We start from the raw sequence: 111,373 nt of genomic DNA, 5'->3' as shown, positions 1-111,373 counted from the left end.
AGCCTAAAGAGAAAGAAAGTGCAAGTATTGTTAAAACAGTTAAATTTAGTCTTTCTCAGAAGTGGTGCATTTGGAAGACTTTGGAGAGAACACTTCTGATTACATGTGCACAAGTAGTGTTCGTTAGGCATCATGTTTCACCTTTTAAAAGCTGACATGGTCATGCTGTGTATCCTGTTTTCTAAATCAGCATAACCAATCATCTTTCTCCATAGCTTCACTAAGAACACCAGCTTTCAGGAATGAAGCATTTCATGCCCTGTGTACCAGTACAATAGAGCTGACCTGTGTTTCAGGCAGTGATTGTGGCCAAAGTCCTGTTTACACAAGTAAACTGGAGGGCGCATCAGCCAGCAGTCAGGATCACACTGACTGACATGGCTCTTCTGATAGACACCTGGAACAGTAGTGCTTCTTTCACCAGTGCACAGAGCAGTATGATGCTGCCAGGAAAGGGAATGCCTCCCACCTTTATATTCTGCTGAATTTTTTTCTCCTAGGGTTAGATTTATTAAAGCTTAATATTTATTTTCCCATTATTAATTGTTTGCACAAATTTTGCTGCTCTTGGCATTTTCTGTGTGTATCAAAGTTTCCCTTCCCTTTTTATATTTTCTCGAAAGTCAGTGGTTTTTTAAACACAATTCCAGATTGAGGGAATATAAGAAGAGTAGAATTTAGTGGCATGAGGTGCTGAAACAGGACAAATTTCAGCAATATCTGAAATGTCTATTGCTTCTTAGTTCGAATATACAGTATCTTTATTAGGTTTTATTTCATTCTGTGTCCATTCTTCAGCTTTCATTCTCTTCAATAACGGCAACTTAACATAAGTCATATTTGCCAGGAGCACCAAAGTTTGTATGCTGCCAAGAGCAGTTTTACACAGAAGATGGACATACCAGGGCTCTTAAAGATAAACAACTAAAAATATGGCTATATCTTGCTGAATTTGCTGTTCATATGTAACATAACTATGTTTGTCTTGGAGATAGTTTCTGTAAGAAATTCACACATGTATTTTTTCCTAGTAAGCAAAATACTGTTCAACAATCATAGAATCATAGAATAGTTAGGGTTGGAAAGGACCTTAAGATCATCTAGTTCCAATCCCCCAGCCGTGGGTAGGGACACCTCACACTAAACCATGTCACCCAAGGCTTTGTCCACCCTGGCCTTGGACACTGCCAGGGGTGGAGCATTCACAACTTCCCTGGGCAACCCATTCCCGTGCCTCACCACCTTTACAGTAAAGAATTTCTCCTTTATATCCAATCTAAACTTCCCCTGTTAACCTGTTACCCCTTATTTCCGTAGTATGTTTCAATGATAATCAGTACTGTTGGACAGTACATAATTTTTAATGACAAAAGTAGAATTGCACTTTTATATAGGCAGAGAACTGATTTCCTGATAGGCAAAAAATATCAGAACTAACTGATGGGGTTGTGTTTGTCGAGAATTAATCTAGGTTGAACCATATAATTAGACTTTTATTTAAGTTAAAGTGTTTTGTGCAACTGTGAATTTGTGGGGTTTAAAAGGTAAGACTGTAGGAATCAGGAAATTCAGAAGGGCTGGAAACCCACTTCACAGCAATGAGAATCCAAACAGCATGGAAATGCCCCAATTCCAATTCTTCAAGAAGTCTGGGTTGGGATTTTACTCCCTGATTCTCACCTAGTGCTTGAAGTGTTGGAGTACTAAGCAAGTCTTTTAACTAGTGTTATGACAACAGGGCAAGTGGATCGGTTTGTAAAGACTACTTAATGCTGGAAAACACAGAAAAATTGGTTCCTAGTCTATCACAAGTCTTTTTTATGTTTATATATGTATTTCTTTATAAAAACTTCATTTATAGAAACTTTATATTAAAGCAGAAAGCCCAAGACTACTGTGTTAAATACTTCAAGCATATTGGCAAATTGCCTAATAGGGCAAATAAGGACACCTCACATTCCAGTCTTCACAATCCTTCTTAAACAAGGGGAGAAACAATTCATTGCATTCTGTCATTAGACAAATATACAGTTCTCAGATACAGCAGTACTGACTATTTTATTGAAACTTGTACACATCAGCCTGCACTTTCTGTATGTTCAGGGTTTTACAAGCTGTTTCCATTACAGTAAGAGATTGATGCTAAAGCCAGAGAGTCAATTGGTTAAATCCTTTTTGTTTACCACAGAATGTAGGCAAAACACTATTCCCATCACCACACTAGGCAGATTCCTTGTTTATGCTTCCAAACCTTTTCCAGAAACTACTCTTTTTATAAAGCTTTCTCAGAGGATGATTCTTTCACTATCTCTTTACTTTTTATAGAATCACAGAATAATTTGGGTTGGAAGGGACCTTCAAATGTCATCTTGTCCATGCCCCTACTTTTCTGTTGTTCCTGTTGGGTTTCTTTAAATTGCATCTTATTCATTAGGACACTCATTTTCAGCCACATAGAACTTCTAAATCCAGCCTGTTAAAAGGCCTGTTCATTTCTACTGTCTTCTATGAGAGTGAATTTCCTAGGTAATCTGTATTTTCCATGGCATGCTAAGTAGTGATGCTAGTCATGGCTCAGCAGACAGCATAACCTTCACTGTCTGTGTAATGAATGGAGCGTTGGAAAGTTGCTGTATTCACAGAATATGCTCTTGGGTTTTGTCCGTTATTTGACTTTTCAGGGCTTTTTTACCAGCAGAGGCTCAGGTCCATTTCAGAGATACTTACGCTGTTGTTCTGTGAAGTGCAGATCAGAGCCTGCTCTGTAAGGTGGAACAGGCCAGAGCCACACTGCCACTCATGGTCTTGTCTTCAGTGAAGACTTTTTAATTTAATCTTTTCACCCACATGGCACCCCCTTCCTCTGAAACACAGGGCATGTATTTCCCATTCTGGTGAGCAGCATTGTCTTTCTGAGACTGCCTCTGAAGAAGGTCTCTGAGTTTTGGAGCTATAACTCTGCCTTGCGTAATTTGAAAAACTAAGCACTGTGATGCCCCTCTACTCTGCTCTTGTGAGACCTCACCTGGAGTATTGTGTGCAGTTCTGGTGTCCTCAGCATAAAAAGGACATGGAACTGTCGGAACAAATCCAGAGAAGGGCCACAAGGATGATCAGGGGACTGGAGCACCTCCTGTATGAAGATAGGCTGAGAAAGTTGGGGCTGTTCAGCCTGGAGAAGAGAAGGCTGCGTGGAGACCTCATAGCAGCCTTCCAGTATCTGAAGGGGGCCTATAGGGATGCTGGGGAGGAACTCTTCATTAGGGACTGTAGTGATAGGACAAGGGGTAATGGGTTCAAGCTTAAACAGGGGAAGTTTAGATTGGATATAAAGAGGAAATTCTTTCCTGTTAGGGTGGTGAGGCACTGGAATAGGTTGCCCAGGGAGGTTGTGAATGCTCCATCCCTGGCAGTGTTCAAGACCAGGTTGGACAAGGCCTTGGGTGATGTGGTTTAGTGTGAGGTGTCTCTGCCCATGGCAGGGGGGTTGGAACTAGATGATCTTAAGGTCCTTTCCAACTCTAACTATTCTATGATTCTATGATTCTATGTTTTTTTTCTGTTTTTAAATCAGTACCTGATGCTCCAGCTAATCTGGGTTCTGCATAAGAGACTTTTTTGTTGCCAGTTCATAATGGGCTGTGAGATTACCTAGCTGGCTGTTAAGAAATCAATTTATTGAAGTGAAACGGTTACACAATTGTCTCAAAATGTAGGGACAGCAGAATGAGTTCAGTAGGCAGAATTTCAAATAATTAATTCTCTAAAAGAAAAAAAGGCAAGCTGGAGGGTGTAGTTGTTCCTTTAAACTAACCTCTCCTGGAAAATTCTTTGTATCACCATTCAGCTGATTGACACTGTGTGTTTTATTTAGGAAGATGCATTTCAAGGATCAGTTTGTTAGGTGTCTGCAGTTTTAGTGAAGTGAATGGAGTCCTGTGCAGGGAGCAAGCTCTGAGACCACTGTAGCTCGTGTTATTTCTCAATGCCTACAGAAACGCCTCCATCTTCCTTCTTCTATGTGCATTACAGAACAAACAGGGAGAGCAAACAAAAAGTACCTTTGACTCTTCAAATATGGGCAGTACTTGTTTGCCATAGGAGCCAGCTCCAGATCACCTAGGGAGATGTAGCACCCAGTTCTTCACAGATCTGCCATAGGCTGCACTGTTACTCTACAAAAGGCCACACTAGATCAGATTTTCTTACTCCATGTCTGTAATTCGAATGGAAAACATTTCATTTGTAAGGAAGATGAATGTTTCCATTTATTTCAATGGCCTTTAAATCAAGAGCTTGTTGTCTACTTTTCATTCTTCTGAATTCTGCAGACATCAGAAAATATACATGTGTGTTTGTGGACATGTATTCTGTTATGAGAATGTAGATTCATGATGTTATCAAAGGATTAAAATATTAGGTGTCACTGCTACTTCACACGTACATGTCAGAAACTTAAAGGTTATGCATTCTGGAAAGAAAAATACCTACTTCAGTAGAAATATTTCCTTGATTTTCCATTCACTTCTATGAGTTTTACAGTAATGCAACCTTAATGTTTTCACTGGGCTTACTCCTGATTTACACACTGCAGAAGAAAACAGAATTAGGTCTATATGCTTTTGCAGACTTCCACTGATTTTTGGTAGGTTGCTGATTTAGTTGAAGAGCTTTAATCTCAGAATAATACTGATCAAATGATTATTATCAAAAACATTTCAATTTCTTGAAGACATTTTTCATAACTTATTTGGCTGATTTGTGCTCTGGGTTTCAATCTGCTGTAGACTAATATAAATGATCCATGAAATTTTAAATTGTACTTATTAAAGGCAGTTTTCTTAACTGTCTTTGCACATACATCAAGAGCCTGGTGATAGTAAAACTTGGCTGTGATGTAGTTTTCTGGATGGTCATAAACATATGCTAAATCAAAGGGATTTCGTCTCTCAGATATTTTAGTCTCCTAGAGCACCTGTAGTACAGATTAGTGTGAATGACTTATAAGCCATATCTACATAAACAGTTTTAAACACCTTCCCATACAATGTATGAACAACTGTCTCCAAGAATATAGCATTAAAATTATTAGAACACGTATTTTTAAAGTATCATACTTTGTGTATATTACATTTTCATTTTAATGTTCTTATATGTATGAAATACCCTGTAATTCATATTATATTGGAGGATGAAAGAATCTTACAGATCCTTCATGAGCAGTGCAAAACTTTAGGGAAAAGAAAATCCTACATTAGAACATTTATGTTTCACATCTTAACATTGTTTGGGGGACCTCAGATGTAGGTTAGATAGTTCACAAAGTCAGACCTAAAGAAGCTGACAAGTATCCTTTTAAGATGGCTTTAGTGCACGTGTCTCAACTAACCTGGCTGACAGGGAACAGTAAGTTGATGGAGTCTGAGTTTCTGCTTCAGCATTTGAGGTGCAATTTCATACTGAGGGGCAGTAAAGAATTCTGTCCTCCATGGTAGAATTATGTCTCTACCTCCTTTTGTAGTGATTTTGTAGTGAGGAATGTCCAGCCTTCACTGTCCAACACAGAACAATGAAAATTATATGCACAAGTATTTCAACAGCTTGTATAGCAGCAGGCAAATTATGTGTAGGAATGTTTGTTCTCTTGTCCATGTACTTGCTAATTACTTACCAATCCCCACCTTTTAACTATGAAATACTAAATAATGAAGTTTAAAATAGTAGACGTTTTTACAAAAATTGTGCTTTTATGTAATGTGTGTCTCATATTTCATTGGAAATGAGGTCACACCTAATACGTCAAGGCAGGACTTAGAATTTAATCTTTACTCCCACACTAGATATTAACTTGGACTTTGTGTGAATCCAAGGGCATTCATATGTATTTTGAAAAATATTGGCTGGCCAGTTGTATACAATTAACAAAGGAACTGAGTAACTCACCAGAAGTGATGAAAACCCTATCAAATATTTGTACTAACCAACCTTAAACCTCAGCAAGTATAAAAATCCTGTAGTGGAACCTTTCACAAGTATTTTCTAGCACATGGACTAAGCAGGAATGATGAAAATAAGATGTAGTGTATGGCTTAAATGTTGCAGGACCAGTAAGATATATAGGTAATGTGCTAAACAGAAGAAAGTACAATCTCAGAAACCAGAACTTCAAATTAAGGTTATGATGAAATAATTTTGTATTGGAGTATCTTCTCATGCTTTTCTAGAAAGGAGTTTGCCTGCATCCTGTTATTAAATATATTCTGTAATGGGTTCTGAATGGAAAATTCTGACGTTTTTTTTTTCCATGAGGTCACTGGTTCTTAATGAATTACATGAACCTTAAAATGTGCTGCCCTTTTTTCAGTGTATAATATCCTGACTTTCTGTGCAAAAACCTGACTAGTCTGATTTAAAAATATTTAGGAGGGTGCCAAAACTGTAATCACTTATAGAGAGCTATGTGAAAGGAAAGGTGAAATCTCCAAAGTAACCCCTGCCTAGACCAGACTATTTGTATCTCTTTGTATGAAAGTTCATCCCTACCTTTGTGCTTGGAAGACTTGTTGACTGAAATGTTTTTCCCTTTGATCTTGTGCGAAAGCATGACACGTCAGATTGGGCCCCCAACAGCATCTCTGCCAGGCCCTGCTCTTGTTTCTGATCTTCCAAGTATGAATTTCAGTTTACTTCTGCTTTCCCATTTAACCAGAGCTCCCAACCACTGTGGAGCACTGTGAGATCTGTGTGCAAAATGAACTATCAGAGTACTTTATGGCTAACTAAATAGATAGACACCTTCTTCAGGATACCTTCTCCAGGAAGAATTCTGTTTATTTCAATAGACTTTGTGCCTGAGGAGGCCCAGCAGGTTATGTTAATGTGAACACTTAATAAATACATATTCCTTGGGGAACCTAATAACCAGATTTTCATACCTATGACTGATGAATGTACCATAGGGCTTGACCTGGCTAAAAGCATTTTAAATATTGGCCATGTGGAATAGTTACAAGCCAACATATGAATCTCTTGGGGCATATTCTTTTTAGATAGGAAGTTCCCAATTGTAAATGGTTTCCCTCCTTTAAGGCACCAGACTTTTAATTCACCCTTTATTGCAAGTGCATCTGGTTAATGTTAAATTAAAACACTCCAGGAAATCTGTACTTTTCACTGTATTTGTTATTTATGTAAATCTTTGGACAGCATCCATTGCTCCAAAATCAAGTTAATTTGAAACATAGAGCAACAGGCGTGAACACAGTCCCAGCAGAGCATTCTACGTCTGATGCTGAACTGTTAATCTTTATTATTCTTCTAAGACATTGTCCAGATTTCTACGCTGTGATTCAGATGCTGGATGAAGGCATAGTCTTTTATACTGAATCTCATCTTTTTTTTTTTTTTTTCTGAAGACCATTCCTATTCTGGAGATTTTAGGTAAACAATGTAAGTCAGGTTGATGTAAAGCTAAATCTGTGCTCTGTTGACTTGGGGCTTTGGCTTATGTCTGCAAGGTTTGGGTAGATTCAGAGGTCAGAGTCCATGTCTAAGGGCGCAGATTCACTGAGACAGACAAAACTGAGATCTAAAGTTGGTGTTTGTATCATAAAGTTTCCCTTAAGTTGTCCACAGTGATGATAGCAAGGGAGGAAGTTTGCAGATGTTAAGTTTCAGGAAAAGAAGCTTTCATGGACATGAGATGTATTTGCAGAGAGGTTTTACTCTGTGACACTGGTTTTGAAACCAGTGTGGGGCTGAGAAGTGTCACATACTAGAGTAGCATAACTATCATTGAGTCTCCACTTGCTTAATCAACAATTATAAATAGTAGCAACAAGTAACTGCATGTTTTTACTGGGTGAACACAAAAGTTACCGCAGGACAGCCCAGCCCCCAAAGTGAGACAAAATGAAGGTGTAGCAGAGTGGTTAATTGGCCGCTTCAGGTGCGGGTAATGCTGTTTAGCCACAGGTGAAGCTTTATCTGGGAAGCCAGGCTCATGCCCTTGGCCAGGTGTGTTGAAGTGTGGTGTTGCTTTTGGGGAGCTGCAGCTTTCTGGGGAAACAAATCCTTCTTGGTTACCCGAGGATGCAGGTATGTGTATTCAGCAGACTTTAGCACTTCCACTTTGGAGAATGTTTTCTCCAAGTCATCTGGCTGCCTGCCTTCTCTCTCTTGCTCCCTTTTGGTCACAGCTGAATCTTGTTTGCTTGCCTTTTGGCAAATATGGCTGTTCAGCCTAAAAATGCAGAGAGGAGGGTTTCTGTATTTGCTACGTCTGATGAGGGTCTCTGCCTTTGTTTGCAGGCTTTAACAGCCCTTCTGAAATACTAGTCAGCTTTTGAGCCTTATTTCATCATAAGCAGTTGTAATTTTAGGGATCGTTGTCTTTCTCTGCAGATTCCATGGACTTTATCAGGCATCTGACTCTTTTTTTTTTGCTTGTCTTCTGCAATACGTGCAGTCCAACATCGAGGAGACATCTGTGTTTTCTTGTCAGAAGTGCCCTCAGATAAAAGGTATGGTTTTTGAAAAGTACTCAGTGCCTGGAGTACTTCATTGTTATTTAAAGGCTTAGTCCTAGCTTTTCATAAACTTTTCATTTCGTGTAGAACAGGCAGTGGTTGGTTGGTGGTCTGGAATTTGAGAGGAAGCTACAGGCTATTCTTTAAAAATTAAATTCAAGCTATGGAAAGACATAAAATTTTATATAATTTATGTTTCAAAACTGAATTGACTGCTTTCTCTAATATATGTGTATTTCTGCATTTTGCACTCTTAAAGACCTGAAAATTATAATCAAATTTTAATCCTGACAGTACTGACTGTTTTTTTTTTTTTTTGCCAGATGGGGAGATTAATATATTTGAAAGTGTCTTGAAGGAGGTCAGATATGGTTTACATATATGAGAGGGGTTAAGTAAACTGTGTCAAGATTTTCTGCAACATGTTTCACTGAGACTAAATACAACATGTCATCAGGTCTTTATGGGCTAACATTTATAGAAAGCATAAATTACTTTCAAATGAGGGCTGTCTGCTGAGGGTTAGCTGTTAAAAATGTTTACCTCTCTGTTTATAGTTTTCTAAATCTGGGTTGTTAACAAAGGTGCAGGCATCTCCTTTAAATATTACACGTTTCCAAAGAGTTTGACTCAAGCACATCATTCTAATGGATGATTTGCTGCTGACTGTGCTGGCTATTACCATGAGATAAACAGGTTAAACGCTGACGACGTAATTTTAGCTGCTATGATTGTGAGTGGGCAACTGCTGAAGTATGCAAGTGTATCTTGTAAGTCTAGATCAAACCAATCTAGTATGAGAATAATTATTAGCCATTAAATGTGTGAATCCCTCAGAAAATGGAGTTATTTCCTACAAAATATTGAGATGGAGAAAAGGGGTAGATATTTTGTGTGCCCATGAAGATTCAAAATTCACTAGAATCAGTGGGCTTGCTTTCAGTGGGAACAGAATCCTAAGTTAATGTGCAGCAGTAATTCATATAGTAAATATAGACCTAGTCAACTCACCATGACTGTGGTTCAAACCCATGACCCTCCAGTGGCCTCCAAATGGACAGGGAGATTTTTCAGAAACCTAAAAGTTCTAATGCATGTCTTGGATCTGGAGATGCTTGGTCTATTTGGTATGAGTCACGTTTTAGGGCATTTTGAAGTATGTTTTCATTTTAATATATGAACTTCAAACCATAGATAAGTTTACTTTTGATGATTTACACAATTTAGAGAATTTTGGACTATATTTTTTTACTCTTATATGTACTTCAAACTATGAGTAAGTTTGCTTTTAAGCACTGTTATTAAAGCTGAGGCAAATTTGTGAGAACATCATTTGATTTAAGTTTTAAGTGTTTCTCTGAGCATCATGCAAAACAAAAAGAACTTCTGAAACACACATGCAGGCTGTAATGTATCATTATTTACAGCTATCCTGGGAACTCATTAGTTTCTCATTATATCTTTGGTATAAACATAATTTTCTTTTAAGTGATTAAGCAATGAACTTGTTATCTTGTTTTTTCCATATAATATGCTCAATTGTAATTCTCTTTTGGTAAATGTTACTGTGGAAACATTGCTCTGATTCAAAATCACTAGTTGATAAGAAAAATTAGAGTGACAGAAATTTGTGGTCCCACAAATCAAATGCTATTTTGTAGCAACATTGGGCAAGGTACTAAGACTATACATTATATATAGCTTCAATAGTAGCCTACACAATTAGGCTGCCCTTTCTCATGGTATGATCAAATCTTTTGGTAACATCTAGTCTTCATAGTTCCCCTAGTATAACAAGGGTTAAGAACATACAGCCCAAGTGATCTCTTGGTTTATATAGTTTTGCTTCTGTCTGGTCTTCTGCTCATGTGTTATTGTTAAATCCAGTGACTTTTGTTTGGACTAGATTTTCAGTTCCTGGGCTCTTGAATCTCCTTATTGTAACACCTATATATAAACTGCTTGGACACTAGAAAATGTTAGTAGATTGACATCGCTTAAACTTTTTGTCTTTGATGTAGTGTTCATGTTTCTTCTACCGTTCTAAAACGTCTTCGGTAAAAAGAAGATGCAGAGTTTGCAAAGCAGGAAAAAATAAAATTAATGGAGGGAAATTTTAAAATATCACACAATGTGTGCCTTTAATTCTGTTATTTTCAGAGGCTGAGAAACAGAAATTTTCCTGGGAAGAGGGAAAATTCAAATTTGTTACAGTTGAAATAGAATCTTTTTTAAAATCTGAACAAAAACTATTTTGGTTTATTTTGGAGCTTTGTAACAAATCACAAAAATGTAATTCTGGATGAAGACCCTGTTTTAATGCATATTTGGTAGATCCCAAAGTTTTGGCCTTAGCTGCCATTTAAGCAGTCATCCTTCCATACTTCCATGCTTCCATTCATGCCAACAGCCTGCTTTATACCTGCAAAGCTTTATTACTGATTTTTATATAGTCTGTTCTGAATGTGGGTACACAGGAGAGCATCACTCAGGGTTCATAGGAAAAGGTATTTTTCTAGAACAAATCTTGAGGAAGAATAGTGTGCAGATTTCCGTAACTTGGGTGCTAAATTCACAATGCCTTTGCAGTTTTTCTGCAGATATTACAGATTGTGTAGCCCTCCTTGTCACAGCAAATGGCTTTCTTCATCTTTTTGCAGAGAACTTGGATTCTGCAGTATTCAGGATGTGGGAATCATTTTAAGGGGCTGTTCTGTTTTTCATGGGCAAATCTGTCATTTTTTTTTTGTCCCTTTGACACTGCAATAGGAAAAGTAATCCTTAGGAAGATCTCAGATACTGACTAAAGAGTAAACTATTAGATCAGATTATGGCTGACATGAGATATTCCAGTGTGCTATTTCAATAATGTGTGCTTGCTTTGCTTTAAAGGTTTTTATTAAGGTTCCCAGGAGGCCAAACCAACCAGTTGGCTTCACAATGAGCTTTCCAGCTCGATCTGGAGCCTTTAGCTCATGTTACCGTATGGGTTACCTTACGGCTTTCAGGCTCCTTTCTGCAGCTCCATTACCTGGTGGCTAGTGGTGTAACAGAAGCAGCCCATTTCCCCAACTACCTCTTGCATACAAAGGTAGCTGTTCTTTTCTGTCTTTAAAAATACTTCAAAACTGATTACACTCTTTTATATAAGTACAACAAATAACCTAAAAATAGAGCTGTAGCCGGAATGTGAGCTACTTAGCATGGATTAGTGTGTTTATTAAAAATCTAGGGATTTTGGATAGTCTTGTGAGATACACATGACCTTTTCATGATACTCCCCAGAGATACTAGTCATAGCGTCCAAAAGCAGCATAAAGTAGTTTGGTCTCAGACAAACAATATAATTCAGGCCACTTTGAGCCTGCTAATGGGATATGAACACAGTAGTCCTGCTTGAATCGCCTTTCCAAGTATACTACAGTTGTCAAATATTGCAATTATTGGTGCAATTAGCACAAGGATTTTATATCTCTGGATATAACTGAGGTTTGTGTTTTCAGTGTTGAATCGGTTAGTTTTCTTAGTAAGCTTATGCTAAATTGTTCTCTGTGTAACAAATAACCAGAATCTGCCTCTCTAACTCTGGAGTATGTTGATCTTGGTTTACTGGAAGTCATAAGACACAGCCATCTTGCTCAGCATTCATTGGAAACTCTTATTGGCAGTCTTGGCAGAGTGGTCAAGGACTGCACAAATGTAGGCTAATATATCTCCCCTGCAATAAAGGGCTAAGTTCAAGGTCAAGGATTATTATGGGGCAGCATGGAGAAGCTGCATATTGTATTATTATCCCCAGTCCTGTGAAGCCTTATCATTGTGCTTAGCGTCATACAAACATAAAACAAAAAAATGCCTTCACTCAGACCTTAAAATCTAGTCAGTGTCCTCCCCATCTGGGCACAGAAGCCCCGAGTGACCTAAGTGTAGCATCCCCTTTTTGCATTACTTTTGCTCACTCTGTTTCATACTTAAAGTGCTGCTAGGTACAGAAGCCAACTCTGAAAACAAGCTGTTAACATTTGAAAAATGTTCTAATTAAGATATTCAAATAAGCCAACAGCTTAATAAAGCACAGACATAGGCTGTGTATTTTAAGACAGATTTCTTTTTTTTTTAATTAATGTGGCCTTGTCATACTCCTGACATTTACTGTGTATATTTTAAATCAAAAGAATATGTTTCTGTAGCATTTAAATCACTGTCTTAGTCTTCAAGAATAATATAGCAAGCAATGATGATAAAGAGCATCCTGTCCAAATCAAACTTTTTAAAAGTAGGCTTTGTTTTAAAAAAATACAATGATCTACTGTTGATACGGGGCTGGTGATTAAAGCTTACACGTGCTGTGGCTTTCGATACGTAACTGATGGAAGGTATTCTAGGTGGCATTGCAGTGTTGCTGTTCTGAGGGAAAAAAAAGACACCAAACAACCACTTACATTCACCTGTTCTGTATTTGTAATGCCCCTTAGTCAAAGGTTCCCAGCAGAGGAATCACATGCCTGGAGCACCCCCTTTTGCTTCAGTGCTGCATTTGCTACAACAGAATGTTTGTTTCTAAGTTTTTGTCTGACTTTTATAGCAGTAGAGCTGGATGCCTTTAGTCAGCACTGCACTCCTCTTAGGTAGGCTGGCCATCCATCCTCTTACTCTTGAAACAGTGAAGTTGGGGTACTACTGCATCCTTTGTGCTAGATGTTGCTTTCGATAAAACTGTCCTGTAGAAAGAGGACTGTTCTGATGGTGAGAATCTTCTCAAAGCCACTGCAGGAGGAAGGTTTGTGGGATAAAGCACTCTAGGGCTGACTCAACTGGTGTGTAACATGGGCTTCCAAGGAGCAAGATGATTATGAAGGAGGATGTGTTTATTATCAGACCAAATAAAAGCACACAAGAAAGGACTGCATTTGTATTTATTAAAAAAGCAAAAAAGATAAACCCACACACACACCCCCAACTGAACTTTGAAGGAACTAGAACAGAGCAACAGGAGAAATGATGACAGAAGCAAAGTTCATAGCCAGAGGCTATGATGTTAAGGAAAAATAAGTTTGAAAGTAGTGCAAACTAAGTATTTTTGAGCATGGTTATCTTAGTCATGATAACATCAAAACACCATCAGGAAGTATCAGATCATAGGAGTTCTTTATGGGCTTTTCATTTTTTATAAACTGTACACACTTGTTATTTGGGAGTAGAGTGAAGTTTTTACTTCTGGAGAGAGCTTTTTTAGGGGGGAGGATAGGTGTGCTCTGAAGTTTGCTTAATATTTTTAAGGCTATATGTTTGTTTCTTGCTTTCTAATTTCTAATGAAACTACCTGAAACCAGATGTACAAATAAGAGCTCTGTTAACCCCAAACAGTTTCATCTAGAATCTGGAAGACGAGCTGATCCTTACCGATTTATGCATTGTATCCTGTAACGCATTGTAACTAACTACCCAGTTTCTCGGGGTAAGTCTTGTATAACAGAAAATCCACCGGTGCCTCGTCTATGCCTCTTGTTCTAGGATTTCCCTTGGGGGAAATGCAAGTCCCATATAGATCTCCCTTACTGAGGTAATTGTCATCTTGCCAGGTTGCTGTAAGCAGTGCATCTGATCAAAAGCAAGGAAAATGGTGCAACTGACAGATGAATACGTGGAAGCCCATTTTACTAGCAGTATACAGCTTGAAGTTATGTGGAACCATATGCATTTTGAAAGGCATCTTGAAATTGTTTAGGGTGTTGGGTTTTTTTGCTTCATGGAAATGGAGTGGGGCCTGGCGCTCAATGGGTATGAAAGACCAGTAGCACACAGTTGAGACAGGAGCATAAGAGAACCAGAGGCCTGCTGCTAGTTGTACTAGAAAACCAGGTAAAATACTTGGAAGACAAAAAGGCCCTTGTAGGCAAGGTAAATATTTTAGGTTGTTTTTTATTCTTTGTTTTAAAACTGTACTGTTTGGTTTCTTGTGTTTCTCTAATTTTAAAGATCCACCTGTGATAACAATCGGGGCTTATAATGGCTTCTAATATCCTGTAGTTTTTATTATTTTGTATTTTTGTGACAGAGCAGATTGAAATGTCTGCATATTCATATCCATCATATTTTCTTGTATTGGAAGTCTCAGAAGTACTAGCAGTGTTTGCATATACATTATGTTTGCAAGTGGCCTGTGTCCAAGTCATTCTTCTGTGAAGACTATTTGTAGGTGTGAAGACAATGCGTTTCTGAGTCAAGGTTTGTCTGCTGTTGCTTTCTTTCCCCCAAGACTTGCTTGAGTAGCCTTTGCACTTGCTTTATCCCCTGGGATTCTTTGGTAATCTGGCAGCTGGATTCATGTCTTTCTCGATTTTTGTGCTTCTGAAAGCTGTTCTTCAGTGCTAGCATCTCCAAAAAACATGTGTTGTTTCTGTAGCCTGAAAACATGAACCCACTGGGGATTACACGTGTATGAGATGAAATCCTCTCTTGCACTGAAGCCAAACAGGCTTTCTTCCTTAGGTTGCAGAGTAGTTACATAGCAGACGTTCTCTGCAGTGTGTAGCCATTAGTTGCCTATGCCTTGAACATCTGAGATAGAAATGAAGATAAAACAATTCTAGTCTTGGTATTGTGTAGCTTTAATGGAAAGGTCCTTAGTGGCTCTTGTGAAGGGCTGTAGCATAGTTCACAGGGAAATTAATTAAGGAAAGTTACTACTGTGTTTCCCTTCTTCCCCATTGAGATTGCATTCTTTTTTAGTTTGGGGTTTTTTTGTTTCTTTGTTGTTAGTTTATTTGTGGGGGTTTTTTGTTTGTTTTGGTTTTTTTGTTTTTTACTGTTTCAATAATCTGCAAGTGTTCAAATAATCAAATAACTTTTGTTCCTTTACTGTGGAAAATGATACTGCTATGGCTTAGTCCTTTTATTCTCAAATACAATTTATTTTGTAAGTCTATTTAAAAGGCATTGACAAAACACCAGACTCCTTGAATTAGCAATATTTGTTGCCAAGCATGTGCTGCCTCTTTGGCTTTATGTTTGTTATTTGATGCCTCAGTCATACCACAGAAAGTGTTGCATCTGTTCTGTTCTGGCTGAGATTGTTCATTTCCTTCTATTCAGATGCTGACTTTTCAAGTGTTCCCATATTTTTTGCTTTGTTGCCTTTTCATTCAGAGACCTCTTAATAACTGGAAGGCAGGCAAGGTTTCCTGAGAAGAGCTGTGCAGTGCAACAAAGTACTGTTATTTCTGAGGGTGTGAAAGTGTTCTTCACTTATTAGACGATTATGTACCTAATGCTGAGGAAATACTAGTATTAATGTGCCTATACCAGTTCTCTTGTTGATACTGAAAATGTGAGAATTTGCATCCAAGACAGATGAGTTTTCTGACAGGCAAACAAAAAGACCATCTTCTGATGGTGTTACTTAATACTATTGGCTTTATTTCTGTGTTTCCCAGTAAAATGTACACTCTTTTCTGAAGTAACCAAGCATTTATCAACCAGGCTTTTGGCTGACCTCTGGCTAAGAGGGCTTGTATTGTTTTACCAGCTCTTGAAGTTTTCTCTCTTCATTTTTATTGCTTTATTTCTCAGTGTAGCTACAGCAGGATCCTACCTCCTGATTTGATTTCTGGATAGTTGAAGCAATGTTCAGAGTGTTAAAGTGTTAAAGGGTGAAGTGTGCCTGCCTATGGCAGGGGGGCTGGAACTAGGTGGTCTTAAGGTCTTTTCCAACCCTAACCATTCTATGGTTCTGAAGCTTGATTTTTAATAATTTAAAGCAGACTGCTCAGTCCCTAGGTAGGGAAGCAATGAAGGAACATATTAGTTTGTCCTCTACTAATGTCATGGAAAAGGAGCTGATTGCATCACCTGGCCAGAAAGCTTTATCATAGCTGATTTAAAGTGCTGGAATATTCACGTTCCCCATCTCTGAAACACTTTCTGAAGGAGAGCTGTAGTCAGCAAAGAAAAAATGACATAAATGTGTCATGTCTAGGTTCACACTATATGGATTTCTTTAATATCTGATTGAAATATACCACGAAACATCTGTGGCTAAAAATATTTGCCTGCTACTCTCTTCTCTGAGACTATATCATTACAGTGTGCAAATATGCAGAAAGACACTAACATTCACAGTACAATAATTATTTCTTTAACAAGCTGTAAATGCAAACTAGAAGATAAAAATCCTAAGTACTGACTGATGTGCATAGAATGCTTTTTTTTTGTCTGCACGATCCTGTGCTATTTTTAATAGTGGTTTTAAAAAGGAAGGCTTTAGAATTTGTACATGCTTGAAAGAAGTAATATGTTATGCAACAACAATTGTACTAAACAGAAAAAGAGCATGTTACTGGAAGTTACAGTTAATTGTTGTATTTTCCAGAAGGTTGTTTGGTGGGAACAGTGGGGAAAAATGCAAGTAACTGCCAAAAACCAAGCGTGTGAGGTGAAACTGGAATTTGCTCTCATGAGAACTTTCTAAGATTCAGAAGTAACTGAGAAAAGCATGCTGTATTCAAATCTCTGGAGAACTATTGTACTGTATAGAGACAGCACAGCACACAGTGTTGGTAGGAGAAAGGAGAACAGAAAATCAAACTGATAGGAAGGTGAGAGTCCTAGGGATGGATGGAGGTTGTTAGGTTTTGGGGTTTGGTTTTGTTTGGTTTTTCTTTTGTGTAAATTTGAAGCTCCTGTTCTTTCCTTCTCCCCTCATCCCCTCATGCCCACAGAAAGGTTTTCCTGTGGGTTTTGTTTTGTTGGGGTTTTTTAAATGAAAGAAGCAAAGCATGTCCCTGTTACAAATCTGTAGAGCAGAAGATAGCTAAATTAGCTTGGGACATTCTGTGAGCGCTGTAGGCCAAATCTTATGTGATATATTCATGCTTTAAAAGTAATCCCTGAAGAGAAGCTGTAGGCAAAACATGCCACCTAGATGCTGGCTGTCATAGGAGTGGTGGAAAGCTGTGGCAGAAAGCGTCCATAGACAGGAACAGAAGGTCCAGAGGCGAGGGGTCTGGCCTCTTAGCTCTTGGCACGCGTCCTTCCTGGCCCAGCAGTGGCCATTACTCAAGTGTGAGCATTTCTCTGCTTTGGCACTGCTTCTGACCCACGAAATCTGCCACAGGGTCTCCACGCTGGGAATACAGCTTGTTAGTCAATGTGTTCTTCCAGCACAAGGCTATAAAAAATTGTAGGTCATAATAGGCTGCTATTTATTTCTTAATATGTCCTTAGGTGCCAGAGGGGAGACTTTATTTATAAAAATAGTACTGGAATGCATTTACTAGGGATTGACTGTATTTATTTTGAACCACAGCACATTCATCCAGATCCACAGTCAAAACTACAAGAAAGTAGTTTCCACCATCCACTGAGCTCGATTCTCTTAGCACTTATCCTTCCCTCTCTTGCATCCTGTTGTGAGTAATTCCACTGGCTTCGATGAAGCAACATGAAGTAACCAACCTTAGCTCAGTACGATTTGCAGGAGCACTCTCCGCATTACTTCAGCACAAAGTATAGCTCTAAAGAACAAGCACATTGCCCAAAAAAAGAACAAACCCAGACAGAAAGTTAAGCAATAATTGTTGCTTAAGTTTGCAGCATTTCAGATGATCAAGCCTGATTACTCCTGACTCTTTACTTAGAACATCTTACAGCTGTAAAACACGTTTCTTGTTGCCAACTGTATTATATTAATTCAGTATGAACGCAACCACTAAATATCACTTGATATTAGTAAATTACAGTTTATGCAAAGTAAAAATACTTTGTTTTGCACAAAACAGATTGTGATATCTGTGTAAGGCATGAGATAATTATTATTGTTCCCTTAGTGTTATGGAGATGCTAGTTCTGTAGTTAAGACTCTTGAGTTTTGTCCCCAAAGCAGGAATTAATTCTTATACTTGCAAATGTAAATTATGTCAAATGTGAGACAGGTCCATCACACCTTGTTCCTGAGTGCATTCCGGCTATTGTAAAGTCAGTATGAATTGTGGTATTAGTGCCACACATCTTCAGAGAATTTACAAGCATATTGAATGATTAAATAAGTTTTAAAAGTAAGTTCTTAAAGCAAAGATGGAATTGACAATTTGTTGAGAGTATATTTTAGATATTCCTATGCTAGCATGTCACTCCTTACAATTTGCATGTTGGTAATTTCAGGTAAGTAAATATCATTTATACAGAAACTCAATGCACAGGAATGGTGTAAGTAGGAGAAACAAGATTTCATGTTGATTTACAGGCAGAACATGTGGTGATCAGGAGAATTTTGAGAAAATATCCAGCTTGTCTGTACATTGGCTAATGCACAGACACACAGCACATGTGGGCTGGTCACTCAGTAGGTTGTATAAATCAACTGTCCCTTTCTCGTTCCTGACCTGTATTCTGCTTTTCCCCATGTTTTCCATGGTGTATTAAAGGGAGCAGTATTGTGCAGCATATGAAGCCTACTGCAAATTTCTAGCACAATAAGTGATAACCTGCCCCTACCATTTTGGACAAAATCTGTCACTTCTGGTTAATCAGATGTCTTTTTTCTGCACAGATACTTCATGTTAGATGTTGGTGTCAGTGGAAGAGTAAGCATGTTTTGACCTGGGGGCAGTTCCTGCCTATGTAATCCCTCTCCAGACACAGATGGTTGGTGCTCCTGCCAGGTATCACCAAGGGGTGAAGGACAGCACTTTTTGCAAGGGAGAGCAAAAGCAGGCCTCTTCTGCAATTGCTTTTACGCACCATCTTGTTTTACGTAGTGTAACTTATCAACATACAGGCCAGATGGACAGTGGTGACTATGCTGCCAATATAAAGTCTACAGTTAGGAATAATTTCCACATTGTACTTATGATTCTCCTGCATTTGCCTCTGCTCATGTTGAGTACTGATTCTGTGAACCCTGCTTTTTTGTTACTGTGGCTCTCCAGATAATGACACAATGCAGTCAAACATGGATGGGAATAGCTACAACAGTAATTAACCCACAGCAGAGAAATGCTGAATCAAATGAGCATTTTGCACAGGGTTGATATGGTCTCTGGGCAACCTGAGTTTCTTCAAAAACAAAATAGGAATTGCACTTCCTCAAGTATACAGCATCATCTGACTTTCTGCTGCAGCAGGCAAAGCTTTGCTTGACCTGCTCATTCTGTCCCTTCACTGCCATGAAGGGAGGCATACATGAGAGCACAATAAAGGCATGCAGTGACATAGGCCCGATCTGCCGAAATGCTGAGGCAGATTCTGACCACAGTGTTTCCCAAGCTGCTTCTGTGGATAGCACAGAAGAGCAGAAGAGCACAGGCTGTTACTGGCAATATGAAGGGTTCCTCCCTTCAGGAGTGAAATCAGAAAATAGTGTGGAATTCTAGGAAGTAGAGTTGAAGGAATACAAAGGGAAGAACACCCTAAAATGAGTGCATTTAACTAGTACTTTTGCCATGAAAATAGCTCAGGAGCATCACTGAATAGGATGTCTATTTATTCATGATCAGCCTTGTCACGCCTCCTCATATATATGAATATATATTAGAAATGAACGTTGATATAATTGGATACATGCAATTCACAATAATTAAGCAGAAATAAATTCGTTTTTCAAGGCTGGATATTTAGGAAGTGGTGTATGTCCAACCACTTCACTTTAGTTTTAGTGAGAGAGAGCCCATACTTCAGAACGTGTGGAGTTGGCCTTCCTTGGGGACTTCAGATCTAGGACTAGTTCTGAGATCACTTTCTAATTTTAATTACTGCTATCAAAATAAAAATTACTCCCACAAAGCAGATGAAATCCTCCCTGACCCCTCCGGAAATCAGCAGCAGCAGGCCTCTTTAAGGCGTATACAGACAGGCCTTGTGCTGACCTCTGAGCAGGATAAGCTTCTGTTGCTGGCGCTTCTCCACAGGAATGAATTTTATCCAGAAAGAACAGCAGAAGAGGTTTGGGTTAATATTCTAGGTTGGGTTTTTAATATTGGCTAGCATAAAGGTCAAGTAAATGGTTTAAACATAACTGAATATGACTGCTATGAAGAACATGTGCAGAACTACAGCTTTGTCTCTTTGGTGTTGATCTTATAACACACAACTTCTACCTTTTGTGATCATATTCTGAGTTACTAAACCTCATCACTGAGTTCATTCCTTGCTGTTCAATTAGTGGCTCCATAAAAATTTAGTAAGTTATTTAAAACTACTTCAATTGATGTTAAGGTATTATTTTTAATTTTCAGATAAGCCATTCTTAAATAATGGCTATAAGAAGTGAGTAATGCTCTTGCCCATTAATTCAGCACTTTAACTGACTAATCTGCGTGCAGTTTTGTAACAATAGCTCATCTATTTTCAGGTAATTAGGCAACATGATTAAGATCACGTGTGGAATTAACAGGTCAGTACATCCTCTCACTAGTTTCATCTAGGAGATAATTTGATCTGAAAGCCATATGAAACAGAACAATTTACCCATTCTAGCCCCAAGTTCTCAGTTTTGAGTGTGGTCAGGCTGATGTTTCATGGGAAGAGGTCAGCTGTGAACTTGACTTCTATATGGATATTCTCCTTTGAAATGTGAATTTCTAATTGAGGCATAAAGGTTTTATAAAATGGTCCAAACAATCATTTGCATAAAAATTGCATAACAAAAATGAGAAAGAAAATGCTTCACTTCTTACTCCATGTTGGTCAGTTCGTATTTATCATGCATGTCATTTTCTTCTCCTGGCTCAGTATCTGAATGATGAATTTCAATAAAAACAATATAGATCACTGCTCCAAGTATGCCTCCCAGCATAGGTGCAACTGTAGGGACCCACCACCAATTATTTCCAGCCCTGTAAGGAAAAAAATAAAACAAAGAATTAAAAAAGAAAATTATTGGTCTTCATTACTCTAGTGAGCGCCCTACCTTATATTTGGCAGTGAAAAAAATAGGGTGGCCTGACACTGGCTATATACTATAGACTTTTCTGTTTAGTCTCACTTTCTGTGTAAGGACGACACTCCTGTCTGTCCTGCCCATGCTGCGATTGAAATGCTAAGTACCAACCACCAGGCATGGTGGTCTATGTGCTGTACTCGCAGCTTAGAAAATCAGGCCTCTCTACTGCATGTGTGCTTTGGGGGCAGGGGATAATTTCTCCCTTGTGGAAAATGAGCTTCATTGACTTGCAATGAAATGAAATGAACAGGGACGTACCTATTGCACAGCAACCTTGACTGATGCTGTTGCCAGATGCTCATGAATAGGTTTTCAGGAGTGATTAATGCAAATGTATGTTGCAAAAATGGTTTATGTCATCTGCATTGAGATCTACTGCAATAGTATATACAGTCTTCCTCTTGACAAGTATAATAGATTATACCTGATTTTGAGTATATTTGCCTTAAGGAATGTAATAAAACACAGTGACTGTAAAGTGGATTATACTTGGAGTGGTCAAGATTCAGATTTCATGATGTTGTGTCTTATCTCTGTGTTTGAAATGTGGGGTCTTTCAGTAAGAGGTAAATAAGCATTTAGAAGTTTCATACACCTAAAACTTACTCTTTTTTACAATTGCTGTGTTTGGGAAGCAAGCCTGGCATACTGGCTCCACTGAGCTGTTTACATTCCCTTTGCACAATTTTAAATTTTAATGAACATTTTTAAAGAAACAAGTCCACCATTAAACAGTATAAACAAAAAGTAACAGCCTCTATACAGGAGATCTGGGCGTGTAGACTTGCTCTCCCTTTCCCAGAGGTCCACATTCAGACAGTAAATTACCGAGTATTGGTTTCAGAGTACAGCCTTTCTTAACTGTACTGGTGAGTGAAGGTGTTTCGATTTGATAACATGCTGTATTAATTGAATATGCGAGTCTGCAGTGAAAACCCAGCCACCTCAATTTCATGCATATTGAAAATGGAGAAATAACTTTTTCTTCCAGAAATACAGAGAGACAAATTCGTCTGTGAGAGGAACTTTTAAAATTCCAGGAGAGCTTTTAAATTGTAAAAATGATTATTCAGCACTCAGTTGTATAGATTTATGCATAAGTGAACTTGTGGTTAATTCACAACACAAGAATAGAACAGGAGTAATATCACAGTGCCCTATTGATGTTAATGTCATTCCTTGTTCAGAAATGTCTTGGATGTGTATGTTTTGCCTTTGGAATTACTTATATTTTGCCCTGAGGATATAAAATAGCTCTTCACATTGTTCTACTGAGTTTATAGATCTGTTTGTTGTTGAGTCATAAATGTCTGTTGAGCCCCTTAATTTCTGGAACAAGCATGGACTAAGGTTTTATTGACTTACTCAGCACAACAGAATCTACAATCAAGTATTTGCATGTGTTTCTCTGTGCCCGTACGTGTACGTGGGCATATAACGAAGGTGTTTCTTGGCAGGTTTTTATCTCTGCTTGTCCCATGAACTGACGTGTGCCTCGTTGGCTCCTGCATAACCTCCAAGTCATGGCCTGTATTTGCAGCAGCTGCTGTCAGCTGCACTACAGATACCCTCTGCTAAGATGATTGGGTGTGAAGCCCTTATGGAGGGTGATGCCAAAGCTGAAATGAGATCAGGACCAGCTTAGTTACGAGTTTCCATGACACACAATGCCCTTTCATTGACACGGGAGCAAGAGCTCTTTGTGGCAAGCATAGATAGCTTCCTGGAAATAACCTTAGTTCCCTTACACCCTTGCTTTGCCCAAGCACACAGCTTTGCTGCTGAGTTAGCAGGAAAACATCCAGCTATACCTCTTTCATCATCAGGTGTTTTGCAGTTGGGGAGAGCAGGAGGGAGCTGGTTGTGAAGGGCAGGAGTGGCACTTGGCTGAACTGCCACGATTTCTAGGAAACTACAATGTATAAGCTACATGGGCTGAGAACTTTGGCCTGTTTTAGACTTGCAAATACATGTCTCACTTAGCCAACTACTGCAGGATGGTGAAACAACATTATTTGCTATAAGAAATGCCAGGATAATTCAGGCATTCCGCAGTGTGGAAGGTGCCTGGCTACCGTTCGACCGTCCAGGAAAGATGCAGCATATTTCAGAGGCCACTTTGCCATTCTGTCTATTGCCTGTGCAGGCACTAGGTGCGTGTCCCGACCCTTTCCAAAGTGCAGTTCTATCTAGTCCGGGCCCGGAGCCGCGGCCACGAGGTGTCAGCGTTACCGCGCCGGCGGCTGCCGGGCTTTGTCCGCCGCGGGGCCGCTCGGAGCACGGTCTCCACGATGCCGCGCTTCTGCCAGCGCGGGTCCGACCCGGCCTCGGCAAAGGGGCTACAGCACCCCTAATAAACTAGGGATGAGATATTCTATGGCTAGCCTCAAGTGCTGGTGGGAAATACAGTTCTGTGGAGCCGTTTCTCACTTGCTCATTGCTGTTTCGTGTTCTCTTATGCCTGGTATTTTTACTCAAAGCTCTGGCTGTTTTCTCACTACAGACAAAACTGCTATTCCAACAACTTCTCTTAAGCTTCCCAGGATATTAAGCATGTGATTAAGAGATTTCTAGGTATCTCTGTGGTTTTAGAGCAAATAATTAGAAACATTTAGGTCTCTAAAGTCAGTGGTTGGGAACTGTCCTCATTATTAGAAGTATCTGTGACACCTACTCTCAACAGGTTGAGGAACACTTTGTAGGAACCGGCCACAGCGTTAACTACATCTATTCTATGCAAAATGGCGCTCTCTAGGGTGCTGGTCAGACACTGCCCTTCCAGCTGCAGTGAGTCAGAACAGCTTCTGATGAGAGCTCTTAACTGAAACGAATGCAGTTGCTCTGGCTATGGAAACCACGCCACAGGCTGTGTCCCCTGGCTTGATTCTCGGGGAAACTGCTCCTTCAGGTAGGTGCCTTCGTGCAAAATGTCTTAACAGGAACACTTAGAAAAACCTCGCTCAACTGCCTCCTTGTGCTCTGGACAACTCTGTGCTCCAGCAGAAGAGCTTCCCTATGGTCTAGTCACTGTTCCCTGCCTGAAAACATGATAAAACCAGAATTTACTGGACCTGCAAGCACAAAGAAGGATAGAGGGGATTTTTCTCCCTGTGAACTGATTATCTCAATGTTTACAGCATTTGCTTAGGATCAGGGTGTAGAGAATCTGATACTTCTGTATCTGATCTGTTCCAAAGTGAGGCTTTCCTAGTGGTCCCTGGCTGCCCTGTAGGCAGCACTCAGGGCACTCGCTGACCTGGACAGAGTGACTCAGTCAACCTTGTGAGATGTTTCCATTTTCACACCAGTGTATATTCAATGTCTCTTCAGTACTTCCTAGTGCTCGGTTTGTGCAGCACTCCCCTCATGTCACTGCGGACGTTTCATGCTTAGGTCCCACTTCCTGGGCATGCCTTTTACTTGACAGCTTGAGCACCTGTCTTAAGGTTGTGAATTCCAGTTAAGCTGAGACATCCAAGGTTGAGCTGTTGACTGTGGCTGCATCACTTCAGTCTCTCATGCATATGTAATGCCAGCAGAACATCAGGCAGTTCAGGATCATAGCTACAATCAGTCAGACTTCTCCCATGGCCTGTAACTGTTCCAGAGCTTCCAGCTACCTAATCCTGTTGTATTATTCTCTTGAACTTGGTTATAAGTTCAAGAGAAGGCAGGGAGGGAGACTTCTTCCTCAATTTATACACCCTTGAGAATGCTGTAAATTTATTCTGGCAATGACCTGATATTTAATCTCTTTTTTTTTTTTTTTTTATGTTCCCATTTCAAAATTTTCTGGTATGGCCCTTACATGGGGATGGGATGCATTTCTTCTCTGTATATAAATCCTAAAACTAAATTAGGGACGAGCATGTATGTGTTGGTACAGATGTGGAGTTTTCCTGTAACTTCTTAAATTTAAATGAGTAATTTAAATTACTTTTGGGGAGGAGGGAAGTTCGCAGGTATTCTCTGACTTGACCTCAGTGCAATCAGGCTTCCAACCTTTTCAGCAATGTAATAGTTCACTGCGTAATATTACAGATTACACACATGACGCTATAATTAACATCATAGTTAACAACTATTTAGGCATGAGAGGGGAGAATCCTGAGTGTAGAATGTCACTGTGTGCTGCTATTTGTTAAATAGTGCAGTCTAATGATACAGTGGAGAGAGACCTGCCAGGGAGGAAGAGTTTGGAGGCGAGTGGGCTGGTGAGTGACCTCCTGCTGCAGCTGTGTTATGGCCAAGCTTTGGCATGGCTGTGTGCCCGTTTCTGCTGTGCTGTGCCGTGCCTGGCTTTTCTTTGTATGGGAAAAGCCTTGCTGCTGCTCTCCTCTACTAAGGCAAGTGATTGATGTAGATAGAAGTCATACTAAATAAATACAGCTTATTTGTACTTGGTGAAGTAGCTAAAATGAAATCTCTATTAACCAGAGCTCTCTAGTGGTCTACAGTACTTCTGGGGATTCCTACTTGTAAATAACTGGAAAAACAAACCATACAAAAATAAACCAAAAGTTCTAGCTCCTGATGACAGAGTACTCTGACTTGGATATCCCAGAGTGCCTCTTACACTGGATATGTGTAAGCTGTGGATTTGATGTGCACCTGATTAGCTGTGCATTTGGCCAGCCAAGAGTGTGTGTGTGTGTGCGCACATCCATGCACAGGGATTTGAGAGTGTGCTCTGAAATGTGGGAAAATGAAGGGAGCTTTCTTTTATTCACTCGTTTGCTCCCAGGCAGGAAGTCAGGCTTTTAGATTGTTGTATATTTCGGCAGTAACTCAGTAGTAATAATAGGCTAAATCAATCCGATATGTCTGTGTTTTTTTACAGCACCCAATAAATATTTCCACGTAACTCCTCATGATGATTATTATGTTTTCTTTCTGAAAGCTGCAGGACAAGAGAAGAATGCACTCTTACATTTTTAGTGACCTCTAAGAATCTCTAATATGTTGGGAAGGGTCTGCTTGGAACAGTGATTGATACTAGAGATAATGCATGTTTCATTTGCCTTAGGAGCAGGAAATCCTTTATAAAGCCCAGTTCCTAGAAGATGTCTGCCTTAAAGTGCATGAATAGCCTTTTCTGGTATGCAAAGAATTACCTGTATGTATATAAAGTATGACTTGGTACCATGTTGAATCAGGATCTTACTTTCCTAAGAAGCAATTTAACCAAAAGCGTTTTACTTCATATCCAGGCATACTTACGTGAATACTTCCATCCCCCATCCTGCAATGGCTGTGAAGAGCCTTGGGCCTAGATCCCTTGCCGGGTTCATGGCGCAGCCACTGTTCATTCCCAAGGAGCAAGTAAGAACAATTATAAGAAGTCCTACTGCAATTGGCTCCAGGCCCTTAGGTACACTGTTATTTCTGCTGTCAAAAATAGCAAATATAGCCAGAAGAAGAACAGCTGTTGATATCACCTGCCCAATGCAAAGAAAAAAATATTGAATAAATATGTGCAGATTCCTTCCAATAATGAAAAGAGGGGTTATGGCAGCTCAGTGGATTGTGGTGGCTTAGACCTAGTATTTAGATTGACCCCACTATACAGAGTAGCAAAATTTGGAACCCTGTGCCTCTCTACTTCGTGGTAAGGTATCTGTGCTGAAAGAAAAAGATCAGAAATGTGCTGAGGACATTAAGGGGAAGGGGGGGGAGAGGCAACAACCTAGTCTCTCCTGTGTGACATCTGATGCTTTGTTTCTAGTTATTTTTTCCCTATGAAATTAACAGTTCTGTTTGCGTGACTTTTGGTAGTTCTATCAGTTACATTGGTATCAAAATGTTGTATGTGACTATAGCTTACACTGATAATTTAGACTAAGTATGCACCACTTTATCCAGATATTGCATAAAGTAAGGGAAAAGTGAAGTCTGCAAAGTCAAAACCAAGCAGCTAAAACATTAGGAATTACCTAAATTAAGGTTGCACATGTAACTGTAACATGAACTCTGTATTGCGGATGCTAATTGAGCTGATAAAGGAAATTTTCTTGGCATTACTTTGATGGATGTGCTGCTTTGCTTAAACACCTTGTAAATATCGATTTTGCTAATAATTAACTTAGGGGGAAGCGGACAAAAGTTTCAGCCATGTCAAAGCATTTAATTTCTGTACTGATTTAAAGAAGCTTGAGTTTGGGTTTTTTATTATTATTTCAGCTGGTTTTAATTTTATTGTAAACCATCTGTGGGTAAAAAGCTCTCACAGAAAAGGCTGTTGGCTTATCCAAGAATCAGAATTGTCCTTCTTACAAAATTTCAAAACAATGTTTGCATTTTTTTGAAGCCAGATTGCACAGTCTTCAAGTCCTTTACGTGAGAAATTCCTGTGCCCCAGCAATCCCTAGTTCTTCGTATTTACTTATGTGGTATTTACTTCTTGTATGTCTGAAGAGGGCAGGTAAATTGTTTAGAAGTAGATAGAAGATACGAAACTCCATTTTTTTTTTCCCTGTTGGATAAGTGGCATTAGAGGATACAAATTGGAAATAAAGGGGAAAATTTTTTCAAATTCAGTCATTTCAAAACAAACCAAATAATACAAATCTATTTGCAAAGTGACAGTTGAAGAGGAGGCTTGTGGTAGCAGAAAACTCACTTGTTCAAGGTGTGTAAAACTGGCTGCTTAAGCTTTACTTAGGGAATAACAGGTCAACAAAATGGACTGGATTTTGAGGTAAATGGACATACCTCTGCTGAAGTTTATGGAGAAACATTGATTTATTCTGGGGAAAACCTCTTTCACATATTGCATTAAAGACATTCAGAGTACAAAAATTAATATGATGTATATGAAAAGAACAACTTTAAATTATCTTGCTTGTAAAATATGACTCAAATGTGACCCCTGTGAAGGGCACTGCATTATCATTGCTATTGTACACAGTGACATACAAGTAAAACAGGGAGATTCATCATACCTGTTAGAGATATGTGTATTGTTTCTTACTGTTTGGTTTTAGAGTTCTCAGTATGTTTATTTTGTGGACTTGAGAGTAAGTGCACTTACCTGATCTGCAAATCCATTTATGAGGGACAGATATGGAGCTGGATATGTTGCAAAGATATGTGCTGTTGCGTTGGGTCCTATGACTTCAAGTGTTCCATTGCTATATTCCATAAAGGCATCTGTAGAAAACAGCCATTACCTGGTTGCACTTCTCTGTGAACATTAGGTTTTCTAGAACTAGAATGGATGTGATATGTCTATGTACTTCATATTCTCCGCTGAAACTAGTTGTTTTTTCTGGGAACGTAGTTAACAGATTTGAGGTGATGCACTAATTATACCCTCCTGTCTCATCTCTCCTCCTGTGCCTTGAAGTACTTCTTTTATGTATCACAGCTTTCTAAATGTTGCTGTTGTTTCCTCTCCTCATTGCTCCAAACTCAGTGCCAAGGAGCATTTTCTGATTCTGAACACAGTTGCATTACTCTGGTAAAAGGTGCTGTATTTGACACAATGCCCTCCCAAAATGCATCCAGCCTCTTTGTACTGTTGTGGATTCCCAGCTACCAGGAATTACTGCTATTCCATTTGACAGCTGAGCAATAATGGCTTCTGGGAATGAACTCTCCTGAGAGACCTCCTGTTTTTCACTGTGTGGGCCTTATACCCTGCTATGCTAGTCATCCAAGGTGTGAGGAGAGATGCTACCCCCGAATCTTCAGTTCTTAGTGTATTTTTATAGATATTTTAAATACATGTATCTTTATATTTGTATATTTAAAGTATATTTCAATAACATGACTTCTGCATCAGAATAATTTGCTGCCTTGGCAAGCTCTGAAATGTTAGGAAGACATTAAGGTGAAGCACCCTAAAATCTGCATAGGCAGACATGAATAACGAATACTATGCCTATATTTCACTAGTGGATCCATTGATGAGGTGATAGTTGTGAGTAAAGAAACAGCTTCCCACCTACCGTGGTAAGCATGGTTAGCTTCTCTTGAAGCTAACAGGCAAATCTATTTCTCCTTGCCCCTGTTTTTTCTAGTTTTGCTTAAGGCTATGACATGGGTGCAGGGAACATTTAGTTGTTTACTTGGTTGGTCAGGCGCTCTCATTTGCAGTGTCAGATTATCTTGTTGCATTTAACTATTAGGGAAAAAATAAGGAAAAGAAAATGTCTCAGCTGTGAATTACTTTGTACACCTTTAGAAAAGCCTCATGTTTAGTAGTTAAACATGTATATTTCCTCACTCTTTCAGGCACACTGCTGAAAATGAAAGCACCTAGCTCAAATATCTGTATATGGGGAACATGGAGGTTTTGAGCTCCTATGCCTTTTTCTACCCATGAATTTTCAGTGGACCTTGATAAGTGAATGAACACTCTTCTTACAAGTTGCAAGAAGGAAAAAAAGTACTGAAGAGGGTTGGGAGTTAATAGGAACAAGAGGAAGGCAACATTGGTCTTGATCAGACATAGGGGTATGAGAAGATCCATCACTCCTGACTAACAAGAAGTCTCTAACCCTAGCCCGAAGTTCCTGATCTTGGCTTCCTATCCTACTGCTACCCTTTAGCAGAATGCAATGAATTTATTTCCAACCATATGTGCATGTTGACGTACTGCTGCGTCATGGCTGCAGCCCTAAACTTGGCTGTCTAGCTTGAGGAAGATTCTAGAAAATCCTGTTCTGGAATCCCACAGTTTCCAAATTCTAACGCTAACCTTAAAACAAACTCTTCCCCTTTCTCCCCATTCCAAATCCCAAACAAACTAACAAACCCCCCATCAAACTCAGGCCACTTAAACAGTTTCCTCAGTTCCTAAAGGTTTTTCTGTTCATGGCTAGTGCTAGCACTGAGTACCTAGCTGATACACAATGGGCATTTCCATTTTCATTTTTCCTCTGTTGCTCTTAGACCCAGCACTGTCTGCAGACATAATGCCCATCAGAGAGAGGCCTTGAAGGAGATGGGCTGGGTTAGTACAAGCAGTTTTGGAGTAGGTGGTTGAAGCAACTGATTGATCCAGCTGTGTGGATTCATCAAGTCAGGGAGTCTGTCACTATGTTTTTTCCTTCTGTGGCACTCTGTGTAAAATCAACAGCCTCAAGGATAGGGGTAACTTCCCCCCCCTTCTTTTCTTCCCTTCTAATATGTGACCCTTTTACCACTGTACCTGGAGTTCATTGCCTTGGAGAGCTACCTCTCTAGGGTGGCCTGATGTTTAGTCAGGGGGGACTTGATCTCATATCCTGTAACCTCGATGAACGATGTTGGTGATACTTGCCTACAGGCACTTGGATCAGGTCTTTAATGTTTCTAATTTGCTTGGAAGATGAATAGCCCTATATCCTGGCTATTAAGTAATTTAAAATCCTTACTGAGAAATACATGATCTCAAAGTATCTGATTTCCCATGAATAATTTTTCTAAATTTCAGAACTTTTCCTGAATTATTAATGTTTCACGAGAGTTGTAGGATACCCGGAATGTTTGAGCCTTCCCTCTCTTCCCCCTGCCCCCCCCCCCTTCCTTTTTTCTTCTTTATGGCTTTAGCGTCAATCCTGCCATTAGCCCTGTGTGAGCAGTTCTGTGCCTGCTTGGCATTCATTGAGAAATTGGGGCCTTAGAGACTGCCTGACCTCTAGTTTGTCCTGTGAGCATGTCTGAGGTGTACTCACCATAATAAATCCCAAAGACAGCTGCTGCTCCAGTGAATGCTCCCAGGAGTTGTGCTAATATGTAAATTGGTAATTTGGTCCATCTTAATCTTCCAGTCACGCACATGGCTAATGAAACGGCTGGGTTTATGTGACCACCTGAAAAATGAATCACAGAATAAGTCATATGGATGACTCAGATACATGAGAATAGGTGAAGGATTCGTAAAAACATAGATGCTTTTGAGCATGAGACTAGTACATGCTTTTCTAGCTATTGTTTTGCAATTATAGCCTGACTGCAATTAAACTGAAACAAATTACAGGGGAGAGGAGGAAAGCCACCACGATCTAGCTCCCCTCTTAATGTTTGCAGACTGTGCTATTTATCAAACTGCTGTCCTGCACTATATAATCTATAGACAACTCTTCTAGAAAAAGCTTAAGTCTGCCCTATTGGTTGTGATGGGAGGGTCCATCATTCTGCACATATTCTCTCTCCTTAAGTCTTTGGCTTTTTTTTTTCAAGGGAGAATTGTGGCAGCAGAACATTCATTCAGTTTAGAGAGCGTGTATTAAGATTAAGGACTATTACTGGCTTGATCATATATCTTGAGGTAGATCTGGAGTACCTTGGGTTTAAGTCATGTTTATGACCCCGTCTTCAACCGGGGGTTACTTAGGAAGTCAGTTTTCATGAATATAAAACAATGTCAGGCCTGTCTAGCTTTGTGCTGACTGTTGGTGAGCTATGCCTAGGTAGGATCTGAGGGACCGCAGTGTGTAGTTCTTCATCACATGTTTTCATCAAGCTGTTACACCCTCCAGAAAGGTCCATGACAAGAAAACTGGTAAAGTATTTGTGCTGAAACTGAATTATATGTCCTGTGGTGTTTTGGAGTAGCTACATATAAACTCACACATGGAGAAGATTTCAGTAATACTGGAATTCTTTGTGACAATTTTAGTTTCTAAAATACATCTATTATTACGTCATGTGCTGGTCACTTCCCTCAGTGTCTTTTATCAACACAGAAAAAAAGTGTTGAATGCCTTTTTTTTTTTAATATATAAATATGTAGTTAATATTTAAGAAATGCAGATTGTCAAATAAACAGATGGAACAATACTCCAAAGTAAAAATACAGTAAACCTTAAGTTTTGCAAGAACATAGCAGATCCATTGCTTACCTTCCAGGTGAAGTCTCACTTTGGCCTCATGGTTATTGGAAAAAAAAATTAGCCTTTTTCTTTAATAAAATAACTAAAAGAGTGTGACCTTTGTCTGTCAAAGGCTACTGATGGAGAAAGGGCCTCTATGTACAGTTTCTGTGTTTGTTTGCACTTCAGGTCAGCAAGTCATTATATTATGAAATCCAGGCACCTTTGATACATAATGAACTGACAAACACAGATAAACTGGATAAAACCTTCTTTGTATCACTTCCAAAACTCTGACCTAGTGGCATCAGGCCTGAATTAATTTTGAATTCCTCACTGTATTTCAAATTCTTCAGCACAGAGCAAAGAGATGGCTGGCACCTTATTTAACAGCCCCTTGTGAATTTTGATGAACTGTTGTTTTGTCTTTTGTTCTTAACTCTGCCTGGAATTAATCATCTTCCTTTCTTTCAACACCTGATACTGTTCCCCACCTGTATGATGATTATGATGGGCAGGACAAGACATAATAATAGAGATATCTAATATTGCATCTGGAAAGGAAAAGCCTAGTTGAAGGCCAAATATGCTGACATAAGAGTTAAAAAGAGTCTTGGTTCCCGTGCCACTGATAGTGTCCTGGTTTAAAAAAGAACCAAAACACTTTGGATAGCATGTTCCTGCATTCTTTTGTAGCTCCAGTGATCACAGTGATCCAGACACAGAAGATTAGGTGGAGAAAAACAAAAAGGGAAATTTTTCTAGATAAGAGCTCAAAATCACCAAGTGTGCAGCCTATATATTTTATAGTACCATAAAGAACTGATGCAAACTATTTTAGCGACACTTAAACATGAAATGTCATGACCAAAAAGCCACAGAACTTGCTAACAAATTCTGTATAGCACCTGATATTCTGAAATGTCCACTAGTAATCATATGCTGGATAATCACAGCCTATTGAAATATCTGTTGCTATTCTTTTGCAGAGAAAATGCACTGTCTGCAGAATCCTTTGTCATGGGAAAAACACAGGAAGTGTAATACTGCAACATCTACAACTGCTCTGCCCTGCTGGGATTGAATTATTAATCTTCTGTATAATGGAGATTAATATCCCTTACAGATGCAAAGGTAGGGCAGGTTAGTGTCTATACAGGTTTGGGTTTTTTTCATGATACTGCATTAGAAGGGTTGTAGTTTAGTGTTGTAGTTTAGAGATGTTCAGGTAATAGGAATTAACTTCATGTTGTATTAAGGAACCATTCTGCTCTGTTTCAATGACAGGAACATGACTGCCTGTTTTTCAGTACCTTAAGCACTTTCTAATGTGAACTTAAAACTTCCTTGTGCACAGTGCCTTTGTAAAAGAATTTGTCAAAGAGAGGAGAAATGGCCGCACTGATTTCTGCTACAGCAGCTATTTATAATGGCCTATTTTTATCTAGTGATATCTGCCCAGATCTGCTTTACCTTTTTTTATGAAGGGTAAGAAATGCCTCTATGAAAGCTGGAGTACAAGGGCACCATTTGCTATAAGAAAGCAATACAAATTCCACATGCAACATGGAGTATTGTCTATTATAATACATAACACTGTAGTATTATGTAATGCATAACACTATTATACAGAACACTGTATACATTAGTATGTATTATAATGCATAACACTATATAATTCATAACACAACCCATCATTTTCTATTTTAAAGGGAGAATTTAAATGTTAAAACCAGTTATGCTAATGTTTCTGATATTAATTTGGCTAAACTGAATGGTGGAAATAGGAGAATAAGCACCATCCAGTATGGCACACATAGATACTGATCAGTTATCCTAGCTACAGGCAAAAGAAAGGCTCCCGACCCATATACACTGAGGAAATAATACAGCAGAAAGAAAGGGGCAATGACAGTACATTGACAGTGCATCGGAGTTTATCCCTAGTACTCAGTATTTTTTGCCTTTTCTGCTTTCTGTGATCTGCTGCTCTCTGAATCAGCAGACAAACAGGAGCAGACTTGCTATTGCCCAGTCATATGAAAGGAAGAGACTGCATTCTATAAGGTGAACCTTGCTCATTATACCCATTAGTGGGTCATTCTATGTTCTTCCAAGCTGGCAGCCATTTTAGCTGATGCCTCTACTGGATTCTGTAAGCTTTTCATGGTTATTTCCTTAAATGCAGTGCCTATCCTGTCCAGGATCAACTCTATTGACAGAATTTTCAAAGCAAGACCAAGCAGACTTCTGGCTTGCATAGACTATTTTCCATAAAAGCCAGACATGTGCCAATTTTGCACACTGTAGTTCAAATCAGAATTTGGTGGAAGATTTTGTCAAATGCAAAGAATAGAAGGAAACAAGAACACAAAAGATTTATGAGCAAAATTCTGATGCAGACTTTCCTGCTGTTGCTGAATACATAATTGTTTGTACCACGAAATGTAAGTAATTTAATAACATAACCTTAAAACTGTGGCAATAAGTGCTATATAAGGAAAAAAGAGTCACTTACCAGAAACTCCCCCAGACACATACACTGCTATGGTGACTGCCATTGCAAATCCAACCGATACCGTCATAGGCCCACCATGGACTCCTCGGCTAAGGACAGCCTGGCCCACACACCCACATCCAAGCATCTATATTTTGAAAGAGAAATGTAAAACCATGTGTGTGTCTGTCAAATGTTGTTGGTTAGTTTGCAACTTCTTTTGCTGTCCAGATGTAGCTGAAAATTTTGTTAAATATTAAAACAGTGCTGGAATTTGAGATTAGTAGCATGCATGCCATTGTTGCCTTTGCTGCAATGAACATTTCCTTTTTTCCCCCTGCTCTGTGACCATATTTGCTTGTAAGGACCTCTGTCTTCCCCGGAAAAGAGCTTTCAAGTACAATGATGGGATACAGATCAGAGTTTGGAGCCTAAACAAGATCTCACAGCCTCTACAACAAATCTCTGTATCTGAAAGTGAAGAAAGAATTAATTCTGTGTGGTAAGTTTTTGTTTCCAGATTGTTACAAGCAATGAAAAATTACTATACAACTTATGAAATACCGTTCAGAAAGCTTCTAATGTTTAATGCTGAAACTCTGGAAGGAGACAACTGTCTGGAAATCAGAGTATGTGTTACTGTTATGCTGCCTTGATATCATATATTACTTTATCAAAATATTTCACTGGCTCTGTAGCTTGAGCAATTAGTTGAAGTGGAGATACCTGAATAATTCACACTGGAGTATTCTCAGTGGATTTAAACTAGCTTTTATTTTATGTTGGTTCTCAGAATGAAATTCAGCAGCACATTTAAATGTATGCTAAAGATCATATTTATCCTGTTCTAAAGCTTCTGCTTAGCTTCAGGTGTACATTTAGGTCCTATTAAAGTTGGTAGGAAAGATTTTCAGAGTTACAAAAGCCTTCAGTTTAAGATAGACTAGCTGATCGTTTTCTGCCAGAAATCAGTTTGTGTCTTTGAAAATCTCCTTTTTAAATTTATGCCCGAGTGCTTTGTTGAAGGACCCAGCGCTCTGTGGAAGATATCAAATATCTGTAGTCAAAAAACCTTTGCTTTGCAACTGTAAGTGATCTGAATTGTACTGGGACAATTCTGGGGTGGGACTAGATTTATCCTGAACCTTAATCCACTTTGATGTTAAATCGGAAATATATAGATAGGTATATAGATATATGTATCTATATGTGTATCTATGTACTTTGGTGGTACATGGGAATCTGATTTTTTTCTTCTTATAAAGTCATTCCATCTTAGTCTGCGTAATTGCTTTGGTTAATATCCTTGCTTTGCTTTAGTATTCTGCCATTACTGCCAAACTACAACACTGCTTGTCACCAATGCCTGTATTACAAATATTCTTTCTAACTCTGCATATTTAAATACATAAAATCTAGTTCTTTTAGAAATCCTTATTTTCAGTTGCAAGGTAGTTGCATTCAGAAACTGCAAAGTAATGGGAAGATCTCTCCTGCCTTAGAAATAGACTGTACCAAAAAGGTTTGGTGATTTAGGTTTAACAAGCAAGTCCTGCTAGAATAGATGCAATTTAAATGGGGGGGGGATCATATTTTTGTTCCCAAGGGTGTTTCCCCAAGGGTTTTAACTAACACCAAAATGTGACAGAAAAGCTCTCAATAAAATTATGCTCTTAACCAGCAATGGAGACAGAGTTTCTGTTATGAGTGCCCCAAGATTGTGTCATATACCCAGGTGCAGTTCTTGCCTTGAGGTTATAATTATGTAAGCAAACAAAGCACTGGCTGGTGCCAAAGTGTTACAGCTGTCAGGTTAAGTAAAGGTAGGGTGGAGGTAGATAGCAGTAGTTTATTGGACTGTATAATTGAAAGTTGCAAGACTTTGCAACTTGACTATGCCAAGCTGCAGTCAACTACTGTGCAGAGGATGACATATGCACTGTGTACACTGAGATGCAGCCTGCATTCAGGCAAGCAGTTAGATCCGCAAGCATGCGCTTGTGTTCTAAAATGGCATAGACAGTTGCAGATACAAAGAAAAGGATATTCTTTTGAAAGTATTACTAAGGATGTTATAAGAAATAGGAATAGGGGAGATGGGTATAAAAAAGGGTAAGGGACAATAACATCTCTGTGTATCAACTACAAATTCACAAGAAGAGGGAAGGAAATAAGAGAGGGAGGCTCTGGCCTCCCTTCCCTAATTACCAGAACTGAGAAGAATTGTACAGAAATAGCTGTGTGTCACTCTTGCATAATAACTTCTGCTCTGCATGTCATAGGGAAATACGCAACTACAGATGCTCCATTTTTGTGCTTAACTAGCCTCAGAAAGCTCAGTCTACAAACAAGAAAGCATGCAAGCCAGCTCAAACACAGCTGCACTGGCTTCTTGCTTGGTGGATGTTGGTGACTGCCTGCTCATGAACACTATTGCAGGTCCAGTCAGAGTGTGCCCATTTTGGGATGGGGAAACTGGGCACTGAGCCTATAAATCTGAACCATGTGACACTAATATTTTCTCCATCTGCTGTCATTTTTAGGAAGAGAAAACTTTTTCTCATACCTACTGTAGCTAGGTTGACATAACTGGAAACTATCGCCTAATCATGTAATTACAGGGGCAGCAATTTAATACCCTGTGAATCTCTGCTTGGCTGAGTTAAGACTGACTAGATCATCAAGTTGTAACTAATATTCTAAGTTTCTAGGCCAAGCTCAGCCATCAGCTGCACCCACACAAATTCATTGAATGAAGCACAAGGAATCAGTGGGAATTTAATTTACAGTAGAATATAACCAGATCTCTTTATCATATCTTAGGTTACTAGGCTTTCATCTTATCAGTTGTCTATAGCCTGACCTGCTTAAATTGAGTAGAATAGCTTCAGTACTAACTTTTGTTCACAAAGTAATGATATTACTGTCATAAATAACACGTTTGGGTGTGGAATAGCTGTCTGCACATTCCCTGCCAAAAAATCTTGCTTTGTACACATTAGAGCCTTTTCTTTGTCATGTGTAACAAGGATAATGTTAGGAAAGGAAAACAACTGGCCTCCAATGAGCATAATGTCCTGTTACTCCCTGAAAGCTTACAGAATTTTATCTCTACCACATTCATCAGAGCATCTAAAGATCATTTTGTTTCCATTTGTGCTATTTTCAGGATTTTTGTAAATGCTTGTAATAGCATTTTCAGTGTAAATAGGATTTCCTGCCACATTGGAATGCAGAATTTTAGGTAATTTATTTTTCTACATGGCCTATAAAGCTTTAGACATCTTAAAGCAGAATGCTTATATAAAAATAAGTTCCCTTCTGATCAAACAGATCTGGTGGTAGTGTGCACTCATAGCCATACACTTAAACATTACAGAAGCAGTCAAATCTCCTGCTTTTTAACAGTGTGGAGACAATGACAAGTTTTTTGTTATATCTTGTACTTCACCAGCTGTCAACTTGTGGTGAGGGTACCACAGATGTCCCTGCAGGCAGATACAGCCTCAGTGGCCGCACAGCTGAATGATGCTCTACATGAATACAAGAACTCGGGGTGCTACATGGAATACAGAATCAGCAGTTACCAAAAAATAATGATAAGCTGTTACAATTTCAATTGGGAAATCCTAGAAAACCAGTTCACAATTCCCATTTCAGTCAGTTTTCAGGACTCCCTCCACCAATTCACAATTTTGTGAGGATGCCTTTGTTCAGGTAAGGCAGCAACCCTGCCCCTTTCCCATGTCATGCTCCCACCTGTGTTGTCCTGCTGTTCCCCAGATGGGCATTTCCTACTAGCCTATTGCCTGCTCCCCTTTCACACTGGACAGCCCTGAAGTACTGCTCTGGATTCTGCCACATGTGCTTATGTTTCTGCACAGTGCTGGGAAGGGGATGGACCCTCAGGAGCAGTGCAGTGAATTAGGCTCCAGCTGTGTGCTTGCAGTGAGCGTCCTGCTATCCTGAAGCCACCTGTTCGAAGTATGCCCTAGTATTTCACTTCTTAGGCAAACCTCTATGACTTCTCCAAGCAGCCAGACTTTAAATGGCCTATTTATGCCCTTAAAAGCAAGAATAGGGGTAGGAAGAGTCAGAAAGTCCCTTGGAGACTGGAAGAAGTGATTGTTTTCCCTTCGCTGCAGGTAGGGATCTCTGACCAGAATTGCCCATGAAAACTTTAGAAGTTATTTGTGATTGCCTCTAGCCTTTTTTCCCCTGCTCCCCCTTAATATGCCCATATACAGTTAGTTTGAGTGTTGCCTACAAAAGTAGTAAGTAAACTTTTCAGATATGAGACAATTTCTAAATTGATGGTGTCCTCCTAAAGGTCTTTAATTTGGAGTGTGTTTTAGAATTCACTTTCATTTCCAACCTCTTAAATTCTGAAGCAGGCTTGCTTTTATATAATCTATTGCATTTCATAATAAGGTATTTTATAAAGGATTAGAAACTTTCCATACAGAGCCATATTTTTGCTATGTTTGCGTATTACGTAGGGCCTTGGTTCAGACTGGGCTCCTAAACACACTTTCAATAGAGATGGTAAGGCTAACAGCAATGTGTTAGATATATGAAAATTCAGGCCTGTAGCTGAATGAATTGAATGTGCAAGCTTTCAATTTGCAGGAAGCTCCTGTTCTTCCAGGAAAGAGCAATCTTTATCTAATTTCATGTTTAATATTTGCTGTCTTTTGTTAAATCAGTACTAAGAATTTTAGGTGAGATAAAATAGAGTTTACCAGTCACGTAGCTGTTAAATACTTTAAAAGCACATGCCTCTTATTTTATCATTAATTAAATATTTTGGTGGGGATGGGAGGATTTCTGTACATTATGATTTAATCAAACTTGAAGTAATAAAAAAATCACTATATCCATTCTCCTGATGATCTAGTGGGATATAACCAATATCCTCTGGGGTTCAAATGGATTTCCCTTTTGAAACCATTTTTTAATGACAGACAGCATTACTTCTTGGAGACAAGAATGTAGATTTAGTAAGGTTTTGGATGAATTGTGTATATAAAGCTTTTAAGACACACATAAAGATCAGGCTCAGATTGCTCTGTGGGAAAAACACAGTGAAAATATTGAGGCACAGACTGTGCTGTGGTATATAAGCTGACACTTTCAGATTTTTATTATTCCTTTTGCACGTGCAATAGGAGACAAATAAAAGTTTGAAATCACCTAGAGAGAATGCAAAGGTCTGTATTCTCTTGTATTTTATTATGATTAATATTGCACTCTTCATCCTGAAATGCTAAAGTGCTTTTCTTTCCTCAATTCTATATGGCAACTGGTTTGAGTCAGTTTCTTCAGTGAAGGTTATTTTTATTTTCTTACTATGTTGTAGGAATTCAGGAGAGAAAGCAAATGAAATATTTCACATTCAGATGCAAACTTTCAGGATTGAAATGTGGCCCCTTGCAAAGGGGCTAGGAAGAAATGGCTAGACAAGGGAAGAAATTCTTACCTAGTGTCTTGAGGAGAGAAAGAACCTATTCACGTGTTGCTTCCCTCCCAGGTTACTCATTTATTCTTGAGTTGAGATGTGCCTCTCTGCTTTGCTTCCTACACCAACTGAAAAGATTAAAATCTTCCTGTACTCTTAAAATGTGTTTAGTCTCTGTAGCAGTGCTTGGGGTATTATCTGTACTATTCAGACATAGTGCAGGAGCGGGCAAGGCAGCACGGCAGTTTCTGAGAAATAAGGTTTTCTGTCTCTTAAGAGTGTAAGGGTACATGTAGCTTGTTTTACTCTTTCCTTTGGGTGCGGGAACCGGGTGGTGGGATCTTTGCTGTGTCCTTGCAGTTGGAGGTGCATGGTTATGGGTAATTAAAGCCTCAGCATGTTCTCTTCCTAAGCTGTTTTCTGTTAGGAAAAAAAACCCACCTTGAATGCTTTTAATGTTAAATAACCCTTTGGGTCAGAGAAACTGTGTTAAGTTTGCCTTGGACTGGGAGAGCTCGCAAGAATTCTCTTTTATCCAAAATGATTTATTGAACTGTTTTGATCACAGAGATACAAACTCTCTGTATGGCATGAACTGCACTTACTGTCTTTCATTCTGTTCCCCAGCTGTTTGTCAGTTTTTAAAATTATTACTTTTATTATCTTTTTTTATTTGGCAAAACCTGAAAAAGCATTCTATAAATTTATGTCTAAAACACAAATACACGTGGAAGAGGATTGTTTGTGGTTGTGCCCTTGCAGTTGAATGTTGGAAGGATGCAAGTGTTCTGTAGGAACTTTTAGCTGAGCCTCAAACTTCATCCCTATAGGTGCAAACTTTCTGGGGAGGGGGGAAGTATCTACGGAAAAAGATCTTGGAAAACTAATTCCAGCATGCTGGAGCCCTGTGGTTAAATGAGAGCTGAGGGTAGACACTGCTCATTTGTAGCATTATATAATATTTAAAAAGCTGTTGAGTGGCTTATCAAAATACCAGTTTAAGTTTTAATACCATTTTTAACTAGTTTTGACAAACTGAAGTTCACTGTCTAAGAGGCAATTATATAAGATTCTGTACTCCAGGAAGTTCATTGCTGACGGCAAACAAGGTAGCTGTCAAACTGCTGCCATTCAGTTTTCTACCTTAAACAAAACTCATTGTTTAAGCAATTTCATCCTATACAGAATCTTCCTTTCACAAAAACTTAGAACATGGAATTTATCTTTTTTTAAAAACTTAGTATTAATTTTGTATTAAACACTTACTTAAGGAATGAATTATCGAAAGCTACATTTGCTTTCATGTAATAACATTGTGTAATGAGGATTCTAATGTATGCTATATTACTGTGCTGTATTGTAATTAACATGCACTGGAATGTAAGGCCATAAAGAGATATGGAAAAGTTGCGTAAATTTTAATCTTCTAGACTAGGCAAATCCATGGAATGTCATATTTACAAGATTTTGCAGGCAACACCCAAACTCCACAACAAAGCAGGAGTGATGCTTACAAAACTAAGTAGTCAGAATATGAAAACAAGATAAAAAGGTTTTGATGAGCAAAAGATAAATAGCCTTCCTTCTCATTAGTTGAATTATTTGCAATATGGGGTGTCATGCATTTGTTTCATGCTCAAGCACTACACCTTTAGACACGCAAACAAACATTTGCTTCAGTGGGAGTTTCGCAAGAGGCTCCCCACCTCCAGCTGGAGGCTAAGCTTTAGCATAGGAATACTTACACTACCCACCTGTCTTTACATGCTAAATGGAAGCCCATGTTCTGTTTCAACAAGGAAGCATACACTGTTCTGGGCTCAGGAGACACTGGCTCCTGTGCAGCTTCTTTCTGGGAAACTGTGTTTGGTAAGATGCTCTTAAGAGAGACAACGAAATAAACAGGTGAGCAGAACTGGTAAAGGAAGCCACGTGGCCAATTTGGCATCTCTCTTTTTTTGGATACACTTAATGGCATAAGACAGAGTAAATCCTGTTTTGTTTGAGAGCAGTGCAGCCAAATTCCAAAGTGTAAATATGGAGAGAAGGATGATTAAAAGCAGAGAGGCAGTTGAATAGGTGAGTTGCAGGCAGGCTCACTGAAAATTCACATAAACCATCTGCCTGGTGCAGCATGGCTTCCTGACACTCTTGTGCCTGGCACCCAGATGTTGTCCCGCAGAGGAGCCCCAAGAGGAAAAGCACTGAGCCAGGAGGCATGCTGGAGAACAAAAAGCTCTCCAGAGAGCTCTTTCACAAGGTGGCCTCAGGCAGCCCCAGATACAGGCTGAGGCTATATCAGAGGCTGGGAAATGTGTGTGTGCACAGTGGCCTCTCAGACACCATGAACAAAAGGGGTGGGTGTTCTCCCACCTCAGGAATCTATTGCCTAGGTATAGCCTCGGGGGGGGGGGGACCAGTCCCACAAGTTGTTTCCAAACACACTGTGTATACATTGTCTATAAAACAGTTGTACTGTTTTCAAATGTTCATTGAAAACTCTGTGCGTAGATTGTTGTGGGGATTTTGGTTCGGGTTTTTTGTTTGGTGTTTTTTTTTTATATTTACCCTAAACTACAAATGGTACAATTAAACTTTAGGGGTTTGCCACGTGACATCACCAAGGTAAATACAAGAAAGGGGCAGAAGTTCACAGATCATTTGCAAATACCCAGCATAATACATGCTCCCTGTTGCCTGTACTGCAAATATAACTTAGTGATGTTAGAACTGCATTGCTCCATTTGTTTCATAGAAATCACATAAGAGGTGAAGTGTAACATTTTCTCAGGTTGATGGAACATTATAAAGTGAACACGGTATCCAAAGCTCATTGTAACCAAACTTACATGCAATTTGCATCTGGTTATGGACTGTATAATTTGGGGTTCCTGCCCCGGTTCTTGTTCCAGAGTGTAATTAGGGAAGCTGTGCTATGCTTGGGGAGGCTTGATGCTGAAAGAAATACGTGTTTCCCAGCAGAATGTCTAAGCGAAATAGCCTACTCACCAGCAGGATTACCCAGGCAGGTGGTAACAGCAGCTGCTCTGTATACCATCAGATCTGCCTATACAGCAGGGCACTTCCAGGTTCCTAGGGTTTAGTGTTTCTCACTGAACCCTCAGGGGTTGAAGGCAGGTGCTTTGGTAAGCAGAAAGAGAGGATCACACACATTATCTGTATTGTCAGGTTGTGCAGCGCAAGCAGCTGGTTCAGATAACCTGACTGTGACATCTCAGGAGGGATTACTCGGGAGCATCTCCAGTCTGATCCACTGAATTGAGTATCCATTAATGGTCAGTACATTTGCTGTGATTCTGGATCTCACATTCCACTTTAGTTTCTTCTGAAAAGAATTCAGTTTATGTGCTCTGAAACCATGCTGCAAGGCAAACCACAGCATATTAAGTAGGGATGACCAAGAAATGCTACCCAAACTGTAAACCCACTGACTTTCTCCAGGCCTGTTGTCTCAAGTCTGTTTAAGATCAAGCAGAGTCCTCCTCACCCACAGGTGAAGGCTTGAGGTTTGTCTCAAGTGACTGATTTTATTTTCTATATATCCTGAAATTAATCTGAAAGTTTCTACGTTTTCCAGTTTGGGGCAATAATGTTGCAAGGTTTGGGTTTCCAAAGATGGTAGTTCAAGCTCTACTCAACATTACAGACCACAGGCTGTTAACAGTATGTGGTCTGTGATTTTGTTCTCCAGAAAAAAATAGAAATAAGTGATTTGGAGGACAGAATTACACCCAGCTAACTTCCAGAGGTGCTAGGTTGGTGACAGAATTAGGTATGGTCAGTTAGCATTGAATTCCAGATGAATTCTGTTGGTAATAGAAAGGCTCATCCTTGCCTCGCTCCCTGGCATGGGTGCTCCCCACAGGCTATAAAACCCATCACAGTGACATAAAATGGATTTCAGCAAAGATCTGATTCAACTGTGCTGTAAGCTGTGGGCTCTGGTCTCACTTTCACTTTGTAACAGGAATAAGACATAGTAATAGGATGGTGGAAGAAAATTACCACTTCTTTTGCATACACAGTATCTGTTTTTCAAGGATTTCTGCTCTCTGACTTACCATGTGCGCTTTTCATTAGCTCCAGTCTAAGTTAAGGGTTTAATATTTATCTGTTCTTAAAGAGAAACTACTTACTAGCTGACAGAGACTGAAAGCAATAGCAGTAAATAACAGCAAAGTCAGTTCATTAACAATAAATGTTTTGTACTGCCACTAACTTGTGCAGTCTAAACATACATTGAGATACCCAAGCACTGAAAAAATTGCTTTTTAATCCATGTGAGGCTCTTCTCTGTTTTAAACCAAGGTTGAAATCAGAAAGAGTAAACCAGAATTGAGAAACTCGGATTGTCAACAATTTTATAGCTTCATTTTCTACTACATTTGTGTGGTGAATACACTAGAAAATGGGCTCTGGATTTGCATTTCCTTCTAGTCTTGTGCTGCAGGACATTAAATAATAGCATTTGTGGTCTAATCTGCACTTTAATATGTTTTCTTTACTTGCTTAATTGTATTGATGGACAGAGGAGGATGATCTTGCGTTGAGGACAGAGTACTGGAAGTCAGGTGATCTGGGTTATATTCAGAGTTCTGCCGCAGGCTTCCTGTGCAGTCTGCTGTAATCAGGTTTGCTAATATATCAAATGAAGATAATGACATTTCCCCTCCTTACCGGGGTGTTGTGACACTTAATTCATTAATGTTTGTAAAGTGCTTTGTTCTCCTTGCTTCTAAATGTGCTCCTTACTGTAATGATGTCTTATGGATGGTATTAAATTTGAGAATAATGTTACTTTAGTGCCTGTGCACTTCAGCTGGCTGAAGTGTAGTAAAGACCATTATTTTCATGTATTTTATGAGGTACTGAAATTTTTTAGATGACTTACTTGAAATTTAGCTAAAATATAGTTACAGTTGTAAAACACACTGTCAGTGCTATGCCTGCTTCTTTTTATTTCCTTTTTCCTCTCTCTATGAAATATTTAGCAATAAGCAACACTGTTTTGTTCAGACTGAAAGGACGAAGAAAGAGTTTGGCATGAATACTCTAGCTGCTCGACTTCCAACTCTGCTACTGAATCTGCTCTCTACCCTGGTAAATCACAGGGAAAAGCTCTGTGTCCCATTGCAAAATACACAGAAAAACTGAGCAAGAAATTAAGTAAAACTAAATCTGAGTATATGAAAATGAGGAATTTTGGCATTTACCTAAACTGTAGCTGTACCACAGGACCAGGAAACTGTATAATTTATGTAGTACAGTTAAACCAAAAGCCCTCTGAATGTTTGGCAGTGCAACTTCCAATAAATTCACTGCAAATCACACAGCTAACTTTCTATATTGCATGGGAAAATAACTTGGCTAAAATTCTCTTAATGTGAAATACAATGTATTTGTTAAAGCACATGGAAGTTGTGCACAGAAGTGGAACTAGAATAAACTGCTGAGCTTTTTCAAAACAAAAGCAAGCATATTATTAACATTCATTGTGCGTACTTTGATTTTTCACAATGTGGTAGCTCACTGAAATTTTGCTCCTAGATGAAATCAAATGCTTATTAAACAATTATAATAAATACAGCTATCTTTTTTTAATAGCCAGTGATAATTACATCAGATGAAGAAAGGAATTACAAACTTACCGTAAATAGAAGCAGTTCATTCAAGGCTGTACAATGTTTGTCAGGCAGTAACCACGCTGCTGGTACAGTACAAGAAAAAGCATACATGTCCCCTTACAAGCACTGCCCAGCATTAGATTAGTAGGAAGAAAGGAAAGCAGCTGACACTTACTATCAGTATAAAAGTTCCCAGGAATTCTGAGAGGGCTTCTTTAACCAAGCTGTTCTTCAAGGCAAATTTCTCCTTTAAACTCCTTTTGCTTTTCCGGCTCATTTTGGCTTCCTCTATTGCTCTGGTGCCCTAGTTACAAACACACACAAATTTTGTTCTGTATTTGTCCCTGCTTCAGCTGAACTTTGACACTTTTACTTATACATTGAAATATGAGATATCATCTTGTACAGCCAGTGAAATCATCTGACTGCAGGCATTGACAGAACCAACTCAACATGCCCTAACAATTCATCATGAGTTTTCCATCCTGTGTCTTCTGAGTACACTTCTATTTTTACTGGCTAGATAATACCAGTAAGTTCACAACCAGAACTCTTCTTTTTTTCTTGGAGAATGGATTAATCATTACCTTTTCTGCTTTCCGGTAAAAATGAATAAAATGTTGCTCCTGTCACCTTGATCAAAAAGAAAGGCAAAAAGAGAAATCACAAAGTCAGACACCAAAATAGGGTTGAAAATTTCCCTCTGACCTAGATTGGGATTTAAACCATGCTCTTATTGGCTGTCCAAAACCTTTTCAAGGGGAGGTTGTGAAAGAGTGAATGCTTTAGAGAATGCTGTGCTCTAGCCTGTAAACAAACACTTCTATCTTGTCATTTCTGCGGGATTTCAATGACTAATGAAGAATCTTACCTTGGCCTGTAGTATGTTGAAATTGCGTATCCACCCACAACCCTCTTTTTGGATTAAATGCCTTGCTCTCTAGTGACCCGTCCTGTTTACAGAAGAGCAATGAGGCAGAATAAATTAGGAACATTTAATGAAATCTCCTTCGGTCCAGCGGCTCCCTATAATGCAATATAGGCAAGTGAGGCACTATATGTCTCCAATATGTTTAGCTTAAAAATGCATAGATGCTATAGTATGAAGCATGATAATATTATGTTCCATGATCTTAAGACGTGAAGTTGCTGAATATATCAAAGAATCAGACCTTCTAGGAAAAAAAAAAACAACTCTTAATCTCTCAAGTGTCTTGTATGGTTTATCAGATGTGATACTGACTTGACTAACATGCTGTCTGGGTGATTTACAAGTTGTTTTTGTCATTTGACTCGACACCAAAACCTTAGCCCAGTTTTGGTAGGTTGTTTTGGCAGATGTAGATGCTCAGTGCCTTGGTTTCTATGTTTCCTAAACCTTTTTCTCTTTGGTGGTAAATGTGTTCAGGTCTGTCAGTACTGCTGTCTGCTGTGAATAGGATGGAGCTTTACAGGACTGGGCAAATGGGTTCACTTCTGTTACCCCATCAGTGCTCTTCCTTGCCTCCAACTAGGACCTGATGTATGTTCCCTACATTTACCACCAGTTCCATTTTTTAACCATCCAGTTCACCCCAGCACCCAATTTTAATCCTTAATCACTCTTCTGTGTCCCTCTACTCACCTTTCTCTGCCTCCACGTTTAAGTACTGCCCTGCCTTTAGTGACTGAGAAAATGATGGCTTTGTGGCAAGCAAAGCTAATGTGTTATGACTCCATTTGTACGAGTGCTGCATGAGCCACGTGAGCACCTGTGCAGCAGCAGGGATGCTCTTGGGCAGGAGTGCTACACGTCCTGCCTGTAGTGCAAGTCAGCACTTGCACAGACAGCTGAGAGCTGACTCTGGGAAGCCCCTGAAAATAGCCTGTGTTGTACAATGCTTTCAAAACCTTTACCCTACACCACTGCAAAACAAAGATATTATTCAGGATGTTAATTGTCACAGCATGCTAAAGTATATGTTTATTATGTCTGTGAGAGAAGTCTTTCAGAATTATGTATACAGTAGGGCTGAGGGAGGATGCTAGGGAGGCCATTCATTACAGCAGGAATGAGATAAACCACTTCCTCTCTTCCAGGAAAATGAGAAATAAATAAATATGCTTATAAAAGCAATTTTTAGTTGTATGTCCATAGCAATTCTTTCTTTTTGTGCAGATGTAGGTCTCCCTCACACAGCAGTATGCAGATACCTCTTAGTTTAGTTTCATAACAGGTGTGAAGGCATTAATGCTATTTTTCAACTAACAGTAGGGCAATAACATGTCAGAGACATAAAGCTTTACTCATTTGTCCAGATCATGTTAGCTTCCTTACAACAGTTGTCTTTAAAGGGTTGAGAATCGGCACAAATACACATATTTTACATTTGCTTCCTTCAAATTTTCTTCAATGCTTTATCGAATTCGTACGATTTAACTCCACTAATAAGAAGCATGATGCTAAGTTAGAACAAAGGTCCTTCTCATTTCCATAATCAGATTCAAACAGGTGCTGTATGAAAGTATAGGACATAGTACATAGGAGATGATTGCTCCCTTGGTAAATCCTTCCAGCTTTTGCCAATTGTCAATTTAAAGTCTCTGCTACACTTTGGACCCATTTTCAAATAGAAAAGGGGACAGAACAGGAAATTTGAATTAAGTTTCTTCTTTTATTGTATTCAGAAAGAGGTTCTCAAGACATCTCCCAAATCTAACAAATGTGTACCTAGCATTACAAGAAAGACAAGTAAAATGTAAATATAAACACTGTGAAAGCTTTGTCCTTAATTACTAGCCCATATGATCCATGCTCTGTGTCACTGCCTTTTAGTCACAGGCAATGGGCCACCTGGTTGAACAATGGAAAGAAAATACACTGTGATTACTGTTTCCTACTGATCTCCCTCACCTGGGCCCTGCTCCCAGAGCCATAAAGGTAAGGACAGTGGCAATGCCACCCATAAACATTGACAGCTATGTTTTCTGAGGGAAGAAAATGCAGATGTTCTTCAAAAATTGAAGTTCATGTAAGCAAGGAGCATAGGAATAGGATGAGGTCTGTCAAATGCAGACCCACAACAGAGCTGACCAAGAAGATTTTAAGATTTTGCCGAGAATGTGGAAGAACTAACATAAACTCTTTTCAGAATCTATCACTAGAGGAGTCCTGCAAGAAAGTAGGTAAAGCAGCAGAGGCTGAAAATGTAGAGGAAGTGTTCAAGGTGCTTAACTCCACAGCTAAAAAGCTGGAAGAATTATTTGCCCTGCTAAAGAACCAAACGTTAGGTGGACTGAGGGTGAGGAACTGTCCTCAAATGAATTGTCAATAAGAAAGACTTCAAGAGAAATTGGTAAGTTAAACAGTAACCAATTGCTGGAGCTGTGTAATGTTTCCACCAAGGATTCAAATGTTCAGCTACTGAAGTGCTAGTGCCAGTGGGTTGTTTTTTGCTGAACCTCATCCTAATGCCAGCAAAATAGAACATAGGAAATGTACCACTGATCCACTGGTGTTTCAAAAGAGCCCTCCAAGGGTGATCATGGACACTACAAAACGGTCAATGTGACTTCTATGACAGGAAAATTAGAGGAACTAATGTCAAGAATAAAATCATTAAGACACACAGATAAAGCTCTGTAGAAACATCCAAAGGATTCCATTAAGGGAGGGTGTGCCTCACAAATCTATTGGCATCCTGTAAAGACATCAAAAAGCATGCTGATGATATTGTTCATGCTTTACATGTGATCAGTGTAACCTTAGACTGCAAAACTAAGACCCTTGGGATCCTTACCCAAAGGCATTCTGGACTGAACTATTTCTTCTCTTGCCTGTATTCAAGCAGAGCAGGAATTCACACAGTGTATATAACCTAACCATTTTTATAGTAATCTTCACTCCTATAGAAATAGCAAAGTAGAGAATTATGCATATAGCTCCCACAGTTTAAATCCCATGGGTAGCAGCATATACTGTGCAGAATTTTTAATAGCACATTATTCAGAGTATCACATAAATTGTTATTACTGATGTAATAAAACCTAAACCAACACAGCTGGAGAGACCAAGGCTATAAATACACCATTTATTTTTTTTGTATTGTGACAATATGGGCCAAGTTATTTTTAAGCTTAAATCTGATTTTAGTTCAATTGGGCAAAGTCTGACTGTGTACATCTACTATAATTGACATCCCTGGTCAAATGCCTTTACCTAATTTATGTTTTCATACAGAAACTGCTGCAAGGTCCTTAAAGGATGTTCTATGGCTTATGGACTGATGCTGCTGCTGGAGGACTCAAAAAAAAAAAAAAACAAACAGGTGAGGAAGTTCTGAACACATTGTAATTCAGTGTTCTAAGGTTTTTGAGTATGTTAACCCCCCTATTTCTTTAGTTCTTGTGTTTTCTGATCATCCCTCTGTCTCTGCGGTAGTCTGTGGTGAAAAACTGCTCATGGGGGCAAACATTTGCAACATGCAGCTCGGGTCTAGCTGAGCACACCTTGGAGGGCAGACGAGATGACCTCTTGAGAATTTCTTTGTTCTTTCTTCTCTGTGATTTCAGTGTCACAATAAAACACTTCAGATCATGAATATGAGATCAAAACCACACAACATACGTATGTTCCAGGCTTTTTGCCAGTGATCTTTTAAGGCCCATTTGAGAGCTTCTTGAAGTCCACTGTTGCGGACACTAATTTCAGGGAGAATTAAATTGGGCATTTTCTAAAGCAGGACCCAAAACTTTTCTTTGTTGGCAATTGGCTGGGCACATTATTGGGCCTCAGTGCGTAACTGATGTTACTACATGTGTATTTATGTTGCCTATAGTTATATAACTGAGGACAGTAAATTGTCGGTATATAACATGGGCCCTGAGAGCTTCCAAGCCAGTATAATCTCTGTGATAGCTGAGCTTGCACAGTGGGGCACAGATAATATTCCACACCAAAATGCTGCAGGACAGGACTGTCAGTGCTGGCAAAACGTGAATGTGTTAGCGAAGTGCAGTACAGATGTTGCGGGCACCAGTGTTACGTGCTGGGCTCTGCTTCCTTCTGAATTTGCTGGGTATGGCTCTAGTATAAACTTATCTGGTAGGTTACAGTATGAGAACGTCTGACTTTCTGAATGCATCTGGAAAAAGATCATTCCAGTACAAGAAGAATTCTCTTTTAAGGAATAGATCAGTTTTGTGCAGACAAATGCTTTGGTGCAGCCAGTTCCCTGTTTTTTTTCTCTGCGTATTCCCTCAAACAGTAATGTACACAAGCAGTAAATGTAAGGGAGGATTATTGACAGCATGTTCTTTTTAAAATAACTCCTTCCTTTTCCAAATTCCTTACAAAAAGTTCTCAAAATAGAGATAAAAATTTAAATTCAGCTTTGCTATTAAAAGCAAAAGATATCTTGGTAAATATATCTTTGCAGAGTGGAGAAAACCTCAAAGTATATCCAACACGCTTTGCAGTGATTGAAGACCTACTGTTTTCTTAACCCAAGTGGGACAGATTATCAAAACCTTTCATCTTTCTACAGGGCACAGATTCCCTACAGCAATGAGACTTATGGCTACTTGTAGTGTTGTGAAGAGCAGGAGATCTGAACCTACCTAATTAATAAAAGAAATTTAACATGAACGCCAAAGATAATGACAGATTTGACTCCACTGATAGGTAAAGTATCAGTGTTTGGCAAACAAACAGATGTAGCTAAACAAGACAGCTGATTTGTGGTTCTGAAACTTGTTTGCCATCAGGAAAGTGACAGTTTCCTGTATCTTACCAACCCACCTCCCTGCAGCTGTCTCCCACTGACATAGCCCCCTAAGGATGCCATCCAGTCACGTTTTGAGTCTCTGTTGAAGAAATACTTGCTGTAAGAGCTGTTGTTGCTGGTGCTCTGTCCCTTCTCTCCTACAAGAGTTTGTTTTGCCTCCGTGCTCCCCTCATCCCTTGTCCTTTAGTAGGTGAGTTGCCAGTCTGCATGGTTTTCGTTCTTTTAATTCCCTTTAATTTAATTTCATTTAAACATTTGAATGTTTAAATTCTCGGTCTTTCCAGAAACATAAGCTTTGCTTCTTCTTACATACTAAATACTAACTATATAGATACTAAATTTATCTCAGGCTCATGTATAAGGCTATTGGATTGCCAGGTCCAGTTCCTTAGAACTCACCAGTTAAGATTTTTTAATAAAAAACCCTGTTCTGGGTTCCACAGCCGACCCCTTATAGGGTGTACTTAGGAGCAGACCCAGGCAGCAGTCTTCTGTTACTTCTGTGTGGTATCTATATTCATGAAGGTAATGAAGCTATTAATTGAATATGTAAGTTCAGGTAATTAAATATAAGACTTATTTCTTTAGTTTAAAGGGTAACAATAAAAAATTTAAACTTGCAAACTAAATCACACATTTAGTGATGATGAATGTGATCTAGAAAGTGCAATATTCCAATATGAATTAGTTAATTGCATCCATTCATTAGGTGATATACATTAGCAGAAGGTCAATCCATTTGAAGCTTGATGTGTTTTACAAATAATAAATTCAAACAGGTAAATTGCAGAGAAATTCAAAATAAAAAGTTTTTTTTATACATTTAAATTCAGAATAGAATCCCCACAACCAAGAGCATATTGCCTGTAACTCCTCAGTTAAGGGCACACGTTCTTTATCAGCCGTCTCCCAAGGCAGTGCCACTCACCGCCATGCATACTCTGCAGGAGAAGAGGGGTGCTGTTTTGCAGAGGCTGGGTTAAACCACCCCACTCACAGCTGTGAGTTGCTGTGTATTGCTGTGTGTCACTGTGTGCAGCGTGAGGAGCAGCATTGAGCTGGGTGGTCTCAGGAAGCCTCAGACTAAAGGAGTGGTACCTCTGGCTCACTCCATACATGGCAAAACCAGCCTTCTGCACAACAGCCTAGTAGTGACATGGTACATTTCGACTGGATACTTAACCTAACTTTTTAAACCAACCCAAGTATAAAGTGAGCCAAACACTGACAGTTTTTCCAACTGTATTCACTTGATCACTGTCACTGGAGTATTTGTGGCTTCCTTAAATCCTTAAATTTGAGTTTTAATTTAGGACTGACTTAACCATAGCAGCAATCAACACTTCTACTGGGTATAAAATGGCCAATATCACAGGTAAAAAAACTTATCCATTTGACTCATTTTTAGGAAAAATTATGTTAAATGAAGTTTTCTTCTTTAGCCATTCCTGGATGTTCAGTAATAAAAATGGGGTTTCTTGTTATCAGCATTTATTAAAATTTTATGTTAAAGGTAATGTAGAAATAAGGAAAATAAAAGTAGATTTTCTTTTGTTCCTTTAGAACTTAAAATATGTCCAGACTTAATCATTAATAAGATTTAGAATAGTGAGACAATCAATTCACTGTGATATCTGAAAAATGTCTGAAATAATATTTTATAGGATAATCACAGTATTGGGGGGTTGCTTTACATACAGTATTGCTTATGTGTATAACAGTATTTTTACATTATATATATAAAGCATCTGTCTGGAGTAAGGACTGATACCATCCTGCACACAATTCAAGGGCCATAATTCTTAAGAGATTTCAAACAGTGAGCTGCTTTCAAATGACCAGGCTTAGAGACATTTAGAGAATTGATTCAATTAACCTAGAGGGAAAAAGTGCTATAATGTGTGATTTATGTTTGCAGATAAATTAAAATACAAGTATCTCTTGAAGAGCATTTGCTGCCATCATGGTCAGTAATGAAAATAGCAGGCAATTAAAATTGGACACCTGAGGCTGAAGCTTTTACTGTCCATATCAGAAAATGAAGTTGAGATTTTGTAAGTGGAAATCTGAGCTGAAAAATAACTTAGAGGAAGTTTCTTTTCAGTCCCTATTTTTCTTCCAAAAGTGGTTTCTAAAGTACATAAGAAATAGGAACAGGCATTTACTGAGGCAGGAGGCAAAGGGTACAGAAGAGCAAGCTCTCTCAATCAACACTGAATTTGTATGAGGACCTAGGGATATCCTTGCTAAATGGCAGTGGGCTAGCTGAGAGAAATATATATAAAAGAAATTATGGGTCAGATTGAAATAATTTTAGAGCAGGTTTTGAAGCTGATCTTGAAATGAATCACTGGAAGTGTCTGACAGAATTATGTGATTCACTTCATGTGGGTGACAAAGTGCTTGGAGTCAGGAGCTCACTACAGAGCATAAGAAATGATCACAGATTTGAAGTAGCAAGAATGAAGAGCTCTGTCCATTTCCATGGTGTATCAGAATACACTTTGGCACAGCTTCTCTGCCCAGAAGAGCTATGTGAGATACAAATAGTTTCACCCAATTCTCTAGTGTTACAACTTCCTTTAGGCAATGGGGACACAGTAGTATAGAGCAGAAAAATACCAGTACTCTGAGCAGGAATGCCTTGATTACATCTGCATTGTCTTTGAAATCACAGCTGTGTCTTTTGCACCCTCTCTAGCTACCAAAGGTCCTGTTTCCATCAGACATTGTTTTTATAAGCAATGTCTAGGTCCTTGTCTATAAATAATAACGGTTTCTGAGGGTGAGTTGAGAAACTGAGACCTGTGAGTGAAACAAAGATGTTTCTTCAAATTATGCATTCACATTGATCTAAATATAAGAATAAAACTCTTCCAGAATGATTGTGATCTTGCCTTATATACTAGCCTAAATTCTAATACTAAAGTAAGAAACAATTGCTTGGTTGTTCTTTATTTTTTTGACAGCTATTTCCTCACAAAGTATGAAGGCAGCAATATCTTTGCCATTACAGTCTGGAACTGAACATATTTGTTTCCTGGTTCGCTAAGTAGGAGTTTAATTAAACCCATTCAATTGAGTGAAAATAAAGCCAGTTTGACTCAATTGCCAGTCGATACAGTATTAACAATTCACAAAAAAAAAAACAAACCAACAAAACAGAACAAAACAACCCCAAAACCAACCCGGAACTACAGGAGTGCAATAAGAATAAGTGGTTTCTCTGTTGTACATCGGTGTTTAGGGACCGCAGAACTCGGGCTGAACCTGGGGTGTTGTTCCTGTTCTTTCTTTTCTTGGCAATTGTTGGACTCACTTTTTTTATTTCACAAATCAATTAGTTTACTTCTGTATTCATTGTTATTGCTGAGTTATTGCCCTAATGTCCAAGGGCGGCCATCCCTCCCACAAAGAAATTGCACTAAATATCATTCACTTGCAGGATTTGAAGCCATGACTCAATCTGCCATCATAAAGTAGGCAGAGTAGTGCTGAATCACTGAAGCAGCTCAGCAAACTGGACCCACCAGTGTGACCAGCATAGTGTTACAGACCTCGCTCTTAAGTCTGTTCAGTTAAGTTACTGTTGTACTTAATGAGAACTCACTTGTAGCCTTTGTGCTAAGGCCTCCATCATTGTCTTCCAGGATGGTGGAAGAGGAACTGTGTTTGGCCACTTGATGTCAGGAAGACACAACAGCATGGCTGGCATGTTCTCCTGGGGAGCCCCCTGAGGCTGGCTGTAGACCAGAAGCCTGCAAACAGTAAGTGCAGTGCTTTTCGTCACTGGGGAAGGCTAGTGAGGTGTAGGTAGTGAATAGCCCAACCATAGTCTGCTTTAGTGCTTTTGCAAACTGAATTGCTTTTAGATGTAAGAGGAGTGTGGTTTGTACGGCAAGTAGTTGATGGAGGTTGACAAAGCAGCTCCAGATTATGTGGGTTTGAACTGCATCTCCACATGCACTGGAATCCCTTCTCACCAAAATCTCCTGAACCTCACTGACTTGATTCAGTAATGAAGCTGTTGCAGGGTTTCCTCATTCCTGAATCTGGTTGAAACACAGTCATTTTTTAAAGAAGCACATCCTCAGGCTGATTTATTTTACAAGAGCTTTCAGAAGGTGTCACCCTCGTGATGAAGTGCTGGGTCTGTGTTGCCAGGGTGCCATTAAAAATTGAATTTCTGCCGTTTAAAAGTCTCACTCATCCCCAGTGTCACAGTTCGACAGCTCTGCTGTCAATGTCTGTAATGTCGCATTACACACAGGACTGTGGATCCATTTCCTGTCAGGGAAAAAGGAAAAAAAAAAAAGATGAAAAATGAGAGAGCAAAACCTGCAGCCTCCTTCATTACTGTGCTGGAGGTACACAGAGGCGTTTAACCCTCAAACAACTTAAATGGCACTCTGTATCTTGTGAGGTCTTTCTGGGCACAAGCAACCTTTGTCCCATGCTCCAGTTCAAACACTCAGAGAACAGTGGGACAGACTTTTCAGTTGTCCACGAGCTTGTAAAACACAGAACAAGGAATATCTATGGAATCAGCAAACTGATACTTAACATAATCAAAATATGGCCCTTTCCCATTGCTTACTCTTGGCTGGGTCAAAAGAAAGTCGTGTGGTGTATTTGTTTTGCTCTGTTTTGCCAGCTTTAGACGGCCGTAACTTTGGTGTCTTTTCCCTGTTGATCTGTCTGCGATGATGGTTGGCAGTGTTTGCGTCCGTAAGCAGAACCTTACTGATTTCGCCTCAAGTAACAGAAGTGGTCTGGGCTCTGTGATTTCTGTCAGGAAGTTTTGACCAGGGGGAGCACAGGGCTTTGTCCATGAATTCCTGATGTCCCTCAGCCCAGCCAGGGAGCGAGCTCCAGCCACGAGACAGTGAGTGGTGGCTCCAGCTTGTGTTTGGCTGCTGACCCGCAGTAACCCACTGCAGGACGGTGCCCAGCCTCTTGCATCAGTTGGCCTCCTCCTACCAGGGCCCCCTAGAAATAATGGCTGGGAACGGGTGGCTGCTGCTTGAGCAACTGATTCTGCCCTTCGGACCTCTTCCTTTGGCAAAGCGCTTCCCAGCGGGCAGAACGCCTGAGCCGGGCCGCGGGCCCTGCCCCTGCCCCTGCTCCCACCTCCTGGTCGCGTCCTTCCCCGAAGGGAGCCTGGAAGCAGAGGTGCCCCCGGGCGCCCCCGCCGCAGGAGTCCCGCGCTCCGGGCTGCCCGGCTCGGGAGCGCGCTCTGCGGGCAGGCGCGAGGCGAGGGCCCCCTGCCGTGGTGCTGGGCGGAGGTCGCGCGGCCGGCAGGGGGCAGCAGGCGGACGGGGATGGCGCCGCCGCGGGCAGGTAGGGCTGGCGCGGGGGGGGGGGGGGGTGTGCCGCCGCGGCTGCGAGCGGGACCGCGCGGGCGCTGCGGTGTCAGCTGCGGCCGAAGGAGAAGCGGCGCGGCCGGGGAGCAGTGGGCGCGGCTGGAGGGGACGGGAGGGCAGCGCCGGCGCCAGGTGCTGGCCGGGGAGCGGGGTCGGGCGCGCTGTCCGCAGGCGGAGGCTTCGCCCCGCCGGACCCGTGCCCTCGCCGCTTCTCGGGCTGGGACCTGTGAGGGGCCACCCACCCACCCGGCCCGGCCCGGCCCCGCCGACTGTGCAGCGGCTCCGCGCCCGGGGCCGCGCTGGGAGGCAGTGTCGCTGCCGGGTCTCCCCCCCCCGCCCCGGGCCCCGTTAGTGCTTCCCGAGTGTTGTCCAGACTCCCCCGCGGCGAGGGCTCCTCACGGGATGCCCCGGTCGGGGCGGCGCGGGGCCGGCTCTGGCCTCCCCCGGACGCGGCGCCTCCCCGCCGGCACGCAGCAGATGGGGGGAGGACACCGAGGCTTTGGCGGCCCCCGCTCCCCGCCCGCGCTGACCGGGCTCCCCAGGCCCGCTCCCTGAGCGCGTCTCCCCGCGCGCGGCGGGGGAATCCCCACGCGGGGGCTGCGGGGCGCCGCGGCTGCGCCGCTCTGCGCTAGGTAGGACGGACCTGCCCCCCTGCCTCTGCCCTCATGTCCAATAAGAAGAGACCCGGCTTGACACCTGCCTATATACAGAGGAGGAGAGCAGCATCTTCAGCGCCGGTCTTTGGAGGGGGGGGTGGGGGCACCAACCCAAAACACATCAGATCAGAGCGGGGGGCTCGGTGATACTATATAACACCACCCCCCCCCCCCCCCCCCCCCCCCCCGAGACTATGACTTCCAGTAAAATTGAGATGCCAGGGGAGGTGAAGGCAGATCCTGCAGCTCTGATGGCATCTCTGCATCTGCTGCCTTCTCCCACTCTCAACCTTGAAATCAAATACACCAAGGTAAGTTGTGTTCGTTTGTTCTGGCAGGGAAGTTCACGGCTTTCCCTCCAAAGGAGGGATTTTACTTAAAATCAGTTTTATTCTGCCCTACCCAACTTGAGTGTACAGATGAAAAACTACTAAAAGGCTGCCTTGCATCTGTAATAAAGGAAACGGGTTCTTAGCCCTGTAATATCTGAAAAACCACAGGATAATAGAAGAGCAAATTAGATCTGCTGGGACTGGCTTTGCCACTTCTCTTTAAATGCAGTATTTTCTACAGAGCTGTTGGGGTTTCTTTTCAGTGCAAAATCGGTATTTCTCAAGTGCATTTCAGTGGCATTTGATGTACTTCAGAGGAAGTTACTGTGCGTACCTGTATGTCTCAATCAGAAAATAAAAACGTTTTCTTTCCTGAATTACCCTGTGTGCCCAAGGGACTCCTTTTCAGTTCCTGGAGGACTTCTAATACTACCAGGTTGTTACAGCACTGGAACAGATCTCTGCTAACTTCTGTGATGCTTGAGTACACCCTTGAACAATATTGCAAGAGGGCATATTTTTCCTACTAACGTTTAAGACTGATTTTCGTAAAGAGAAGGTTAAGAACAAACCCATTGGGTCAATGTAGAAAAATCTGCTGGTTTTCTATGGTGTGTTGTGGGACTGAATTGTGGTTGTTAATGAAAATGGACTTTAAGAGCAGTCATTGGTTTTAAATGTAATCTGAATTTTTAAATTTGTTTCTATATTTTGGATCCTTGCATCTTTAGCATCTGTAGTTAAAGCCTGTTTTCGTTTCTGTTGGAGAAGTTTCAGATATATTGTATAAACAGATTACAATGTGTCAGACAGACTTTGTTTCTAATTACTGAGTAACTTAATAGGAAAATAAGCACATCAGCACTGGAAAAAGGTGATAACATTTTTATCTACTGGAAATACAACTTCAGAAGCTTTAAAGCTGATAGCAAACTCATTTTGGCTGATGTAGTGTATTTCTTTCCTCTGTATCATCACTTTAAAAGCTTTTCATCTTTTCTCGTTTTTTTCAAGCGGGTGCCAAAACCAATTTGTCCTCTAATTTGTTACAGCAATTCCGTGTTCTAGAAGAATGTTCTGAGGAAAGTGAACTCTTTTAGGTTTCATTATGTTTCAGTGCAAACTCCAATATGCAAATTAAAACACGCTTAATGTTTCTTGAATATAATTTCTTTGAAAATGGTTTAAATCTTGAATGGAGTTACTTGATGTTGTGTGGTGTTACACTTTGGAAGGAGTCATACTGTGCAAACAGTGTTTGGCATGAATTTTGCTCCTTGCTGGTTTCAGTGTGAGTTGTGCTTCAGGAGCATTTGGTGGATACTCAAGAGTAGTATCACAGTCAGTTTGTACAGTAACTGTGCTTGTGTTTCTCTGTTCAAATAATAGAATTGGTTCTAAAAATCTTGGGAAAAGATAACTTATCAGCCGTCACATCTTCTGATCAGTGAGAACATAAACTGCATAATTCAGAATATATAGTGCCATCATCTCCAAAATATGCAAGATGTTACACATTTTATACTAATGAAACAAGGAAAAGAAAGTTGTTTTATTTCAGTATTAAGCCAAAAACAACAGCAGCAAGATTCCTCTGAGCTTGGTTTTGAGATATCTAAAAAATAACTCCTGGTTGCTTTTGACAGAAATTTGGTTTAAGACAGGTATCAAATATTTCACTTTGCCGAATCCTCTGTCTCTGTTTTCCTGTCTCTCTCTTCCCTCCTTTTTCTCTGCAGGAAATACAAGTGATTTATAGATAATTGGAGTCTTCAGCTTGGAGTCTTGTCTTGGGCAGGACTTTTATCCAGGATCCACTTTCCCACCTATTACAAAGAAAAACAATCAAAAATGAAATAATGGATTGTAACTCGATTCTTTCTTTGGGGGGAGTGGTCGCTTCATGTCTTAAATGACAAACAACTTCCATAAACAATAAATAACATTAGACTAAAGCACTTCAGCAAAAAAAAACCCCTCCAACAACCCCAAACCTTGTAAAATCAGACATCTGTAACCATTCCTAGAGCCTCTCTCCTGCTTGTTAGCTGAGAATTTTAAATACACAACCAGGACTCAGAACGCTCAAACTCTTGACTACAGCTGTCTCTGAACGTAAAACCTTAACCATTTGGGAGTTAATTCTTTATGAAAAATAGAGGTACCTGTGAACACTTGAACTGAGTGAAGTAATTTTAAGATATGTTTTTCCAATTAAATTCCATTTATGGAATTCTGAAATTGGGAAATAGTTTTGTTAGGATAGAGAATGTTAAAATTCCATGAAATGAGATTTGTTAAAGATTTGTCCTATGTGAAACAGAAATGGAGAAAAAGTAACTGTATTATTCATTAATCTTGAAAATACTGCGTTTTCTATGGGATCGCTGTGAGAGCATCTTCCAAGAACACAGATAAAACAACCACCAAACGTGTAATTTTCATTTGTTCGATTATTTGGCACAGTTACTGAAACTTGTGAAACATTCCTCTGGTGGGTTTCCTGACTTGAGCAGAAAATCGTGTGTGTTCAGCCCTTCTGATCTGTGCACCTGACGGAGCCGCAGAGGTGATGTAGTTTTTCAGTGGTCAGAAACAATACATTTGGTGATAAAAATTGTTTCTATGCAAGATGTGCAGCAGTATCTATTGTGACCTCAATACTGGCAATCAGCCTATGCTGCTTTAAAAAACCAACCATTCAAAATGTTTTTCCTAGCTTTTTAATACCTTGGCATGGTCTCTGTGAAAAATAAAGTGTGTGAGATGTGCGTGATAAGAATTGGTGGACAGGATGTGAACCAGACATGAAGACGAGTGTTCAAGCACACAGGGTTAAGGTTTTTTTGTGAGGCTGGCAAGTACTGAAACTGCTACATGCAAGATTGCCTCTTTTTTCATTGGAATAACTCTTTAACTCTCCACTTCTTAACATTAACTTTTGGGGAGGGGTTGCATCTACAGAACGAGGCATCTTCCAGTATTGCACGGAATTGGGTTATTCTACAGCCCTGTGGCACAGCAAGCCCTCCTTCAGGCTTGTCAGGACTGTGTTGGCAGTGCTGTGCTTTATGTGTTAGCAAGCATGCAGGTGGGAAGGGGATCCAGCTCTCTGGCAACAAGTCCGACTTCTACAGGTGTCATCTTGATGCCAGGAACTCTCAGAATGGGCTGCTCCAGGTCTATCAGATGGGTGAGATAAGCTGTAGCATGATACCCAGTAAGGATACGTTGTTAGCATGTTTTGTACAGGAAACGCTCCTGAGCTGGTGGCTCTGTGAACCTGATAGATTCTGTGGGTGATAGGAGGATTCTCAGTTTAGGATTATATTGATGCCTTCCTCCTTGATGCTCTTACAAAAACTCCATTCTCCCTTCTGAGACCTGATGGTCTCCCAAGTGTATGACAGTAGATGTGGAATCAGCCTTTGCAGTGTTTTCCTCCTGCTATCTCTGTTTGAGGGGCTACAGGTGTTTCCACAGAATGTAGCTATCCTTCCTTTGTTATGGCATAATCAAATCTGCATTACAAAGTATTTTCATAGTGGTTTTAGTAAGTCACATTGACTTCAAAAGACAGCTTGGTTTAAAACGAGGACCCTAGGGCTCTGTCCTGTGCTAGCTGTGCCTCTAAATCATGTAACTGAATGAACAGACATCTTCAGTTTGCATCACGCTGGGGACACTAATCCAGCTGGATGTTTTGTTTCTTGCATGCCAACTGATTTAAGTCTGAGAATGAATTGAAGAATTGCAGTCTTGAGAGCTTTTTATGAAGAGGTGCTCTAAAATCGTGAAGTTACAGCGCTGTGGCAGTGAAATGTACAGGAGCGTTTCTGTCAGGAGAGCCTGTGAATTGACTGACAACTGGGGGGGTTGTCCTGTATAAACGTGTTTGCCTCTACTCAGACTTCATAAAATCAAGTCAGTCTAAAACCAGATGAAGTCTAAACTCAGACCAGGTAAACTACCCAGCACTGCAACAGAAAACTGTATACAGCAATGCGTACAAAGTGTAGGCAAACTCTTCTGGGTAGACAAGAACTAACAACTACATTTCAAGTTCTCATATGGTAAGTTTTTGGGCTTAAAGTGTTTTGTTACTAAGTAAGTTTCTGTATTTTCATTCCCATTGTGCTTTCTTGGCATTAATGCTGCGGAATGCTATTACAAAGTCTTTTTACTAAAATTTCCAGTACGTATTTTCCAGATAAAATTCTAGACTGATATTAACATAGGAGGCAGGAAGTCTATTTTATTTAGAATAACATAGAGAATCCATGTGAGTTTTTGACAAGCTTTGGCAAAACTCAGGTAAGTGATGAATACATGCTATTTCCCATCTCTTTCCCTGAGTGAGCTCACTACTTTAATGCCTTCTGAAGTTAGATTCAGTGGCTGATAGCTGAAGAACTCAGTGAACCTTTTGGGTCAGCTCAGTGAGCGCTGTCCAATTGCAGAAGATGGGCACAGAAAAATCAGAGATGTTTGCATGAAGAGCAGACAAAGAGAACAGCTACTTTTCCCCTTTATGGAACACTTCAGCATCTGATGCAGACACTGGGTATGTCCCTCTGTATCACCACGTGTGACATTTTAGGGTATATACTGTGTTTAGGTTTATTGCTGTTTAAGTCTACAGTTGAATTCTCTTCTAGTGTATTCATACTTTGTGGATAGTATTACAATCCATTATCCCATGTAGCAATTGCAAACTATTTACGCACTTCTTTCCAGTAACAGCCTGGATATAGGATCCTTTCCCCCCAGACCTTCAAGGTCTTCAACAGAACCCCAATGTAACCAGCTTTTGCATGAGGGATCAAGAAACAATTGTAATCTTATGTGTATTAAGTCCCCTGTCTTTGCTTACTCTTCTGCTTCTAACTATGTTAATTCAAAAGCATTAAAAATACTGAATCTACCAGGCTGAAACTGGCAAGAGCTAGGTATCTACTGCAGATAACTGCTGCATTACTGAGTAGGTAACAATTGGAGCAGTAACCTCTCACAGTGCTGAATTTTTAGGGAAAGACTAAATTTTTAGGGAAAATGCAATCTGGTTTAATGCGTCAGGCTGTATGGTACTATACTGATGGGTAGGGGGAAATTTTCCTCTCCTTGTCCGGTTTGTAAGGTCAGGTAATACACTGAAAGACAAGAGTTGCACAGTTAGTGTTTTGCTCATCTTTGCAAACGTGTATGATTTCAAGTATTCAGATACAAAAGATGCATATAATTACTTGCACACCAGAAGCAGAAGGTCAGTAATAATCAGAGCACTTGCATGAATTGAAGAGCAGCCAAATTCGTACTGCTGCTCTGAAGCAAAGAGAGCAGAAATGTGACTACGGATCCCTACTTTCTGATGATGGATAGGTCCCAGTTTTGGATGCTGTCTGTATTTGGCTGTCCCTGGAAAGAGTCTCATATTCCCTCCTGTTGGGTAATTCACTTGGAAGTATTTATGATGCCTGAGAGACATCAACTTGATAGCCCAGTGGGCAGGACACTCATGAGGAGAAGTACAATTCACATCTTAGCTCTGGAATACTCATGATGTTGGACAGAGCAAGGATTTGTTCCAAGATCTATGGCTATCTAAGCATTGACCCCGACTGTCGAGCTGTGATAACGTCTTGAACACACACTTCCATTTTGACAAAAAAATTAATTCCCTTCTTTAAATCTCTATTCCATTCTGTCCTTCAGAAACCTCTCCCATGGAAGTTCACCAATCCTGGTACATTTCTATATCAAACCTCTCTCTTGATGTGTCCACATTTTCTGATAAATCCCAACAGCCCATAATTCTTGATGATCTCTGCTCAGATTGTTCATCTCCCTGTCCATGCAAGATTATTCCCAACAGACCTTAACGGGCTCTGCCAGTGTGAAGTTGTTCACTGCCATCAACGGCTTTGGTTTTGGGAGCACCACACAATGGAACCACTGTATCCATTTCTCTTCCCTTCTTTACAGTGCTCATTAACAGTTGCCTTCAATAAGGTGTCCATAGACACTGCATGTCACCAGGGACATAGAAGGATCTAAAAGTAATTTGAACCCTTCCTTCCAACAGGTTTTGCTTTGTATTTACTATCTTTGGCAAATTTCATCTACCCTTGAGTTGGTCAAATGCTTTTTAACCTCAGTCCTGGTGCTATTGAGTACTCAGATCAGTCTGAATATTTTTATCTGCAAACTATGTACCTTATATTAATGATCTGCAAAAGCAGGTGAACCAAGATATTGATTGCTAGGCACAGTAATGAAGGGGCACCTTGCTATTAACCTCTTTCCAGGGAGAATTATCCATTTATTTCCAGTCTTTTTATCTTATCTCTTAACCACTTTTTAATCCATGGCAGGACTTTATCTTTCACCATATGGTTACTAACTTTCCTTAATAGCCTCTTGCTAAGGACTTTATCATCAAAAGCCTTTTTAAAGTCTAAATAAATTATATCCACTGATTCATCTCGGCTCCTCATTTGACTATCTTCCAAGGAATCTCACAGGTTTACAGAGATAATTGACAAAAGATGAGATCAGTGGTCTGGATCGTAAATTCTTAGATTCTGCATAAAGTCACATTCTTCTTTTCCAGTTTTGAGGCTAAGCCTGAGCTGTAACTTTGTGCTATTTGTTTTCTGGAAATTGTTTCATTTTCTTCACTCCTAAAAAACCACAACTTTTTAACTGTTTGTTTGGGGTTGGGTTTTGTCAGTTTGCTGGTTTTCTTAAGATCAGAGCTCACTCTGTGAAACAAGAAACCAAAACATCAGTTCAGCTGAAAAAGATGTCAGATGAAAGATGCACTTATGCAGAGGCAACATTATAAGGCAGTTATGAGCACAGGCTGTGTAAAGGTTTAAGGGATCTTTGGAAAGTTGCAGTTCTGTGCAGTCTTCTACTGAGGAATCCTCAGACAAGCATTGGTGTCTGTACTCAAGCACAAACAAGCGCATAAATAGCTATGTGAAGACTTACTGTGTGAATACTTATTACTAAGCATTACATGGAGAAAGGTGAAATCTAAAATGTGATTGTCATCTAAGGGTCTAATGTTCATTACTTTTGTGCTTACTCAGATGAATAAGAGGTATTCCCATCAGTCTGTGAACACCTTGTTGGTTTTCCCCAAAACACAAGTTCCATACTTCAGAACTTGTCTAAAAACATACCAGCATCTCCTGTTACTTTTAGTGGCAGTCTACCTTTGTGACATGAATGCCACACATCAATTTTAAGTTATGCAGTATAACTAAGCTTTAGGAGCACTTCATTACTAAAAGTATGATCTGTGAAGCCACATCAAAGAGTTACTGTGATAGCATTGCTCCAACTGACAAAAGGAAAAAAGGGCTTCATACTTGCTCACTTGAAGTCAGTTCCTTCCCCAGCAACCCTCATGAACTAGATTTTTACCTCATGGCTTGAAACATAATACATTCCAGCTTTGCTGGACTGAAGTGGGAAAATACATGCACATCAAATTCTGTGACCCAAATGAGAATGTTTAAGGTCAGCTCAATCTCAGCTGACCTCAGCTGGAGATTAAAACACAAGGACCGCACTGACCACTAAAGTATATAGACCTTAATCTTTGAGGGATTCATAGGTAATGAAGGTGTTGAACTCGGAATCTAAAGGGATACCAGTGGGACAGCTGTGGAGAGGCCTACAGCAGGTGTTGTGGTTATAGAAAGGATATACTTTGCTAATTTCCATGTGGATTTCCAGTATGCCCCAATATCAAAGATGTGAGTTACAAAAATCCATTTGGAAAGCCATAGAAGAACAGGCTGCAGCCTAGTTGCTGAACTCAGATGAGCAGAGGATGCCAGGGAGGCACTGTCCTCTGGTTATCTAGCAGTGATTACACAAAATCCCTTAGTTCTGACCCAGAAACTATCAGAAAGTGCTTTTCCCTGCAGAAATTCCAAACACATGTGTTTGTTTGCACACGTAAAGGCTTCCTTCTAAAGTGAGACTGATTTATTTACAAAGCAGAACTATTTACTATTTCAGGTATGTACAGGTATTATTTAACTGGCATGTAAAAGGTGATTTTACCCTCTTGTGACTAGGTCAGCATGACTTAAATTTGGCCTCCTAGAGCTGGTCAGAACCTCAGCTCTACATTTCATCTGAAATAGATCTCACCAACTGGAAGTTCCTTCCAGGTCTGTGCTATGGCATGCTTCAGTGGGAAAACCACCCCTTAATACTTCATCATCATCACCCACCACCTTGGTATACCTTTAGTGGCTTTTGAGCAATTCCTGATGCCTCAGCTTTTGAAAAGTGCAAGAACTGAGATGCATTAGCGTTTGGGATTTCTTTCAGGAATGTTATTTCAGCTCTTTGCAGCACAGCTGGGCCTGGAGCACCCTTGTCTTGGACATGGCCTTTAAATGATCTTCAGTGTACTGCTGGTGTTAGGTTTCTGGTAAAGATGATTCCCTAGAATAAATATTTTACCTGTCATCTTCTAGTGTTCGCACCAGTGGCTCTGCTTTTCTTCCCTTGGCCCTACAATACATACTAGATTTTGGCCAGAAATTTAATCTACTTTGGTACAGCCAAATTAAGATCCCTTCAAATGAGCTGCCACCTCTAGAAACACCTTCAGTCTTCCTTCTATACCTTTCATAGCCAGGTTGGTTTTGGAATCCACCGACTCTCCCCCAGCTTATATATACTTATTTATTTAACTTAGGCTTCTCTGGGCTGTTTTAATTGTGTTACCTTCTTGGTATTTTTCTTCAGAATACTTAGTAGCAATTTTTGATTTTTATTTTGTGTTTCTCTGCCTGTTAAAGTTAGCACTTTGGTCCTTTTTTTGCCTGTATTTCCTCTTTTATCTTCCTGCTTAGCCACCCCATTTATTTTCTTGATTGTGCTTCCCGTTTTTAGCCTTGGGAATGCAAATCTTCTTTGACTCTTTCACATTCTTGAGCCTCCATGCTGATTCTGTGGATTTTAATTTCCTAGCTTCAAGCAGGGAGTTTCTAAGTTACTTCCTCTCTTAAAAAAATCTGCTTCTTGAAGTTTAGTATCCCAGAGAGTTGGGCTTCTTCATATGTTTCTCTCCTGCAATGAAGCTGAATTTATTTATATGGTAACCACTTCTCAGGGGTTCAGAGACAATTTTTAGTCCTTGACAGGACTGCGTCAAACATTCATTAGGTTGGAATACAGAAAACTCTGTGTTCCTTGGACACTATCTCAGTGCAGCTCTCACCGGACTATTACGCAGTTACTTCTGCACCAGTCTTATTACCTTCATGTTCTTTTTCCACTTTAGTACCACTTCAGTGTCATTTCAGCTGCTCTTATCCAGAAGTCAGTACTTCACTCCTGCTGTTATGCTTCATGAACTGGACTGCCTCTATATCTGTGGGTCTGCATTATCTGTTTTGTTTCTCTTCCAGGAAATAACCACGCAATTCCTTGCACACAGAGCTATTTGCCCCTCTCTGTGGCCTGACTTTTCCTCCCTACGTAGCTTGCACCTAGAAATCATGGTATGCCTCTGATAATTCTCATACCCTTATGTTCAAAAAATGCTGTTTTTTTCCTGTGATACAACCCAGCTCACCCATACTTAGATTTCTTATGCTGGTTTACAGGCACTTGTCCTTTTATTTCGTAGCTCATGAAAATTGTGATCTAGTTAGTTGAAGAACACTGTAATCTTTTCAGCTCAGCCAGTAAAGCACTTCCCATGACATTGAACCTCACTCTTATTTACCACTCTGTGAGTGTAAAAAGTCCTTAAAATAGAAATTAAGTTTTAAACTGCCTTTAATACTTCTTTACACTCTCAAATTGATTTGAGAAGGCATTTATGTAATTGCCAGTTGGATATACAGATCTATTTATTTTTCCTTTTATGGAGCCACTTCATTTTGGTTTTGGAAACATATTTAGAGTTTATTTTAAATATTCTTTGCATCACACATAAAAGCAGTGTCCTGATTCCACTGGGTGTTTTCAAAACTTACACATTTTACACTTGCTTAAGTGGGTTTTTTCAGCTGTAACAGAAATAGTTGAAGTTTATTCTCGAATAGTTAGAAATTGCCAAGAAATGACCACCTGCCTTTCCAAATCAAGGGCTGTTTTCTTTTTTTATTGTCTCATTTCTTCAGTTGGGATGTTTGGTGGCAGCAGTCCTGTACTGGAATGGCCTGCACCAACTTTGGGAAACATGCATGTGTGTTTTTGAGGATGTCTGGCTAAGCCTTCACCCTCTTTTCCATCACTGCTTGCTGTTTTGATGGTCTTCCTCTTTTTGTCCTTATCACACTTTCATTTTCACAGCTACTTAATGGTCTCTTCTCTCTTTTGTGATGGCTATGTGATGCTCTTTTGCTGGAGATGAGCATCAAGCTCTGCTTTTTCACTTGTCCATCTGAAATTGTGATGCTAAGACTAAATGGGGTAGCTGTGCTGATGATGACAGTCTTGGTGGTCCAACCCTTTGACAGAGACTTTAAAATCCATTTGCTGCATTACTAAAGATGTTTTTAGCTAGCGTCACTCAACTTCAAGTGTTAATATTCTGCTCCTTCTATCAAAGCTTTTAGCAAGCATTAATTGATTCAGTCTCACTGTAAAACTGGTGACAAGGCTCCTTCACAGATGGGGGAGTTTAAATTTGTGGGAGTGTAACCATGACTAACTCAGACAGTAGGTCAGTGTCAGAGGCAGGATCTTTTGCTAAACCAGCCAGACTACTAGAAGATTAGCCCTCTTTTTCTGTACCTACTATTCTGTGAAATTGAAATACAGATGAATTTCAGAGCCAGTCTACACATGGGTGCATGTCTACAATTTTGTGTGGTATTCATCGCACACTTCTCTGTGTGCTCACCTATACATGCACACAGTATAGATGAAAAGATCCCTTTCTTTGTGCTCTTCACTCTCCTTGTGCCGCTTTATCATATGTCTCTGCTGTTATTCCCTCAAAAGTCGCCTGGGAGGCAGTGCCCTCCTTGCTGGAAGATTTGCACGGTGAGTTCAAATGCAGCTGGAGCCTGCGGTGTTGCTCCCCTCGGTATGTTTCTGATAGGAGGAGTTTTTCCATTGGTGCAATGCAGTGATGGTATTGGAAGTCCTGGTTGTTGTCTCTGTTACTATTTCTATTCACTTTTCAAAGGCTCTGATTTAGTAAGGCGCTCTAACGTAGAGAAGGCCTTGCTATTTAGATGACAACCAGGAACCCAGTGCAGAACATGCCCAGTGACTGGTGCAGCACAGCTCTTCCTCCCATCAGCCAAGACAGTTTGGATTCTAGGTGAACCACAGATGTGTTCATGCTCTTGCTCTCTGTCTCAGTTTATTTCTGTCTTTGAGGGAGCAACAGGACAAATCCTTGATAACTTATTTCCTGCTTAGAAGCCTTTACCTGCTTTCCTAGAGTGGTTCCCTGTGACCGGGAACCTTTGTAGTCAGCTCTTCCAGCTGTTTGCCTAAATGGTCTTCAGGGAGACTAAAAGCAGTGAACCTGGAATAACAACATTTGACTTCAGCTAGGTCCCATGAGAATTTAGTTATTACTTAATGGATTGAATTGGCGACATACCTTATACCGGATAACTGCCAGAGGTTGCATGAAATTAACCTTCACAAATGGCTAGTTATTGGTATACTCCTCGCAGAAAGCTGGGCATTGGGTGACATATGTTCTCTGTAATTAATATTGGGTTTTATACCTTTACGTGCCAATAGTATTTGCAATGTCTGGGTGAAAAATCTCTCAGATTGAAGTCTCAATGGTGATTTTAGCCATTTAGTGATCATGTGTCATTGTGTTCAGTACACTGAGCATAAATCCTGTCTTGTAAACAGCAGGGAGACTAATGAGGTTTGCCCACATTCTGGTATCATTACAAGGGGTTCCAGCAGAGAAAAAGGGAATTTGGTTAGAAAGGGGAAAAGAAACATGAATTCTAAAGGAAAGCTGGGGGGGAAGAGGGGGAGTAAGTGGATCCCAGGACTTGCATATATGAGCATTTGGTTTTTAAGGAAGGTTTTTTTTATTGACAAGACTTATAACCTCCTTTGCTTATTTAAGGAAATCTCTGTATAGTTACATTTTGGTTTTGCCTTAGTCCATGTTTTTAGTGCTACATGTTTGGCAGAAGTTGAGGGTCATGTTTTTAATTTACACACTCAAAAGTTACTAGTCTGCTTCTGTTTAAAGGTAAATAGAAGAGTTCATTTTTCATGCAGGCCCACATATCTCTACAGAATAGCTTGCCAGTCCTATAAAAATGCTCAACTCTATTAAATATTGGCATTATTTTGCCGTTTTATTTGCTTGGGACTGTAATCAGCCCTTGCAAGAACACTTCACATCCAATTTTAGTCTTAGCACCACAGTGTACTTCGGGGTGTAAATTTGTCAGGTATCCAAGCACAGCAGGATACTTTGACAGCTTAAGCTCAGTTCTCCCCAATCAGCCTTATGAATAATAAAAAGTGGAATGACCCATTCCAGTTTTATATATGTAAAGGCAATGGCTTATCAACAGAAAGAACTGCAGAAGTCAGAACTGAACTCTGAGGAAAGGGAATCCAGCTAAAGGTTTCCTCTCCAGAAGAATATTCTGAAGTAAATAAATCAGTGTTTCCCAGGGCTTTTTACTGAAAAGAAGTTCCAGCCTGAGAGATTTCATTGCAGCATTGAAAGAGAGGAGAGGTTTTGGGCTCCTTTGCATCTTCTTGAAGAGCAAAAAGGGTTTATAAATCAGACTTCTGGGGATTGTTCTCTCACAGCTTCTTCTAACAAACACAACAATTTGTTTTAAAGGCTTTCACCACAGATGTCATAAGTGGTAATCCCTATGTTGTAAGTGGGTACTTAATGTGATTTAACTTAATGCTGATGATGCAAAGCTATTCTCTCCCAAAGCCCATTAAGAACATCCAATTTTCTGGTAGACTAACACTCCTGCTTACTATCGTAGAGATAAGTGACTGTTTAACCAGAACAATAGTTTCAAAGCAAGGCTGCAAAACTGAGTTGCCACAAAACCCGATCTCTGTGAAAACTCAGACTTTGAATGACAATCCAGTCACAAACTGGATTTTTTTTAATTATTTTTTAGGGGTAGTTTGAATTTCTGCATGTACAAATATGTACATAACAGGCACTTTCAGTCACCTTAATAAGCATTTGGTGAATATAATTTATGATATTAGTAAGCATGGTCTAGGTAGAAAAGGGCCCAGTGCAAGCTATTTATGTAAATGAAATAAGCTGAAAAATACTGAGTTTTATTCCACATCACCTGAAGTGCAGATAATTCTAAGAGTTTATCCAACATAATGCTTCTCATACTGCATGCTTATGTATTTGTTTGATTTCTTGTGGATTCTGTACATGTAGAATGACGGGAAAAGAAATGTCAGTGGCATCATTTAGCAAAACATGCTAAGAGTAGTATTTGAAGATATTAAGGATGCAAAGCAGAAGTTAGGGCAAACTTTCCAGGAGCCTAAGGCTGCTCGCTTGTGTCCAATATAGAGTTAGCACTTTGCAGGTCAGTGGCTCTGCTATTTGTCTCTGACCTAAAAGATCTGGAGTTCTTCACATCAAAACCAAGTCTTGCTGAGCTGAGATCAAACGTGTTAAGGTAAGGCTCTTGCCAGTGATTTATCGTGCCAGGGAGGGTGATCAGGCCATAAGGGGCCACTGCAAATGAAGCTGACATTCCAGCAATTTCTCATGTGTAGTTACAAAGTAATTTTCTCAGACAGAGCTTTTAAGGCAAAATAGATTTGTCCGTTGTATTTTTCTGTGTTGCCTACCTCTGAAATCTTAGTAGTATTTACTTATGCAGCATAGCTAATTTCTAAGTAATGCCTTGCTCGTTGGTGCTAAACATTTAAAATGGCAGTTACCTACGAGTGATGATCTGCTAGATACTTTTAAATGGCAGAACATGTACAAATAAATAGATCACGCTGTTTTATGTCACGCATAGTGAGCCCACAAGATTTGCAATGCTCGAACAATGCAAAACACAGGAAAACTATACAGAGCAAGACTGGTTTTGTTTGTGCAAACCCCTCCTCATTCCCCTCGTTTCAAACGAGTGGAAGGGTTTCCAGGATCAAGTTCTTACCAGCCACAACTTCATTAAAGGCAGTGACAGCCCAATAATTGATTCTGTAAACAAATACTCCCTCCTCTGCACTCCTGGGGGGATGGATTTTTAGAAATCTTTCATTATTTCTTCTTTTAAGTTGCAGTGACATCAAGGATCATAAAAAAACTTCATGAAAAAGCACTGCCATCCTTACCCAAATCATTCGGTGATGGCTTTTCTTTGTCATTAATGGAAATGTAGAACGTACTTAATCTTTAATCATTGTGGCTTCAGACACAATGTTTTCTGGTGCAGTTAAGCAAGACAGTAAATGTTCTTCTCCAGCAATTAAAGAGAGTCCCACAAGTGAAAGGATAAGTAAAGCTTAGGAGCTTAGTTCCTTAGGAATACATGAAATATTACCCAAGCTATGGGAAAGGGTTATTGCTCCTGTATTGTGCTACTAACAGCAGATAAATTCTTCATTAACTGAAAAAAGGTAGAAGTTACTTTGAGGAAAGCTTTTATGTGCTGTAAGTGAAGTTTCTTCCCACAGGTTTAATAAGGCAGCCAAAAGGAGTAAAATGTTTGTGGCGGGTATAGTTCAACGGGCAATACAATGTGAAGTTTCTTCTCTTTAGATTAATTTTCTTGAACAACCAGAAATAAATTTAATCCCTTTAATGAGACTGAATAAAATAACGGATGCTGTATCAGCATGTGGCACAGTGAGAAACTGAAATCGAAAAGGGTATCATCACAGTTTGGCAGCCTGGGTTTTGTGCAGGAAATATTTTGGGGGCTGGGGGAGGGAAGTAAGCATGCTACTGCATGTTGTTAAGATTTATTTAATCTTCTTAACTAATTACTCACACTTCCTAATTCAAAATCATACAAACAAAAACGTTTAGATAAGATGGGAGTTTTTTCAAATGGGTGCCCCCTACAGTTTAGAAAATAAACAGGACAGGTTTCCCCGTCTGATGTGCTGCCATTTGCAAAAGAACAGACCCAGCTCCCAGAAAGACAGAAGACTAATTAAGACAGGAAGACAGGCAGGTCAAACATTTGGTGTGAGGGATTTGGGACATAGGGGAGAAAAAGTCATGTTACATTCCACTTTCACAGCAGACTGACAGAAGGTTTCAAGCCCTTTCTCTGATTCCATTTGCTGCTTAGGGACCCTGGATTCCCCCAGCTTTTCCTCCCAGGCACACCATTCCCCAGACCTCCAGCAGCTCTGAGCTGGCTCAGCGGGGGCTCACTCTATCTGCCTTTAAAAAGCACCCAAACAAGGTGCCTAGATGAATGAGCCGGACAAGCCCTTACAGGGAGAGGGTGACTGAGCACGCTGGAGGTGGTGGGTCCTGTCCTGAGGGGGGTACTGCTCCTTCTCCCACCCCACCGGGACTGGGAAGAGTCTGAGCTCTGCATTAGATGCCGCTGTTAGGTGCTAGATTCTCCCACAGCTTATGTCTGTCACGCTGAAGTCTGGCTTCATTTGCACATGCTGAAATGTCACTGAGATCTTGATGTAGTCACCTATTTTAAATACTTGGCTTCTGATCCAAAGTCCACTGATGTCAAGGACTGTTTCTGATTTCAGTAGTCTTGGCACAGGCCTTGCTGCTTGGAAGTTACATCCAGAGAAGCTGAACACTCCAGTCTTCTCATCCAGACGTGTACCCTTGGCACAGGACTCAAGTTGCGTAAACTCAGTTCTACTAGATTTCAACGTACTGCTGTGCTGACAGCAAACCAGAGCAGCCTCATTCACTGCTTGTGCATTTTATTTCCAATTCCACTTCTTTATCCTCCTGCTGTAGTATGCTTGTAAATGTTTAGAATTCTCCAACCCTCTGAGTACAGGTTGAAGTTTGGACTCTAGATTTCTTAAGTGAATTTTCAAGCTTTGGTTTGTGAAGGAAATCCCCATTTATGACAGACCATATCTAAAAGCTATGGTATTATCTTCCGGGCTCTGAGGTCAACATTTGAGGTCCAAATGAATTAAAACCCAAACACCCCCAAACACAGCTTTAGAAAAGGGCTCTTCCTTTTCAAATCTTTGGGGTTCTTTTGGCAGATGGGGGAGGTGTGTGGTGAGGAGAGGGAAGGGGTCAGGACATCCCCCCAGCAGCCAAAGAAGAAAACTAAAAAACAACATGTTCTGGGGTTGTTTGGCCCTCACAGCCTCTAGAGCAGGTGTCAGGTTTCCAGCAAAACAGTTTTGTCCCCCAGTACAAACACCCCTCTGTTGGCTGTTGCCACTGCTTTCTTTTCATGTGCTGGGCCCCAACTCAGCTCCCACTGAAACCAGTTGGATTTTTCCTTTCATTTTCCTTGGGGTGGGATTGGACCTCTAGTGGCTGAAAACCAGCTCCATCCGCAGCAGCTTGCTTGCTCAGTACAGCATTACTCATGTACGGGTGGTTCACTGTTAACTCTTAAAACAATTACATTTCCTCCACAGTTGAAAGGCATCTTATTACAAGAACCAGAATGTGGGTAACTTCAGCAGGACTAATGATGCTCTGTGGTAACTATAATGAAGGACATGATAACCATTTCTCCTTGCATGCTCGAGCCAGCCTGCTCTGATTTATGTAGGTGCATTGTTTGCAAGTGATGCAGTCATTGGCACTGCCCAGTGAGAAGCAGGAGAAACATCTTCCACACTGAGATGTCTGGGGAGGTTGGCATCAAAGTCTGTGGCCCATTACTCATGACTTGTGAACTGCAAGCAATGAGCAGTAACTCTTGCTGTTCACCTGAACAATCCCCTTCTTAAAATAAAACCAAACAGCACTGCTGATGAATCGCTGGCCAGTCAGCAGTCAGTCTGCTGGGGTTGCCTTTTACTTTCATAATGCCTAGATATAAACCAGGTTTTCTACTGATTCCATAGCCAGCTGTTGGTTTCTAGTCACTCCCAGGAGTGCCCTACTACACGCTCTGGCTAGAATGTGAGATTTGTTGTATCAAGACAGCCATAAAAGTGAAGGAAAACAAAGCTTGAGAAAATAAACAAGCTGCACCTCTGATTGGCAATCCCATCTACTTCATTCCCTTACAATCGCGCTAATCATTAGGACTCTTGAAATATTTCCAAAGGAGAGGAAATGAAGTTGCCGAGATGGGAAAGGATATGAAATTTCCTGACCAGACTGAGGCACAGGTGCCCGGTATCTGTGATGTTATGCAGTATTTACCAAGGGAAATGCTGCTGCTGGATTTTTTGCATGCCTCTAAAATTGTTGCTTGTCCCCCGCACCAAAAAAAGTGTCATTATGTGTTTCTTAATGCCTCCAGCTCTGAGAAGATGCTGAGGGCTGAACAGCTGTGATTCTTTTATAAACTACTTTGGCATCTGATGCCCCCTCCCCCATCCTTGTAGATTTAATGTCAAAAGCTCTCTAAGGAGAAAGTCACATATGAAAAAAAGATCTTTGATGGAATGAAACTATAACCAGCTACTAAATCAATTGAGTTAGGAAATTCCTATTCCTTCCTCCATTCATCCAGAACCAAATCTCCTGTGGAAAGCCATTATTATTTGGATGTTAAAATCCTCTTCCTGTACCAAAAAAACATTCGTGTAGCTGCAGCAGCACAAAAACCTTGTTTACTAAATCCATGGGAAAATAATTCCACCTCCAAAGAGCTGAGCACGAGGCCACTGTCTGTCCTGCGGCCCAAGTTCCTACTTGGACATCTGGGGAGCCTGAAGAGAACGGCTCATGACATCACCACGAGGCAGTATCGAATTTAGAATGTAGATCATCGTTTCACTCACACATCATCTGAGAACATTTTCGAGAAAGGAAATGAAACGTTACATTGTTGCCACCTGTGTTGATTGCTTTTACCAGTTACAGGAGCACAGATTACTGTTTTCGGTATGTTTTAAGGGAGGACAATATAAACTGAGGCAGCGCGCAGGCAGGAAGCCCCAGTGAGGGAAAAATCAGTGCCATTTTCCAAGTCCAGGGCTAGCCCCTGGGTGAATATCAGTGGCAGTCTGCAGTGCCATGAAACCAAATCTCATTCAAGTAAGAGCTGCAAAGGAGGTATAAGTTCTGTGCTCCATTTTAGTTGATTAATTAAATCAGTTGGTAGTTGTTTAGTACTTCCTCAGAGATAATGAGTGATGAAAACACAAAATCCTACCCATTTTCTCCCTATTCTAAGTTTTGCTACTACTGCATTGCAGATTAGATTCAGACTGGTTTTGTATACTCTTTGAACACTTATCACTCCTATTACCTGTATGGTTTGAAATGAACATGAAGTTGCTAATTATTATTAAGCCAACTGGGACAGATGGCTATTTAAACAAGATACTGTAGCTGTTTATTTGCAAAGCTTAATTTGCTTTGCTTTATGCTAAAAACATTTACTCTTGGCTTGGTTTCAAAACTGGGCATCCAAAAATGCTATTGAACTCAGTGCATAATGCTTTTGAAATGCAGATCTTATGCAAAATGCAGTATATGATTTCCTTCCAACTACATGTCAGTAGGACCTCAAGGTAACTTGAATTTTTACATGGTAACTTTGAATTTTTCTTTTCCTTCGCATGCTTTTTGTGTGATGCAGTATCTCAAAGGCTCTCAACACTCCTGTGCCCTGTAGGATGGGTCAGATTGCTTCCTTGATTAGTCATATGGAACTCAGTTACAACAGCAGGTGTATGTAATAGACCATGGGCAGAATTTGAACCTAGCAAATACATGGTGGGAGCATTTTCTTGCAACATTCTATGAAAAGGTCTGTGAGAACAAGTGTGTGTGAGGAAGAGGCTACTGTCAGTGCCAGAGGGATGTGCCTGTATTTTTAAGAAAATGCCATGCCCTCTCCATCTTTCACTTGGGAAAGGAGCAGAAATTATCAAGACACCTTTAGGTTAGGATCTCATGGGAATGATGATACTTAGGGCACGTTCACAGGGGCAACCAGGAGCTTCCAACCATACCTGCTATGTGGTATGGAACTTCCCATCCTGCACACATACACACCTCACTCACCCACTACCTTAGCTGCTGCCCTGTTCTGCCTGTTGCCTTAGGCAGCATTGCTGGGGAACAAAGAGTATCTCATTTCCTGCTTAGACCACTGTACACCAACTACAGTCAGATTCCTCACTTACAAGAGGCATTCTGTGTTTTGGCAGTTGGGTTTGCACTTGGCCAAATCACTGTACTGACAGGGACACCAGGAAGGTTTGCCTTCTCTCTTCCTGCTCTGACATTACTGCAGTTATTGGCTCTACTGAGAGTAGATGGCAAACTAAATGTTCATATGCTCCAGAATTTTTCAAGTGTTCCCTTCTTCTTTCCGTTTTGACACAGTTTTGTTGACAGCACCCAACTGGCCAGATTATTTAACTGCTCACAGTACCACATAACAAATACATGGCATACAATATGCTTTTCCTTACTGCAAATCACAAAAGGTAACATTAGGACTCAAACAAAAACAAATTACCTCAGTAACTCCTGGAAAACTCGAGTGGTTAATCAGTTACCTTTTATTTACATATATATGCTTAATGCTGAATTAAGCTGTAAAAACCAAAGGCTGATTTATAGCCCCAGTCAGCCTTAATTAACATTGATTCCAGGGGAATAGTAAATGTGAATAGCCTTTGCAATTGAGGTTGAACAATGAACTCACTGGGTGTTGTCCAATTTGTAGCATGATTTACATGGAAGCAAGCCCTTCTTTTTTAATAGGGTTACCCCTTTTTCATGTGTTGTTTAGGTTGGGTTATATATAATCCATAGATAGGAAGATTTGCTGTCAAATATTCTCCCTGATTTAGAGGTAGCCTTTACCATGGTCACTATAAATAAGGCAGAAAAAAACCCAATTTGAGGCTTTGCAGGGATTCCTTGTTCTTGCAATGTGTCATCACTTGTCCATTCCATGGCATATTTACGAAGTGGCCATAATGAAAGTCAGATTAAATGTACAGGTTATATACATTTAATCAACAGCCATTGGAGTCAGTAGTGCTGGAAGAGTTATAAAAGCCCCTGTGAATGCAAATTTATTGCAAAAGAATCTGCGTCTTGGTGGTAGGAATATCTGCTGAATGGTACTACCTGACACAGAACACCTAAAACTTTCAAAAGTGAATTATTTAAGTGTAAGGTTTTGCTTGTAAAGCCGCCAGCTGCTGGATTTCAAGACTTGAAACCGTTCCAAAACATGGGACTAGGTACTTTATTTGTGCACTGGAGTAAATACTCTGATTTTACTGCCAATTTAAATGTGCTCAGTTTACAGTAATGAGCTTGTATAGGCAATACCTTGTTTATAGAAAGTGGAACAGGAAGAAACTAACATTAACCATTAACAGTAGCAATTTTTCTTGCCTTCAACTCTAGCTTTATGCCAAATAGATTCTTCCCATGTCCTATCTGAAATACCTGTTACTGTTCTTTTTCTAGATCTGGGGGATAAATGCAGTGTTTGATAAAATAATACACTTTGTAGTTCCAGTCAACTTGAATTGCAACACTCTTTGTAATTCCGAGGCATTATTTTAGTCCTATGGTCAAATGTATTTTTAGAACAAACACATCCTGTGTATTAGCAAGCCTGATGATAGGTGTTCATCCCAGCAGAATGTAGTTAACATTTTAAAATCTTTTTTAAAAAGAACAGACCACTTCTATAAGGGAAGAGTACTCAATTGCAGTTGCTACCACTTCTCAATTTCTTATTATATTCTTATATATAAACCTGGTTTATTCTTTCAAGACAGATCACACAAGGAACCTATGTCTTTATGTACATACTGTAACCTAAAACAAACATCCTTACATCCCCTCTGGCCATCTGCTTCTGAAGCTTTTCTCCCTTTTCCTCCCTCAGCACACCCACGCATGCTCTGGGCCTGGAGTTAACTTCACCAAAAGCATGACACTAAAATCCTTCCACAGAGGTCAAAGATCTCAGAGTTTCCTGGTTTCACTTACAGTTTAAAAAGTGACAATGATACACTAGAGGATTTTGGCTTATGGTATTAGTCACTAGAAATCACACTGGTGATTCTTTCTTTATTTTACTCTGGCTGGGTTAGTTCCAGAATGTCCTGATGGGGACCAGTACTTTGGTTTGCAGAGCAGTATAATCACTGAGCAGGAAGATACCACCCACGGACCTTACCGTCCAAGAACATGAACAGGTTCAAGATAAATGCAGTGTACAAAGAAAGTGATAGATGGGTAATGGTGTGGAAGGTCCTGGGTGCAGCTACCTCTGAAAACCAAAACAAAAGGAGAGGAGCAGGGGTAAAGAAAGGACAGACTCTGAATGGATGGAAGGGCACACAGCAAAGTGGCTGAGGCTAGAGGCACAGGAAAGATGAGGAAATACAACAGAAACAACCATACAAGTAAAAGCACATGTAATTGTTGGCTCTGTGCACAACCGTTACATTGCCAGGCTCTTTTCTAGGCAGGCACAGGTTCCTTCTGCCCATGTCCTGACAGCCGGACATGAGTCAGCTCTGAACCAGAAGCTGTATCACTGCAGTTAGTGTGGCACTCAGCCTGAGCTAATAAGCCCTACTGAGAAGAACACAGCTACATGACTTCTATTTGGCTTGGAGAGTAGGTTGAGCAAGCCCATGTCTGATAACAGAAAAATCTATAGACCCATCTTTGCCTTCATATGCAAATTGTGTGCAATTTCTTTGCTTTCTTTAAAATACAGAGGCATTTTAAAGTGTCCTCACCATGGTCTTTTCTTTTACCGTCACTTCATACCCTTTGGTGTTGCAACTGTTCATCTTGAGCTTTCTGACTGTATTTTCTCTTGGCTGCTTTTTTTGCTCCATTAGTTGGGGGGGTTCCCAGTTCAGTTTCTCTTCATCATGACTAGCTGTCTACTTGTTTCCTTCTTTCCTTGCAGGTATGTTAAAGCTTTGGTGATCCTCTTTCCTTAAATACCCAGCATGTGATGTTTAGTCTGCCTGATCAATGGGACAGTTTTTTGTCCCAGCATTGATGGTAGTTTTGTGGGGAAATTGGACCAATATTTAATTTGTTCCTTAGCCATGATCTAAAAAGATAGGTCAGTTTCTATAACCTGAGTATCTCTGACTGGAACTGAGTCTCCTGAATCTTTCAAAGGGTTTCCCTTTGCTTTCAACTCATCCACACTCACAGGATCTGTATGGGGCATGGGACTTTGCTTTGCTTTAGCCAGAAAAAGGTTCCTGTCTCTGTAAATACAATGTAATCCCTCATGCAAAACAGGGTGGTGAACATTCTTTCTATCTAGGGATAGATAGAAAGATATGGATAGAAATTCACTCCTGCCTCCAGTGAAGTCAGTGGTAAAATTCCCATGCATTTCAATGAGGCCAGAACCTCCCCTTACACATTTAAGGGTGTATTTCATGGAATACAATGAAAGAATATTGATACCTCAACTCCAAGGAATCTGTATGGTGCCTGGACTTTTTGAACACTTTAGTTCTTAGAAAGATTTCAAGGACAGAAAAAGCCTGAATACCTGGAAAACCTTTCACTCAGCCATTTCCTGGGGTGACCTTTTTCATGTTTGCTAATAAATAATTGCATCCTGTTCCTGAAAGTCATTCAGAAGAAAATAGCTGGCACATATGCAGCTACCAGTAAAAAAATCTACTTTAAATAAACTCATTACCTCTCTTAAGACAGCTCTTGTCAGCACCATTAAAATTCAAGTTTAGCTTGCCCATGACAACAGAGAGTGAATTTAACAATTTCCATTGTTCCAAGCAGATAAACAAGTTAATTCTGTGCTGCAAGCCATCACTGTAGCCATAATCAACTGACTGTGTATTGAGGAACTGTGATGTTTGAGATTATTCAGTCTTGACTGGGTTGTATCAGTGACCAAATGTTTACTTACTGAGCTGAGTGATTACTCCAAATCCTTGTCTTGTCTCCAGCAGTTTCAAGGCTGTTTCTCTGATATAGGTAGTTCTATTTTGAGTTTGTATGTTAGAGTTTTTGAAGCAAATTTGAATGGCAACCATGTTAATTAGAGTTTGATGTTTCTTCTATAGTGATACTGCCACAGAATACAAAAAAAAAAAATCACCTTTAGCCTGAACTCTTGAACACTGTAATTTTCACAGGCATAAATAAGTTTCAACTCTTGTGTTAGAATCTGCATTTTTTTCCCCAGGAGTTGTTAAACACTTCTGTTTGTGCATGCAGGAGAGCTGATGGCTTTTCTTCCTTTTCTAGATTTTCATCAATAATGAGTGGCAAAATTCTGAGAGTGGGAGAATATTCCCGGTATATAATCCAGCCACAGGAGAGCAGATCTGTGAGATCCAGGAAGCTGACAAGGTAATGAATCCCGTGAATGGGCAGACATGTATAAATGGATCAAAGCAACAGGTCCAGAATAGCACTGTTGGACAGTATTAATCACGATTCCAAAACCCATCATGTGATCAAGCAAATTTTGTGAGCCTTTTACTGTTTCTTACCTCAATGCCTTTGTTTTTTTTCTTCTTAACAGGTTGATACAGACAAAGCAGTGAGGGCAGCTCGCCTTGCTTTTTCTCTCGGTTCAGTCTGGAGGAGAATGGATGCATCAGAAAGAGGCCATCTTTTGGATAAGCTAGCAGACTTGGTTGAAAGAGACAGGGCAGTTCTTGCTGTAAGTGCACATGAAAAACAACAGCCCAGTCACCTGTCAGTTTTATCTTCTGAGAGCAACTAGTTCATAAATGTATTAATGTGACTTGTATTTGAAAACTACACTCAGCTTGATGGCTAAGATGGCTGTCTACTTAAGACCTGATGCAAAGCTCATAAAAGTCAACAAGAATCCTACAGTTGACTAAAATGAGCTTTAAATTGGACATCAGACAAACAAATGGGTGTGCACACATGTGGGTACCTGTCACGCCTGCTTGTAACATCTCTGAGATAAAAAATGGAAGGCTAAGTGATCTGTGCAGGCATTAATGAAATGGCAGGTGAAACACTTACTGACAGTCAACTGGTAACAGCAATACCGCACTATTTCACTCACATACGAAGCCGTCTAAACAGTGGCATTGTTAATGTTGTTTTCCGCATGTCAAGTGCTTTGAACTAAGCTGGTGAACATCTTAATTCCAGCTTTGTCAACACTTAAATCATCTTACCACCAGCATATACTGTAAAATCACCACAGGCAGAAGGAAGTGCACAGCAAATCAAGTTTACTCTGCCTGTCATTCGATTTTTATTTCTAGAGCCAAGTTCTTTACTGAATTGCACTGCAGGCAATGCTATTAATTGCTCTCGGGGATATAAGTCAGTGCAGAATTAGGCTTCCATTCTTCTCTATAGAAACTCATTTGACGGTTGGTGTGTTACACATGGGTGTACTTTACCCGTTCTTAATGATTTCTATTAGACAGCTATTGAGAATGAGTTAAGCTACTCAACATCTTAGGATATTTTATTGGATTATTTTTGCTAAATGATATTAGGAACCCCTAAGAGGATCGCTTATAAGATACTTTCAAAAATAGGTATATTAACTTAAAAATAAGGACATTAGCTTGTTAATTTATGAGCTTCCCTAGAGGAGGGTTTGTTTATTTGATGGCAATAAATAAACTGGCTGTACAGTATAGATATCTCAGACCTCAGCAGGAGTCTTGGCAGCCATATAGAGAAAATTTTATATTCACATCAATTATATAAAGAGGGATATGTCCATTCTTCTCTTTATGGATTCAGATCATTCATATAGGGTTACAAGGAGCCCCTTCTCAGCTGTTATCATTAACATAACAGAACTGAGTTTGACAGGCATTTTTATCTTGGCTCCTGATTAAAGCAATCTAGCAATTATATATCTGGACCAAACACAGTGGCTGTTAGGTCCAAAATACACACAAGCACACGTACATGTATATGGATACACACACAAACCCACAAGACGGACACACACACACATAAACACACACGCACATGTTCTTAAAATCACAGTCATTCCAGAGTACTCCAGAAAAAAACAGATTTACTTTTTTATGGAAAATGGGTTTGGGTTGTTTTCTTTTCATGTTTGTTTGCAAAAAGCACCAACAAAAGGGATCATATCATTGTTCTGAACCTTCTGAGTGAAGACTATGCCAAAATATAACTGGTGGGTCTTCATTAAAATCTTTGTTATGATTGAAGAACTGTTAAGATGCTGAATACTTAAGTACAATATTCTAGAAATACTACTGTGCTTATATCTCTTAACTTTTTCTTGTCCTCTAGACTATGGAATCACTGAACAGTGGCAAACCTTTCTTGCAAGCTTTCTATGTAGATCTTCAGGGAGTCATAAAAACCCTGAGGTATTACGCTGGTTGGGCAGACAAAATCCATGGAATGACCATTCCTGTAGGTAAGGGAAATTAAAGCACAGGTATGCACCTAGATGTTCTCATGGCCAAATGACTTAGAATTACAGCTTCTTGAAAGGTGGAAGGGAACCTTGTTTTGGTCTTAAAGTGTGTAGTTTGTTGCTGAATCAAATATTTAAAAGTCAGCAAAGGCTGGACTCAATGACCTGCTATTGTGCCCTACATGCACATCCCAAAGAGTGTTTTTTTCTTTTGTGTGTGTCCATCTGAGAAGAAACTATCTCAATAGCTACATTTAAATATTGTTACACTTATAAAAATGGATGCAGTATAACCTGACAGATACCTTGGAACACATGAAAATAGCATTAGCTGTACGTTGAAGAATGGTATGCTTATATATATATATCTACTTTATATATGTATTCTTACTGCCTATACAAATCCTTTTACTTGGGACTAACACTGGATACAAATTCATTTATAGTTTGAGTTTGTAACATTACTATAGAGAACTCTGCGTACTTATCAGATATATTTTGTCTTATTTGCTTCTTCCAGTTATTCAGTGGGATATATTTTATGTTGTATGTGTGAGACAAATGTTCATAAGTGCTAGGAAATTTGTTATTCTGCTCTTATTTTTTTTTTTTTTTTAAAGAGATAAGAAAAAATCCTCACAATTACTTTTATTTAACAAGTCTCTTTGTCCTGCCCCTCCCTCCCAGCTGTTTTACAAATACAGGCTGCATTTCTGTTGTGAACATATTCATTTGCAGTCTGGACTAGATGTACCAAGTGCTGTAATTATGCAAAATGGCACATCAAAGAATGATTTTATGCAGGTGCAGTCTTTAGGATAAATGTGCTCATCTTTTACCTGCATAAAATAAATCTTTGGGAAAGCGGTAAGGGAAATTAACATTTATTCTATGGATTCTTTCTGCCTTTGTGGTGCATCCTGTTCACTGCACATGCATGTTTATTACACTTTACTGAGGGAGACCAGCAAGTAAATGAACTTTGCTGTTGCCCATCTATTTCCATACAATTTCATCATGTAACAGCCCACTAGCTAGCGTATTTGCAGTCCACTAGCTTTGCCTCTGTGCAGCAAAGCACAAAACTGTCAAAGTTAGAAAATCAGGTAAATTAAAAATATGGCCCCAGAATTTTCAGGAAGAAAACAGATCCTGTAACTCTTACTGCAGCATTACTCATCATGGTGTCTCAGTTATTAAAACTATAGTGTGTCATGATGATGTTTATCATCACTGGGAGATTTTCACCAAAGAAATGACAATTTTTCAGGTGTAGACTCTCTTGTAAGGACTCCTGAAGATTTCCACAGTTATTTTGGCTGAGATACAGAAATCCTGGTTTTGCTGCTTGCACTTCCCATTTAACTTGCAGAAATGCAGAGCACCCCATAAGTTAATATATACAGCAAATTTCCTGTTCCCTAATCTCTTTCTCCCTGGTCAGTGAATGCCTTCTCCTCACTCATTAGCCCTGCAGGTACACAGAATTTAGGTCAGTCACCAAAATGCATTGCCAGGTTAAGGAGAATAAGTATTTTCTGCTTATTTTTGTCTTCAAGTAGTGTATCAGATGAACCCCCTTATTTTTTTAGTGAAATAGGCTACACGGGGGAGAGGAAGACACATTTTCAGCACGCTTTCCCAAATTCAAGCTTCAGTGCTAACAAATCCAGCTATCAGTAGTGTAGAATCCTAGTCCAGTCGCAGATTTTCAAGGTATCAGTTCTTTCTCCTGGTTTAGTGCTTCTCTGTATGCTTCTAGTTTCATGCCATAAATTTGTCATTCTCATAAAGCTATTTTAAAGCAAGGTGGGTGTTAAACAATGGGGCTCTTTACATTCATTTACCATCAGCTCATCAAAAGAAACCAAACAAGACAACAAAATCAAACTAAAAATCTGATTTAAATCACCTCTTTCTGTCCAGTGTGCTACTAAATCTGAAACCTTCCAATATTTCATCTGTTTTTGTTGAGGCTTCCTTTTCCTCTAAAATAAAAACAGGCAAGTCATAGACAAGTAGAAGAAGAACAGTGTGTTTTACAGTCACATTCCTTTTGGTCCCAAAGCTGCTGAAGCCTTCAGACTGCCCTTTGCTTGCTCCCATGCACAAAGCCTTGATGATTTCAATTAAAACAGAATGAGGCTAGACTAAAAACTGTTAAAACTAATAAACTGAATGCAAGCAAATACGTATCTTTAAAACAAGCTTCCCCACCCACTTTTTTGCTGTGTTCTGGTACATGAGGCATGTGACTGTATTATGACTGTTATGCAAATAAAATATCTGTGACAGAGACTCCTGATGGAAATCTGACCAGACACATCTGTGGAAGGTATTGCTTGTCCCAGAGTGAGATCCCTGGATAAACAGGGCTTTCTTTCTGATTAAAAAATAAAAATCTTTGGGCCAGGTGCTGAGCAGCTGCAAATTGATCTGGCTCTGTTAATATCAGCGAGGACTGAAGAATGCCAGTTTACATCAGCTGAGAATATTAGAATCAAAAAACACTCTTAAGACACATTTTTAGATTGGGTGTGGGATCAGACTGTCAGATCCCTCTCAGGCAATGTTCTGTCTGCCAGCTAGTAGAAGGATAAGAGCAACAATCATCATCGATAGTATCTTAGAATAAGTGTCATTAGCATAACTTGTATAAAGTAATCTTAAAACTCTAGAACGTTTTGAAAGTCTCCTATTTAATTTCTGTGCGTAAGGGTGCTTTCTATGGTAACTATTCAGAAAAAGTGATTCACTTCATCAACCTTGAGTTATTTTGCCATGGTAACAGCTTATTTTATATTATGGACAAGGAGGCTCTTAAATGCATCTTTGGCCTGCCCAGGGTCATCTGAATCTTCTGAGTAACTTCAAGTTGCATATGTTCACAAAGATATTGTTAGAAAGTAACTGCCAAAATCCCATCTTAACAATAAGTCTGCGGATGGTGAACTTTGGAAGTAGGTGTCAAAAAAGGGCAGCTGTCTAGAGTCTAGTGGAAGAAAGCAGGGCAAGCAACTCTGCATGGGAAGTGTTGCTCTGTGGAAAGAACTTTCTGCCTACACTTGGTAGAATTAACCACCACTTGTCTGACTTGGCAAGCAGGTTCAGGTTATCTATAACTTTATGTCATGAAGCATGCAGACATGTGGCAATGATTATGCAGTGACAAACTAAAGTCAGACAGTGCTAACGTAACTGTGTTACTGTTATGTTGTCACCATCCTTCTGGCTGAGAATCCACCTCTCACAGTACTACTGAGTACAATTTGGTATTTTTAGCTGACTCCCCTATGTGCCTCTTGAGCACTTAGTTCTGCCTGTATATACTTTTCTGTACTTTGACTTCTACTTTACTTCTGTCTGGTCTGAGTCGTCTTCCTATGGTCTGTGAACCACTGTTAGCAGCTGTGAAGGATAACTTAGAAAATCTAACTGATCATCTCAATTCATGAAACAAGTATTGTCATCTCCACTGGGAAGTTTTAAAGTATCTAGAGATCAAAGCAGTACCATGACATTTTGTCAATGCAGAACAAACTGACTTACAACTATTTTCCTTCTCCTTTCCCTGATGTGAATCTCTCTTTTCTCTCTCTCCCTCCTTTATTCCCTCTGTTCTATCCATCATCTCTGTTGCAAGACTACTGTTACCTTTCTCATAGTATTTCTGTATCTGGCCCCCAGCTGATGTATTAGCTGCTCTAGCTCAGGTTTTTATTGAGCAAATACTGTAAACTAGATGTATGTAAATAAGCAAACATGAAAATAAGTTATCTCTAATCAAATTGAAGTTGAAGATCTGTTTATTTTGTGACCTGACTGAGGCTGCCCCAAGCTCAACCATACTTTAGTTCAGGACTGCAGATCTAGTGTGGTCCTCAGTTTAACTAATGATACCTCTCACCCCTGGAGGTTTTTTGCCATTTTCGTTCACCAGGGTCTTAAAAATAATGAACAGATGAGAGAGTTCATTGAGTGAGTAATTCCCTCTAGTCTCGTACCACCCACACCTGCTGTTTGTGAACATGCAGTCTGCTTTTCCTGTACCTTGGTGTCAAGCTCATTCTTTGTCCCTGTTCTTGTATTTGCCAAAAGTTTATTGAGAAAAGCCCATAATTTCCAAGTTTCCATTCACTTGGTCCCTTCATTTATTTATTCACCTCTGCCTTGTCCAAATGGTTTGCAAAAACTTGTCTTATTTCCTGTTGTCTTGTTTTCTAGCTGCATCCAACTTTTCCCTGTCACCTTAAACTGACTGCCTGTTTAGCTTGAGGCCATTTCTGACACCAGCCTTGATCTACAAGTCAGCTGTAAGAGAGTGGCTGTATGACGACCCCTGTATTCTGCTTCGTGTTGTCTCCTACAGTAAATTATGCTCAATTACACATTAGTCACAGGCTTCCTATTTTCATTCCGCACCTAGAGAGTGTAGTGTATCATTCAATTACTTCAAAATGCCTGTTTCTGCAATACAAGATGAGTAAGATGTACGTTACTTTATTATCCCACCTCTACTTGTATACTGCTGTGTTCCAGTCATGCCTCTCCGAAAATTGTCTTTGTGACACTTCCTTCTCTTCTATCACCCTGAAATCAGCAGAGGACAGTAAGTGGCTTCATTGCTACTGCCCTTTTCTGTGCAGTACAACTTGTCCTCTTTCCAAAAAGGATAAAGCAGGTTACTTACTTTCTGATAGTATGCCTGCTTCCCTTGTTCTACCAAAAAAGCACTTAGGTTGATCCTTGAGCCTAGGTTTCCCATGCTGGCTCATGAAAAAACATTTCCATGACTTCTTTATTTCTTTTACTGCCATCAAAGGCTGATCCTTGGAGCTTTATTCCCCCTCTAATTTTTTTTTTTGTTCTGCCAAGTCAAACTGCACTTGAGAGTAACCATGCTCATCTGTTTCAGATGGAGATTATTTTACGTTTACAAGACACGAACCCATCGGAGTGTGTGGACAGATCATCCCTGTGAGTATCTCTACTAGCGCTTTCTATTTATTTTCATTTGAACCAGCTCTCTTTAAAGACACATAAAACATGGTCCTCAGCTATGTGTGTTTTCCATTACGAAAAAAGCTGAGCTCATATTGTTGACATATCTTTAACAGCCTCCCTGCAAATGCTTATTTGAACATGCTAATAGGGTTTAGGGTCTGTTATTAGGAGTTAAGTTCTCAAGTCATAGAATTCTCATGATTAAAACAAGCAAAGCAAAACACAGTGTTAATATGCTGTCAGTGGTTATGGATGTTCACACAACTTATGGAAAATTGATGCTTTGCTGTGGTAGTCTTTTTATTTATTTAGTTTTTACTGTGATTTAACAGGCTCCTCAATTCCTGGGAGAATGTGATGCATTTTAATTCCATTCTTTCCTGCCTATTTCTTTTACAAGAGTGGAGGAGAAAAGGAAACTCCAGGAGACAGATCATTACAATTAACATTGCGTAGCTAATAAAAGACATGAAATGTTTGTTTTATTTGTTCTGAGAGAAAAGCACAGCATTTCATCAAATCTAATACTCCCCCTACACCCCAGTACACATTCTTAATATACTCTTGCTGAACAGTGCATGGGAATTGCACTGAGAGGCTAACTTTTTCAGAAGAACAAGTTAACCAGCTTTGGCAGAAGTTTCAATGGGAGGCTCACATATAGCTATTAAAATACTGTGTGGAAGCCTTTTTTCCTTCCTAAAGCACTGGGGAACTAATCAGGACATTCTCTGAAATTTCTGTTGGTGTTTTTTTGTTTTGTTCATGTTAACCACAAAGCCACTAAACAGCAACATGCAGCAATTCCATTAACGGAGGAGCAGCCAGAAAAGATTACTTTAACAACGTTAAGCCCTTTTTCCCTATTTATATTTGTTGTTATTTCATGTCTTTGTTAGGGGGTGGCTATTGTGTTTGGCACTCAGAGAAACATGCAAATGACTCAGAGAGTCTGTGGCTACACCCATCCTGCACTTAGGCACTCACAAGTGGTCCTTACGACTGAAGGATTCCACAGCTCTATCCATTCTTCAGCCAAGCACATGGATAAGCATTTGCAAAATGGCAAGCCAAAGATCTAACCCCAGATTTGCTTGCCATCTCTTAGGCTTGTCTCATTGAGCTTAACTAACAGATCTGTTGAAGAAACTTGGCCACAGGCTGAAGATCATGCCAAAAGCAGGATTTCTTCAGTTTAGATTTGCAAAACCCTTTGTTCAGGGTACCCAGCCGTCTACCATGCTTGGTCATTCCTACCCCAAGTTTGTCTTCCAAAACTCCAACATGGCTGTCATACACATCTATTTCAATGCTGCTGATAATCTGCTACATACTGCCTCCGCAGCTACCAGTCACAGAGTAGAGCCCCTGGGCTGCTGCGTGCACTTAGTCATTACACTAGCAAATATGTTATTACAAAAATAAAATTTAAACAGCAAGCCTCACACTAAACTCCTCAACCTCTTTCACATCCTAGCTTCCATCAAAACATACGCTCTTTGGCAGCTTTTAGCATAAACAGGGCTATATACCACCCTATAAAACCTATCAGAGCTCTCCTTGCAGTACAATTAGAAGCACAGGCTGTTAGCACACTGTTGGCCCTATAGCTCCCCTCCCAGGTTTATATACTGGAGATGGAATTAAAACATCACTTTGTCTCCAGAGTTTATAAACAACCGAGGGAGTAAAAAATTGGGTGTTTGGTGAAGGAAAGACAGTTGTGTATTTTTCCAAGCTAGCCAGGGGCTAGAGAGATGTCCATGAGCATGGCAGCTGATATGCATCAGGCAATAACAAGTTCTGGCCAGTGGCTGACTCTTTGTGACTGATACTTTCTATTTTTCTTTCCAAAGGAGATTATTATATGCATTTATAAGAGTGATTGTGCAAAGCAGTTATTTTATTACTCTGGCATTTCCACTGAAACCAGGGGGGCTATCCACTTGACCTGTTAGGAACTGGCCTTGATACAGAAAGGCTTGTTACTCTTATCCATAACTTGTTTGTGCATCAGAAGGATGTAATTCACTACATCTGGTGCTGCAGTAACATGAAGTTGAAATTAATGATGATACAAAAATTTATATCAGCAAAGATATATCAGTTTTGCAACTTGGTTTTTGCTGTTCTATTAAAGTCTTACATATAAATTGCTCAGTAAGACATTTTGGAGAACATGAAATGCTTTGCCCAAGTATTAACATTTGGGGTTTTTACTGCAATCCCATCAATTAAGGGTTATATCATTTTGAGTATAAATTTTATATCTAGGGATGTATTCAGGGATAGAAAAATCTACATCCAAAAATGCTTCAGCATGAACAAACAGAATGTTTGTTCCAAATGTATCAGAATTCCAAATGTATCAGAAGCAAGAAGTATTTGTGATGGGGGAGTCAAAAGTGCCAATTGCAAAACAGTAAATGAAATAAAAAATTGTGACCAAAACCATTAACAGGTAACAGGATTTCTTTACGAAGACTGCAGTTGGGGGCTGTATTTTATTGAACAGGACAGAAAGAACAAAGAGGTCACTATTGTCACTTTTTAATGGCAGCAATTAAAAAAAGAAAAATCCTTGCTTTGTGCTGGGAAAGATTGCTGTTGAGGATCAGCCTGAGAAATGAGTGAGGTAGCAGCTTGACATCTTGAAAACAAAATACCACTGCAATATTTTTCCATCTATCAACTTTTATTTTTTCCTACAGTGGAACTTCCCCCTGCTGATGTTTGCATGGAAGATTGCTCCAGCTCTGTGCTGTGGCAATACAGTAGTTATTAAACCAGCAGAACAAACACCACTCAGTGCTCTCTATATGGGAGCCCTCATCAAGGAGGTAAGAATAAACTGACAGGAATAATGTCTCTGTCTCTCCTTGTGGGGAAGGAGCTACCAGCACATGCCTGGTTTAATGTGTTTTGTTAGTTTTCGTAAATCATGCTTCTCTTCATTCATTCCTATTTTGACAGGCTGGCTTTCCACCAGGAGTTGTCAATATTTTGCCAGGATTTGGTCCGATTGCTGGTGCAGCCATAGCATCTCATGTTGGCATTGATAAAATTGCTTTTACTGGATCCACTGAGGTAAGAGGATTTATAGATATGTTACTGTAAAACATGACTAAATACTTAGGGAGACAGCAGTAAGTTGTGCTACATTTTTCGCTGTCACTGCATAGAAGAGCTACATCTAAATAACAGTGGTCTGTCCTTCCCAGCTAAACTTATGTGTCACAGCACTTCCAAACCAGAAATGGCTCCTTTCCTCCAGTCCCTGCTGTGCTCGGCACCTCAGCACAGGAGATACGCCTGGAAAAATATTGCTGGGATTTCCTGTGGGCTTATGAGGATGCGAATCACATGCAAGTAGGCAGAACATCCCGTGTATATCACAGCACACATAAATGCTGCTTTAGCATCTGTCATTTGTGTATCTTGGCGTACTTGGAAAAAAAGGAGAGGAAGGGGGAAGATTGGGACAAATGTACTTCAACTTTGATGCTGCATTCAAGTATATTGAAGATGAGGAGGAAGTCCAAAAAGGAAGGAGTGCACAGAGAAAAGGAGATAGATAGTCCGAGGTGTCTGTTCCCAAAATATTGGAAACAAGCTGTCTAGAAGATGAAGGGAGTCAGTTGTCTCCTGGATGCCAAAACATCTTACTGTGAGTCTATGATGCAGATGTTACAGAGGAGGTTTGGTCTTCAGATGAAGGCTATAATCTACAGAAAGAGTAACAAATCCCTCAAAACTCTGATCACGTCTTGCTCTCAAATACGCACAAAGCTGGCTGTTATCAGGGTTGGGGCAGGGATGACAGAGGTACTCCAGACTGAAGTCACAGGAGAAGGGGCCTTATCTCATAGTCTGAAGGCAGACAGAAAGGAATCTCAGTAGGAGTTTCAGGGCTGGTTATATTTAGAGAGTGCTAAACCCAGCCCCTTTTCAATTCAAAATTTGGCAGCCTATTGTACGGAGGGAGCTAAACCCCAAGGATTCAGTCTGACTTTTGTATGTTTGACTCCCACTCGAGGCAGTGGGAGGCTTTATGTATCCCAGGGGTACTGCTCTTCACAGTGAGTCAGTTTGGTTTTGATTTGAGTTGATAAATTCACAGACCAAGCAGCCATATTAGATAGGTGTGGGCATCTTCCTGGTAGGCCCAGGGAGTGCAGAGACCAGCTCAGTTATTTCAAATAAATTATTCTGGTGGAATTAGCCTGTAATCAAGTTTGAAAGTCACCATTCCCAAGCTTAAATTGCCAGTAAAATGTGGCTGCGGTCGTATGCCTGATTTGCACAGGTACAGTTCTGCAATTACTATGTGCCTATACATGATTTTTTTTATGGCAGTTTTAGATTATAATATACACAGGTTCCATTCAAAGTCAATGGCAACATCAGATTTCAGATTATTCTATGGAATTACTCTAGTCATTACTTCTCCTGTAACCAATTTATATTAGCATCCTGGAATACAGAAAACTTTAATATGAGCTGATTACCCCCCATAAATTGAGTTGAAACAATTGTTTTCATAAAGATATGTGGTCTCTGTTTAAGATAAATATTCTATTATACAGGATGTTGCACTGTTTGGAGGAGGAAAATACAGATGGGTTAGGTTTCAAAGTTGTCTTTTGTAGCCAAAATAAATTTTTATTGTAGTTCCAGACAGCTTTAGTTTTAATAGGCGTTTAAACTCAAAAGCTGTGGGTTTTATACTAACTCAGTGCCTACCTTTAAAAGCCTTACTAATAGGAAGTGAAAAGCATTACTGAGATGAAAAAGCAGTTCTCTAAGAACCTAAAGCAAGAACAGATGGAACGTTTTAATGCAGAGTTAGTGTAAACTATTCCATATTGTTTCTGATTTCCTGTAACACTGAATTTTTGTAACAGCAAGTCAACATTGTAACATTTTAAACACAATGCTGTGATAAGAGCTGTACTATTGAGTCTCTGACTTCTCCAAAACAGATTTCAGTTTTTAATGAAGTAATAATTGAAATATTTTGTGTCTCTGGTCTTGTCTGAGGCATGTCCAGTGATGTGCATTTCCGATAGCCAGTAGATACATAAATGCCACACTATTAACTTCCATTCCCATGTTTCATCCAGGTGTTAGTTAAGGCAGTTAGTAGTTTCAACTTCAGCAAGTTAATGATAAAACCTATCAGGACAACAGCAAAGATCTTCAAGATTAGACGTCTGAAACAGGTTTTTCTCAAGTTTTTACTGTGAGGTTCTTTTGGAAAAAATACAGTTTCTTTACAGTTTTTAAAGTTTTAAGTATGTGCTTATGGCTAATGAAGACTCCCCATTTGCCTGTAAATATCACAAAACCCCGGCTATTTTTTAAAAGAAAAGGGTTCTTTCAAAGACAGAAAACAGGCTGCTCTTCCTACAAAAAGAAAATAATGCTAATGATTTCCAAAATTTGTAGAACACAGTCCACAGAAATGTGAGCCAAAAGGCCAAGTTCATGACCTTAACTCAATAAAGCCTGACGTAGCCACACCAAAGATCCATCCAGCCTAGCACTTTATCTCGCAACATGACCAGTAACAGATGCTTGTAGAAGAAGAGAGCATGTGTAGAGTGATCCTTTCCTTGCTGTAGCCTCACAGCTTCTGGTAATCGACAGCTTAAAGATTTCCTGAGCCCGAATGTGCATGTGAACAATTGTGTTTAATAGCAACTGATGGCCTTGTCATCTGTGCATTAGTCCCGTACCTCTTGAAACTTCTGACCAGTGTGAAGCCTCAAGCCCATGCCTATGCAATGACAACACATAAATGACTTCTAATTTATGATACTGGCTTCTAACTTATGATGCTGGTCCAGTTTGCACTCTCCATTCCTTTTCTGTTTCTTAGATTCTCTAGTGCTATCAAAATCAAGTAAGTAATTCAAGTAATTTAAGTGTTTTAAGTACTCCCCCACAAATAATACGTGAAAAATCATGAAAAGCTCTTTTTTTCTGTAGTACCATCACTGTTTGATTCCACTTCTCTTTCCTTCTGACCCTTCCTTTATGGGTTAGCTCACACACATTAACAGAGCAGTCTGCCAACTCTTTCATCCCTTAGCCTGCCTGCTTCTTATGAAACACCCTCCCATGAATCACCTCCTCTCTCAGTCCCCTAGTGCGTGGCTCTCAAAACTCTTCCCTCCACAGCTCGCTATGAAGGGTTCTGCAGACACCCAGCAGGCTATGCATTTCACTTTGACAACTGTCACACTGCAAGAAAGAAAATCATACTGAGTAGGAAAGTAAGCCTAAAAATATAGTGCCGCCTCAAACTCTAGCAGCTTGGCTTTTCTGCTTCTTTTTCTACTTCTTGGCTTTTCTGCTTGCTTTGCTTCATCCTCTTCAGCAGCTTGTTTGGTGTAGGCATTTTAAGGAAAGTGTTTATTTTTACTGTGTTGTTTTCAGTGAACCAGGGCTAATCTATGATCCTCCTTAACTGAGATAATTCCTCTCAGGCTTGACACATTTTTTCCTCATTTTCCACAATCTGATGAAACTTAAAACTGCCAAAACCAATCTTTCTTCCACTCAATCTGACCATGTCAACACTTGCTCCTATCCCTTCCCTACCTTCTCTTGGAAGCCCATAATCAATTTAAATAACTCCTTACATTTTACTGTATTTCTCCTTGATCTTTCTGGTCCCAAGGTGTAAGGTGAAACTCATCAGGACCTCAGGAGTGGTTCTGTAAAGCTCAGCTATCTCCCACACTGTCCCAGTTGTACATGCCTTTCTCTTTTACTCTGCCCCTCTCTGCCTCAGCTTCTTCACTGTTCCACGTATACTTGTCTGTTTGAGCTTATTTTGAGAAATTACTAGCAACAATTTAATTACAATAAAACTCAGTCATTTTGTATTTTCTGAGCTTGCAAATAGATCCAAACTCAGGATGTCTGGCTTACCTAGACATTGGGTATACATTTACTCAACCATTGTCTACTGTTGGGCTGCAGAGCTCAGAAGTACAGGAGAGGTTATACAAGACTCTGTCTTTCTAGGTTAAATGAAGAGTGGGGCTTATTTATTTCCAAGACAAGTGCCAATGAGGAGACAATTCTGACACAACAGAAATGCATGGAGGTTTGGTATATGACTTTCTTATTTGCTGAAAGAACTTTTTCAAAGCAGCAAAAGGGAAAGGCCTTCAAATAGCAGAGAAAGGCAGCCATCAGGAGCTGCTTTACTCTTCATTTGCCTTTATATCCTCTTGGATCTGTGAATTCAGTTACAGGCTTTGCAAATACAGCCCCCAGCAGACTGGGGGCTGTCTGCCCTTGTATGTATACATACGCTCCATTTCAACAGGAACTGTGTACCCTTAAGGTCCTGGTGCACATGGAATAGTTGGGTGCAGTATGTTCTGGGTTTAAGATTAGAGATGATTATGGAGAGCAAGAAGTTATACATTTTAAAATATGTGCATTTAAAGCAGTGGCTGCATTAAAAGATGTATTTTCCTTATTGCAAAAGTTTAATGATTTCTAGTAACTTCTGTTCAAAACCAAATGTGTTACTTCCAAATCAAAGTGGCTTAGAACTCTCTCCAGTTGTTAAATACTCTCAAGATGAGAATAATAGATAGCACACAAAATATTTGAAGCCCTGGCCAACAAGAAATGTATCCTAAGTGGCCGGTTTCCACTTTGTTCAAACTACAGCCCATTAAAATGCAGACAGACTAAAGACAGGAGTCAGGTCTGTGTTCGTGCAGTTCTGTAGAGTAACCCAAATAAATATCCAACAAATTGGTTTGGATGCCTGTGTAAACAAAAGGTCTATAAACAACTGCAATAAACCCCTGGCAAAAGAGTCTGCATTTTGCTTGTCAGAATGTTTTCTTTATGCACTTAGATTAACAAACCATGATCTCATCATTAGTCAACGAGATACTAGAGAGACTTTCAAAGCAAACTACAGGAGAGTCAAGATTGATTCATGCCAAACAAATGTTTGTAGCTAACAGCTGTATTATCACTGATTCTAATTTACTCAGCAGGATTCTCATTTCCGAAGCAAGATGAATGTCACAATGCATGATTTAGACAGAATGTCTACCTACTGCATGAGCAATGAGTTGTGTCAGCTCTCCTGCATCACAAAATCTCTTGCTGGTTTGGGGTATCATAAAGAATTGCATCCTGGCATTTTTTACTTCAGCAACAAGAATCCTAAAGGTGATTTTACCTGTTCTGAGATGCCTGTCAGCTTCCAGTGCTACACACATGCCCTGCTCAATAGAAGGACGGTTTAGGGAAGTTGCATTATCATTCACTCCTGCTGAATCTTTTTGATTGCATCTTGAACAGCTTGTGCTTCCTGAATGAGAAGTAGTTGTTTCCCTTTTCCCTTTCTTGGTGTTTTTGGTAGAGTTGAGGGAGCTCTCCTTAGACAAATATCGTGCCTCTTTGCCTGTAAAATCTACATGTCAAAAGAATTCACCTTCTTAAAACTGAAACTAATAGGGTGGTGTTTATCAGCCCTGTCAGAGTTAACAGCATTTAGCCACGGATTTCCATGGGGCCAGGATTTAACCAAAGAACAAAGGAGCCCTTTATTACTTAGGATTCTCTCTAGGAATTTCTGTTTGGGATTGCCTTTTTACTTGTGCTGCACCATTCACTATGCTGTTTTCAGGGCTGCTTCTCACACAGGGCACTACACAGTCAAATAAAGATGCTCTTCATGTCAGTATTTTAAAATTCACTTGGCTTTGCTGGAGACACACCTTGAACATGCCGTGAAGGCCCTAAGAAGTTTCTCAGAAAGATATTGCATACAATCTGGAATTCAAGAAAAAAATGAGGCAGGCTAAGCAAGCAGCAGCATGGGTTTGAAAGTTTTGCCAAAACCCTGACACGCTGTGCCTCGGTAGCTGGAGAGGGAAAACTGCAACTCCAAAAAACACAGAAAATTCCTGTCTGATCTCCCCAGAACTTAATCTCTTGTAACCCAAACCATTTACTGTTCTTCAGATGTTCTTTCAGTATCCAAAGAAAGGTATAGCAAAGGTGGGCAGTAACTGAAGATGTAGGTCTTCTCTGTCAATTTTTGCACTCTTCATGGAATCTTTTTATCTACGTATCTCTCTGTGCTGTCTTACCTTCACAGTCTTGACTGTAGCAGCATGCAAATAAATGACCTACTGTTCAGCTAGACTGCTGTTCCCCTACAGTCAGGTCTTCCCTAATGATTTAATGCATATCTGTGATCCAAAGGAGGTTCAGAGCAGAGAAGAAGCCAGGCATTCTGACAGAACTGTAGAGGAAGTATCACAAATCTTGGAGTTTTGCTTTTGACTCACAAGACTCCCAGTGCTTTAATAGTAACAGGCAAACCCACCTGTACCATTTAGAAACACAGATTTCTGTCTAAAAACAAAGAAAATTAAAAGAACATGAAAAGCAACAGACTTTTTTGTATTTCTGCACGAAGTATTTAAAATGTGACTGCATAAGCCTCTTGAAAGATACATTAAACTTCCAAACACAGAAGGCATAAATAAGTACAATCAAATGCTTTGTGCCTAATGTCATACACTTTACAGTCCAGAAGCAGACTCTTGCAGGACTGTTCTTCAAATCACCTTTTTGTACAGAGGCACCACAGAATGCTTCTTAAATCTACTGTTGTTGTTCTGAATAACAAATTGCTTTCTCTGAGGTGGGCCAAATTACATCTGCCTCACCCTCCATGCAGCTTACAAGGTTATGGTACTTCACAAGCTATCCAGGGATAGTCCTGATATCAATCTTGAAGCTTATTCAAAACAAGGATGGGGAGTCAGGGTTTTCTCTGCCAACATTCCTGCTGGATAATCGCACAGCTCCATTATCTGTGGGGGAGTCCTCTCTTCCAGCGTTCCCTCCCAAGGCTGTACTGCCTATTGGGAGCTTGCAGATACAGCTGAGAGACACCACAGGAAGCATGTCCTGAAAGACCATAGAGATTGCAACACTATCACTTATCCCTTTCATGCTGTCTCTCTCCAGAAAGAGAGGGTCAGACAAAAGGCTGCCTTTGTCACTAAATAATCACAGTGCCCGCTGCCTTCCCTAAGCCTTTTCTCAACCTGTAAGTGCATAGGGCGCAATAGGAACACAGTGAACAAAAAATGCTGAGCAGCATGAGCCCTGCCATCCTGATGTATGCACTAATTTCTAATGGGAAGGACAGAGTGAAGCTGTCTGTTAAGTTTATACTTGGGAACTTGACAACCACCTCCCTGTATTAACAATACTCTGGACCATATTTTTCTGAATTAGCACTACTGCCTCCAAGCCCTTTGGACTCCAGTATTTGCCACATACATATTTGTCATATACATAATAATTGGATTTGCGTATTTGTCAATCCCTAGTTTGTACAGAATCCTTTCCAAATCTTTACTTACACGGACATTAAAGTGGTAGAATGGAAGGCAGAGAGATGCAAGCTCAACATATTGCTTTGGCGTCCTTGTCTGTTCTGCTCTTTGTGAATTTTTTGAGTGGGAATAACTGGCAGTTGTTCTTTGAGAGAGGGAGGTTCAAGGCAGTGAGGGTGTGAATGGTATTGGCTGGCACTGGCTATAAACATGGCACTGTCACTGATTTCCAGTGTACATTTTCAGCACAGTTTGAGAGATTGGAATTTCCAGATGACATGCTCAGTGTATGTGGTGGGGGTGGAGGGCAGAAAAAGTCCTTCTTTTTCTTGTTCACTTCTGGCTGTCAGTCAAACATAGCAATAAAATCAGCTCCAATTAAGGGGATATGCAAGGAATTTCATGATAATGTCAACACTCTGTTCCACTGATACAGGGGTAAAGAAGAGAAACTAATTTTAAATTTATAGACCGGGTTTTTGTAAGAAATAACCAGTCACAGTTGACTGTGGTATCACCAGATAAACAGTTAATCACAAAGGTACATGAAGCGGTTGACAATTCCTTCATTATCCTGTGGGGTTCTTGCTTTGTTTTTTTTCTGTGGGGGCCCTGGTTTCTGTTTCATTTGCTTTCTGATTACTCCAGTGCTGACTTAACTTTCTCCAGCAGATTGCCTTCAGTTCTCTTAAGAAATTCAGCTTCTCATCCATTAACCCCTTACTGCAGGGAATTTCACTCACCTGCCCTCAAATAGGAAACAGCTAGAGAGATCAGAGTACCATGTGGAAAGTCTAGCTCTGGATTCACTCCCATCTTACATCTAACTCTCTGCATGATGACAGAGCATGTCCCAGTTAAAAGAACACATTTATCAAAGCTCTCAAACTTCTCAATATTCAATAGATACTTAATACTGTGTTTTACCATGTAGGGCCCAAATCTACCTGTGATTACTTCCATGGCTGTAAAATGGGCATAGTTACACTGCAACACTACAAATCTGATCGATTTTGGGTTCATTGATCCAGGGAGGTGAGAATTTCCAGGGAACACAAGCTGCCTCTCCATCTGTACTGATGTGGAAACAACATCAAATATGTAGCTGTCAGATTGCTACTCCATTGAACCTACCCTCATGTTCCTTGGTGAGAGCTGCAGTCTGTGGCTGCTCCAGCTGATCCCACAATCTACAAAGACATTTTGGAGGTGCTTTTGACCTCCTCAACCAATATTTAGATTATCTGTGGTGCAGCTGAGGGTCAGGTCTGGAATGGTGCTTTTGTAACTTCTTGCCCTACTTGATATTCTGCTATGTGCTCTTAGTCCTGCAGAAAAGGCTGATGATTTCATCAGAATTTGACATACTGTGGCTCATGATTTCATGGTCAAATTACTTAAATGTTTGGGCACTGTAAACTGTATTTAGAGGAGAACAAATGCCCTCCTACATAGACTGGCTAGCAGTTTAGTAACTATAAATAGTAAAGGGTGAAATAAACTATAAAAGCAGTGATCATGTGGGGCAACTATAAAGAAGTATAATAGCAGTTATTATTAATGAATAGTAATATGCTTAGTACATGCTCAGATATCAGATCTATTTTTTTTCCACTAAAAAAATTATATAACTAAATCTCTTAATAATAGTATCTAAAAGCTTGTGAACATGCCACTAGTTTGGATGGAAGCAGTTCTAGTTACACCAAGTTCAGATTTTTAATTCAGCCTTCTTACTGCACCCTGAAAGCAAGCCCCAAGCTGTTTCAGCATAGATACAACCGGGTGAAGGGTACTCTGTGCTCTGCCTCATCCCTTCCTGATTTCTAGCAAAAAAGCCTGGAAAACTGTCCACTGCTGATGAGAATCTGGATTGAAGAACCTGCTGGCTTATTTAAAGCTCTGTTCCAATGATAGCCAACATTGGCTGTTAAAATGAACTGTATGACTACATTCCCTGTAAAATGTGTCTCCATTTCCTTTCAGGTTGGGAAGCTGATCCAAGAAGCAGCTGGAAAGAGTAATTTGAAGAGAGTTACACTGGAGCTGGGTGGGAAAAGCCCAAACATTATTTTTGCAGATGCTGATTGTAAGTCAGCACTTCCATATTTTTCTTACAAATATGTTTGTGTTGTGCTTTTTTTTTCTTTTCTTTTTTAATTTATTTTAGGGCACATTTTTCATATGAAGTGACTTGGCCCAGTAGAGCTGTCTCTAATGGCACTTTTAATCTTACAGAAGCAGCCTGAGGGGTGATATTTTTTATAAAAAGACAATATTTGAATCCACAGATTCAGAAACAACAAAAAAACAGAAAAAAAGTTACAGCCAAACATATAGAAATGGCATTATCCACAGTCATGGTCCCATGCACATCTGTCATCCTCAGCTCCACAGAAAGGTGGTTTAAGTGCTTTACATTTGGAAATGCTATGATTTTTTTTTGGCTGCACAACATTATTAAAAGGGAGGGCTTTAATTTACCCTTGAATTACTAATCTGGTCAGTGCAATATTCCTTTGTTAAGGTGTTTTGATAGTAGGTATAAATGAAGACTATACCATGTTTTAAATTTTCACAATTGAAAAATTGTGTATTGAAATATCCTCATTGCCACTGTCAGCAGGGAACTGAAGATTTTGGCAGCTGGATGATGTTGTGCAGCTGAGATTTTTGGCACCTGAGAAGGTACAGGGCAGCTGTTTAGGACAAGATAAAAACACAAACTAGAAGTCTCTACCTAAATGATCAGCAATGAAATAGCTCAAAATATTGATATCTAAATAATCAGCAGATTTTGACATTAACACCCCACTAAGATGAAGGGGACAGTTCACACCTTGCTCTGAGCTCTTGTTTCAGGTTGTGTGCAAGCACACTGTACTCAGTGCCTTCTCTGAGAACTTTGTAACCCAAACAAATAGACATAGAAGGATTTGATCTTTTAATTTAGAGGGGAAGGCGAATAGACAAATGATTCTGAATAGCCCGAATTATGAGAGTTTATCACAAGCCTATATTCATCTTACAAACTTTCTGATATTTGGAAAACTAGGGAAAGCTGGAGAACTTTTCAGGAGCTTTTCTACATAGAAATGCTTCACCAGCTTGGGGATCTAAATTATAGCCAGTTGTGCTCATAAGCTAAAAAGGCTCTCGTCAGCTGGAGCCAAATGCAGATGTTACAGCCTTCTACCCCAGTTACTCATCCTCATCTCTCACCAGAATTCACCACATCCCAAATGTCCCTAAGCTACTAATTCAGACTGGATCATCTGAACGTTTCTAGTAGAGTAATATATGCTGGGGGGAGGTCTGTGTTAAGCTCCTGCCTGCCATACAGAGCTGTACTTTATCTGTGACTTGCTGTATTTGCCAAAAAAGGTTGAGAACCTTGGGAGAAGTTGCAGGCAATGGGGGAATAACAGAGTACAGTCTTCTTCCTGACTGTCTGTTCTACAGTATGTCATACTAAAGTTCTCTGGTCTTTCCATAATTACAACCACCAGTACCTGACCTGAGATTCAGACTTCAAAGCACCAATTATTTAAGAACAGCAGGCAATTTGCTCACCATTCCAAAGGAGCTGTTTGTTCTGTTTGAGGAACACTGCCAAAGGTTAGCAGAAAGCATGACAAAGCTGGTGAAAGTTTAGTCCACCCAAAAACCAGAATGGTTAGAGCCCCTTTGTGGTGGAAAAATTGAGGTAACAATAGAGGAAACATCAGTTAATCAGTTCTCTCCACTAGCGTTTTCAATCTCCATGGACTGAATTGGAATAGAAAGATATGATTATGGTCCAGGGAACACACCATATAATTTTTTTCCCCACACTGAGGGCAGAATAAGACATTTCTGTTAGATGGATTTGTCTAGAATGTGTTGAAAGCACCATTGCTTTGTTTATTCCATTATAGATTGTACTTTAAGCAATGCTGCAAAGTGCTACAGCCGATAACATGTATTACAGTGCTGTAGGATATCACTGTTTAAGGGTGGCTTCAATATTCTTGTCTAGTCAGCTATTACACCCAGTGGGAGAATTTAGCTCTGAATGTCTAAATACAACTGGATCCTCTCTTGCTTGGATAGTAGATGAGTTAGTTGTACCTCCAAGGAAGTTAGAGTAGAAATCAAGGGTTGATTGTTCTATAATTGACTGTATTTTTAAAGCCTTGCCCAGTCGTCTGCATAGGCTGAAAAGCTGTTTCTGTCTTGCAGAAAAATAATGTGGCCTTTTGGGAAGGATAGGTGTTGCCATTATCAAAGTTAAATTCTCTCAACCACTTGAGATATACTCACGTATGCAGTATTAAATCGAGTGCAAACTTGCAGTCACAAATTTCCCCCTCCTCTACCCACCTGAGTCAGACAGACTTCTGTAATGTGGGGCACAAAACCACTTCCTAAGGTCTCCTATGAGTTTTATTTGATAAACTACATGCTGCTGGCATATAAGACACTGCTGAAGTTCTTGCATACCCTATTTCTATAGACTGCTAAAGTACTATCTTAGTGTAACTTGATTTAACTTTTGCAGTGGATATAAAGCAATATTTTGTGACTTGTATCATGAGATGGCATGTGGAATGTATTACTTATGGACCCTCTTTTACCTAGACAATGTCTGAAGTCCCAGGTGGTCCTTTGCAATCTAGTGTTTCTGAAACAATTGTAATATTCCTAATATCCATCCGGTATAGCTGTGTCCTGGGTGGAATAAACGACAAAACCATCAGCTTCAGACATGTTTAAAATCTCCATATGTTCACAGGGATTATGATGCAAAATGAAATGAATCACCTTAATTTATGACCCTACACAACAATATTATGTTTTGATTTGGTCACTCTTGTTTTATTTAACCAAACCCTACTTCTGCTTTGAAGTTTGGGGAATGTGGCACAATGTAATAGGCATGACAGTGGTGTAATAGCACCTGTGTCTATGACGTTTCAGAGCAACATATGCTGTCTTGTTTTTTTAGTGGACTATGCTGTGGAACAAGCTCACCAAGGGGTCTTCTTCAATCAAGGCCAATGCTGCACTGCAGGCTCACGGATTTATGTGGAAGAATCAATCTACGAAGAGTTTGTTAAAAGAAGTGTAGAACGTGCAAAGAGAAGAGTTGTGGGGAGTCCTTTTGATCCAACCACAGAACAAGGTCCACAGGTAAAGGAACAGAGCTTTGATTCTACAGTCCAGCAGCTGCTTGAAGTATTTAAACTCTTCTAAGACAGAGGTCAGTCAGTGCATGCTCACTTGCACTCCAGGGTACCTGACATGATAAGCATTTTAAAGATTAAAATTTTAAAGGAGTAGATAATCTGTGCAGCTGAGAGGTGCTTTTTGTTAAAGAAAAATTCTCATCTTAAATATCAGTAAGTTTGCCTCCCAGCTTTAACCACAAGGTTCTGGTCTTCAGCATCCAAGATACAGCTGTAAACTGTGAGAAGCTCTCAAAAGTTTCTGTGGACACTTACTTTCAAGAATTGTTTACAACCATTAACTGTGCTCATTGACCACTAGAAAGACAGGAATTCTAAGCAAAAAAATGTGCAGAATTACAAATAGGTCTTTAGAAAATGTTCCTGCCGCTAATAACCAGCTGGTCTGACACCATTTTCAGGAAGTTAACCTGGGACAGGAAATAACGATGTTTTGTTTGGGCTTAGAAAACCAGACTGCTTAGCAAGAATGTGGATTGAGCCACATACATGGGGGGACACATCCTTAAGAAGACTAAGCCCTAGGTTACAGTCAGCAGCTATTTGTAGATCTTTGGCATCTACAGCTCAAAGAGCAGTGAATACAAGCAGAAGTCTGCTCTCTGGGACATGATGCCTAAAAAAACAATCTTCACTTGATTGTCAAGTGTATGGTCTGCAAGTTAAAAAGCTGCTTCTCTCTTTCAGATTGATAAAAAACAATACAACAAGATCTTGGAACTGATTCAGAGCGGCATTACTGAAGGAGCAAAACTTGAATGTGGGGGCAAAGGGCTAGGAAGAAAGGGCTTCTTCATTGAACCAACGGTGTTTTCCAATGTAACAGATGACATGCGGATTGCCAAGGAGGAGGTATTCACATACAAGGGCAAAATCACTTTAGAATGTCCTAAACATGACTTTTTTTCGTTTGCTTACTTTATAGACAAAAGCTTTAGAGTGAAAATTACCACTATACTTAAAAAAAAAGTAAAATCGTTAAATCTTTTCAGAACTCCTGATGCACACACAGCAACTGACAATATGAGTTGGGTAAAGAAACTATTTTTACACTGGCTATAAAGTCTCAGATCTCCAAGAAGAGATCAGGGAAGAATGGACGAGTTCCACTGAGAGACAACTGCTTTGGAAAATTCATGCAGTTTTACAGACACTATTAAATGATGCTTTGGGAATTCGTAAAGACAACAGGAGAGAAAAGAAAAATGCAGAATAAAACAGGAATAAAATGCCTCTGAGTGGGCTGGTTTATTTATTAATGATTAATCTTTCTTGCAGATTTTTGGGCCTGTTCAAGAAATACTGAGATTTAAAACCATGGATGAAGTTATAGAGAGAGCCAACAATTCTGATTTTGGGCTGGTAGCTGCTGTCTTTACAAATGACATAAACAAGGCCCTGACAGTCTCTTCAGCAATGCAGGCGGGGACAGTCTGGTAAGGCAGAAGTTATCACTCTCCTGCTCTTGGAGATAAAGACTTTGACTCATTATCGTTATGACACTTCAGTTTTGCACCCTTTGTCTGAAAAATGTTTATCAAGACCATCCTGGTGGTGAATCACTAACCAAGATACAGAACAGCTGTAGGGAGGTGTGACTGCTCACTGAGGGTGAAAACTGGAAAGTGCCGAGCTTGCCATTATCATGGTGACCACACTGCTGAATGGCATTCCTGAAAACAAACAAAGCAGAGTATGAACGATACTTTCTGTGGAGCAGAAGAATCCTGTGAGGTTTCTGCTAAAGGCACAAAATATCATGTACTTCTGCAACATTTAAGGAACTGAGAGGACACGTTTTCTCTCTAATCCTTAAAAATAAGTAACACCACTTCTACAGTTTCATAGCTTGCAATTTGGTATGTCAAGCCTGGGTATTCTAAAGATTGAGAAGAAATCAGGGAGAAAAAGGACAAATTAAAATCTAATAGCTCTGTGTTATAAACTGGCACTGAGGTTTGTCAGCACATTAACAGCTCATTACCGAAGTTTTGTCCAAGTATTCCGTGCTCTCCTCCAGTCCTCACAGGCCAAATCCCTTTCTAGTAATGAGTAAGGAGGAGAATATTGTGTTTTGTGGTATAAATACCTAATTTCTTTTCAACATGAGACAAGGTTATTATTACTACCAGGTGTACAGTGTCTTGAGCCCCACAAGTTTCAGCCCCTCCCCGAGTTGTTTAAAGGTCTCTGACAGTGCAGCTGGACTGAATACCTCTTCCTTTTACAGGATAAATTGCTACAATGCCTTAAATGCCCAGAGTCCTTTCGGAGGATTCAAAATGTCTGGCAATGGGAGAGAGATGTAAGTATTATGCTGCTGTCTTCTGAACTGTTTTCAGCTCTACTAGTTAGTAAACATTGGTGAATCCTTCTATGCAAATTAAGATCAAGAAATATTCCCATCTGGGGATTGAGGCATAATATAAGATGACAAATTGCAAGTGGTTTACATGATTTACTTGTAACCTGTGTTTTCTGAGATTTTTTTTCTTAGCCATATTACCTAGCACTTTTGCAGAAAGATTCTCTCTTTAGTACTGCTGTGTGTTTGTTGACTGGTTTGGTGGTCTTGTTTCAGAGTTTTTGCCATATATTTTGCCTCTCTTGCTATTTTTTTCTTTCTTTACTTTTTCTTACATTTATTAATATAAGTGAATCTGAGTTTTATTAAAATGTTATCTCTTCCAGATTTATAAACAAAGTTACATGAAATCAGGCCTAGAGAAGGCTAGAAAAATGTATTTACATCCCTTTCAAAAAATCACCTTCCATTTCAAAGCTTTTTATCTGTCTTATTCCATTTAGAACTAAGTGGCAGGTATTTTGAAATGGAGCTCCAAGCTCAAATACTGTCCCAGGTACCTAATTTAAAATCTTACCAGTTTTTAATTCTCATTACAATCACAAGGAAGTTGAGCAATTGCATCAGCCCCAGATTGGTTACACGTACAAAGGATTCAATTAATTTCTGTGCAGGAGGCATGTATACCAGATATGTCTCACCTAAGCTTTCAAAATAGCTTATGGCTAATGGCAAACTCAGCAATAAAACTAAAGTAAGGTCAAACTCTTTAAAACTTTAAATATGTTAAAGCATACAACTTGATCTATAAAATAAGCTCTATGTAGTCTGAAATATTTTCCCTCATTAGGGAGTACTTTGAATAACACATTCATACTAGTCTCCACATTCATGAGTTATGAGGTGATCTCACACTGGCATAAATATGTCAGCTCATCTAACTCTTATCATTGTGAAAATATTCTAAAACTACTAAGCTCCATAGAGCGCATGAGTAACTTGACACCCAGAAGTGACCCCGTTGACTTCAGGGAGGTTAACTGTGCAAGCAAGATACTCACATATTGATAGCGAGGAGTTTTTGAAAGTGGAGGAAACCAACCAGGCAGCACTCCAGATCCCATGGAAAAATCTACGGTACTTGTATACTTGATTCCCAGCTAGAGCTTTGAAAATATTCATCATAAACAATAAATGTTTGGAATGGCAGTAATCTGTATCTTGCAAAGATGCCTAAAAATCTACTTATGAGTAATTATTCTATTGCTTTCAGAACCTCTTTGATCAGATATCACCTTCTAATTCACCTCCTCCCCCCTGGATTAATATCTGCTTACTTTTTATTAAAATGCCACTGTTTCTTAGATCTGTTTTTAAGGGATACATTTTATAGCGTAAATAATGTTGAGTCAGACAACTAAAGAAGAAAAAAATCACACCGAAAGAAACAACAACAACAACAACAAAACCAAACCAAAACCAACAAAAGAGATAGTGTCCATACATATGTGTGTTATTGCTAAGCTAATACTGTGTTACAGTCAAATCATAATTGTGTCACTGTGCTGCCTGTGCTAGCACTGTATTATTTGGGACTTGGTTTTTTCCTGCATTTAATTTCACAGATTTTTATAACACATGGGGGAAAAAAATGAACACAGGAAGTTGAGATGTGCTGCACTCATTTCACACTCCCACAACATGTAGCAGGGTATGCACATAGCAGTAGAGCACCAGAACTTACGTACGCAATACAACTGATTCACATTAAAACTACTTTAAGAATACAAGAATATTGTAAGCAGTCTAAGAGGTTTTTTTTTACATTTACACATCTTCAAGGGAAGGAGGTGTCATTCTGTTGTCTGAATTGCTCTGAGATACAGGAGTGCATAGTTGCATTCCCAAAAAGAAGTGCAAGTCAGAGAATGGCTTGGAGTTGTAATTCTTTTCCTTATCTTTTTTGTCTCTGAGATGGAAGAAAGTGTGTAATACTTCTTTTGGAAGAGCAGTTTGTTTCCTTTCCCTTACACCTACACAACCAAGAGATAGCATCATGCAAACTTGACCCATGGCCTCCTTTCTTTTCACATACACAACCCTTATTATCACTCTGATACCGAAGTGCCATCCAAAAAGACACAAAGCAGCCATAGAACAGGATGTTACTGCTCCCTACTTCCCTGTATAAGGCTGTGGGGACAAGTGAGACCTTTAATTGAACACACACAGTTTCTTCCACTCTGTATGTCTGGAGTAACCCATCTCCCTGTTCAGCAAGAGCAGTTTTTTAACTTTTGAAGAATACTTGCCTTAGAATTCATCACAGTTGTCCACATCAAAACTTTTGGCCAGGAAAAAAAACATGTAAGGCCCTGAAGCCTTGAGCTGAAGAAACAAACAATAAATATATCTAATTTTGTTTGCCAGGCCAAGATTAGAAACCAGCTGGCAGTCAGAACATAGGTAAAGCATACTGTGTATGCTAGGTAATCTTCTGACTTGCAGAAATGCATCCAGCAGATGTCTGGAGCTAAGCTGCAGCCCTGCTGAATCAAGCAGAAGCGTTCACACAGACATACCAGCATTAGTTACTGGGCTCCACGCAGCTCCTAATGACAGCTTTCACTGAGCCATATGGGAATGGTTCTGTGGGTCAGCCGAGTCTGATAAACAGCTGAAGTTTTTGGTCATTCTTTTGAGACAAATCCAACACTTTCTACTGAAAGGTGGGGGTGGAGTGGTCCAAGTCAATGGGATCCTTTCACTTGTCATAAAATCTTTACTAATGTATTTCCTTGCATGTATGTAGTCTCTGAGAAACCTTAAAATGCCTCCTGAATCATCAGTCTGAGTTGAACATCAAGCGTTGTATCACACATGAGGTTGGTTGACTGAAATGGACTGGTAAATACTGGTATTCCTGCCCAAATGAAGTGATTTTCTTTCCTGGTGTTATATTTTGTTTAAAATGTATGGTGTAGAGATAAACGCAAAGTAGGCTATGCAACACCAAGAGCATACAGAAGGGCTTAATGGCTTTGAACAGTGGCCCCTCACTCCATTCTGAAAGACACACTTATTACAAAGAGGTTCTGAGGAATTCCCCTGAAATAATCTGTATGGTGAAGTTAGCATTAAATTCTGCACAGTCAAGTTCATCTTTATCCAGGGTTGTGAGGAGGAGTTCATTTTCCATAATACTCAGTTTGGACCTTCTCTTTCTTGAGTGCAAATATAAGCAGTAATTTTACTGGCCAGTGGTGTAGGTCTTGGGTGTTTGGACATTTTCAAGGTCTGGAAAGGACAGAGGACAACACTCCCAACAGTTCCATCAATGAACAGTGAGTATTTCTGGGTTTAATGTTGTTCTGTATCTCCTTGTCAAATGCTGGAGCCCATCCATTGGAGGGGGGTGGGAGTTGACCTAAACTGAAATCTTCAGGTTTTCTGGAAGATGGCATGAAAGGAAAACCTGTGCAAAATCAGAAAACAACAGAAATCTATGCCAGGAGTTTTCGCTCATATCTTAACTTTACCAAGAAATCACTTTGCAGGTTTTTGCTTGATAAAGAATTAATGTCTGGTGTAAGCTGATGCTACAATTTGGTTTCTTTTAGGGGTGAATGTGGATTGAGAGAATATTCTGAAGTTAAAACTGTGACAATAAAGATCCCTCAGAAGAACTCCTAAAATGATGAAGAGCACGTGATGCCACCCTCTCTATTGCTTATGGAGACCAGCACTCAGGAATAAAAAGCATTACACAATATATATTTAAAAAATTAAGTTGCAACTTATATACTGGGCACATAACTGCATCCCTAAAGCAAACCAACTCTGCATGTTTTCACAAAACTCTCCTGAGAACCATTACATCTTTATAAAACAAATCATAACAAGAGATAAAATTGCTATTGGGCATCATTTAATAACGGTTCTAGCTAGAAAACTGTTAAATGCAAATGCATGCACACACACGTTTATCTCTTCCTTAAATAAAGAAGTTTCACTGCTTTCAGGTTGCCTTCTCAAACAGACCTGCCTTGTACTGACATTCTAGATTCAATCATGGCTTTACAAGCCAGATTCTACCCAAAACACGCAATGAACAGCATAAGTAAAATTGATGTTCTCAAAAAAATCAAAAACTCTGAGCAGTAATGAGCCAAAAGCTGGTATATTGGCAACATTCCAATTAGCATGCTCACATAAAGAGATCAGACTGGGGAGGGAATCAAACCATTATATGAATAACGAAATCCAAATACTTATCAGTGAGATTTGAATTTCACAACCCTCAGTGATTTTGTTTTCTGAGCTTATTTTCATAATTAGTTTTTGTCTTGCATTAAGCAAAAATCCTCCTTCACTTACAGCAACTTGAAAGGTTTTACCTGACTGCCAAAAGAGCTTGGCCAGACAGGGTGGGAGGGTGTTAAGGAGGACAGGAACAGATTCCCAAAGGCTTCACAGATAATTTCAGCTTTCACTGCTTGTCTAGCTTTGGTGTTGCTACTGTTGTTTTCACTTATTTTAAACAACTATATATGCACATGCAGACTCCTTTTGTTTGTTTGCTGTTAAACTGTCCATGGTAACACTGGGAATTAAGTATTTGTTACAGCAGGAAGAACCCAGCAAAAGCCCACCTGACAAGAAGTAAGCTTGACTTTATATTCTTACTAAATGAGGACTTGCAACCCTTACCATGCTTGTGAGCTTACTGGCTGGTACTGACTTTTCAATTTTATCTGTTCTCTTTTTTTTGGCCCAGGACAAAAATATGTGCAAGTTGTTTTAGAAGTGAGGTGTTTAATACCTATCACATTATTACTTGCTGCCCATAGAATCTCTTCCAACTTGTAACTAACAAACTAAACACCATCTCTTTCTCCCTCCCAATGGCAGAGCTCATTGATTCCCTGTACCTTTT

The 111,373-nt window shown here is 39.8% G+C and overlaps 2 protein-coding genes and 1 long non-coding RNA gene across 7 annotated transcripts; 2 read left to right on the top strand and 1 right to left on the bottom strand.

Annotated features, from left to right (window-relative positions):
• Nucleotides 1-20,475: 20,475 nt before the first annotated feature.
• AQP9 (aquaporin 9) lies at nucleotides 20,476-46,554 on the bottom strand. 3 transcript variants are annotated; one of them, XM_057398487.1, is made up of 7 exons: nucleotides 46,455-46,554; nucleotides 46,043-46,171; nucleotides 34,786-34,912; nucleotides 31,128-31,265; nucleotides 28,499-28,617; nucleotides 26,689-26,906; nucleotides 20,476-21,361 (listed from the first exon to the last, which is right to left on the bottom strand). In XM_057398487.1, exons 2-7 carry the CDS (start codon nucleotides 46,142-46,144, stop codon nucleotides 21,199-21,201), a joined length of 867 nt encoding a protein of 288 aa, XP_057254470.1. In that variant the 5' UTR covers nucleotides 46,145-46,171; nucleotides 46,455-46,554; the 3' UTR covers nucleotides 20,476-21,198. The 3 variants fall into 3 exon arrangements, with proteins under 3 accessions (XP_057254470.1, XP_057254459.1, XP_057254479.1); XM_057398476.1 differs by lacking the exon at nucleotides 46,455-46,554 and having other exon boundaries at nucleotides 46,043-46,433; XM_057398496.1 differs by lacking the exons at nucleotides 46,043-46,171; nucleotides 46,455-46,554 and adding an exon at nucleotides 45,892-46,036.
• Nucleotides 35,098-50,159, top strand: LOC130593403 (uncharacterized). Its single transcript, XR_008970799.1, has 3 exons — nucleotides 35,098-35,270; nucleotides 42,022-42,127; nucleotides 50,087-50,159. It is a non-coding gene; the product is annotated as an uncharacterized LOC130593403 (long non-coding RNA).
• Nucleotides 50,160-55,260: 5,101 nt separating this feature from the next.
• Nucleotides 55,261-110,141, top strand: ALDH1A2 (aldehyde dehydrogenase 1 family member A2). Of its 3 annotated transcripts, none has more exons than XM_057398358.1 (13): nucleotides 55,261-55,399; nucleotides 81,346-81,450; nucleotides 81,626-81,766; nucleotides 83,371-83,500; nucleotides 88,416-88,477; nucleotides 91,216-91,344; nucleotides 91,478-91,591; nucleotides 100,891-100,993; nucleotides 103,892-104,076; nucleotides 104,820-104,984; nucleotides 105,411-105,568; nucleotides 106,363-106,437; nucleotides 110,058-110,141. In XM_057398358.1, the coding sequence occupies exons 3-13, from the start codon at nucleotides 81,692-81,694 to the stop codon at nucleotides 110,128-110,130; spliced, it is 1,269 nt and encodes a 422-aa protein (XP_057254341.1). In that variant the 5' UTR covers nucleotides 55,261-55,399; nucleotides 81,346-81,450; nucleotides 81,626-81,691; the 3' UTR covers nucleotides 110,131-110,141. The 3 variants fall into 3 exon arrangements, with proteins under 3 accessions (XP_057254341.1, XP_057254349.1, XP_057254334.1); XM_057398366.1 differs by lacking the exon at nucleotides 55,261-55,399 and adding an exon at nucleotides 56,830-56,972; XM_057398351.1 differs by lacking the exon at nucleotides 55,261-55,399 and adding an exon at nucleotides 57,811-57,962.
• Nucleotides 110,142-111,373: the final 1,232 nt, after the last annotated feature.

The sequence above is a fragment of the Pezoporus wallicus genome, unplaced genomic scaffold, assembly GCF_028554395.1.
Source record: "Pezoporus wallicus isolate ANWC-B61680 ecotype Strahan unplaced genomic scaffold, APGP_CSIRO_Pwel_v1 contig_3952, whole genome shotgun sequence".
Classification (NCBI taxonomy): Eukaryota; Metazoa; Chordata; class Aves; order Psittaciformes; family Psittacidae; genus Pezoporus; species Pezoporus wallicus.
Note: the sequence above shows the minus strand (reverse complement) of the source record. Positions and strands in the feature narration are given on the sequence as shown.

Coding starts and splice junctions, on each gene's coding strand:
- AQP9 (XM_057398487.1), bottom strand. CDS start 46,144: ATGAGCCGGAAAAGCAAAAGGAGTTTAAAGGAGAAATTTGCCTTGAAG. Junction 34,913..46,042: donor TGGGAACTTTTATACTGATA/GTAAGTGTCAGC, acceptor TTCAAAATATAG/ATGCTTGGATGTGGGTGTGT. Junction 28,618..31,127: donor TGTCTTTGGGATTTATTATG/GTGAGTACACCT, acceptor TGTTTTCTACAG/ATGCCTTTATGGAATATAGC.
- ALDH1A2 (XM_057398351.1), top strand. CDS start 57,846: ATGACTTCCAGTAAAATTGAGATGCCAGGGGAGGTGAAGGCAGATCCT. Junction 104,985..105,410: donor TGCGGATTGCCAAGGAGGAG/GTATTCACATAC, acceptor TCTTTCTTGCAG/ATTTTTGGGCCTGTTCAAGA. Junction 105,569..106,362: donor ATGCAGGCGGGGACAGTCTG/GTAAGGCAGAAG, acceptor TTCCTTTTACAG/GATAAATTGCTACAATGCCT.